We start from the raw sequence: 144,179 nt of genomic DNA, 5'->3' as shown, positions 1-144,179 counted from the left end.
TAGTAGCTGATCAAGAGTCCACAATGATTGAAAGGATTATCATCATGGTAATTAGGATCCTTACAAATTCAACTTATTCAATTCAATGTATACTGCACATTAACTTTCACAATCACTGCTTTACATTTACATAGAATGTAATGCCAATCTGTTTTCACCACAATAAAGACAAGATTTACCACAAACATTACAAAGTGTGAATGCACTATTTGTATCAAACTCAGGATGTTAATACACATTTCAGTTTGTGCAGAAGGTGATGTTGGAGTTAGCCTTAAGGGGTTGCATGAAAAATGTATGTTAAATCGTGTAAAAGGCCTTATAGGTCTTATAGGCTTTAAAGACATGAATCTGCATAATCTAGGAGGTCAAACATCAGTCTATGATGATTTTTCATGAAGACAGATTGTGTTTGAGTATATAAACATATCAGCCTCTCTGCTTGAAATAAAGCTATCATTTTATGATCAATAGGTAATATCAGTAGATGTGTTTTTACATTCCTTGCGTCAGTCATTCCTTGTGCCATTGTACCGGTCAATTACCTTCTGCCTCACGCATTCTTTATACATACATAGCACCGGACCCTCATTATAGTCCCTAAACATAGAATTCTACCTTTTTTGAAGGGGTGGTTATTTTTGAATGGTCTGGCACTTGCCTAAAGCTAGCCTCTAGTTTGGATTTGGTGAGGCTTCACATATACTGTTCAGTTTTGAGATTGAGGTGTCTGATGCACTGTTTCCGTGTGATAGTGAGGCCTTGCTGTTGGCCACTCATGTTCCTCCAGACAGTATTATTGGGCAACCTTCAACATTTGATCCATTCCTACTTGTGATAATAAACTGTATAAATAAACTCTCTCGTTGAATCCTTTAAGTAATAATAAGCCTAATGAGGCATATTTCCATAATGTTACACTTTCTTCATGGAATGGAACATTTACATTTTTGAAACGTGTTTCTGGCATCAAATTAAATATTTTTCATGAAATAATCCAAATTTTCATTTTCATATAATATATTCAATTCAAAAACTACAGCCAACATATATATATATATATATATATATATATATATATATAATGTTGGCTATATTTTTTGAATTGAGTATCAAACTGTGTACACAGACAAGGCCAAGGGTTATCAGAGGTTTTTCTGAGGCCGTACAATAACAGGTATGGAAACAGGTCTGGTGTTGATACAGTGCCATCTGAGGTCCAAAAGACCACAGCCATCCAATTTGTTTTTCAGCTCTTTCAATTGTTTGCAAAGATTTCTCTGGATTCTCTGAATGTTTTAATATTATGTCCTGTATGATGAACTCCCCAAATACATCAAAATTTCATCTTAAGAAGCATTAAAATTACCTTGTTTCATCATTTGACACAGAGTGATGAATACCCCTACATCTTTACTCCTAAGAGACCCTGTCTCGCTGGGATGCTCTTTTTCATACCCAATCGTGTTGCCAGGTACCCTTATTAGTTGTGAAATATTCCTCCTCTTTTTTTATCATTACACAACTTTTCCAGCATTTTGTTACCCCATTGTCCCAACTTTTTTTGATGGTATCAAATTCATATATTTTAAAATTGATAATTTTCAACATTTGATATGTTGTCTGTCCTATTTGCAACTAAATATAACTTGAAGAGATTTGCAGATTATTATATTCTGTTTTTATTCACATTTTACACAACATCCCAACTTTTTCTGTTTTGGGGTTGTATAAATACATTTTATATAGTAAGACGTTTGTCTAAGCATTGACATCCTCTTTTCTATCCACTTTGCAATAATCTAACTTTTAGGCAAATAATTTATGGAGTGTAAAAACTTTTTTCCAGTGAAGGCCTATGTATCACTCTGCGGTAAGAGCACGTTGTCCTGTTCCCCTAAAGTTCATGCACTCCTGTACATGGGGACGTGCCCATTACGACACATCTCTGTTCGCACAGTACTTGTGAATTAAACTTTGTGGTCAACGGCAGCTCTCTTCAGTCTCTTTGTGTCTTCTTGGATCGGGTTTTACCAGAGTGCTCGAGTTCTCGTCGTCATCCGAAAATAACAGAATAACAATATTATGTGTGTTTTATCACTGCCAACAGTACTTTTTAATGTAATTTACTTTTCACCTTTGTTCTTCTGGAAATTCTTATCCTTGATCTGGGTCATTCAGTACAAGCGCAACGTTTGTTAGCGAGGGCATTATCCTTTATGTTGCTGCAGTATTGCTTTATTTTAAAAAAATATGTACTGTATAAAAACACATTTGACATGACATTGTTGATAAAAAAATATCCATAAAAAACAAACAGTAAAAAATGACATCATTCAACCTTAACCTGAAGGTGTAACATGGCGTCAACAATCAACAATATGCTGCATAGTGTATAACAAATATAAAAATGCTTGGCTACATACAAACAACCAGGAAAGACAGTAATCCAATATGACAGATTATTTACTACACCTCCAGATATGAGACAAATCAGAATACAATTGGCCACCCATCCTGATGCAATTTCAATAAATCTCATTAGCAGTATCTGGTGAAAAGGGGAAAAAAGAGAATATTTTGATCAATTTGGAGAGCAATATTTACACATATATCAGATATTTGATATTAAGCTTTATTATATGTATTTTGGGAAAATTACACTGTTGTTGAGTATTTCTTTAGATTATATGTTTTAAGGATGTTATATGTGCAACATTCCATTGCAATTGTTTACATTCCTCCTGTCCATATAGCCACAAAGAATAACATAAAAACAAAAACAAACTCAAGATACCTAGAGTGTACAGGAACAAAGGGGAAGCATTCTAACAAGCAACAACAACTCATGTTTCATACTTACTTTCTTTCACTCGTCGTTATTCTTTGTCACACTTTCATGTGAATCTGCTGATACCGTTTAATCACATGTAGTCCCATGTCTTGCTTTTCTTGCAGAGATTTTTTGGATGTGTTCCTCCTCTCAGCTTCCCGTCTCAATTCACTTAGACTGAAGGACCTGTGTTTACGCTTTCTGTGATCTGACCGGTGCTCCTTGCTGGATGATCGCTGCTGCTGCTTATCCTTGTCTTTGCCAGACGATTTCCTTTCTGACTGGTGTTCATTGTCAGGTGATCGCTGCTGCTCTTCCTGGTCCTTTTTAGATAATTTATAGTGATTTACTGGTCTTTCAGGCACATTCTTTTCCCTGTTCTTATCTTCTGAGCTTGACAGTCTTCTGCATTTAGGAGTGGGCACAAAACTGTCCCCCCAACATTTCCTGATCTTGTCCCTGGCAGATGTCTGGTCAGGGGAATACAAAATATTAAGTAGAGGAGGCAAATTACGGTCACAATTTGTGTGATACTGATCCATTCCATTTGCTTCCTTAGAATCTACTTTTTGGGATCCATACAGCTTAAACGTTACACGTTTTCTTTTCCTGTGCACACCTGAAGACTTTGGCAATTCTGGATTTTCTGAAGTACCTGCTAGATTCAGAACATTCTCCCTTGAGGTATTAGTGAGGCTTACATCATTATCTATATGCCTTTTTTTGTCTGGTGTCTTTGTGATGTCTGTAACAAACTTTTGGGAGTTATTAGATTTCTTAGTCACTTTCAGGGGTGAATGGCCTGATGGACACAGGACATCTGTCAACTTTGAATTCTCACAATTTTCGAGTGGTTCCGTTCTACATTTTTTGAGGGTTACTGACTGGAGAGTGCTGGTGGGGATGCTGGTCTCGTGATCATTACTTGCACTTGATCTTTCTGCCTCCAGTGAACTTGATTCCTTCATTACATCAGAGTTTGTTGTCCTTATGGGAGCAGATGGAGAGATGGGAGAGCTGGCTTTAATCCCCCTGGATGATGATGAGTGAGGAATATGAATCTCCAGTCCAGGGGACTTGGCTCCCTGATGGGTTGTCAGAGCATGGCCCTTTCTGCAAGCATTTTGGGATGGAAGTTGATGTTCCAGAGTGTCCTTCTCCTTACTGCTATCTTTAAGAGGACTAGTTGGCCCTTTTGTAGCTGAATTGTCCATGTTGTCATTTAGTTTTTCTGTTCTGCCTGTCTGTATTTCACACAGTTTCAACACTTGCTCTATGGAGGGAAAGGATGGAATCTCTTCTTCAAATGTAGTAATATTTTCTTGTTTCATCATTTGACTCAAATCTCCAATTGTCTTACAAGTGTGCTCCAAGTCCACCTCCAGATCATCATCTTCACTGTCAAGACAAATGGGAGAAGACAGAGCAACACTGTGTACACTGTCATCAGAGTCTACCCATAATTCTTTTGATAATGCCTTAAACTCATCCATTGACAACACTGTTATTTTCATTGACAGCATGGGTTCATCTGGACTCTTCGGGGACTCATATGAATGCTCATTGCTAGGTGATGGCGGAGCTTTATGTGGAGAACTAATGAGGTCCTGATGTACATTTTCAGAATCAACCTTATCTTCTTTCTCAGATGACAAAGCAGTTAATTTGATGGACAGCATCGTGTCAGCTGGGCTCACTGAATAGTCCTTTTCTGATGTTTCCACCTCTTCACAGAGTCTTTCAGACAATTTCAAACCTTCTTCAGTCACATTCATCTCATGATCCAAGTCTCTACTGTTATTACCCGAGTCCACAGAATCTTGTGAGGATGAATTTGTAATTTTAAGAACAGCTGTGCTTTCTGATCCTATTCTTAAACACTGTTGTGAGGTTTGTTCCTCAGACATCTCGAGAATGTTAAACACTGTGTCCTTCTGAGTGTCAGCAGCATCTGATTTTTTATATGAATGTCTATTGAGATTTCTTAAAGACATTGAAACCTGAAGAGAGACATCATCTTCCTTGTTTTCCTTTTTTGATACACTTCGTCTATCACTGTTGTTGGTGGTGGAGACTGTCACTTTTTGTCTAGGATCATCTTGACTTTCAGGTTTGACATGTTTAGTCTGCTTAGCTTTGGCTGTACAGTTTTCATTGTACAAAGAAACTGTGTCTTTTGGCAGTGGTGTGGATGGACAGAGATCTTTCTTAGACACACTGTCCTCATGGGGAGATGTGGTATCTGGGGCTTGGATGCTATTGAGCAAGTGTCTTTCCTGTGACTTTAGATTCCAATGTTCCAGCAATGATCCACAGATTTCTCTTGTAAAATCTTCATCTGCCAATTCTCTGTCAATGTCCAATGATTCATCATTTACATTTCTCCACGATGACTTATTTAACTCTGTGGCTATGTCACAGTCAAAACAATTGGTAAGAATATGGCCCTTTTGCTTCAGCTGATTTAAATTCTCCACGTCCATGACATCAAACACCATATTATCCTCTTTTGTGTCAAGCTTTGCAGCCTCCTTCAATATATTTTCAAATGTACCGTCTAGTTCTGCTACAGTGTAGTTGAGACATTTGCCAGCCCAATAAAGATCAAGTACAGCATCTGCATCTGCAAATTCTGGTTTGTTCATTCTGCTTTCATTTTTTTTCCTTTCTTCCTCTTCTTTCAACTCCATGGCTATCACCAATATCTTCACCATTTTCAGACTGAACGTCACTATAGGCATGCCAAAGAAAACATCTGGTCCACATAACTCTTCATTGTTGGGAGTATCTTTGTTTTCAGGGGACAGGCTATTGAGAGAATTCAAGTTGTGGCAGACTGCAGACTCATCGGTGACATCAGCTTCAGGACGACAGCCAACCTCTGCAGACTTCACACATGATGATGTTTTCCTCACAGCAGCACTGTCAGTGTCAAAAGGCAAAACAATGGCCTTCTTGATTTCCTTGTCATCAGCAAGAGAACGCAGTTGCTGTGCACAGTTCATAGGAAGGGCGTCATCCCATTCCTTCCCTTTGCCACCATCTCCAGGTTGCTTTGATATAGGAGGTACGACTGCAACTGCTCTGTGTGTCTGTACACTTTTGTTAGGGGGCCCTTGAATAATAGAGCCATGGCAGCCCATACATTCAATGCTTTGGTCAATATTCCATGTGTCTTTTGTTACAAGGAGATTCAAGAGCAAAGGATTTCTGTCTTGCAGAGTTACGGCAGGTTTGTTGTGCAAGTTTGGTGTATGGTGGTTGTACAGATCTGACACTGTGACATTATCTGGAGGGGACAGACTATTGTCTCTGGTGGTTGAGGGGGGCAGATCAGTGGAACAAGAGGGAACGTTCATGTTTTGAGAGGGGGCTGACTGTGAGTGTGGTCCATAAGGATAAGAAGGGTTCAACCTCTGTACATCAGAGGAGAGAGGAGGTGAGTGGGTTGAGATGTTTGAGTAGTGACATTGAGAAGCTATTGTGGATGAAGTGGTAGGTGAATTACCAATCACATTTCTCCTTGAAATCTGCCTGTGGTTTACGTCATTGCCAAAGTCATGGCTGGACAACCTTGAGGAAGGTGATGAGACCAGTGTCACATTTTGTCCATTTGTTCCATTGGGAATCAAGCTATTTTGCATTGGTTGTAATGCAGGGCCTTCGGAGCTCAACCTGCCTTTCGTCTGGATATTTTGCAGTTCACTATTAACTGAATTTGGTGGATATGCCTGGGCCACCTTCTTCTTTCTCTTGCGTCGCGTGTGTTGTCCATACCGGTCTTGGTTTGAAATATAATGTAGACAGAAGGACTCCAACTGGGCCATAGCCTGACATGTGAGAGAAGATCTGTTTTGAACATTCTGCTTATTAACTGTAACACAGCTTGACTGCTGTGACTGTTTGACTGCTGAGAGAGATGCTCTATTGACATTCAGATTGTTAACAGTTGTCTGAGGTTGGACACTTCCATTTGGGACAACATTTATGTTTGTGTGTGAGTTGGTCTGCACACACCAGGTCTGTGTTATTTGTGATTGAGGTTGCCTAGTGGTGCTTTGTGCCACAGACATTTGTGAGCCGTTTATCGCATGCCGGTGCTGTGTCTGTGTGGGTTGTGCCACAGCTCCTTGATGTGACTGTACCATCTGGGAATTGTCTGCTTGAATGCTGTATCCACAGGAACTGTAATAAGGACCTGAAGTTGAGACTGAGGCTGAAACTGCAGGTGGGCAAGCAGAATTCCGATTTGGTGATGATATTACATGAGATCCATTTCCATGGTAACTAGCCTGTGGGGGGTATGTTTCATGCTGTGATGAAAGGTGATGCTGACTGGAATTGACCTGCTGGTTGAAATTGGAACTTGGGATTCCTTGGGAACTTGGAATTCCCTGGGCATTTCCAACTGGCTGCCCATACTGGTTGCTGTTGACAGGATAGCCGTAAAACACCTGGTTTTCCTGGGTCTCTTGGCAGGATTGGGGATGCATGATGAAACAATCATGGGGACTGAGCAATCACTGGAATGTCTGGAAAAAGAAAGCAAAAAGACAAAAGTTTCAGCATGTTTTAAATTCACCTCAAATTGTTGTTAGGTAAATTATTTCGGAATAAAGAAGATGAGACAGGAGCCAGTGATCAAAATCATACAATTGTATTGAATCGTTGGTCGTAACTAACTTCGAAGAGTGTCACTTCTTTTATATTCAGTGATTACACAACAAGTGTGCATGTCTACACCCTATTCTACAGTTAACATATTTGCAAGCTTTAAATATCAAAGCGTCCAAATATCAAAGCGTAATCCTTAAAGACTACATACGGCTTATATTTAGTGCCGTTGGCCTATGCTGCTAGGACCACCGTGAGGTGGCTCTTTTCATGTAGTTTTCCAACTCACACTCTTCACACCTTGTCTACAGACTGCAGTCTCAAACCAGACTGCAGTCTCGTCTATTGCAACTATATCTTCCTCGTAGATTTTTCTTAGAACTGACTAACTTGCGAACGTAGCCAACAAACAAAACAAGTTTCTTAATGAGAGGGTCTGTTTTTTATTTAGGTATGACGTCACAGAATCTCTCTGGACTCTAGAAACCTTTGGGAGGATAACATAACCAGCATCACCAAAAAAGCCCACCAGAGGCTCTTTTTCCTTCGTCAGTTGAGGAATTTTGGGGTGGCCTGTAAGGGAATGTTGCAGTTGTACCGAGCTGCCATCGAGAGCGTCCTCACCTTTTCTGTTACTGCCTGGTATGGCAACTCTACTGTCCAGCAGAGGTTGCAGCTGGACAGGATAGTCAATACGGTCTCAAAAATTATTAGCTGTAACGATTAGCTACGAGGCCCGATCCACCGGAAAGGCCTAAAGTTCCTACAAGATGAGACTCACCCTGCCAACTCCCTTTTCTCCATCCTCCCATCAGGTAGGTTGAGAGCAATTAAAACAAAAACCTGCCGCTCTCTCAACAGCACATACTGCAGAGCCATCAAATCTCTAAACAGCTCTCCATCCCTGAACCAGTATCTCAGGAAAAAAGGTTCTCCTAACAAGCCTGTATAATTTGCACACCTCTTTACACTATTTTACAATACTCTTCTTCTATATGTTTTTTATGCTACCCATATTAGTTTTATTTATCTATTTATTGTAAAGTTGTGGATTTGCACTCTGCATCGCTATGCACCATATCACCTTAACCTGACCTGTCACTCAAGCCTCCTGGACTGTCATCCAGGTATGTTGTGAGCAGTGTGCCCTTTTTACCTGCCTATGACAAAAGTGATCCTGTGTGGGACTCCGTATATGTATACAGGGCTCCAGAGTGCGACCAATTTGGTCGCATATGCGACCTAATTTTTCAAAAGTGCGACTAAAAAAAATCGGAGGTCGCACCGGTGCAACCAGCTATTCAAGAGAGGAAAAAGTGTCCGCATTGAAACTCTACCTTTGGTTCAATAACAGACACATATTTGGCCTATTTCGTGGTTTAAACAAATCACAGATAGTGAAGGGCGGGACCTCCCCTCTGATTGGCTGTGGCCCAGTGCCTGTGTGTAAATTTGAAAATGCGTGTGCTGCAGATAGAGAGACAGAGGTCAGAGACCCGTCAGATAAACAGAGTGGATGTAGTTGCATTACAGTGTGGTCACATAGGTCGAGATAAATGTCCCCTCTCCCCACTGCCTTTCGGCGGCTGGCAGCAGCAAATCGATCAGACGAGCCCGAGATGATGATCAAGTTTATCGTTGCCTACGATAGGCCTAGTAAAACTTCCCTTCACCAAGTTCAGTCCGAAATAATTATTCACCAGAAAAATAGTTTGAACGTAAACCCGATGTACAGGAATGCCACTTGCGCCAAATCTATAGGAGTCATTGCAGATGAAAAGACGTCTTAAAATTGTGAACAATGCATACAAGGCCTTCCCGAACGACAGATACAGATATCGCCGAAAAGGAGTGCGTCATTGACCGCAGTTACATGCATGGAGTAACCCGGTTTTCAACAGCAATATTTGTTTTGCGCGCAAGTTGTGTAAACTCATTCTGATGGCATCAGTCAATTTAATCCGGTATTTGGCGCAAACCGAATATCGCTGCTACATTTAAAGCCCAAATATTCCCTGCATGTATAACTGTGGTCATTGTGTACGGTGAATTGAATGGACACATTTAGATCGAGCATGGCAAGTCATTGCAATAGCCTATAATAATAGGCCTACCATTTCGTTACTGCATTAACCATAGTGATGTTCTTATTGAAAATTTAAAAATACTAAAATTAAAAAGTAAATTGCATTGTGGGGCTGTCAAATGATTATTGCAATCATCATTGCAAAATCACATAAAAATCCCTCTTTAAATTGTGCTCATATACATTTCTATGGAAGATGCTATGGCGAGCTGGTTTAGCCAAGGCCTAAAGATCATGAAGGATAGTATGTAAGACATTGAGCCATGAGATGTGCAGTTTGAAGCCCTTAAAATACGTGCACTGTTAATTTACTCACTGTTATTTTTATTTAATTCATCTTGAGATGTTTTAAGTTTAAATTTCAACTCAGTGAAGCACTTAAAGCACCACCAACACTTCATTAAGTTACTTTTCTTGTAGAATTGTAAATCATAAGTCATAGGACAACCTATATAGGACAGTAATTAAGGAAAAAAAGTGAACCTGCTGCGGTGTTAAATGCGATGTGGTTGAAAATTTGGGTGCACCTAACTTTTGTGCTGGTGCACCTAAGAAAAAAAGTTAGGCGCACCAGTGCAACCAGTGCAAAAAGTTAGTCTGGAGCCCTGGTATATATGTGTTCTATGTCTTTTTCTGTGTGTCTATGGTGATGTCTTTGTCCTGTCATGAGCACACTGAAGCAAATCCCTAGCAACTTGCACCGAGTTGTATGGCAATAAAGTATTGAATCTTGAATCTTGTAACCAACTTCTAGCTAGCTACAAAGCGCTTGCCTAAATCACTGAAGAGTAGATCTCCAATGCTTTAATTTGTATAATTTTCCTTGATGTTCTGTTATGCCTGTGTAGGAATACATTTTTAAACATTTAGGATATGTGTGTGTGTAAGAGCCTTGTATGGGTTGTGTATATTTTACTCATGTACTCTTTTACTTTTGTGTGTGTGTTCAAATTATACATAGAAGTGTATGGGTGCACAGAAATTGGGATGATGAGATATGTTTAGCATTTGTGACATTTGTTCTCAAGGTAACTGGGTCTAAGTGCTGGTTTGATAAGATAGAGGGGGTCCTTAGATGGAGCTCCCATCTTCACTAGGGAGGTTGGTGCCTTAATGTATGTTAGATCAAAGTTTGAAAAGTTTCTAAACTCTTAACACAGACTCACACCTACAAAACACAATTGGCCAAATGGATAATTTTCTTCTCAAAAACACATTTTGTTAAAGGGACACCAGGCAAGCCTGATGCTTTTTCTCTACGAAACTCCCTCTCGCTTGCAGGCAAATCTGTCAAATAATTTGACTGATGGCATTTCACTGCCTAGCGCAACATTCTCACTCCTAGGTTAACTTCCCATAGAGTCAGGCATATTTTCTATTTTTAAAAGCCAGTTATTTAATGGATCTAGGATATTATGCATCCTGATAAAGTTCCCTTGGCTTTTGGAATTAAAATAGCCTCACATCATCATCTAACCTTCACAATACCTAGAGATTGGCATGGTGTTATTTTAGTTAGCCTATTAGCTGGTTTGATTTGCATTGAGCTCAATGCACATCAAACCAGCTAATAGTTTAGATACCGGTCATCAAACCAGCTAGTTCACTATGTCACCTGTTCAATCAGAAATCAAGGTTCTCCCTGTTGACAGGTGATTGACATGTTGACAAGTCAATCAGAGCCCTGGTCAACAAGTCAATTAATCATCCTAGTTCCACTTGTTGATTAGTCATCATCAGATGATGTGGGGTTTTTTGGGAGGGAGATGTTGTTATGGTCAGCAAAATCTGAGACAGAGTAGCAACCATTTTCCTGGACTTTGCATGATTTTACATGGAATGAGTATGCTATAATAGACACAAGGTTCACTACTATATATACTGTACCATTACCGACATTGTAATCAAAAGTGCTTAAAGACTTAACCTCAAAATCAGATTACCAAAATCCATTTATAGAAGACACTCTCTCTGCAATAGACCTCATATACAAACCAAAACACCAACCAGCATCTGCTCAATCATCTCCCCTGTCACCAACTGACTTAAAATTGATAATGAAAGTGATAATTCAGTACAACTGTCATTTGTAATTTCCAAAAGTTGCTCATTGTGCAGCAAACTGTGCGCACATTATGCATTCACAGAAGACTTCCAGAGGACCAGTGACCTATTAACACTTAAAAGGACACATCTAGAGGACAAGTGAATGGGTCCTCCTGACACCTCTGCAACCTATCAACACTTGACAGGACACATCCAGAAGACCATTGAATGGGTCCTGACACCTCAGCATCCTATCAACACTTGACAGGACACGTACAGAGGACCAGTGAATGTCAACTAGTGTGGACACCTCTTTGTAGTGTGGAGAACCCTTTCCTGCTGATTGTTTCCATCCCGGGTTTCACTCTTTCGCCCCATTGCTCTGACAGTTAGCCTGCTGACTTGCAATAAATGTCAGTAATACTGAAACTTATGAAACTTACTGGTATAAGAATATAAAAGTGTTATCAAAACAGGAAAAAAACTTGCCATTATGGTAATGGTAATTCTACTTCCAAAGGTTGCTAATTTGTTGGTAATTAAATAATAACAGAATGCAGAGACAATTGTGCAATAATATCATAAATATTATTTTACATTTGATTTACGTAGTCTTTCAGTTACCACCGGGCCGGCCCTTTGGGCAACAATAGCCAGTGTTGTGTGCCTTCTGGTTTCTCCACCTACTGGTTTCCTTGTGTGTGCATGTGCTGTTCTCATAGCCTACCACAGCAGCAGTTGTCTGCAGACATTCACAAACAAGTTGTTACAGGCGGTTTGAAGTCGCTTTCATACGCCATTAACCCAAAAGCCACTCGGACAAAATATGTTTTGAGAACCAGCTAGTTGTTTGCAACAAAATATGTTTTGGGTGAGGATGGTAGCCTACGAGAAGAAACTATCTACATTTTAGCGCACCAGACCGTGATGTCTTCATGGGTTGAATGAAGTGAGTTTGCAAAAATAGCATATTTTTCGCAAGTCAAGAAATGTTCTTAAACAGTCATGGAACAGTGTGCCTTCCACGGCACACCTACCCCCCTCCCCCACCTCCCCCCAACATTCTAAATCAATGTTATGCACCATATTGTTATGTAGCATAGTAATATTATACACCATTTGAAAGCTTGGACTTTTGGGAATACATATATGACAACCTTTTTCATGTACAATTTGTGTGGTGCTTTACATTGTCAGATTATTCTCACTACGTCTGACTTAAATTTGATTAAAAAAAATGCCCCCCTCCCCCTCCTCCGCTTTTGGTGCTTCCTCACTTTCTAGCTACAGTGCAGCTGCAGTGCATTAAGTAGATGCCACATATTGGGTCTTGACCTATTCACAGGAATTCCTAGAAATTGAATATTCATGTTGTTTTATCCAATATTAGTTGCGCAGATGTATAGTCCATCTTATACACACCCGTTGAAGCAACAAAGAAAATGCAAAAAAAGAGACTTTTGTGTAATTATTCCATATTTTGTGTATTCATTCTATATCAGAACCCCTGACATACAATCCAAATAGTCTACAAGAAACCTTAGAGTGTCACCTTTCATTTGAGACCAGGATTATGCTTCTACACCAAGAGGTTGCCACACAGTAAGCCTTTTGTTGTCAGTATGCATTTTGGGAACCCAAAAGTCCTATGGGGAGTTTCCATAGGGCATTTTACAAAACGCATGAGCATTCCTTGGCAAATAATAGTCCAAAGCACTTTTTTTGCACACAGTAGGGTTGGGCGATGTCGCCTAAATTGGCATTTGACGATGTGTACAGTAAAACATCGTGATGGACGATGATATCGTCGGGGGCGGGGGGGGGGTTTCGTGTAGTAAACAGCCTATAGGTATGTCTGTACAGAAATACATGTATAATGTTCTACATAAAAATAAAAAAAATGCTATTATATAGGCTATACGGCCTGATGAAAGTGGACAGCTAAGAGAGACATACTGACCAGGCTACCGAAGTTGTGTGGAAGATCTAATCCAAGAAAATTGTTGTGAAAGACGGATAGACAATCAATCTGAACACTTGCGTGTGCACCAACCAGCGGAATATTACACATTGACAGACTTCGCTGGACCCAGCAAAAAAGCTACTTAAGACTACTATCGTGGTCACTCATTTAAAATATTAGTACTATGCAGCATCCCACGTTATCAGGCTACCGTCTATGCTGACTATAAGGGCGGCGGGAAGTGAAAGTAAAGGGCTGCAATCGCGCAGTCCAGGCTATAGGAGGGCGAAGTAAAAACACTTTTACAAATAACGAATCCCGATTACCACTCCGCTGCTGTCTGGGACTTTTGCTAAATGCATGAAATACAAGCCTTACAGTGAAAGACGGATAGGCTACCTTCTGATCCTATAATTAACGAAAGAAATGGTTTATTTTAACACAGAGAAGAAGGACGCATTTGGCGCTTGCTGTAGCCTCGCAAAAATATTTGAGCGCTAGAATGTCCTAGTCGTAGCCTAACAATAATAAATCTATATTTTCTGCTAAAGCATTAGGCTACATATTACGTCCAATGTAGGCTATAGGCCTGCGAGACATGTAGGCTACTAAAGGACAATTAGGCTACACATTCCCGTCACAGTCAGGAATTATTTGAATAAGAGGGTAAGTCTTTTATTTTACAAGACGGTAGACTAATACGTGATAACTGTTTGGCTGACAGCCTTTAAAGTAGGCTCAATTTCATTTTCAGGGAAAGGTTTTTTTATGTTTTAGCCTGTTACAGCAAGAATTAGTGACTGGCATGTGGGGGCGTGGCATCACGATGGTTGCTTTCCATCGTGATGCCTGTCAACCATCACGATGGACGATGATATCGTCTATCGGCACAACCCTAGCACACAGCTTCACAGGACCTGGTGCTAGGGCTCAGTTGTGTTTCTAAGTCATCTCAAGTGACCTAGAGGGCTGAAATGTGGTCAGTTCAGAGATACTTGTTATCCGGCAGAAATATAAAACAGTATTCTAGCCTCTGTACTTCTGTGCCAGTACTTCCCACAGCTATTCTGATTGTAAGAAACCTAAGAAATTTTGGTAGAAAGAAGAAGAAACTACAAGGTCTCAGCTTTCTAAAGAGACCAAGCATTTGATGGTAGGCCAAACTAGGTGGGAACAGTGGCCTCTGAAGTAGGCACAGGGCAATTTCAAGAGGGAAAAGCCTAAAAATGCCCATCCCATATGAAGTTAATTTTCGAATGTCTGTCTCAGGGAGCATTTGACTTTTGAAAACCATATGCCTAGTAGCCGTTCGGAGAAGGAGTTATAAGATAAGGGCAATGTAACCTTTTGTATCACCTAATGCAAGACAAAATGTTGCCACTGTGTTGCTTACATGGTTAATTGATCACGTGGTGATTTGACCAATGCAGAATAGTTCTTCTAGGCTCAATCAGACACCTTTTTTCAAAGCCATTGTATGCACAGGTATTGAAAAAAGAGTGTGCTTACAATGGCTATGAAAAAGGTGTGTCTGATTGGGCCTATAGAATAACTATTCTGCATTGGTTTTGAGTCACTAGGTCACATGACTTGGGAGGTATTGAAAAAAGGAGACCGTTCCATATAGGAAATAATGTATTTTCCTTAAAATATTCATATAAAATAGAGTGTGCATACAATGGCTATTGTAGGAACAGAAAAGCTTTATTCACGGAATCCGGAGACCTACGTTGTGTAGCTCACAGACGCAGTCTGATGTTACAAAGCAAGAACACACTTCTTATACCCTCTTGACAAGACAGACAAGACATGACATCTCCATTAATGTAATGCAAACCATTTTACGACCTGGTTACTCAAGAAGTTAACCATATCTATAAGGTTGTATCCCCTAACAACCGACATCTGTGGAATCAGCCAAGATTGACCCCAAGACAGTAAATAAGGCCTGGGGCGCCAGCCCGCCAGAGCAGAGGCTGGCCGTCCTTCTCTAAGGCACAACACAAGCAGCATAGTTTCACAAACACCCTGAACATGGCATTCCACAGATGTTGGGCATACATCTCTCTTTCTACTTTGTGCTTACTGTAGCATTTCCATCTTTAACATGTTCACAGACCACACCAAAAGAGAAAATAGATGAATATAGCATACACATATGGCAGTCATCTTTAAGGCCAACATTTCTTACTACACTATAAAAAGTTGTGTCTGATTAGTCCCATAGGTGACCTATTCGGCATTGGTTTGGGGTCACTAGGTCACATGGCTTGGGAGGTATTGAAAAATGTAGAATGTTTTATATAGGAAATAATGTATTTTCCTTAAACTATTAATATAAAATAGAGTGTGCATACAATGGCTAGGAAAAAAATGTGTGTCTGATTGAGCATATGGGAGACCTATTCTGCATTGGTTTGGAGTCAATAGGTCACATGGCTTTGGAGGTAATGGAAAAAAGACACATTTCCTTATTTTGAATGTCGAATATCCGAATATGCAACATCAAACTAACTTCACCTCGGTGAGGCCTGGTTTATAGGTGCGCATATTTATTGCAGGATCGAATCCAGTTTATTGCTATAAAGTTTGCAAAAATATAGCCTATATTTTACATGTCTTTTGTCCGTGTGGTTGTAGTGTAGTGATCATGGCGTAGATATGAAATGCGACCTCAGATCCGTCTAAAACAACTTGTTTGTGAATCTTTAACAACTCCTGCTGCTGTGAGCAACGCGAGCACACGCATGGAAACCAGTAGGTGGGGAAAACCAGAAGGCACACAACACCGGTTTCAGACCGTCGAGCCAGGCAGGCTAAGGTAATTTGATGATGCTGATGTGGGATGAAAATGAGTTTGACACCCCAGCCCTATAACCTACAGTGGTTCTTAAACTGTTTATCTGGCACAACCAAAAATATTGGCCAGGTCTCGCGACCCCCTTCTCTCCAACTGGCTAAACAGTTTATGTCGCGAAATAAAGACAGGCAATAACTCAAAGCTATGTCAAACCAAAGCTCAATGTTAACGGCAGCCGTTGACACTAGTTTTATATTTTTTCAATGGATAACTGGCCCTAGCCTAGAATATAACTGGCGCTCCTGTGGCAAAAGTTCACGCACAGCATCTTCAAGCTCATCATTGCAGTGGAACATTAGTTAAAAGACTGGCGTATTTTAACTAATGCTCATTTAAGCTTTATTCAGTCTTTTAAGAATATTTCCCAAATCTTGTCAAAGTCTTCTGGTTTAATTAAGGATGGTTTAAGCATCGTCAATCGTGGTCCAAATATGGTCTGGAGCTACTTTTTAAAAAGTGTATTTAGTTTTAGTGTATTCGGTTACTCCTAATATAGGCAAGAAATGCTAGGCGGGTGACGACAATTTCGAAAATGCATTGTGAGCAATGACTGCTTAAAGAGATGCCACTACGCAAACTACAACTGCACTGTGTGGTCTAACTGGGCTATGCATGCCTGGCAAAACGCTAAAAAAAGTTAAAGAAAATAAAATAAAAAGAAAAGAAAAAGAAAGTTGACTTACACATTTCTTCCACATAATGGTATATCCAGTCCAGAATTTAATTCGTGACAACTTGGCTCTCCATAACTCTCCAGTGTGTATTTATAATGAAATCTTCAGATATCTCTCCGCCTACTAGATCCCAAGTCTTCCAGACTGCAGCACCACGAGGACGGACCCTTGCAAATAGATAAAATATCCCCTCGTGTTGTTGCAGAACCAGTGGGTGGAGCCTATGAATACAGTGGGAATTGGACTTGGAATATAGCCTGGGTGGCGCTAGCCAGGATACTTGGAATAGGTAGGGCCTATGAGGTGGAGCTAGCGATTTATTTGACCATTCTAGTGGAAGCAACATACTAACTGACTGACATGGATATGGAAACCCAAGATGGAAGACGTATTACAAATTAATTTGGCATAGTGTCTACTGTTAACTGCTAGAATAACATGGAAGATGGAAGATGCAGACGCTATGATAAAACTTCTAAAATAACTTAGTTATAGTTCACAGAAGTGGGCTGACTCGTGCATTCAACTACACATGCGTTCCAAATTAGCCTATTATGCAAATTATATTTTTCTCAGATTTTCTAATTAGTTCATGCAAATGACAGTCAGTATAATTTTCAAGTCATCAACTGTTAGAGTAGTCTATAATTTCTAAAAATGGTCATTTGTAGAATTTACAGCATTAAGAGGTGATACAAATTAAATCAAAAGTTATTTCAATCAAAAACATCAGGCCAAGTTACATGTTAACATAGGACCCCTTCATTGATATCACCTTCACAATTCTTGCATCAATTGAACTTGTGAGTTCTTGGAGAGCTTCTGCTTTAATGTCTTTGCAGAATAGACTCCCAAAGCTGCTGCTTGGATGTGAACTACCTCCCATCCTCATATATCTTTTGCCTCATGATGCTCCAAAGGTTCTCAATAGGTATTCTAGGTAGAGGTATTCTTTGCAGCATAAGATGGTGCATTGTCATGGATACAGATGATTTTGCTACGGAAGGCATGGTTCTTCTTTTTGTATCACGTAAGAAAGTGGTCAGTCAGAAACTACATACTTTGCAGAGGTCATTTTCACACCATCAGGGACCCTAAAGGGGCCTACCAGCTCTCTCCCTATGATTCCAGCCCAAAACATGACTCTGCCACCTCCTTGCTGACATCTCAGCCTTGTTGGGACATAGTGGCCATTCACCAACCATCCATTACTCCATCCATCTGGACCATCTAGGGTTGCACGGCACTCATCCATGAACAAAACTGTTTGAAAATGAGTCTTCATGTATTCCTGAGCCCACTGCAACCATTTCTGCTTGTGAGCATTGTTTAGGGGTGGCCTTTAGGTTTATGCACACTTGCAAACTTCTTGAGGATCCTACACCTTGAGGATTGCGGGACTCCACAGAGGCACCAGCGGCTTCAAATACCTGTTTGCTGCTTTGCAATGGCATTTTAGTAGCTGCCCCAAGTTGGTCAAACATATGGCAGAGCAGCAGTCATGGTATAATCTTAATGTGAATTTTTGAAGTGAATGCTGCATACGTGCAATTTGTTGATTGTTAAGCACAACGTTCAATCTAGTGTCAAGGAGCGGGTATCCACTCAGAGGCAAGAATGTGTCTCATTAGGCTACTGAATTTGATATTGACCCAGCAGTATGCCTTATGGGGCATAATCAGTAGCTTGGAATATTAAAGGAAGGTTGTTGTTTCAAGATGTGGTGGACTTTAGCTTAGGCTGTTAGAGCCATCAACAGCTGGACATTGTAGAAATCTGGGGTATTTCTGTATGTATTCTGATGTGTTCATCTGTGTTACTTTTGTGTTACTTTTGTGTGTAGTAGAGACGTGGAGAGGTGCATGCCTTTGTTTAACTCCCTAGTTCTAATCTTTAGGCGCCTGTGTGGCACTAGCACTCACTCATACATGTCTTTAGTACATCACATATCACAAAACAACCACAATCACATTCTGATTGGCTACAAGGATCTCATTATCCAGAGAGTTCAATTTGGCTGCAAAGGGTTAGTGGCATTTTTCCACCACACAGACTATTAGAATCTGCAGTTTATCTTAGCCTGTTTGTTTATTTTTATTCCCTACAATAAAATCATCTAATCTCCGATCTTGATCCAACCGTCAAGCTTTATTGAGAACGTCTTCAATACAGACATTAATACCAAAACACAACGCAACATTTTCCTGGGAAACCAGAGAATCCAACACTAGTACTCAGCAATACATTACATCCGCAGGAGCAGTTATTAGGTGTGTTACCTTGTTCAGTTTTGTCCCATTTCAGCATCAGGTCGATGGCATAGATGGCTCTGGAAGAAGGATAGTCAGCTATGCCATAGGGGGCAGGCCGGGAGCTGGCAGCCTTACCAAAGGCCACAAATATATCTGCCTGTGGATTTAAGAACACAGCCAATCACACACACACACACACACACACACACACACACACACACACACACACACACACACACACACACACACAACTGAGATGAGCAAGGGGCACAGAATAATATATCTATCTGAGGGTATGACAAAAAAAAAAAAAAAAGACCCAAATATAAATATACCTCTGATCAATTTTACTATAATCAAGGTATATGCTTACTGATGCAAATGCAAAGTCACTGAGTCAAGTCAAACCACTTTATTCATATAATGAATGTTTAAAACAGGAAGATACTAAAGCAAATATGTAGAAGGATTTAAAGAGGAATAGCAACAATAAAAGGAATTTTCAATAAATATAAGAAATTTGGTAAGTATAAAACTAGCAAGATATAGATAAATTAAGAGGATAAACTAAACAAATAAATGTGATTTAAATGTAAGATTGAGAGAGGTGTATACTTGACAATAAACAGGCAGCCTCAGATTGAGCTAAAAGCCAGAGAAAATATATTTTAATTGATTTACAACAGTCACAGTGGGGTAGGAGATAATGAGTGGCAGAAGACTGGGTCTATTGACAAAGCCCAGTCACATGAGCGGGGGACTGCCATCAATTGTGAGGATTCTTTGAGTGACCTAAGCCCTTTTCACATAGAAGTGTTTGCTTCATTAATGTAAAATTAGAGATAAGACACAAGAGAGAACTGAGGTCAAGATAGAGGGGAAAATCAAAGGACACTGGAGCTGGGTATAATATAGTATGCTAAATCAAATGAACTGCGAACATGACCCCAGGCCCTATAGCTTCATTGTGTAATGAAATAACATGACAGCAGTCAATAGAGGCTTGGTGAAGGTGCTAGATCACCGGATGTACTATTAGACACGGGTGTGCACAGGCTTCCTTTCAACGGAAAGATGCAGAATTTTTTTGTTTGAATAACAAAAAAAAAAAAAAAAAAAAAACACTCTTTCCATAACCAATTATTGTAATAGAATGTCCTGTGTTACAAAGATACTAATGCAAACAGAGTTTATGCAGTATATGCAAAGAGCATTTTCTGGTTTTCTTTTATTAAGTCATACGTTTCATTACCAAACACAAAGTAACTATATCAGGACAAAATAGTCATTAATAAACTGTCTGTTACTTCATCTGAAAATGAGAAAAAAAATTAACTGCTGGTTACTTTATATTGGATTGTTTGTGTTTTTGTTTCAATGGAGTTGTATCGAAGTTACATTGAAATAAAACTTGACGGGTTGATCAGAATTAATGAAGTCATTTATTACAAATGACACAATAACAAAAGCAAAGAAAAATGGCTAAGTCTCGAAAGCCAAAGTGCAGACTGTTTCATAAAGCGCTTTCAGATATAACCTCCGGAGTACATGCGGAGGTTTGTCAAACGGAGGTCCTACCCTTCGGATGATTCAGATATGATGCTAACCTGCGGACCTAATACTGACCTTATACGGACGTATGTGTGAACGACATACACGCACATTACAGAATCTCCGTGTGGTTGTCGAGTGAGGGGTGGGGGCTTAGAGTTCACAAGATGCGAGATATATGACGCAGAATATATGGGCCGCTGCCTGTCACAGCTGCTTTTTGTTTAAAGTGTAGCCTATGCATTATAGGCTAAAGAAGAGAAATCTATTGTGCGTATGCTAATACTTGAAGTAGGATAGTCACGTAAGTGCGCACATACAGAATTTGTATGTGTGCTTCGAGTAAACACATTTATCTGTTTTCAACGTAATGCAGGCGCGCGGGAACATATTTTTGACCATGGGTGCTGAATAACAAAATAATGGATGTCCCACGATTTCTCCTCTAGCATGATATGATTTGAATTTAGACAGCTACGCCATTTCAACGCGGTGTATGAGTAGGCCTAAGAGCGAGAAGTTTTATAATGCCCTTGCCACTCCGACTCATCAATAAAAACTGCGTGCACACACACCAGACCAGCACTTGACTTTACATCATTAAACTATTTCAGTATATTGCTTTTCTGATTGTCAAAACCACACCTAACTTATGGCGTCTCCACTCCACAGCAAAAGTGTCCTAACCACGTTACAGCTGTTTCTATCTGAGCGACTCCAATAGTGAGAGGATTTCAGTGTCATATTTCGGTGGCACTAGCTGTCGTGGAACTCGAGATGACATGTCTACTGATAGGCAACAGGTCTCACCAACACGAAATTCTAATTGCAAAATATGCATCCTACCTCATCTGTTGTACTGTAGTTATTCGAAATTGGGCTTTTCACAATCCAACGATATATCCAAAGTGCGAACTAGTTGGTGATGGTTTATGAAAACTGCCAGTATGCATGCTACACGGAGTTCTGACAGGGCTGTGCATGGCCTAATAAACAGGCAAGATATAACCCACGATCGCCATGGTTTCGTTGTCAATTCGTGTTTGTGGTAATAATGACAGCAACAATAAAACCATCTGTATCTTACGATCTTCATCATTCTTGACAGATCACCAGCCTCCTCTGGATGGTCATATGCATAATAAGCCTATAGCCTACCTTTAGTTTTCATTTAATTTTAAACACGAATCTACTGTCTTTACTGCCGGGAGAGAAAAAATATATTGTATTCTTTTCTGTAGCCTAATTCTGCCTAAGGCTATCAATGAACAGAAAACCGTGTTGGCTAACAATTTATTAAATACTCCTGTTATTGTCGTCAACGACGTCGCTGTAGGCTACTGCCTTTTCAGCGCCTTCTGCTTATGCTTATGATGATTCAGTCTTTTGAATTCGTTTGGCCTTGCCATGCAGTTGTAGGCTACAACGTGCCATTCCCTTCATGTGTTTTATCAAAATGTTGTAAAATGGACAGTAGCTCCGTGATGTCAGCACTATGCCACTCCATCATAACACTGGCATTTAAGTCAGATTTAACCACATGGACGCACGAAAGAAACGTCACCAACACGCCCTCTCACTAGGTGTGAATTTTAACCGCATGTTCTATGCCTCGTTCAGACACAGCACATTTACATAATGTCCGGAGGAAATACTAGGTCGGGGGTAGTATAAACACCGGGTGAATTCGGACTTCCATATGACCGGTTATGTCGTTCAGATATACGGCCCCACCGTTTAACATCGGCAGAACCTCCGGTCTTACACGTATGTCTGAAAGCGCTTATAGTTTCTGGTTGAAGTGGGCTGCTGGGCATCCGACAGAGATGCTTTTGTAGGCTAGTCACTTCCTCGATCCGTCTCAGGGATATTCCAAGTAATTATACTAAGCAAAAAGGGTCAACCTGTCATGTGTCAGATATCTCCATTTGTACCAAACTAGACACAATGATAAGTCGATATAATGTGACCCATGACCCAGAACACAGAGAGCCTGTTCTGATAATATCAGATATAACAAAGGCCTGGCTTGTGCATACATACATACACACCCTGGTGAAGGTACTAGATCACCGGATGTACTATTAGGCACGGGTGTGCACAGGCTTCCTTTCAACGGAAAGATGCAGAAAAAATGGGAAACTTGGGAGAAGCAGATTTAACACTAGTGCTGCCAAGGTCATTTTGTAAAAATGTTGGGGGGAAAAATAGTGGTCAAAATGACCCGTCATAGCCTTTCTAGTGTTAAGAGGTAAGGACTCAGTAGACCTTGGGACAGGCATGTGCACTATACTTACACACATCAAGCACAGGAATGCCTTGGATCTTTTCCTTTCTATATCAAAGAATTATAGGAGAAACAAACCAAAGATATGTTGAAATGTGTGTTAAACATTTGTGTTCCATACCTCAACTTGTTTCCAGGGATATTGTGGGTACTGCTTTTCAAACATGGGAATGAACTCATCATAATGAACCTATAAAGGAGAAGTAAAGGGGGTCAGGAATTAAAACATGAACCCTGTATCTTCAGTCTCTTTTCAGATCAGAGCACCTCACAATTGTTATACAGCATCCTATAATTACACATGGATAATTGTTACAATTAACTATCAGTCAATTAAGTAAGGGATAACAGCCGCCGAGGTGTCCTGTTATAAGGAATTAATGGACGAGGGCGAGAGGCAAAAAACTCTCTCTCTCTGTGAATGTGTGTGTGTGTGTGTGTGTGTGTGTGTGTGTGTGTTTTACACAACCCAACTGTTCTTTCTCTGCTGGTAGTGTTTGACAAACTGAGGCAATTCTGTCTGAAGGTTAAAGGTCTTCAGGACCCATTGGGCGCCCTCAACCCCCAGGCAGTCCTTCGTAGTGACCGGCACTTCACACGGGAACTGGTTTAAAAGGACTTGAGGCCTCTCTTCACTCAGCTTGCTATAAAGTAAAACAGAAGTTCAGTTAAAGTCAGTTTTCAATTCAATTAATTTATCATCATCCACAATTGGGGTTATTAGAAATGTGTGTTTTAATGCGTTTTGTTTGAATAACAAAAAACAAACAAAAAAACACACTTTCCATAACCAATTATTGTAATAGAATGTCCTGTGTTACAAAGATACAATGCAAACAGAGTTTATGCAGTATATGGAAAGAGCATTTTCTGGTTTTCTTTTATTAAGTCATACGTTTGGTTTATGTGATGTGTAGAAATGTGTATGTGAAGTGTATAAAGACTTGGGAGGAAAGGAAAATAGTGACTCTTGAAGCTAACGTTGACAGTTTGCAGCAGAGAGAGTAAAAATGTTGAACTGATACTGATACTGATAATAGTGGAGGCTGAAAGGTGAGTGAGACATTGGAGGTGGTGTATGGTTCTGTGTCTCAGTGCTTCTGTTACTCATATTTTGCAGATTGTCAGGGATGGGTCATACTTATAATACATGTATTGAAAACACTCTAAATGCAAATAAAATGTGCTATACGTTGTCTGTTTACAAATGACTTGTTTGTTATTCAGGAATTGTTGCTGATGCAAAGTAGGGATTTCATTACCAAACATGAAGTAACTAGGGATGTCCGATATAGGCTTTTTTGCCGATATCCGATATGCCGATATTGTCCAACTCTCAATTTTCGATTCCGATATCAGCCGATACCGATGTCGATATGTGGGTTATTTTTCCTCAAAACTAATTTAGGTAACATCACATATCTCCTGTTGTGGAATTAACACAACATGCTTAATGTTATTGTGATGCTCCACATGCTTAATGTTATTGTGATGCCCCATTCTTGAATGCAACAAGGCTTTCCAAATGTTAACATTGTCTGTGCAAAATAAGAAAAATACTTCAACTTAATTTAGGGAAAAAGTGCCATGTTTATTTTTATTTTTTTTATTGTCTCACAACAACAGTTTGGATTACACTCTCCCTGAGATAATCTTGACAATGCCCACAACAAATAGGGCAAATTTTACTTCTTCACAAATGATAAAACATTGTACCTGAACAACTATGTGCAACATAGCAGAATGTAAAGCATTTGAAAACATTTGTTTGAGCTACAAAAAATACTTCAGGCTTGAGGTGAAGTACAAAAAATTAAACATTTTAAGGTGTACAAATCTAAGCAGCCTGTGTCCCTAGCCCATTACTTGGGCTAATGCAATCATTGAAATTATAAACTGGGCTCAATCAGCACTGCTCTACATGAGCAACAACAAAGACATGCAACATTAAGGTAGTGTGCAATAAGAACAAGGAAGGCACAAAGTTTCAGTCCAGACCAGAGGCCTGGCCACCACGTAGCTCCGCCCCTGGTCCAGACCTTCCAGAAACAAAGTCCTCCTTTAGTATTAGTCCAATGAACGGGGCTAAAAGACTGACTGGCCTTCATAACGGGCCATACCCACAATCATTAAAATTAGTAACTAGATGTACCGCAGAGCGGTACAAAATATGACCGCCGCCCAGTCCAGCACATTTTTTCCACAAAAAGAAATCACGCTGAAAGGCCTATATGATTCTAACTGTCTCACTAAATTGCATTATCCACACTCAATTCTCACTGGTATCTGCTAGACAACAAGTACCAAAACATGATTAGTTCATAGATTTCACATGTAAAATTCATTTTATACAACCCCACCTCCATCTTGCCTGTTCATAATTCTGAGAAATTCTTGAATTGTGTGCATGTGTGCGTGTACACGTTTATGTTTATGTGTGTGGGTGTGTGTGTGTGTGTGTGTGTGTGTGCGTGCTTGTGTGTTTGCCTGCGTATGTGTGTTTGTGCATGTGCATGCATGCATACATATGTCTACTGTGTGAGTATGTGGTGTTAAAATCCACATTAAATAATACAAACTCAAAAGAAGTCCGCACACCATGGATGTATACTGCAGATGATGGCTTTAATGCACTCCGGAGCATTAGTGAAGCAAGCAAGTAAGTGAAAGCAAAGTAAGATAGGCTGACCAAAGTGAGCAGTGAGCAAAGTGAGCTAACATCCTCTGGCTGTTGTCCAGCCTTTATACCCCTTCAAGTCATCCCAGACAAAACCCTCTATGTTTACAGATAACTGACCAAGTAATATATGGTACTCCACCTTTGCCCTCTCATCCTGTTATTCCTACATTCTTTAGGTTTTGCCATTCTTTAGGTTTTGCTTACATTTCCTGTCACCAAACCTTATCTATGCCATTTTCTGCCAGGCCTGCTCTTTCACTTAAACCAGTCTTCCTTTTCCACACTGAACATACTACAGACTTCAGTTTCACAAAACAATGATATTACAAAGAATAAAGATACTACATAAAATATATATAAACTAAAGGATATATTTCAGTAAAGGCCACGACAGGTATGTGTCAAAGGTATGATTACTGTGAATTAGGGGTGTAACGGTTCATGTATTCGTATTGAACCGAAACGGTACGGGCGTCACGGTTCGGTACATGAATTTACATGGAGAATACACGGTATAAAAATACATAAAACTTGTGTGCGGATTAATTCATGTCATGCGCAATTACTGTTAAGTAGCGAGAGTTACGGGAGTTCTTTAGCGACACCTAACGCTAATCTGTAGCCTCCCTTAGCTCGGAAGCTCTGATTGGCGTTGTTCAGCATTGGGTATGTGAGTGGAAAAAATGCTACACATATTCGAAGCCATCACCCAGATGATGTAGGCTACCAATCACTGAAACGAGGGGGAAAAAACATCCCCTGCGCTTCAGCAGCCTTTGGATACACATACAAATAGGGCCAAAACCTATGGCTTAAATTAAATGATTTCGTAATGACAGAAAGCTATGTAAATCGCGTGGTAATTACCTTTATGTTGGGGTAACTTGTAACTTCTCACATGAGGAGCTGGTAGTGTTAAGTGCATAGACAGTAAAATAAAGTGACAATGCTAACCAGGCTAATAAACAAACCATGCTACGGTGAGTTAACGTCAAAGGGCAAAGTCACGTGACTTCTAGTTGTAGTCTGTTTATGAAATGAAAGGAGCAATTTCGTACTTATTATTGTACTGTTTAGCCTACATCTTACACACTTCAGGCTGTTGCAGATAACTCAGGGAAGAGACTGTATGACACTAGGTGGTACAGCCTGAGACATGTACAAAAAAAATGCTTTCTGCATTTTTGTTTTGCTTTTCCCTCCATTGTACCGAACTCGTACCGAACCGTGATGTCCGAACCGAGGTATGAACCGAACCGTGACTTCTGTGTACCGTTACACCCCTACTGTGAATGTATGTGTGTGCGTGTCTATCTGTTTATGCACATGTGTGCACATGAAATGGGTTAACATGACCCCTGGAGGCAAACATACAGAAAAAATTGGTCATCCTAGGCCCTACGGTTCTCAAGATATTCACAGAAAACTGTGTCTGCCCTACCCTCCTTTCTGGGGGTCCAGTACAGCGGGGGGGCTACAGATCAAAACCCCGGTCTTTCAGTGTCCCGGGAATCCTTGTTGGTGTACGGTCACTAAATGTACACATAAATTATTTTATTGTAAGGCCCCCCATGAACGAAAGTTCACAAAACTTGGCATGCATTCGGAGGGTGTCATAATGATCCTACACTTTCAATTTCATGCAGTTTTGACCATGTCAGCCAGAGATATTGTGATGAAAACACCTCATTTTTTGCTTTTTAATTTTTAACTAGGTGGCACTATACATGAAATAAGTGGTAATGGGATGGGTTGGCATGGCCCCTTAAGATCAACATACAAAAAAAAGGTGGACCTCCTAGGCCCTATGGTTCTCGAGATATTCACAGAAAACTGTCTCCGGCCACCTACAGGCCAGTTGGTGTATAGTAACATAAATTAATTTATTGTGTGGCCCCCCATGAACGGAATTCCACGAAACTTGGCATGCATTCAGAGGGTGTCATAATGATCCTACACTTCCAATGTCGTGCAGTTTTGACTATGTTAGGTCACAGATACCTGCAATTACAACACCTCATTTTTACTTTTTTGTGTTTAACTAGGTGGCGCTATACATGAAATGAGTGGTTATGGAATGGGTTGACATGGCCCCTTGAGATCAACATACAAAAAAAAATGGTCCTCCTAAACCTTACGGTTCTCGAGATATTCACAGAATAGGCGGTCATAATAATATCAGGACAAAATAGTCATTAATAAACTGTCTGTTACTTCATCTGAAAATGAAAAAAAAATGTAACTGCTGGTTTTACTTTATATTAGATTGTTTGTGTTTTTGTTTCAATGGAGTTGTATCGAAGTTACATTCAAATAAAACTTGACGGGTGGATCAGGATTAATGAAGTATTTTTTTACAAATGACACAATAACAAAAGAAAAGAAAAACGGCTAAGTCTCGAAAGCCAAAGTGCAGACTGGTTCATAGTTTCTGGTTGAAGTGGGCTGCTGGGCATCCGACAGAGATGCTTTTGTAGGCTAGTCACTTCCTCGATCCGTCTCAGGGATATTCCAAGTAATTATACTAAGCAAAAATGGTCAACCTGTCATGTGTCAGATATCTCCCAAACTATACACAATGATAAGTCGATATAATGTGACCCATGACACAGAGAGCCTGTTCTGATAATATCAGATATAACAAAGGCCTGGCTTGTGCATACATATATACCCACCCTAGTGGCAGAACACACACAGTTTTTTCTGCTGTTAGTGAATGTGTGTGTGATGTCTGTATGCTACTGAATAAAATGAAAATACAAAGAAACAAACATATTAAAGTTAATTATCTAAGACTCTGCCTTTTTTAACGGCACACCTTATTCCACTTTTTGTAAGGATTGGAATGAGGGAACATTGTAACATTGCATTGTGTGCTTTTTTTCTAGCTATTTGCTCACTGGTTTGCTGAAATGTTGCTGTACGATTCATTACACCACACTGAGAGACATGTATTGTCCTCTCCATTCACTCTGTGAAAAGTTACAGGGTTTTTGTCGTGGGTTTTATTGAATTATATCCTTTAGTTTATATATATTTTATATATCTTTTATGTAGTATCTTTATTCTGTGTAATATCATTGTTTTGTGAAACTGAATTCTGTAGTATGTTCAGTGTGGGAAAGGAAGACTGGTTTAAGTGACAGCCATATCTACCGGTAGGCTATAGGTTCGCGCATGCATAAAAGTTATTAGTTCGTTGTGTTTGTGACTTTAAAGAGTGGATGTGCTTTAGTAAAGCTTTGTGCTTCATTCAGCATTATAAACAGTTCTTACGCTAACGTTTTGACCAGCAATGTATCTCTCTTGCCTACCTTGCCTCACCATTTCTGTTTTCGAAAGAAAGATGTATGTCCATGGCCTTCAAATCTTATCCTAGTGTTCTAATCCTTGGTGGTTGCGTGCGTGCTTGCGCTCTTATTCTCATTCTCTCTCCTGCGCAAACATTATGTCCTGCATGCCTACTGCGTGTAGTTCTACTGCATAAAGTTTCACAAATAAATTAGTTTGTTTTACAGAAATGGCCTACTGTCACACTGCATGCAGGCTATAACCAAAAGCACACATTTTGTAAATAAGCGGGTATGATCGCGGCGGGTCGGGTATAATTTTGTCCTAATTAATATTTGCGGTCCGAGTTGCGGTCGGGTTGATTAAAATATCGGGCGACTGCGGGCCGCTTGTGACCAAACTCGCGCAACACTGTGTACCCATGTGTGTGTAAGTGTGCTTATGACATTTGCTGGCCGTTTTAACCTTGTAAACTTCATTTTCCGACCAGTTTTATTTCATTCACGTAGGGGGGAGGGCCTAGGAGAATTTTTTTGAGCCGGGGGGAGGCCCCTGGAAAAAAAAAATTGACCAGGGGGGAGGGCCAGGCAGAACATTTTTAACCCGATCGTCTGGCGACCGGCCCTCCCCCCCGCTAAATATCGTACAGTCCCTAAGGTACAAAATTCTTTGTCGCTGGGGCAGTACCCTGAAAAAAACATATTTGTTCCTTTTCCAAGGGTACAATTTTGATCCATTACATAAAGGTACAATTTTGTGCATATTTACCACCAAAGGGTACAAACTGTAAGGGTACAAATATGTACCCGGTTGAAAGGTACAAACTGTATACCCTTGAGGGTACTGCCCCAGCGACGAGCCTTTGTACCTTTAAAAGTACAATTCTGTACTTTCTTTTCTGAGAGTAGCACTACAGCCAACAGAGTGTAGCACTGTAGCTGCCTGGCTGCTCTATTTTAAATGTATCAAAATAATCTATAAAATACATAACCACACCATGTATCAAAATCCATTGTATTTTTTTTATTTTGAAAGTACCAAAATACTCTTTAAAAGCAGCATGATATCAGAGAGAGATAAGGGGCACCTTCTGTCAAAAAATGATGGATGGCCCAAAGGTCAAAAAGGTCAGGTTCATTCATGGGTCAGTGGGCGTGTACAGTCCAGTATATTCTAGAAGATTCTGGAACATTCCAATAAGGTCACATGATGTAGGTGTGTCTTATGACATCACATGAGGAGGCGTTACTTTCCAGATGATGAGATTTGTTAAAGATCTGTAATTAAGTGTAACAATTTAATTGTTCATGCTTGTGGACATAGACAGTGAGAGTGTTTGGTGACATTTCACAAAATCAGGCTGTGGGGCATACTCTCTCAATGGTCAGGCTGCCCTCTCACAGCCAGCTAGTGCTGGGGGCACACTTTCGCAGCTGTCAGGACACTTACACACACACACACACACACACACACACACACACACACACACACAGTAAAATGGTAGAGTCCTGAGGAGATTCTGAAGGCAAAGTCCGTGAGAGACAGAGTCCGTGAGAGAGAGAGAGTCCGTGAGAGAGACAAAGTCCAGAGTCTGGAGCGCAGCGTCGTAGGCTACGTCTGTCCCCTTCCGAGCGTATGACTGGAAATGAGTCGAAAATGAGAAGCTGAGAGGGCGTGGTTGTCCTAGATTTAGACTAGTAATTCTCTTACCAATGGAATCATTGGGTGTGGTCAGCCTGTTAACCAATGAGCTTCCTTGAACTGCCGGTCATGCTCACCCATCCCCGGGTTACTATCGGTCACCCACCCACCCACCCTGGGCACCCCCTGCAGAGTCACCTGCAAGTCATAAAATCAAGGAAAGTTTTTACTAACCACAGGGGGTAGACCTAACTGCCCCTAAAGTTCACGAGAGAGGTCATACTCACCCATACCATGGGTGGGGGTTACTTTCGGCCACCCACCCCATGTGAACACCCACCCAGCCCACCAGGTGTGAGCATCCCCTGTGGAGTCATAGGTTTTTACAAACCACAGGGGGTAGCTGTCCCTAAACATGAACATCCTGGACCACCAAGTTTTAGAAGGTTTGTAAAAAAATAAATCAAAATAGGAGGCGTGCTAGTTACGGTGGGGATAAAAGGAACAGAGTCTCGGGAAAAGTACAGAGAAAGACCAAGCAGAGAAAAGTTATTCCCCTTGCTGTTAGCTCCTACTAGCTGCACAAAGACAGTCTCCTGGCCGCATCTTTGTGTCTTCCTGTGGGCGGTCACAAGCCAAGGTGGGCGAGGCCATGAATAATTGTTTTCGCTGCAGCGTCACAGAGAAGGGCTCTTTCTGATTCGCTTGTTTTTCTGTGTATTTTCTTTCATTGGCTAATGCGGGCAATGGGGGTAGAAGATCATTTTCACGTGCAGCATGCATATGCAACTTGGAGTGAGCTATGGTATTTCGAAAGGAACAAGTATTAAACGGTTTCTCGGTGAATGAGACCTTTACATTTTCCATCACATTTGGTGCCTCTGCCTAGCCACTTTGTAAATGTGTTAGAATTAGTTCTGTACTTTAAAGAACATTTCGAGAGATCACATAGCCTAAGTTCAATGTTGCAATATTATCAGAAGGCCCTATGTGTGATGCTCTGATGAAGACATTGTGTCGAAACGCGTAGGCTTGTAGCCAGAATTTAATAAAGGCTTTTTAACTTTAGTAAGGAGTGCCTCAAAAGTTGTCTTTATCTTTTCATGGCCCTATGTGCAAATTGCCTTTTGAGCAGGATACTAGCCTAGAAATCTAGACGCACCCTAGCGGCGGCAAATTAATTTGCTCAGCCTGTACGTCTAGTATCTACGGAGCCCCGGATATGTCATGGGGAAAAAAATAATAAGTTGTGGCCACGAAATAGCAATTTGTGGCCACGAAATATTAATTCGTTCCCACGAAATAGTAATTTGCGGCCACGAAATATGTATAGTCTAACGTGCACTGGACAGCTGGGTGAGCAAATCGAGCGCCAGTAGAAGCCTGTCGTGTCTTTTCTCATCACTCCAGCTCTCAATTCTCTGGTTTGCAGTAGGGTATTGAAACGGGGGACGAATGAAACATTCCGGTTTTCTCCGAGTGCAACGATGATAGACAGACATCATTTGGACAAAACATAGAGCATATTAACCTCCGTTGCTCAGCCAAATGCCATCCTGTTACGTCCTGTTATCACGGAGTTACAGGCGATAAACGATTTCTGATGGACACCAGTTTACTTCATTAGGGGTTTATTTTTTTTGATTATTAAAGAGTGTTTTTCATTTAAAGGTTTGGCTCCATGCTTATTCAGTAGATCATTTAGTGCTCTCCCCAATCCCAGACGTTCACATTGCATGTTGGTTTGTAATGGATGCAAAACAGCCTATAATGCTAAATGTCTATGGGGGGACGATTGAAACACCTATTTGTCCCGACCAGGCAGTAAACCCCATTTATTCTAAGTCAATGCACACGTATCTGTGTTTATACTATATTTTATTCAGGTGAGACATGGAAAAGCAGTTTTACACAGATGCAAATATATTTGGGGCTATCAGGTAGGGGGGCGAGTTTTGCCATGTTAACCTATGGAGACTGACGGCCTGTGGGTCATGAAGGGCACTTATTTGGATGTGTGGTGGCTTTAACCACATAAAAACAGAGTGAAATAACATTTGGTACTATAGAAACATTCTATAATTCGAAACATGCATTATTCTAGCTATATTAATGGCATAGTGCATGCTATTTCCATAACCGCGAAATACGCGCATCACCATGACGGCAATGAGTTGTCGTTGTTCAGACATGAACCAAGACATATAGCCCAGCAGCAATCTATTTAAAATAACACATACTTGAAGTACCATTCATGGTATGTTGTCAAATATTGAAGTTGTAGGAAGTTTACATAATTTAAGCTGTATGTTTCATTCGTCCCCCATGCTGTTTCATTTGTCCCAGCCAGGAGGGACGAATGAAACATAATGCACGTTCGACTTCTCCTTAAATAACTCTTGAACGGTTTTGTTCAGAGCTGTAAATGCAACTGTATTTGACAGAGGACAGATGTAGGTTGCTAGTGACAAAATATTAACTTTCAGTGTTTTACAATGTCTTTGTAAATTACGTTTCATTAAAAAGTGTTTCATTTGTCCCGGTTCTCCATCAGCCTCGGCGTTGCTCCTGACCGTCCATCTATCTCGGCACAGGTCCTCGGGTCAGCGCACCTCTGCGACGCGACGTTTTACAAAAGTGCCCGATATATGATTTCATCAGCGCGCGGCGTATGCAAATAATAACAAAGAAATGGAACAGTGATGGGTGTGTGGGTAGAAGGCGTGAGATGAGATGAGGATGGGGAAAAAGTGAGAGTGAGGAGGGGGGACCCTCTTGCTTTATAAAGCTGGAGGACCCTGGAAACACACAATGCTTGACCTGGGGAACACAGGACATCTGTCCATGATACCATCACATATAAACCTGAGTAGCATAGGAGCCTGCTCTGACCTCAGTTATTGACCTAATCTAGTGTCAGAGGGGTGTGATGTCCACTATATTGCTAAATTTGATTAATTTTACCACTGAATTAAGTAAGGTTCTAAATGCATAATAGGAAGCATTCTGTAATTTTGACATACAATAGTGTGAGAGCAGATTCTTGAGACACTTGATCGATCTTTATTTTTGATCACATGAAGCTTTGCTTATGGTTCGTCTGACTGGTCCCTATGGCAGAGGCCCTACATAAGTGGAGGGGTATTGTTGGGAAAAGCGGTGGGGAATAATTTTTCTGGTAAGTTTGTTCATATCTACTGCAAGCCTCTGCATAAATTCAGCCAATATGCCTTCAACAGGCTGACTGGCAAGTTGATTATACCCCCCACCACCTTGTTTATATGTGACATTATGTAATATAATAGTCAATAAGTATGATTTACTGTTTTTGAGGTGTGATTGTAAAATCTGGGCAGTCAGTTAGATATGATATGTGCAGGAAGTGACTGAAAGTGAAATTAAAATAAAGAACAGCATAGAAAATCAGCTATTACAATAATTATGTATAATAGTGTGGTATAATGGATTTTCTATGTAATAATTGGCACACTTAGAATATAATAGAGAATTTTAGAGGCCATGTTGAGAAATGCCATGTGATACAAATGTGAAAGTAAAGAACAGACCTGGGACAATGTCCCCATATCATCTTTGAATGGAATTTAGTGGAAATTAGATGATTGTACAATGAAATGTGCGAAAATCCCTAAAATCGGACTATGTTGTTTCCCAACGGTCACAATTGTGACCGTCATCATGTTCACTCATGCTATGAGAACGCTGAACAAAGTTCATATATTTCAATTGCATCCCTCCATACTAGACACCTTAAAGATGATGTGTGCCAAAAATCTTTGTCCTATGTTTACATAAACATACTTTTCTAAGCTTTAGTTTGGGAGCTTTTGGGTGGACATTTTCTGGTCAGGATGCAACCAAAACATAAGCAGCTCTGGCCATGTGAGAAATTACACTACACATTTGGCACTGCACATATTTAACTGAGACCCTTTCAGGTTTCTATTTTTGGGAGAAATGTATTGATAATTCATCCAGCAACAGTTTTAAAGGCACAAGAGCCAGATTTTTTTGTACGGTCACTATAGTGACCGTTAGTTGGAGATGCCTCCCGCTAATAATGAATCCCTCCAATGCCAGGCTTTTCAAAATGTCTTTGTATTTCATTCCCAGCCTAAAATAGCACTCTACCATACTATCCCTGTCCATTGTGTGAGCAGCGACTGTTCCTGTTTGAGGAGTTGCGCTTGATTTGCTCATCCAGCCGTCCAGTGCACAGCCTATAGGCCTACCGATTTCGTGGCCACAAATTACTATTTCGTGGGAACGAATTAATATTTCGTGGCCACAAATTACCTATTTCGTGGGAACGAATTACTATTTCGTGGGAACGAATTAATATTTTGTGGCCACAAATTAGTACTTTGTGGGAACGAATTGCTATTTTGTGGCCACAACTTATTATTTTGTGGGAACGAATTGCTATTTCGTGGCCACAACTTATTTTTTTTTTTCCCCATGACATATCCGGGGCTCCGTAAGTATCAAACCATAGGATTTTCTATTGGCTGACGCCGTGGACTTCATCCAATCACAGCGCTCTATTTTGTTAGAGAGTCTTAAGGCGGGCTTAACAGGATAACGACAGTCCTGCGACGGTGAACAACAAGGAAGGTGGCTATGGCGAACGAAGAGCGGTTGTTTGAATCGGCGTTGGCGTCAACTTTGGTGGAGTTGGACTTGTGCTTTTCTTTGAAAGTAGAGCAACACAATGCACTTAAGTCATTCCTTTCGAAGAAGGATGTATTTGCCGTTTTGCCGACCGGATACGGATATGGTCGTAGCGCTGGCCTATTGCATGCCTAGGCAGTTTGAAAGACAATTCTCTGCCCGCCCCTTGGATTAAGCAGGTGAATGATTCGATTCCAGACTATACACTTCAATGATATAGGATGGCCCGCCAGGCTAGGATCTTACAAGAACATTTCAAAATGAATGGAAAGACACAGTGACAGTGTTTCCACTAGAATTTTTTTAACAGTGGCGGCAGCCCCCCCCCCCCCCCCAAAAAAAAAAGGTTAGTATGACAAAACTGGTCGGGTGTCACTCCCGGGATGTTTTTTTTTTATTCTAGTTGCTTATCACACCATTTAGCCCAACGTGACTTGAGAGGGACAGGATTCAGGAACTAAGACAGGCCCATCATCTGTCTGACTCACGTCACGTTAACCCATGCATTAAGTCCGCGATTCACATTAGGCCTACTAGGCCATCACCGCGAGTGCATTTAAAATGTTTTGCAATTTACCTTCGTTACTACCAGCCAGTCGTTGCTTTTTTACTGCGTCGATTCGCGATTGAGTGCGCATCTAATGTAACAGCGGTGTCTTCGCGGAGACATCTGTGGTGACTTTATTTGATCATATGCTGATTGATTTACCAGAAAATTAATGTAATACTGTTTGTACAATGTCATGCAACATTTGCTGAAAATTATGAGACAAGTCATAAGACTGGACTGTCTGGAAATCATGAGACTAAGTCATAAGATTGAAATGTCAAGGCAGGTAAATGGGTCCAAAAAGAGGAAGTAAAATTAGGTGACAGTGACACACAGAACCAAAATGAATACATGCCCTGCCTAGCAACAAGTAATTACACATAGAACCTGGCCAATACATATTTTTAATGTCTAAATGAGGAGGAGTTTCCACCAATATCTCAAGTTCGAAAAACTTTCTGATTGGCTAAAAGGGCGAAATGTCAAAAGGCAAGACTGTCTGGAAATCATGACACTAAGTCATAAGACTGAAATGTCAAGGCAGGTAAATGGGTCCAAAAAGAGGAAGTAAAATTAGGTGACAGTGACACACAGAGCCAAAACGAATACATGCCCTACCTAGCAACAAGTAATTACACAATAGAACCTGGCTAAGTGCATTCTGCTGATTTTATTTGAACATATACATGTGTGTGTATGCTGATTGATTCACCAGAAAATTGATGTAATACTGTCTATGCAATGTGTGGTGACCTTTTTTGATCATATACATGTGTGTGTATGCTGATTGATTTACCAGAAAATTGATGTAATACTGTTTGTGCAATGTCATGCAACATTTGCTGAAAATTATGAGACTAAGTCATAAGACTGGACTGTCTGGAAGTGTCAGGGCAGGTAAATGGGTCCAAAAAGAGGAAGTAAAATTAGGTGACAGTGACACACAGAACCAAAATGAATACATGCCCTGCCTAGCAACAAGTAATTACACATAGAACCTGGCCAATACATATTTTAATGTCTAAATGATGAGGAGTTTTCACCAATATCCCAAGTTTGGATATTGGGGTACATTGTGTGTCCCAAGTTCGGGGCCTGGGTTCTTAGGAGAAAGAGACATCTCCCAGGCCCCTAGAAGCATAAAAGGCAGAGTGCAGGCACAGATCAGATCTCATTGGGGAAGCAGCTGTTACCCATCGCTCTCTTGCCTGACGGTCCAGTCCTGACGCTGTTAGAATTGTATCTTCACTGCAAGACGGCAAATAAAGAATCAAGTCTTCAGCATCTCTCGTCTTGGTGTTCTCCTTCGGGTCCTTTGACATCAGAGTGCTTATTGAGATTGGAGGTTCGAGAAAGTGGTTAATTTTCCACGACACATCCTCTCTCCAGTTTCATTTTTGCTGTTGTTGCGAGCGAGTTTAGGCCTATAGACTACGATATGGGAAATACTTTATACGATCAGCTTCAGAAATGAATGGGTTTTCCTTGGCCTGTGCTACACCTTTCCACCAAGTTGTGTGAAAATTGTAGTTTTTGCGATGTTGACAAACATGCGTAGCACATGATTCTGATACCGTGGCGGTATTAATAAAACCGTGGGGGCCGCCATGCTGAAATAAACATAGAGGAAACACTGCAGTGATGATGAAATTTTGCACTCAGCTGTAGCCTAGGCCTGCTAGTGGTGAGTCTGTTATAGTCTATTTACTTTTATTGTAGCCTATGCACCTATTCTATTAAACGCTGTGTGCTAGTCTATTAAACACTATAGACTATGACCGCTATGTTCTTGCACTATTTTCCCCCATGATCATATTGTTTCAGTTATCCAAAAGGCTTGAAGGATGCTCTTTATTATGGCAATTTTGGAAAAATAACTAAAAGGTGAGGTGCCCCCCCGTCAGTGCTCATGTAATTTTCCGTTTGTGCTCCTAACATTTTCAGTTACACTCTAAGAAGTAATGTGTCAAAAAGGACACAAAATGTGTAGAATTTCAACACATCTGATGTGTGTGCTCAGGGACGACACATTTTGTGTCAATTTCAACTTAAAACACATTAGATGTGTCACATATATTGACACAGTAATGTGTCATTCCGACACACTGTGTGTCAGTAAAGTGTAATAGTTTTAAACACATATATGTGTCATTTATGCATATTAGAAGGCTAATTTATTTTAGTATTAACCCACTGATTTCCACAAATGAAGTTGAGAATAAGCAGTATAAGATTATTAGTTTATTATGACATGCCACGATCCTTCAACATCAACACAACATACATCAGTACAATTATACATTCTTGTATTTAAAAATACAGTTCATCTGAATAAAACATCTTTGAATCATATCAGGAGACATAAAGAGACAAATGAAGAGATTAAACCATCTTGTATCTAGGGTTAATATACAGGTTATCTGAGTAGAAGTCTTTAACAATATCAAGAGGCCTAAAATCAAGTAAATCCTTTAAGGTAACAATTTTGCATTCTTTTGTCGCTTTAACATATGCATAGAAATAGTAATCAAAATACAGAACTTTCAGTAAATTAATAATCATTAAAAAGGTCTGCTTGTTTGGTATGAGGTGAATAACTTCACAAAATAAACACTCGCCACAATGCCAAATAAGAGTCTTACTTTGCTTGAAGTATAACTTTTGGACAAATATACATTGTATTTGCTGATTACTGAACCATTTTCATTTTCGAAATAAGGTCTACTACCTTTGCCTTTCTGTTGGTTGAGAGGAGGATATTGTAGACATACTCCAGGAAGGAAAAAACTGATGAGAGTTGGGGTGGATATGACAAGTTACAGACCCAAAACAGCTTGAACAGTTTGTCTACAGCTCCGGTGAGATCTTCCTGAAGGGGGATGATGACCTTATCTTTCTTTCCGACGATGACGTACTGCTGAATTGCATCCTTGAAACTGCCAATGGATAGGAGTTGTGGCTGAGAGGCGTGGGATTCAGAGTCATCAGTAGAACAGAGGGATGAGATGCTAGTTCCAGTCTGAAAGGGAAAAATGAGAAAATTTGCAACAATCTCAAGTACAGCTAACACTAACATTTAGCTAAATCACTAGCCACTAGCTGCCATCACTAACCTAATAAGCACCCACCAGCACTAAACTCCGAGCGTGGTAATCAAAATATATTAGGCAGTAAAAGCCCGGGTAAGAACCAAACTAGATTTTGTTCAAATCTACACACCTATAGCTACTGAAAAATGTAAGGTTCATTTAGCAAATGTTATTTTGAAGTATTAAAAAACATCGTTGTTTTAGAATTTTCGTACGTAATGGTTGGTCATTAGCACGTTTACAATAACATCTAACGTTAAGTGCACAGCTAGCGCTAGCTGCTAGCGAACTTAATGATAGTTAGCTAACACTACTGCCTATTTTTCAAAATAGAATTCAAGATCTAACCTACATCAAAGTGAAGTTGTTCACTCACCTCCTCAAGAGGTTCCATCCTGAGACTGGAAAAATCTGGAACCACAAGCATAGAGAGGACAACTGCACACAAGGCATGGCAGGGAGAAAAGACTAAGTGTGTACGGGCCTTAAGTTGGGGCTGATCAGTGTTCTATGAGCAACCGTTGAGGAGGTGAAAGGTTAAGATAGGGCTTAGAGCCAGAGGGGCGTAAGTGGCATTTTGGGCAAAAATGAGAAATGAATCTGTATTGAATAAAACAATAAAACAATAAAACAACAAAGACCTTGCCCAAAAGTTGGAGTACTGTTTGGAGCCAGAAGGGCGTACATGTACATATACGCCCTTGTGGCTCTGAGTAATAACAGACCCTGCAGTGTATTTCAGAGTCAAAAGGGCGTAAAATAGGTGGTGCCTAGTGCTAAAATGGCTGACAGGACTGCAGACATGCAAGACCTGTCTGAGGCAGAAAAGATTTTGATCAGTATAATAAGGGAAAGTGATGAAATAGAAGATGAAGATGAGATTGCTCCTCATTTCAGTGATGGGGGTAGGATACAAAAACTACCCTGATGAATGTGCAATATTGGTCTAGCCTTGTTAGGCCTACCCTAGCCTAGCCTAGCATGGCTAACACCTTGCCTTTGTTTAATCTAGTTGTAGTAATATGTGAATGTATGGGCCACCGTAGTGGCACCCCTGTGATGTCATACGTACACATTGAAATAAACCGGCAGTTCGTTGAGTGCAACCTATATGGTAGTCACGCGTATTGTCTCCGCACATGACATGGTGTCAGAAGTGACCGATTTACCAACTGATAAGTGAGAATGGCAAAGTTAGGACCTCCTGAGAAGTTTGATTTCACCCGTCCTGGTGAATGGCCGATGTGGCGCCGTCGTTTTGATCGTTATCGAGTGGCAACGAAACTGGACCGTGACAGTGGTGAAGTACAGGTGAACACGCTTCTCTATGCGATGGGAAAGGATGCAGAGGCTATCTACGAGTCGTTTGTATTTGACACCCTTGAAGACGACGAAGTAAGGCCTGGAATGAACTATGACATAGTGATTAAAAAGTTTCACGAGCACTTTGTGCCGAAGAGAAATGTGATACACGAGCGGGCGTGCTTTCATAAGCGTGTTCAAAAGCCCGGTGAGCCTGTGGAAGCTTTTATCAGAAGCTTGTATGAGTTAGCACAGTACTGCGAGTTTGGGAGGAACAAAGATGAGCAAATCAGGGATAGGCTCGTGATTGGCATCTCTGACACAGAAGTTTCAGAGAAGTTGCAGTTAGAGCCAGAACTGTCGCTGGAGAAAGCTATTCAAATAACTCGTCAGAGTGAACAAATTAAACAGCAAAATGTGACCTTGCGTGCCGACTGCTCAGTGGACAACATTTATTACTCCTATTGGGAGGTTCTGTTTCCGTAGGCTCCCTTTCGGAATAACGTCAGCTCCAGAAATTTTTCAAAGACAGATGTCCACACTGCTAAAGGACCACGAAGGGGTTGTCGTTGTGATGGCAATATCCTGGTGTATGGAGCCACGACCGAAGAGCATGATCGTTGCCTGAATGCAGTTTTAAAAACTATTAAAGACAGTGGACTGAAACTGAACAAGGCCAAATGTCACATTGGCAAGTCAGAGATTCAGTATTTTGGCCACCTCATCGGTGCAGATGGCCTGAGGCCTGACCCAAGCAAGGTGAAGGCAATCACCCAAATGGCCAGACCAACAAGCGTTGAGGAACTACGTCAGGTCCTGGGGCTCATCAACTACGTCGGAAGATTCCTGCCAGATCTCTCCACAAAGTTGCATCCGATCACTGATCTCCTGAAGAGGGCAAACGACTGGGTCTGGAGTGAAGCACAAGAAAGAGCGTTTGAGTGTGTCAAAGCCATGCTGGTGTCAGCCCCTGCTCTGGCATACTACGAAGCCAACAGGAAGACTGTTGTAAGTGCAGACGCGAGCAGCTATGGCCTAGGGGCTGCGCTAATGCAAGAACATGAGGGTGAATGGAAGCCAGTGGCATTCTGTTCTCGTACCCTGTCAGAGGCCGAGAAAAGGTACTCACAAATTGAAAAGGAGTGCCTGGCGTGTGTGTGGGCCTGCGAGAGGTTTGCCCGCTACGTACAAGGCATGGACAGTTTTCATGTGCACACAGACCACAAACCTCTTGTGCCACTTATTAATACTTACGACTTAGACAAGGCTCCTCCCAGGTGTCAGAGGCTTCTCATGCGTCTTCGTTTCAATGTGGTGGCCGAGCACATCCCGGGGAAGCAGCTTGTCATTGCCGACACGCTGTCCAGACAGCCTTTGTCTGAGGTGAGTGATGGGGAGCTGGAGCACGAGGTACAGGCCTATGTGGAATCAGTTGTTGACAATGCCCCAGTCTCATCGCAAAGACTCAGAGAGATCCGCATTGCTACTCGGCATGACAGCGAGCTGCCACAGATCATAGCCTTTATCAGGAATGGATGGCCACCCAAGTCACGGGTGCTTCCGTCTCTACAGCCTTATTTTTCTGCTAGGGCTCACCTCTCCGAAATAAATGGGCTAGTGCTTTATCAGGATAGGATCGTCATTCCAGCGGTGCTAAGATCTGCCATGCTGGAGCGGATCCATGAAGGACACCAGGGCCTAACCAGGTGCCGTGCGCGAGCAAGGATGTCAGTTTGGTGGCCACGCATCAGTGGTGAGATAACACAGAAAGTCTCGACATGCCGATTCTGCATCGAAAACAGACCCACTCAGCGGCGTGAGCCACTACTCACCACAGCCCTACCAGAGGGCCCATGGCAGCGCGTTGCCGCGGACCTCTGCGAACTGGAGAAACAGAATTACCTAGTAGTCACGGACTATTACTCAAGAGACCTCGAAATAGCTCATCTTTCCTCCACATCAAGTGTTCAAGTTATTAATAGGCTCAAAGGCATGTTCGTGAGATGGGGAATACCACTTGAACTGGTGAGTGACACCGGCACACAGTTCACATCTAAGGAGTTCAAAGACTTCAGTAAGAAGTATGGCTTTGTCCATACCACAACTAGCCCCCACTATCCCCAGGCGAACGGTGCTGCAGAACGGGCTGTTCAGACGGCCAAGCACATCCTGAAACAGCCTGATCCACATCTTGCTCTGTTATGTTACAGAGCTACCCCCAGTGCAGCGACCGGTGTGAGCCCAGCTCAGCTCATGACTGGGAGACGTATCAGAACTACACTTCCCATGTGGGAAGAGAAGCTACAGCCTGCCCCTGTTGATAGACAGCTGGTTCAGGAAAGAGATGCACAGGCGAAGTCATCCTACCAGTTCTACTATGACCGCCGCCACTCCGCATGTCCACTTTCACCACTCCATCAGGGTCAGGACGTCAGAGTCAAGATTGATGGGGAGAAGGGGTGGAAAACTCCTGCCAAAGTCATTGGCCGGTGCAAAGAGCCCCGGTCTTATCTGGTAAAGATGGACAGCGGTGCAGTACTGCGTCGCAATCGCCGTCACCTACAAGCTGTGCCAGAGGCTTCAGATCTGCCTGACCAACAGGAGCTGCAGGCCGACAGACCTACACCACTGCCAAGTGAGCTGTCCCCTGCAGCCAGTCCTGCCCTCAGCGACAAGCCACCAGACCAGACAGCTCCAGACCGCGCCATGGAGAATGCATCCCCACATACACCAACGCACGGTGGGCTACAGGTGACTTCCAGAGGCCGTGAGGTTAGACTCCCATACAGGTATAGAGACACTTAGTTCAGTCCTGCCGTTTTACGCTTGTTTGAAAAAAAATAGGTGGGTTTTGGTGTGAAAGGACACAGTTTGTACATGTTACTAAGGTGACAGTATTGATATTGTTATTGATTGATTGTTTCGACTGTTTTCTGCTGACATACAGTTATTATAAATGATCCTCTCTTGGGTTATGACATGGCACTGTGGGAAAAGACTGTATGGCTGTTGCCGAAGTAAAACACCTATGGACTGTTCGAACTGTTGAGAGTAATAGGAGCAGCAACTATCGAGGGCAGAATAATCCCTACGTTGCTGTGGATGGCGGGCAGTCTACCCCAAAATCCTAGTTATTGTGGTTTCACTATGTTATTGGAAATTATACCAGTTCTGTCCTAGGTAATTCAAGAGATTCCTCAACAACTTAAGGGGGGGAAATGTAGTAATATGTGAATGTATGGGCCACCGTAGTGGCACCCCTGTGATGTCATACGTACACATTGAAATAAACCGGCAGTTCGTTGAGTGCAACCTATATGGTAGTCACGCGTATTGTCTCCGCACATGACACTAGTTAACTGTGAATTGAAGTAGCCTAATCTGTCATACAATATTCATTTGAACTTTTACATAACTCTAATGTTGAGCTTATGTATTCATGGAATACAAGGATATTAATACATACTGTATTATTACAAAGGAACAGAGACACACAATGTAAGCGATTGAGATCTGCTTGAGGAGCACATGCAGACAGCACCTGATGAGAGTGAGTTCTGTCTTGTACTTCTGGACATTTAGCTATTACTTCATATTAATTATTATATTAATATTGTTAGTTATTAATTATTACATTGCTATACATGTAGGATAATGCTAACTATTTATTTTCAAATGTTCAGGGACATTTGAGGAGAGAGAGACAGATAAGGACATTGAAGATAGCGAAAAAGACAAGGAGACAGCGCAGCAAGATGGAGGGGGAGAGAGAGACAGGGCGAGAGATGCAACTAATGAGGGACACACAGAGGCAGAAGGGACAGTAATTGTGCTAGAGGTTATTCAGGAGGGAGAGGCAGAAAATTAACAGGAGGAGGATGCCAACACACAAAGAGGAAGGAAAAGACAGAGAAATGTGGAAAATTGGAAAAGAAACAAGCGTAAAAAACAAAAAAATTTTGGAAAAAGTTACGTAAATTCAAGAGGGTTGCCGGTCCAAGGAAGGAGGATGAGGGAAAAGAACTGTGCTTCCTGCCGCTACAGATGCAATGAACAATTTCCAGAGGAAGTGCGAGAAAATATATTTCAGTGCTATTGGCAGATGGTAGATGGAGCAAGGCAGAAAGACTACATTCTGAACCATGTCATCAAAGTAGAGAAAAGAAACAAGGAAAAAGTGTCAAGAAGAAGTAATACATTTGAGTATTATTTAACATCTGATGGGCAGCAGGTTAGAGGATTTTTTTTAAAGACCCTTGATGTTGTTACGACCCTGTGGGTCTTGTTTATTATTTGTTACTTCTGTTGTGTGTTCTTCCAGGCAGATTGGCGCAGCTGAGGGGTGGTGTGAAACCCTATGACGTCAGGATAGCCCGGCCCTTTAAAAGGGGCTGACGTCATTGAGCTCTGTCTCTCTTGCTAGCTGTGGGGATCGTTCATTGCCACCGTCGCTGCCGCACATCGCTGCCACTAGGGCCAGCCTCGGGCCTTGCCCGTGCAACTTGACGTCAGCCTGGCCGCCGAGGCCTTGTTTTTCTTAGTTTAGACATTTTTCCATACTGTTTTTTTTTTGTATTAATAAATACACCATTTTATTAAGTTTTGTGTCTGCCCGTTTTTGTTATATCCCACAAGCCCTAGACCGGGGTGTAACAATGTGTCAGAGAAGTTTGCAAGATCGGCAGGCGGCCTTAGGCATAGTGAGTTGGGAATAGGGCTGCACGATTATGACCAAAATGATAATCACGATTATTTTGATCAATATTGACATCACGATCACTAAACATATTGGACTTGCTATCTGGCTTACCCAAATTCTTCCCCTCACATTTACTCCCCTAAATTACTGCAAATATAGATTTGACTGCGACTTCCAAACTTCCAAACAACTTCCAAACAAATGTTTTGTGCGTGCTACTTTGTTAATATTTGGGAAAACGCCCACCCAATCCTCCCAACGCTCCCCATTAGCCACTTAAGCTCTGCTTCGTGTTCATGAGTTTACTGTAATCGTTAGTCCAGGGGTGTCCAAACTTTTTGACTGAAGGGCCACATTGGGTTTTGAAAATTGGCCAGCGGGCCACACACAAATAATAATAATAATAATAATAATGTTTTGTATTATTTAAATGACAAAATAATTTTGTTGTAGAAAATTAATTTCTTAAGAAATACTGTTAATTTGATGCTGTTTAATTCATTTATAAATGGTGCACTGTCACTTTAAGACTTTTTGCCAGCTCCACTCAAATATAGCCTATGGCTGGTGCTGTGCCTATGGCTGTGCCCTCGCATAGTTTATAAATGGTCAGTAGTGGGAACTACTGTTGCCATCGCCCTCTCTCCCACGCTCAAATGCGTCCCCAATTAAATGAACTAGCATAACGTAGTTAGATTGTGTGGCATGTGTGGTTTACGTCATGTGATGTGTTTCACGGTATGTGTTGAGAGCCCTGCTTTGCTTATATTTTTGGTTAACTTAACTTGCCTGAAATCCGAAATATTTTCGAACAATGGATGATCCGCTTCGAGGGACAAGCTCTTGGCCTTCTGCTGTGCCACACATTTGATTTTTGATTGTCGTTTATTGTATAGTCTAACTAGCCTACTAATAGTTAACATAATGTCACTAGTCCACACTGCATCAGGCTGAGGGAACAGCTGTCATTGGTAGGCTGCATGCAGGCACATGGTCAGACAGGTTTAAGGAGCGCTTGATTTGTTTTGTAGCAGAGCGTTCTATGGGTTGCCAGGTTGGTTCTATGGGTAGAGCACGCATTTGAAATATCGCTCGATCACGCAAATTTGATCGTGGGAAGCCAAAATCGTGATCGTGATTAAAATTCGATTAATTGTGCAGCCCTAGTTGGGAATGACCCCTCCAAGCAAGAAAGGGCGCCATACACCTCAGAACAAAGTGCCTGAGAGCAGCAAAGACAAAATCCGAGAGCACATCAACTCCTTCCCGACACTCGAGTCTCACTACTCCCGGAAAGACACAAGCAAGCTGTACCTGGAAGGATCTCTTAATCTGGTAAAAATGTATGCATTATATAAACAGAAATGTGAACAAGAGTGGTTCATAGAACCTGAAAAATTAAGTATGTACAGGTCAGTGTTTGACAAGGAGTTTAATATGGCCTTCCATACTCCTAAAAAAGATGTGTGTAAATTCTGCGAGTGGTACAAACGTCTAGAAGACCATGAAAAAACAAAGCACCGTGATGAATATGATGCCCACCAATTAAGAAAGACCAAGGCAAGAGAACAGAAAGAAACTGATAAAAAGAGAGCAAAAGAAGATGAGTCATGCAAGGCGGTCACTTTCGACCTAGAGCAAGTCTTGACAACTCCCAACAATGTCAGTAGCCTGTTCTACTCACGCAAGCTCAGTACATACAACCTTACAGTGTATGACTTGGGCTGTAAAGATGTCGACTGTTACATGTGGCATGAGGGGGAAGGTGGCCGTGGATCTTCTGAGATCAGCACATGTGTTTACAAGGACTTAGTCCTCAGGTGAAACATGCAGTTCTGTATTCAGATACTTGTGGAGGACAGAACAGAAATGCAGCGTTCAGCACTATGTGCTTGCATGCTGTGAGCTCGCTGCCCCTCTCAACCATTGACCACAAGTACATGGAATCGGGGCACAGCCAAATGGAATGCGACAGTGTGCATGCCGCACTACTCCCCTGATGAGTATTACACACTGGTGAGGATGGCAAGGCAGGGAAAGCCATACACCGTGCATGAGCTTCTGCACAAGGATTTCCTTGATTTCAAATCCCTCTCCAACCACACACTGAAGAACCGATCAAAAGATGAGGAGGGACAACCTGTCCATTGGCAGAAGATAAAGTGGTTCCGCTACATGAAAGAGGACCCAAAGACGATCTACTTCAAGTACGATGTCACTGCCCCAACCTTCAAAAAGATGATGGTACGCCAACCAACCAGGGGGTCGTTTCTAGAAAGCGTCGTTTGCTAACTTGCGTCGCAACCTTGGTAGTACGCTCCGACGTTCTTGGATTTGGTGTTTCTAGAAAGGGTAGTTCGAACTCTCAATCGCAAACAAGGACGCAAAGTTTGAACGTCGTTTGAACTACTGCCCCTAGGCAGTCGCACTTGTGTCGTTCCTTGGTAGTTCCTGTTGGTGTCTGGAGTGCCTAACCAAAAATCACAACCGCCTAACCAAAAATTGCGAAGTGGATGTTTATCTCGTGACTCAATGATTGATCTATCCTGTAGCTTAATTTTGATTAAGACACTGACTCCCCTACTTGGCTCATTCTTGCTATTTATGTTAATTCGAGTATTGCCTTGCTTTTAGTATTATAATCTTCCCAGACTCTTAAAACAGCAGTGATAAATGGTGTAGTGGCTAGAGCAGAAGACTTGTTATCCCAACGTTGTAGGTTCGATTTTCTTATGATGTGAGATTGTCCTCTTGCTTCTCGCTACCTGCAGGTGAACTGTGTGACACAGATTCAATTGTTTTTGACTGATGTATTGTACCTATGGTCTCTCGATGTAGAGTAACTATATACATAAATATGTATGGTCAAAACCTATTGTTGTGTCTCGTAGGCCTACTCTTACTCAGAGATGAAAAGAAGAGATAGGATGCGAACTCCGGCCGAGCGCGCAGTGCACCAACGCGCTGCCGTTAAGCCACGAGACAGTTGATAACCTATGGGATACCCAGATATTTGGTCAGGCTATATATTTTTTCCAACACAGATATTTAACACAACTAATGACTCATATTGGTCTGCTTAAGTTAACTGTTTTATATGCTTGCAATAGGTTTAGGTTTTGGCTGATGGCAATGACAATACCAGCATTAATCACTCGGTTTAGATTAGAAACATGTCGACATAGGCCGTGACAGAACATTTCTAGGGGGTGGGGTATTACACGTTTCCACTGTTTCCACCAATGATATGTATCGCTGCATCATCAACAACGTTGTTGGAACTACGGTGTTCGAACGTCGGAGGTAGCGAATTGCGACACAGGTACGATGCTTTCTGGAAACAGGTGTAACAATGTCGTTGTTTGGTCGCAAGTTGGGTCGTACCATGGTGGTTGAGCAACGTCGTTGCTAACTTTTCTAGAAACGACCCCCAGAGCCACCAGTACCATACAACCACCAAGCTCACTGTATGAAAGTCCCCCAGGCATAAATTCCTCATTACTATGCAGAACTCCCTGAAAGTAATAGACACTGACAGTACAGAAGTGTAGTTGACAAGTGGAATGTGTAAACATGACAAATGAAATTAAATTTTAAAGTTAAAGAAATTAAATGTTAAATGTCAAAGAAATTAAATGTTTCAGTTTTAAATGTTAAATGTTTTAAGTTGAACTAATTAGCTAACTGATTAACTGTTTTCAATGAAATACATGAATGTTTCAGTCATGATGAATTGAATTATAATTTTGAAGGCCACGCCCAGGCTAAATAAATGAAATAATAATAAATAATAGGCCTAATAATACCAAATAATAATAAAACAACACTATTTTTCTTATGAATGTCAGGTGTTTGAAACCAATATTTTCTTTGTTGATCAGCAGATACGCCTTATTTTCTTTTAAAATACTGTATATGCTTGGTGTCAAAAAGGCGTATCTGATGTTTTTGCTCTATTTTAAAGATTTTGTAAAGTTGTACAGTATGTTAATTGCTTTAATACATCATAATTTGTTTACTGAAGTACTACTTAATACAAGTGTGTATGTGGGTGCAATGTTGAAGTTGAAGGTTAATAAACACAGTTGATTAAAGTTTGGTCATAATTTTGTTTTTGCTCTCCTGTAAAGTTGGTCAAATGCCACTTACGCCCCTCTGGCTCCAAACCCTCGAATCAAGAAAGCAACATTTTAAAAGAAATCAAACCACGTTCAAACAACATTATTTGTTTGTGAAAAATCCATAAAAATATATTAGCCTATTCATTACTTGTGTCTTGCATTTTAAAATAACAATGTATAATGTACAATTTAACACAAAATGTGTCAGATAATTTTACTGAATAATACTCATCTTGTGTCATTATCAACACATTATGTGTTGACACAATAAATGTGTAAGAAAAATGACACATTACTTCTTAGAGTGTAGGGGCTACTGCGCTCCCAGTAAAAAAAAAATAGTGTGGAGTCATGCCCCTGACTGACTTCCAAATGGAATGCGTCTTGTGTATGTGTGTGTGAAACAGTGATGTGTGCCCAGCCTGTCCTATGATAATAAATATGATGGATAAGTCATGTCATGTGTAGGGCACAAATCATTTTAATAATTTATATAATTTTAATTTCTTATGTATTCTTATGTTTCTTTAATTCTTAAGTTGGAGGCCTTTTCTATGTGTTTTCTTCTGTGTACTCAATGTGACTGGTCAAAGAGGATGACAGTACCCAATGCTGTGAGGAAAGAATGATGGTATGTAGAGGCAACATTTATCTGAGGCCTATCTGACGCAGGGGTGCCACCAAGGGGTGGCTGCGGCCACCACAACATAAACTCTGGCCACCCCTGGCTATGGGGCCAACGGACGCAAAATGTGTCCAAATTCACATTATTCTCTGTTGAATTGCTCACAGAGTACTTATCACACATAAATTACACAGATATCACGTGAAAGAGCATACCTGAGATTTCCGATGATGATATTACTGGTTGGGTATACATGGCATTTAATCATATTTCCATTGTGCACACAGCGCTTTGTCTACATTGTATCTCCACACCCATTACTTTTGGTGTTATATCTCACAAACACCTTGGTCAAAACATAGCAAATCTTATATTACATATACTTATATACATACTTATAAACAGCAGACCTTTCCGAACGCGTGGATATGAAGCATTCCTCTGTACAGTAAGTGGATCCCGAGTATTGCAGTTTTGAAATTGTAGCAAAATTCTACATCAAACGTTGGGCTGAAATTCTAATTAAATTCTAATAGCAGCCCAAAATAATGAACTTGCTTTCCAAATCAAAGAATCAAAAGTTGGTCATGACATGCACAGACCAACTGTGCTTTTGAATAGATATTTCTACCAGCATGCTTCAGGTGGCATGGATGCAGCATTTTTCCCAAAGGCTGACCTAAGATAAATGCAAGCATGATCACATCATACTTTCCCAGATATGGGTAGCCTAGACTGTCATGAAAACCATATATCCTAGGATATGAAGAGCTCTTTTCCAAAACGCTATAAATCCATTTTTGTAAACATTGTTAAGTCATGTTATTTAATTGTGTTTCTCGTGTAATGTCAATAAAAGTGCAGTTGTGTTGTTTTGTTGAAGTGAATAACAATTACCCAATTACAGTTCCGAAAACAAAATAATCAGTTAAAAAATTGATTAATGAAAATGCATTAAAATGGAGGATATAGCATCTTCTTATGTGTCCTAATCAAGGCTTTGAACCGGTTCACGGAACAAAAGCCAGAAACTTTGACTCTGACATGTTCTGCAGGCAAGCTTCTTTTATATCATACAATCAGGGTGTGACAGTTAACATATGGCCTAAAATATGACATACTAGCTTGACCCTCAGGTGAGACAGCGCATTCCGAAATTGTGACATGAGCTTATCTCCGTTCCTCTGTGGTTGATTTTAAACTTTCACTTGGGCGACTCAGCATGTCTGGATATGATGCATGTCTGGATATTAGCAAAAGCAGAACTATAAACAGAACACACAATTCATGTTCGTAGGCTAAGACACAATACTATACAGAACATAAGATTTATAACTAAACATAAGAGTCAAAATGACAGAACAGAAGATTCATATATGTGAACCAAAACAGCAGATTCATGTGAAATCAAAACAGCAGATACATGTGAACCAAAACAGCATTATAAGCAGGGTGCGATTTGTAGGGGGGGATGGTGAGGATTTCCCACCCTCTGGTTTTCCTATCCCTACCTCTGCTAAATTATTTTTATCGTCGGGGGGGACAACATTTATCCCCCTCTGCCCCTCATATTGATTAATGCTACTTCATATAAGTAAAGCGCTGCAACGTGAGAACAGTCTAGTAGGCTAGCCTAATAATCTGACATCAGAAACGCACCGTCACCGTCAGCACTGATGCTGCTGACACAGTGGCTGCGTGATAACTTAATTTGGCCTTGATCGTGCAGGACATTTCAGAATGTCGAGTGTGTAATCCATCATAAATGGCTAGGTTCAATGGAAAAGTTAGCTGGACAAATTAAAGAAAACGAGAAGGATCAGTGAAGCGTAATAATGTTTTAGAACCTTCAAAATTAGAAAACTGATGCAACTGAGATGGAGGACAACTGCACGTAGAATGAGGACATATTTGCTGAATGTCACAAAAAGTGTTACAAAAATTGCTTGGCATCGCTTATTCAATGGCTCTACCGAAACACCTGTAGTTTGCGGAGGACGAACGAGAAAGCACTCGTTTGATAAATCAGCCAGTAGTAGACAAATAACTTTTAGAAATAATCTGTACTGCAAAAACGTATGTTGGTGGGTATTTAAACTATCTAGCGGGTGTTTTAACAGCTGCAAGAAATAGAAGCGTCATGGTCTTTGTGTTCTGGTTCGTAAATTATTTTCATAAAACTTCAAGTTGCCCTATAACTTTACTCTCCAAACTCTTCACTGCACTGTAGGCAATTAACTGACAGTATGATAGGCTATTTATTTTCTGTAGGCTACAATAAACACATTTATTTTTTCAACTTTTGCAATATTACGCACTTGGCTACTGAACGCAAATCAGCAGGAGAGAGAATGCACGTAGCCTACGCAGCGTGTAGCGCAATGTTATTTGGTTACCAACTAACACTGTTAGTCAATTCACTAACTAAGACTTCAGTGCCATAATATACAACGTTTTTTACACAACAAATACAGAAAGGATGGAGGCAGCAAAAGTAGAGGTCATTTCAGATGGGGCAAGAACAAGGTGAATTTGTATCCTTGTCAAAACGTAGTCCTACCCTGCAATAGAGGAGCTGATCATCATACCAAGCACACTCGCTGTTTAAAGTCATACACCACGGTAAACTAAAACTAAAATGTTACAAAGGTGGCAAAAATAATATAGGCCTAGAGTATTTTATTAGCCATGACATTACTAGGCGGTTACAAACTTATTCAAAATCATCCCCCCCTCTGGTTTTTACACAAATCGCACCCTGATTATAAGGATGCATGTGAACTAAAACAGCATCATAAGGATGCATGTGAACTAAACTGGATTAATTAAGGCTGATCATTTAGGACTTTAAACTAGGGCTGTCAAAATAACTGATTAATTTCGATTAATTAATTTGAGAAAAAATAACTGATTAAAAAAATTAGTGCAGATTAATCGATTCCGTATGACCTTTGACCCCGAGCTGTTCTAGTCAGACTGTAAAATGAAGGAGAGAGAAGAAAACGTGCTGCCTGGATCTTTGATTGGAACATTTACTTTTAAAAAATGGCCTGGTGATGTTGATAAAAAATAAAGTGTTGAAAATAAAGTCCTCTGCAATGTCTGCAGCAAGGAATTTGCATATCACCGGAGTTCAACTCTATAGTCGCACATCAATGCAAAGAAATAAGTGTTGACATTGAGGGGAGTGTTAATTAATTTTCATTGTGTCCCCTAGGTTATATCTGTGGCCTGAAATGCCTTGTATGTGAAAAAAACAAAAACTTTTATTTGAACAGTGAAAATAATAATAAAAGAGTTTTTGAACTTTAATGTCACTAATGCTGATTATTTAAATATTTAAAATACTTTCACAGCAAAAATTATATATGCGATTAATTTAGATTAATTAATCACAGACGCACAGTCCGGAGCCTAGTAGATGCATGCAGAGTCCAGGGTCCTGTGAGAGTCTGAGTCCGGAGTCTGGAGCTCCGAGTCGCACGTCTTCTCCCTCCGATCGCTTGTCTGCAAATAAGTGCAAAACGGGAGAGGTGTGGGGGCGTGACGAAGCAAATGTGATTGAAGCAGTGGTTGGTTAGACCTGGAGTAGGGGTTGAACTTGACTGAACAAAAGACTATTTATGAAGCAAAAAACATCATTTTAAGCAGCATCAGCGAGCATAAGATCTGAAGCATACCCATTGTCTGAAAAAAATATTTTTAGAGAATTTGAAAAATTCAGAGAATTCTTTCTCCTGCGCGGCAGGTCCCATTACAGCATGCAAAGTCTTACTTCACTGGGGAAAATGCTATTGATGGAACCATCGACGGGTCAGCGTCATTTGAGATGAAGCTGGAGTCTGAAGTGCCTTGGAACATAGTTTTGCTCAGTAGGGAGCGAAGATTAATGTGGAGATGTCTTGAATGCTCGGGAGGAGGGAATGGAATTGAGTTAGCCATGGCCCAGTTTCTCCCAGTGTATAAGATACATAGTATTACATTGAGGCGTCATGAGTTTTTTCTGTTCGTTGTCGTGGGTTTTATGGAAATATATCCTTTAGTTTATATATCTTTTATGTAGTATCTTTATTCTGTGTAATATCATTATTTTGTGAAACTGAATTATGGTTAGTAAGTTGTATGTTGTATGTTTAGTGTGTGGGAAAGGAAGACTGGTTTAAGTGAAAGAGCAGACCTTTCAGAAAATGCCATAAATAAGGTTTGGTGCCAGAAAATGTAAGCAAAACCTAAAGAATGTATGAATGACAGGATGAGAGGGCAAAGGTGGAGTACCATACGTTACTTGGTCAGTTATCTGTAAATACAGGTGGTGGGAAAGCCAGAGTGTGTCCCGTCTGGGATGACTTGAAGGGGTATAAAGGCTGGACAACAGCCAGAGGATGTTAGTTTAACTTACTTGCTTGCTTCACTAACCAATGCTCCGGAGTGCATTAAATCCATCATCTGCAGTAAGAGAGAGTAATAATACACCTTCTGTCAAGATGATGGATGGCCCTAAGGTCAGAGGTCATATCAAAAATGCGCTGATTCAGGGGGGCGTTGCCTTCCTGATCATTCTTGATCACGTGAGGTAGGCGTGTCTTATGACGTCATGATGGGAGGTCTTACTTTCTGCAGGCGTGTCTTATGACATCATACGAAGGGGAGGCGTTGTTTCTGGAACTTTCAGGAACAGCGGTGTAACTTTGGTTTGTACCTTGAAACCTTGTAGAACATTTAGACTTTAAAGTAATACTTTTAAAATGTATTATTGAAAAATAAAAGAAATTAAAATAAAAGTATGTAAAACCTGAGTGTGAGACAACAGAGTCCAGTCAGTGTGTGTGGCCTAGGAGGAGGAGGAATTTGTGCGGAGCCTGTGTGTGTGGCTTGCGAGGCAGAGAGAGAGGCCTGGGTTCAGAGCCTGGGCTCTCTGGGTTCCCTGGGCCTAGTAGTAGAGGCAGGCAGGCAGAGTCCTGCCTGCAAGAGAGAGCCTGGAGTCTGGAGCTCCTAGGCGCACGTCTTCTCCCTCCGATGGTTTGACTGCAAATGACTGAAAAACGGGAGGTCTGGGGGCGTGATTAAACAAATGGGAGGAATCAAAAATGCCTGTGGGGTTGGGTTAGAGCCGGAGTGTACAGGCACAGTAGGGGTTGAACTTGCACATGTATGTTGCAAACGCAGGCATTCCTTAAGCATTAAGACACGCTGGGCCATCAAGGACGAGGGTCGTAAAAACAGAGAGGATAAAAGGATCAGATACAATCAGGCCTGGGCAACCCTTTTAAAATTCTCCTTTAAGCAGCATCAGCGTGCATAAGAGGTGAAACATAGGTTACCCATTGTGTGAAAAAATGTCTGAGCAGATAATTCCTTCTCCAGCGCGGAGGGTCCCATTACAGCCTGCAAAGCCTCACTTCACTGATGAAAATGCTAATGATGGAACCGGCGGTGCTTTTACAACATACTCATTGTGTGAAAAAATGTCTGAGCAGAGAATTCCTTCTCCAGCGCGGAGAGTCCCATTACAGCCTACAGCCTGCAAAGCATTACCTCACTGATGAAAATGCTAATGTTGGAACCGGCGAGGGGTCAGCGTTATTTGAGACGGAGCCGCAGCCTTGCAACTGCCTTGGAACATTGTTTTGCTCGGGAGGGAGCGGAGATTAATGTGGAGATGTCACGAGTGTTCGGGAGGAGGAGTCGAGTTAGCCATGATGCAGTTTCTCCCCGTTTATAAGATGCAGGGCCCTATCATGACATTCTAAAGTGCATCGTCACTCGTCAAAAGTCTATTCAAATTTAGTAGGATGTTCAGTTCACATTGGGAGGGGTTTCGTTCTCAAAAGTGGAGCGCATGGCGTAACAAGGTGTTCCTAGGTCTTTTAATCAGTCATATGGGTGTGTTTGGGGCGTAACATCATTTTAAACCAATGAGAATGACATCTGTCATTCCCTTTAACGGCGCAACGCGCGATATGTCAAATAAATGCATCGGTATTTTGGCATTCAACGGCGCATTTGAAGGAGGCTGCTTGCGAGACCGTATGGAATAGTCATTCTTAAACCATGCTTTACTAAAGCCTATAGCCTTCACGCATTTGCACTCGTCTATTATTTGAACTCATTGGCAAAGTGAAACTAACTTCACCAAGGAGTCAGTCAACGACAAGACAGTTATATGCAGTTACTTTCACTATTGACTGACAATGGGTTACCATCGAAAACATAGGCTGGAAAATGCAACACTTACCCTAATGTTGCTCAAATGACTGAATAAAACAACATTTATCCTGCAGAGGAGTTGCTTATATCTCGTGACAGTGCGTCTTCAGCTGTGCTCCATACGTGTCTCTCGCCTCTCCCCTAATCACTTTGCAAATGATGGTGAATAACTACTCATCATGAGATGTACAGTATTTCGTAATATCTTTATTCTAATTATGTTTACCATTGTAATCGTGCAATTTGTAATGCTTTGCATGGACGTGCGCTGGTGTGGATTCATGAATGATAGAAGGATGGTGCGTGCACCTGCCAATATGACTGTTGACATGCGCTCTTAAAATAGCATATGAACAACTCGCCATTGACTTCTGACCAGGTTTAGGTGGTGTATGATAGCGATTTTTAGACAATGCGCCAGGTCCCTCCCTAGGTTGTTAATTGCCACACCCCTGGGCGCAATGCTTAAAAAATAAAGGTGCAAAATAACGAATTCAACTTCGCGCCGGTGAATAACGAACTTTACGCCATGCGCTGGTGACCCAAAATACAGCCCGCATAGTTTTAAATTGAAGCCTCATGAGTTTTTTCTGTTTGTGTTGGGATGCCAAAGTGTAAATCAGAGCATTGCTACACCATTCAGTGGGTTTAGTGCTTTGATTGAGGTTATGATTAACCAAAGTTTGTACAAACCTTATTCAAAGAGCATTTATATCGATGGCCTCTCCAAAGATGTTTTAGTTATCCGTATGTGTAAGGATGTGACTCGGATTAACGTGTTTCGTTTCAGAAGAATGAACGCAAGAAAGTGTGATCTTGTTGTACCAAGAAAAATGACATTTCACCTAATAGATTTGCCTATATTGTTTCAAACCTTACAAGAAATTGAGTACTATTTGAATGTAAAAACTACAGGTCTACAATATTTCCCGCCTATACCTCCAAATGATGAAATGAATGATATTGAAATGAAATCGGTATCGTCTGAGTTATCAATGATGAAACTCGGCTCACCCCCGAATGAGTCAAATGAGATGATGCAATATAAAAGTTTTTCAACATCCCCACCTGCACATTTGATGTTTAAACGTGTTTACTTTTAAGAATGAAATAAACTTTTATTTTATTTCTTCATCTGTGTTCTTGCCTCATCTCTATCATCAATGTTGTCTGTAGACTTGATTTTTGTTTAAAAAGACACCCTATAAGCCACACGCACACACACGCACACATGTGCGCTTCAATCACTTGCTGCGTCTCAGCGTCTCCACTCGCTGTAAACAATACCCAACGTTCAAGGTTAGGGTCAAAGTTTAGAGAAGAAATGCACCTTATCTGATAATCATCCTTGAGAGAGCGTTTTAAAAATAAAATAACAGTAACTGAACTATCGGGCCTTTCATACAAAGGACCATGCACGCAAGCCTCCTATTCATACAAGGGTCATATACACAACCCCTAATGAATGTAAGAAATGAGGTAGGCTTAACTCTTATCTTGATTTTTGAAAAACGCAGATCGCCAGTCACGAGACACCCAGCTCACACACACACACATGCACACGCGGGCGCCTCAATGGCTGCTTGCATCTCACTGTCTCAACTCCGGGTAAAACAATACCGTACGTTTAAGGTAAGGTCTAAGTTTAGAGAAGAATGTCAAAAGACTATTGCATTCTTTTTTAGCCTGGGAGGAGAATAAAAGCACCTCATCTTTAGTGGTGTTATAAAGAAGACAGCAAGAATTTGTTTCCTGATCCGAGAAGAGAAGAGAGGGCCAAACAAAAGAATCCAACAGAGCACAATGGGAGAGGCTAGACCTACAACCAGGGATGGATTACTACACGGGCCTACTGGGCCCAGGCCCAGGGGCCCAAGGGGTCAGGGGGCCCTGAAGCCCAAGCCTTTGCATGGAATCATTGCCTCAATATCAACAAATCAGGATGTAGGCTATGAATCTGATTGAATTTAGTATTGGCAATCCCCAAAATGCACCAGAATACAGGAAATCACATCAAACAAATTAAAAAAATTCTGGGGGAGGACCCCCAAACCCCCCCTCCCACATATACAACAATTAGTGGGGGGCCCTTAATACATCTGGGCCCAGGGGCCCGAAAGTTCATAATCCGCCCATGCCTACAACCGCAAATATTAATGAATGGTAAGACTTTATGTTCTCTTTTCCCTTTTCATATAGGCTAGGCTACATTAATATATTTAGTGTATCATTCATATAAACCTGAATGCTTCTTTTATAGCGTAGGCCCACATGCTGCAAGTGAGGAGAGATTAATAAACCCGCCCACTCCTGGTGAGTTGAGGCCTAGGCCTATAGACTATGAAATGATTTGCTTCTGGAATATTCTTACATAGCCTTATTCGTTAGCCTACTAAATGTTTTTTTACGTGTTTGTAGGCGGAGAAACTACCCATGTATTAGGTAAGTTTTATTTCAACCTGCTTTACCCTACCATTCACACACTATCTGTGTTCACTTGGAGGGAGAGAGGAAATGACCGCTTTGGACATTTTAAAACGTTTTTAGAGGTTTCAATAAACAACCAAACAAAAGCCCTAGATCATAGTTTATGTTCTTTTCCGCAGATGGTAACGATGAAGTCATACAGAGCAACGATGTCGAAATGTTCATTACATTACATTAAGCCGACACTTTTTATTTATTGGTGATGGTATGAACATATTGCATGTTTTTACAGGCTTGCTCATATTTCCCAAGGCTTGTGCATTGTTTCTGAGATACTACTCTTAAATGTTGCTAAATGACTCATTACATCATACTTAAAGACGCTATTGTTCACTCAATTCTATGGTCTATGCACTATGAATCCAAACATGAAAATTCTTAAATAATAGCTTCTGCAAAGTTACTGCAAGGACTTTGTTTATTTTGTAAAACCAAGTGACCACTGAATTATTTTTGGAATCTGATCCCTTATCATACCTGTTCATTCTTACTCGTCGCTCGACTTATCGTGACTAAATTCAAGATGGCTGCAAACGCTAAACTTCGTGAAGATACTGTCTGTATAAATCGTCTTGTAAACTACCAGTGCTTTTTCGAAGTTCTCAATGCCTCGTTTTAAATGTCAGGGCCCTCGGAAGTCTACCAATGAAGTGTGGAGATACATTGAGCCTCGTAAATGGTGTAAAACAGTGATTTATTTGCATGGCTAGCCCGATGCCGAAGCACAACCATTGAAAAAGCTGTTGGTAGCATCGGCTAACTAGCGCCAGATTTTGGAGTGCAGGGGACAAGCCGAGATTGGCTATGAGACATACGTTCACACTCGGTATCATGTTTCAACACACTTTAGGTCAATATCACACCGGAATTCTCCTTTAAGGCTAACTCCAACATCAAGTTCAAGTTAGTTTGAATGACTACATTTTGTTGAATGTGTGTGTGTGTGTGTGTCTGTATACATATACATATACATATGGATGTGTGTGTGTGTGTGTGTGTGTGTGTGTGTGTGTGTGTGTGTTTGTGTTTGTGAGTGTATCAACAACTTTCGTATGAACTTATAGGGACTGTACGATATTTACGGGGGGGGGAGGGCCGGTCGTCAGGGGGGGGAGGGCCTAAAATAATTTTTTAAGCCTTAGGGGAAGGCCCAGGAGAATTTATTTGGCCTGGGGGGAGGGCCGAGGAAAATATTTTTTTCCTGATCCATGATATTTTTTTCCCACTGATCAATGATCCGTTTTCGATATTTTAAAAGGTTTGTAGGCCAAAACATGATTCACGTCTCTTTAACAGAGTGGGCGAGTCCAAAAAGTCGCAACCCTACCTGAATCTCCCACAACTCCCCTCGTAAGCTTGCAGGTCACCCGCGGTTATGAGTCATAAACAAAATATTTTAATGATATTCTGGTCATTTGCGGGCGGGTCAGTTAAAATTAATTAAATATATATATTCTACAAATAGGCCTACTTAAAATATCACGAGAAGGCTAGCATCAATACAGTAAAGCATCAATACAGTAAGTCAACAGTAAAGAAGCTGAAGACGCGAGTTAAAATAATAAAGACACCCCTTCAGGAGAAGCGATATATATGCTATAGGAAATATTGGGAAAAGTTCTTAAAGAAGATGACAGTAGTACAAGTTATGGTCTATGTAGGCCTACTTTTTGCGAAGCCATTTAAAAGTATGACAGCCGAAACGGGCAGCCTGCAGGAATAAATCTTATGGCACAGACTATACAGCCATATCTACCGCTATGTATAGGTTCGCGCATGCATAAAAGTGACCTTAGTTCGTTGTGTTTGTGACTTTAAACAGTGGATGTGCTTTAGTAAAGCTTTGTGCTTCATTCAGCATTTTAAACCAGTTCTTACGCTAACGTTTTGACCAGCAATGTATCTCTCTTGCCTACCTTGCCTCCCCATTTCTATTTTCGAAAGAAGTATGTCCATGGCCAAATCTTATCCTAGTGTTCTAATCCTTGGTAGTTGCGCGCGTGCTTGCGCTCTTATTCTTATTCTCTCTCCTGCGCAAACATTATGTCCTGCATGCCTGCGTGTAGTTCTACTGCATAAAGTTTCGCAAATAAATTTGTTTGTTTTACAGAAATGGACTACTGCATGCAGGCTATAACCAAAAGCACACATTTTGTAAATAAGCCGGTCGCATCGCGGGTCGGGTATAATTTTGTCCTAATTAATAGTTGCGGTCGGGTTGATTAAAATATCGGGCGACCGCGGGCCGCTTGTGACCAAACCCGCGCAACACTGGTTTGTAGCCCCGTGACTGTGTATGTGCGCTTATGACATTTGCTGGCCGTTTTAACCTTGTAAATGTCATTTTTCGACCAGTTTTATTTGATTCACGTAGGGGGGAGGGCCTAGGAGAATTTTTTTGAGCCGGGGGAGGCCCCTGGAAAAAAAAAATTGACCAGGGGGGAGGGCCAGGCAGAGCATTTTTAACCCGATCGTCTAGCGACCGGCCCTCCCCCCCCCCTAAATATCGTACAGTCCCTTACAACTCAGAATATTATGTACAATATACAGTACAACAAACTTAGGTAATATTAGTTAGTTAATTTAGGCTACTTACTTTTTCTAAGGCAACGGGTTTCCACAGTTTTTTAAATAAAGTGAACTAATCACAATTTACAGTATAGCCTTTTCCACATTCTCACCCACTTGACGAGAGAGTGTAATGAAAGACAAAGGGAGTTCATTCTTCAGGCAGCAAAAAAACCGAATGTACACTTTGTCAAAATCGGTAGGCACCGTGCACCACATTGCAGAAATACTCTCATTCCCAGGCATTTTACTTTTGATGCAGTTACTGACGATCTCTTGACACATTTTCCAATCGTAAGATCTCAAAGTCATGACGGTGTCGGGAGGAGCTCCCGCCGTCAGTTCGGTCTCAGTAGTCTATAGGGCTACAGACCCAGTTGACCCAAATGAAAATAAAAGTCGTACCCTAAACTTAGATTACACCATCTCTCTTTTCTTCCTAACTTGCTGGGATGAGGTTCTTGACGTTCTTGATATCCTAAGAGTCTTTTTCTCCTAGGAGCTCCCAGCAAACGCTCGTCAGGTTCAGAAACAGCATTTTGAGGAGTGACCATTCCTCCAGACGTTCCGGCAATCGCATCTTCTTCTTCTTGTACTTCTTCTTCTTGTACTTCTTCCACCATTGGCTCGACAACTCTAAGCAACTCCTCCTATTTCTTTTTTTACAAACCCCCTAAAACTTGGTGGTCCAGGATGTTCATGTTGTCCTATGAGTCCTATGACTCCCAGGGGATGTTCACACCTGGTGGGGTGGGGGGATGTTCACATGAGGTGGGTGGGCGAAAGTAACCTCACACCCCTGGGGTGGGTGAGTATGACCTCTCTCATGAACTTTAGGGTCAGTTAGGTCTACCCCTGCGGTTAGTAAAAACTTTCTTTGATTTTAATGTCTTACAGATGAGTCTGCATGGGGGGTGCACAGGGGTGGGTGCACAGGGCGGGTGGGTGGGTGACCGATAGTAACCCGGGGCATGGCCCGAACATGACCGCTAGTTCAAGGAAGCTCATTGGTTAACAGGCTGGCCACACCCAATGATCCCATTGGTACGAGAAATACTAGTCTAAATCTGGGACAACCACGCCCTCCCAGCTTCTCATTTTCGACTCATTTCCAGTCATACGCTCGGAGGGAACGGTCGCAGTCTTCAGAATCTCCTCTGGACTTTGTCTCTCTCTCAGGGACTCTGTCTCTCATGGACTCTCTCTCAGGGACTCTGTCTCTCACAGGCCTTTGCCTTCAGAATCTCCTCAGGACTTTTTTTAATCATACACCCCAAGGTATTTTTTATGATACACTCATTCTACCATTTTACTGTCTGTGTATGTGTGTATGTGCGTGCGTGTGTGTGTGTGTGTGTGTGTGTGTGTGTGTGAAAGTGTGCCCCCAGCCCTAGCTGTGAGAGGGCGGCCTGACCATTGAGAGAGTATGCCCCACAGCCTGATTTTTGTGAAATGTCATCAAACACTCTCACCGTCTATCTCCACAAGCATGAACAAAGAATTCTATTGAAAACAATTAATTAATTAACCATTAAATTGTTAAATCTCATCTCATCTCATCATCTGGAAAGTAACGCCTCCTCATGTGATGTCATAAGACACACCTACATCATGTGACCTTATTGGAATGTTCCAGAATCTTCTAGAATATACTAGACACGCCCACTGACCCAAAAATGAACCTGACCTTTTTGACCTTTGGGCCATCCAGGGCTGTAGTACTCGAGTCCGGTCTTGGACTCGAGACCGTTTTTCTATGGTCTCGGACTTGTCTCGGACTCGCTAGTATTTGGACTTGGTCTTGTCTCGGTCTCGGCCACTGGTTTTGCCAAATATGGCTTTTGGTCTCGACCGAGTCCAGGTGTCTTTAGGGCCATCAAAATTAACGTGTTAATCGCCGCGATTCATTTTGAAATACATAATGCGTTACAAAATATTAACTCAATAGTGTTTACCTTTGTGGGGGGCTGATGTCACGTAACGGAAGCCGCAAAACCTAAAACCGCAAGCCTGAGAGTTTATTTTACTGTCTGTGGAGCAGGGGTGAAAGTAAGCCGGTACTGGCCGGTACGGAGTACCACTAAAATATTTGGAGAGGGTACGCCGTACCGGAAAGAAAACTATACTGTCTCTGAAAAATATTGCACTTTCAGCATGACAACACAACTGCTAACGTCAAATTACCAGAAGCAACACGTTTCCCCCAAAATATATTTCATATACATCGTTCTGAACTGTATCTAAATTGTGTCTAAACCTCCCGTGCAGCTGGACAGACAACGAGCAAGCTATAGCGCGCGTACAGTAGCCTAATTGCGCCAACGTGCACTGGTATCCAAAGTGTTTTAGCAGACGGACGTTTCTTGGAAAGTCTCCGAAATAAATAAAAAATCATACAGGCTAAAGAAAAATATGTTGATGTTTCAATAGCCTATTCTGGTTTTATGTGTGCAGTGTTTTGCTGGAGAGACAAGAGACAGACAGCGCGTGTACGGTTTAACCAGATCTTGCGCAGCAATAATGAAAGTGTTTTAGCGGACAGAAGTATTGTAGCGACCGGCTGTCAATCAGGGAGTGCCCGCGCTATGCATAACCCCGGGCACGCTCATGGTTGGCAGCCTGGCGAGAGGGGGGCGGGACCCCCGGAGAATATAGGCTACTGTTAGAGAAAGTTCTGCCTCTTTCGGTTCTGGGCCTGACACGGCCCGCTGTGTTATATGCTGCATTGTGTGCTTTGTGACAATAAACCAGTTCATGATAGTGAAACGCTACAGTATGTTGCAGTCTCCCAAATAAAAAGGCATGACTCAAAGAAACGTGTTTCATGATATACAGTAGCCTATATAAAAAAAACGATTGGAAGTGGGAGCGAGCAGAGTAACTAGGCTAAATAAATAAATACATGTTGAAGTTAAGTGTTTGCAATTTATTCATAATCAAAAACAGATACAGGTGGGTTAAAGATATCTAGTGATATTAAAGTGATAAGAAGTCCTAGTGAATGCTTGATAAGTAGACTATAATACAGTAAATACAAACAAACAAATAAATAATAAATAATTAGGCTAAGTGAAATTTTCGGCATTATAACTCTATATCATAGTACCACCAAGAAATAAAAACTACTTTCACCCCTGCTGTGGAGTTAGCTGAAGATGAAGAGGAACCAACATTTAGCCAATAAATAGTAGCTTTACTGCAAACTGCTTTTCACTCTTGTTAGATAACGTTTACAATGTCAAAATGTAGCCTACCAACAGCAACAGTTACATAAACGATGATACTTGTCGGGTCCTCTCCATTAAGATCCAACTTGAACGTAGGCCTAGGCTAGGGGAGCGCGGGGCACAAAGTAACGCGGGGTTAAATGTAACACGGACTTTTTCCCTATTTGCAGGGGGTTGATCGAGGCATGCTATTGGTCAGTTAATCACATTACTATGAGACGGTATTCCACAAATTTTCAGTCAGTATGGACGTGTTTCCACGTAGATCTGCAGCAAAACGCCTTTTGAAGACATCAACTTAAATGTCTAGGTGGTACTTGTCTTTCCATTACTGAGTTGTGGGTGCAGCTCACTGACTCCAATCTTCTATCATCTTAATAACCGTCTTGTAGGCTAAAAATGAACACCGTTTTGAAACATGTAGCCAACTCATAGCAGGAGCTAGCTTATCTTATAACAAACGTGACCCAGCGGGGTTAGTTGTAACGCGCTGTTACAACTAAGCCACTCATACTGTACAATGATGTTGCAATACAAAAATATGCGCGTATTAGTGTTAGTTTAGTTAGTTTTTGTGATGTTTTGCATTTTGCCTCATGTGTTTTCAGGTTTGAGGGCTTTTCTTGGCAGGATTGACCTTGGTTAGACTCTTTGCTTCCTTTGGCGCATATTTCTCATGTTATTTCTCCGTATAGAAAATAAAGTCAATTTTCCACACACGTCTGTTGTTAGTTCATGACTTATGTATCATAAATAGTCAGATCCTATTCTATCATACACATTCAGATACATTTATTGAATTAATCTAATTAAAAACAGCCGTTTGGATGAGTGTTACAACTAACCCCGCATATGGGGCAGGTTGTAACATTTCACCTATCGCCACTCTCGGTGGAATTGTAAAAGAACAGTAGCTCCTACAAACAAACTTCCAGTGCATATGTGTAACAGAGATATGTATGTTGCTTGTTAAAAAGTATAACTAGTGAAACTCAAATGATTTTAGAATTATTTAGCCATAACCAAAAAGTGTTACTTTGTGCCCCGCGCTCCCCTACTCCATTTAATTGAGAGCGCGTCTGAGCGCACACGAGGAGATAAAACGATTAGCAGGCTCCAGCTGGCTTGTCGTTGTTGATGATAATTGATATCTCCTTTTTAATATAAGAAACTTATAAAAGGAAGGCAACAAAGACGAGGTTAGAGGAGATTGCGGATTTATCCGATTTCCACTACTGACCAGTTATAAAAATGTATGACATGTAGGCTGCACTCACTGTGTTCTGAAAAATGGACAAAAATATGAAGAGTTGTCTTTGCCTTTGTGTAATGGAACTGGTGAGTCTTGAAGTCTTCAATAATTTGTTTACATGAAGCACATTCCACTCAGCTAGCTAGGTGACTGGCTCAGGCTCATCATTCACTTTTATTTGCAAACAGAAAATGTCTAGCTAGCATCATGTCATTACATGCTTCTATTTCCAAAGGAATGAAAACTGTTTATACCAACTTAATATCATGCTTATCATTGTTAATATTGTACAATACATGTGGTACAAACAATATTAGAGCTTGTGGACTAGCTAAAGGCTATATTTCAATGGAGCTGGTAAAAAAAGATCATTATGAGAACGTGGCCACAATGGGCTTAAAGTGACAGTGCACCATTTACAAATGAGTTAAACAGCATCAAATGTGTAGTATTTCTTAAGAAATAAATACTTTAAAACACAATTACTGTGTCAGTATTATCATTTAAATAATATACATGTAAAAGTGTTTTACTTTTACCTTTGTGGTTACTCATTAATTTTGTGATTTATGTTGTATTTAATATGCCATTTAAGAAGCTTTAGTCTTTAGGAACTTTTTAATTGCGGTTAATCGAGAATATATATATATAAAAATATATATTTTTAATCGTTTGACAGCCCTATAATAATATTGGAGAAGGGGAATGGCTACACTTACAAATCCTGGGTGTGTTCACACTGTTTTTGCTTTTAGATAATAATAATAATAACCCAAAATGATTGTCTTGATACTGTCATGCATAAGACTTTTTTTCCTGGACTCGGTCTTGACTCGGACTCGAACCTTTTTGGACTCGGTCTTGTCTTGGACTCGAACCTCTTTGGACTCGGTCTTGACTTGGTCTCGACTAGTCCTGGTCTTGGACTTGTCTTGGACTCGACAAAGGTGGTCTTGACTACAGCCCTGGGGCCATCCATCATTTTTGGCAGAAGGTGCCCCTTTACACTCTCTGCTGTGCACTGGACAGCTGGATGAGCAAATCAAGCGCAACTCCTCAAACAGGAACAGTCGCTGTCACACAATGGACAGGGATAGTATGGTAGAGTGCTATTTTAGGCTGGGAATGAAATACAAAGACATTTTGAAAAGCCTGGCATTGGAGGGATTCATTATTAGCGAGAGGCATCTCCACAGACTATTAAGAGCCAGGTCGCTGCACCGGTGTACGACTTGAACGTGTCTCTCTCGTTTGCGTTTTTTTATAAGGCGGCCGTGAACATTTCCATTAAAACATGCATCAGATTAGCCTAGAAATCTAGACGCACCCTAGCGGCGGCAAATTAATTTGCTCAGCTTGTACGTCTAGTATCGAACCATAGGAATTTCTATTGGCTTAACACCGTAGATGACGGCCAATCACAGCGCTCTATTTCGTTAGAGAGTCTTAAGGCGGGCTTAACAGGATAACGACATCCTGCGACGGTGAACAACAAGGAAGGTGGCTATGGCTATGGCGGTTGTTTGAATCGGCGTTGGCGTCAACTTTGGAGGAGTTGGACTTGTGCTTTTCTTTGAAAGTAGATCAACACAATGCACTTAAGTCATTCCTTTCGAAGAAGGATGTATTTGCCGTTTTGCCGACCGGATACGGATATGGTCGTAGCGCTGGCCTATTGCATGCCTAGGCAGTTTGAAAGACAATTCTCTGCCCGCCCCCTGGATTAAGCGAGGTGAATGATTCGATGCCAGACTATACATGTCAATGATATAGGATGGCCCGCCAGGCTAGCATCAGATAGCTGGAGGTGAATCTTCATCCCCCCCCTTCTCACTCTCACTTTTTCCCCATCCTCATCTCATCTCACGCCTTCTACCCACACACCCATCACTGTTCCATTTCTTTGTTATTATTTGCATACGCCGCGCGCTGATGAAATCATATCTCGGGCACTTCTTTTGTAAAACGTCGCGTCACAGAGGTGCGCTGACCCGAGGACCTGTGCCAAGATAGATGGACGGTCAGGAGCAACGCCGAGGCTGATGGAGAACCGGGACAAATGAAACACTTTTTAATGAAACGTAATTTACAAAGACATTGTAAAACACTGAAAGTTAATATTTTGTCACTAGCAACCTACATCTGTCCTCTGTCAAATACAGTTTACAGATCTGAACAAAACCGTTCAAGAGTTATTTAAGGAGAAGTCGAACGTGCGTTATGTTTCATTCGGCCCTCCTGGCTGGGACAAATGAAACAGCATGGGGGACGAATGAAACATACAGCTTAAATTATGTAAACTTCCTACAACTTCAATATTTGACAACATACCATGAATGGTACTTCAAGTATGTGTTATTTTAGATAGATTGCTGCTGGGCTATATGTCTTGGTTCATGTCTGTTAACAACTCATTGCCGTCATGGTGATGCGCGTATTTCGCGGTTATGGAAATAGCAAGCACTATGCCATTAATATAGCTAGAATAATGCATGTTTCGAATTATATAATGTTTCTATTGTACAAAATGTTATTTCACTCTGTTTTTATGTGGTTAAAGCAAGGATTAAAGTTCTCCGTCGTAGGACGGATTTCCGTCAATTTGATTTTAGAAATGCCATATTTGAGATCGATGCAGATCTGATGAGAAAAAAATATGGGGGGGGGGGGGGGGTTATCACCTTTTCTTTTCCTTTTTTTAAGGCAACTACAAATATTAGGTCCGATGAATCAGTGACCGCTCAAGAAGATACGATATAAAAAATAAATAGAGATGGGCGGCTGTTGGAAACGGGGGAGAACTACAAACTACGTTTATCTATGGCTGACAGTTTTTGCGCTCAGAAAGTAGGCTACGCATGTTCTTTCATAGCGCAACACGACCTGTCCCTCACCATATCGCAACCTCTTGTCAACCTTATACAATCTGATGCTGAAGACAAAAGCGCCCTCTCCAGATTGTCATTATCAAATGCGCAGACCTCCTGCATGAGCACACACAGTATTGCTGCTCATTGGATATCTGAGTTGTCTGTAAAACTCAAAATTACCACGTTTTCATTACATGCGGATGAGGCAACAAATGGAAATATGAACAATATCTCGAATGTTCTGAGTCATTACTTTGATGAGGAAATGGGAAGTCTTGCAAACTTGATTTTATAGATTTTACTTGGGGTTGAATTGCATATTAACAAGAAAAGAAAAAAATCTCCCCTTTAAACACTTTTGGCCTGAAGTAATTAAATAAGAGTGTAAGTTAAAGCCCTTCTACAATATTGCTGCAGTAGAAAAGAACGGCAATGGCTTGTCAGCAATGGTCAGGGATAGTACTGAAATATTGTTTTGTTCATCAGGAAAACTCAATCTCAATCAAAAACACTCTCAATTCGCCTTATTCACATGGCGGCCATTGGCTGCTAAAACGAGGCTACAGGGTACACAAACCATAGGATTGTTATGTTCTATGCATTCACCTGTAGGTGGCATTAATTATATAGGAAGTGTACCCTGTAGCCTCGTTTTGGTTTAAACAATGGCCGCCGTGTGAATAAGGTGAATACTCCCTTTACTTTGCTGTTTGCATCTTTTTGTACATTAAAAATCAATAGGTCGCGACCGCAAAAGGGATGCTATCTCTATAGATAGATATGAACAACGTATGACTTATGGCCTTAAAAAAATTCAGTCAAACGATTTTTTTTCACTTTAATCCCTGGGTTAAAGCCACCACACATCCAAATAAGTGCCCTTCATGACCCACAGGCCGTCAGTCTCCATAGGTTAACATGGCAAAACTCGACCCCCTACCTGATAGCCCCAAATATATTTGCATCTTTCTAAAACTGCTTTTCCATGTCTCACCTGCATAAAATATAGTATATACACAGATACGTGTGCATTGACTTAGAATAAATGGGGTTTACTGCCTGGTCGGGACAAATTAAATAGGTGTTAAATAGGTGTTTCGTCCCCCCATAGACATTTTTACCATTATAGGCTGTTTTGCATCCATTACAAACAAACATGCAATGTGAACGTCTGGGATTTGGGAGAGCACTAAATGCTCTACTGAATAAGCATGAAGTCAAACCTTTAAATGAAAAACACTCTTTAATAATCAAAAAAAATAAACCGCTAATGAAGTAAACTTGTGACCATCAGAAATCGTTTATCGCCTGTAACTCCGTGATAACAGGACGTAACAGGATGGCATTTGGCTGAGCAACGGAGGTTAATATGCTCTATGTTTTGTCCAAATCATGTCTCTCTATCATCGTTACACTCGGAGAAAACCAGAATGTTTCATTCGTCCCCGGTTTCAATCGTCCCGGTTGTACCCTACTGCAAACCAGAGAATTGAGAGCTGGTGGGGAGTGATGAGAAAAGACACGACAAGCTTCTACTGGTGCTCGATTTGCTCACCCAGCTGTCCAGTGCACGTTAGACTATACATATTTCGTGGCCACAAATTACTATTTCGTGGGAACGAATTAATATTTCGTGGCCACAAATGACCTATTTCGTGGGAACGAATTACTATTTCGTGGGAACGAATTAATATTTCGTGGCCACAAATTAGTACTTTGTGGGAACGAATTGCTACTTTGTGGCCACAACTTATTATTTTGTGGGAACGAATTGCTATTTCGTGGCCACAACTTATTATTTTTTTTTCCCATGACATATCCGGGGCTCCGTATATGACTACATTTTGTTGACTGTGTGTGTGTCTGTATACATGTATGGATGTGTGTGTGTGTGTGTGTGTTTGTGATTGTGTGAGTAACAACAACTTTTGTATGAACTTACAACTCAGAATATTATATACAATATACAGTACAACAAACTTTACCAAGTTAATTTACTTACTTTTTCTAAGGCAACAGGTTTTCACAGTTTTTAAGTTAAGTGAACTAATCACAATTTACAGTGTAGCCTTTTCCTCATCGTCACCCACTTGACGAGAGAGTGTAAAGAAAGACAGCGGAGCTTCATTCTTCATGCAACAAAAACACCTGATATACACTTTGTCAACATCTGTAGGTACAGAGCACCACATCGCAGAGATACTCTCAGATCCCTCCGTTTTACCTTTCAAGTTACCGATGATCCCTTGGCCCGTTTTCCAATCGTAAGATCTCAAAATGATGGTATTGTCTGGAGGAGCACCCTCGATCTGTTCCATAGTAGACTATAGGTCTACAGACTCAGTTGCCCCAATTGAAAATAAAAGTAGTAGCCTAGAATGATATTACACCATCTCTCTTTTCCCCCTAACTCGTTGGGAGGAGGATCTTGATATCTGGAGGTAAAAATGGACTCTTCCTCACTGCCGCTGGCACTGGCACTAGCACTCATTCTCTCAGTCGTGTTTGCTCTTAGCCTGGCGAGCCTTTAAAGAGATGTGCGTTACGGTGCTGTACTATACTAGCCTGGCGAGCCAGACCCACATTAAAATGTAGGGTCTGGGCACTCACCGTTCGCAGTGCTCAGTCCGAGGGTCGGGATAATCAGTTGTCTTTCAAATTCCCTCTGCACGCAATAGGACGCAATAGGATATTTGTTTTCAAGTAGCAGGGAATTCAAGCCAAACCAAACCGTTGCAACTCTGCCATCAATCATTATGTTAAGCCCAACAAACGACTCTATACACGATTTCAATGCCAAATTTAGTTTCGATTTCTAGAGCTCACAAGTCAACGGAGAGTTGCTAGACTAGCCCTGGCAGCATTTTTGACGCTAGGGGCGCGTCTAGATTTATAGGCTAGTTTGCTCTTTCTCTCTAGCTGAAACATAGAAGACTGTATCTGCTCTTTTATCCTCTCGCTAACCGGCTCTCTATTTTTACAACCCATCGGCGTTTGATGGCCTAGTGTGTCTTAAAGGAACCGTATGTAAGAAATGTATTTAAATGAATCATAAAATGTCCCTAATATGTCACTAGACATTAAAAAATCATGTTCATTTCAAATACATATATCACTGACAATAGTAGTCCGGCCAGGATATTGTCATTTAAAAAGTGAAGTTGCAGCCCTCAACTGATGTGTTTTGTCATGTCATGTTGTGTTTTGGCCTGATGCGCCACCCTCTACCTATCTCCTAGTCACGAAGTCAGTAGTGTTTCGGCATCCGGGTTGGCAACCTCGAGTCAGGTGGGAGGGGGAGGGGATACACCGCTCTACAGTAATTTGAAAGTGATTGCAGTACCAGTTTTGCCCACAATCTTACATATGGTTCCTTTAATGCTTAAAGAATGGCAGCGTTTGCAGGATAGGCTACATTTGTGTGAAATTCTACACTCCCTCCTATTGTGCTTGAACTTTCAACCGCATGCCATAAGGCTTAAAAAAGAATTTTAAAAGGGTTGCCCAGGCCTGATTGTATCTGTTCCTTTTATCCTCTCTGTTTTTACGACCCTCGTCCTTGATGGCCCAGCGTGTCTTAATGCTTAAGGAATGCCTGCGTTTGCAACATAGGCTACATGTGTGTAATCCTACACTACCCCCTATTGTGCTTGAACTTTCAACCGCATGCCATAAGGCTTAAAAGAGAATTTTAAAAGGGTTGCCCAGGCCTGATTGTATCTGTTCCTTTTATCCTCTCTGTTTTTACGACCCTCGTCCTTGATGGCCTAGCGTGTCTTAATGCTTAAGAAATGCCTGCGTTTGCAACATAGGCTACATGTGTGTAATCCTACACTACCCCCTATTGTGCTTGAACTTCCACCCGCATGCCATAAGGCTTAAAAAAGAATTTTAAAAGGGTTGCCCAGGCCTGATTGTATCTGCTCCTTTTATCCTCTGTTTTTACGACCCTCGTCCTTGATGGCCCAGCGTGTCTTAATGTACTCTCCGGCTCTAACCCAACCCCACAGGCATTTTTGATTCCTCCCATTTGTTTAGCATCCCCAGGACTCTGCCTGCCTGCCTCTACTACTAGGCCCAGGGAACCCAGAGAGCCCAGGCTCTGAACACAGGCCTCTCTCTCTGCCTCGCAAGCCACACACACAGGCTCCGCACAAATTCCTCCTCCTCCTTGGCCACACACACTGACTGGACTCTGTTGTCTCACACTCAGGTTTTATAGACTTTTATTTTAATTTCTTTTATTTTTCAATAATACATTTTAAAAGTATTACTTTAAAGTCTAAAATAAAACATCTAAATGTTTTCTAAATCTAAAAGTTACACCGCTGTTCCTGAAAGTTCCAGAAACAAGGTTACGCCCCCCTCCCTTCGTATGATGTCATAAGACACGCCTGCAGAAAGTAAGACCTCCCATCATGACGTCATAAGACACGCCTACCTCACGTGATCAAGAATGATCTGGAAGGTAACGCCCCCCTGAATCAGCGTATTTTTTATATGACCTCTGACCTTAGGGCCATCCATCATCTTGACAGAAGGTGTATTATTACTCTCTGCAGTATACATCCACGGTGTGCGGACTTCTTTTGATTTTGTATTATTTAACTTCAATTTGACACCACATCATGTTGGCATGTGAAAGTGTAAATCAGAGCATTGCTACATCATTCAGTGGGTTTAGTGCTTTGATTGAGGTTATGATTAACCGAAGTTTGTACAAACCTTATTCAAAGAGCATTTATGTTAATGGTCTCTCCAAAGATGATTTAGTTATCCGTATGTGTAAGGATGTAACTCGGATTAACGTTTTTCGTTTCATAAGAATGAACGCAAGAAAGCGTGATATTGCTGTACCAAGATAAATGTCCTTTCATCTAATAGACCTACCTGTATTGTTTCAAACCTTACAATAAATTTACCAATATTTGAGTGTAACAACTGTAGGTCTACAATATTGTTCACCTATACCTTTATCTGATGAAACCAATGACATTGAAATGAAGTCATTATCTTCTGAGCTATCAATGATGGAACTCGGTTCACCTCCAGAGGAGGCAATACAACATCAAAGATTTTCTATGTCACCACCTGCACATTTGATGTTTAAACATGCTTACTTTTAAGAATGAAATAAATCTCTACTTATTTCTCTATCTGTGTTCTTGTCTCATCTCTATCATCAATGCCATCTGTAGACTTGATTTAAAAAAAAGACTGCTTATCTACCACAAGACACACAGGGCACACATTTAGACACACACACACACACACACACACACACACACACGTGCGTTTCAATCACTTGTCTCAACTCAGTGTCCCAACTCAGTGTAAAAACAATCACCATGTCTTGCATGCAATACCCATTCAAGGAAGGATCTAAGTTTAGAGAAGAATGTCAAAAAAAGACTAATGCTTGTGCTTGTACCCCCACCCACATGTCTTAATGCTTAAAGAATGTTAACGATTTGCAGCAGGTGGTAGTCCTATACTACCCCTAGTGTGCTTGTAACCCCACCCACACACACACAGCTATTTGATTCCTCCCATTTGCTTCGTCACGCCCCCACAACTCTCCCGTTTTCCACTCATTTGCAGACAAGCGATCGGAGGGAGAAGACGTGCGACTCGGAGCTCCAGAAAGTGGACTCAGACTCTCACAGGACCCCGGACTCTGCGTGCCTCTACTAGGCTCCGGACTGTGCGTCTCTCTCTCTCTCTCTGCCTCACACGCCAGGCTCCACAATTCCTCCTAGGCCACAGGACTCTGTCTCACACTCAGGTTGTCCTCACAGACTTTTTTTAAATTTCTTTCATTTTTCAATAAATACATTTTAAAGTATTACTTCAAAGTATTAAAGATTTTTAAATAAAATTATTCTTTCTAAATGTTCTACAAGGTACCAGGGGAAAAAACACACACACACATACACACACACACATACAGTACACACAGCCAAAGTGGGAGAATGAGAAACAGTCTGTACGGGTAACCTGCGTGTGAGAGTCTGGTGCCTGAGTCTGTGACAGAGTCCTGGGGGATTCTGAAGCCTGAGTCAGGAGGCAGAGTCCGTGAGAGACTGAGTCCAGAGTTTGGAGCGTCGCACTGTAAGTCTGCTCCCTCCTAGCTGCTGCTTGGAAATGAGAAGCTGAGAGGACATTATCTTTCCAAGTTTTAAACTAGTGTTTCTCGAACCAATGAGAGTTTAACCAATAGGGCTCGCTGAACTAGAGGTCATATACAGTTTGAGTTCATGTCAGGCTCATCCACCCTGGGTTACTATCGGTCACCCACCTGTAGGCCATAAAATTCTTTGAGAAAAAAAATCATGAAAGCTTTACAAACTGTGCGGGGGTAACTGTCAAAAAGTTCATGAGAGAGGTCAGATAGTTGTACATCGTAAAATCAGGAAAGCTTTTCAAACTACAGGGGGTAAGGATGTCTTGTACCTTGTAAAAACATGAACGCTTTACAAACTACAGGGGGTCTGTCCCTAAAAAAGTTCATGAAAGGGGTCAGGAAGCTGTACATTGTAAAATCATGAAAGCTTCAAGAACCCACAGGGGGTAGCTTTAAAAGTTTGGAATGAAGTGGGAGGAGTTGCTTAGAGTTGTCGAGCCAATGGTGGAAAAGACTCCACATTTTTTAACCAATGAAATTAAAATACTGTTTCTGAAGCTGCTGAATCTGACGAGCACTCCCAACAGAAAAATACCGAGACCCGTATTTGTTTCTGGATATCAAGAACAGAGAAAAGAGAGATGGTGTAATATAATTTTAGGGTACGACTTTTATTTTCAACTGGGTCATCTGACTCTGTATACAGAGACTGAACTGACTATAAGAGCTCCTGACTTTGAGATCTTATGACTGGAATATGTGTCAAGTATGTGCTATGTGTAAATCCAAGGGATCTGAGAATATTTCTATGGTGTGGTGCTTGGTACCTAAAGATTTGCAAGTGTAGGCCTATATTTGGTGCTTTTGCTTCCTGAAGAATGAAACTTCTTAAAACATTACACTCGCTCATCAAGTGGGTGAGGATGAGGAAAAGGCAACACTCTAAAATCTGATCAGTTCACTTTACTTAAAAACTGTGTTGTATATTGTATATCATATTCTGAGTTGTACGTTCATGTGACAATGGAAAGTAAGATGTTGCTCAGACCTACACCCACACATTCAACTAAATGTTGTCATTCAAACTAATGTGGTGGATAATCCCACCCTCCTGGACTTTTGTGGTAAATAGCACTCTGGAACCAATCAACCTCTTGAAACACCAATCAGCACTCTGGAATCGAGCATCCGAAGGAGACCACGCAGACAGAGTTTTCCTGAGACTGTTGATCCTTTATTCACCATATTGCAATGAAAACACAATCCAAACAATGTCTGAACTGAGCTGTCAAGCAATGGGGTGAAGGCAATGTTACCAGCTGGTACCCTCACTGAGATCGATCTGACTCACTGCTGGCTGTGCTCTGCCTTATATATGCTTTGGCGGTCCCAGAAGCGCCTCCTCCTTGGGACGTCAACAGAATGCTGCTCAGCCAATCAGTACTCAGGGGGCGTTTTACAATGGTGGAAACCACATCCCTTTTCTGCATTAAAATATATGCTCACGTCTTTGCCATATTGCAACTGCTCGTGTGTCATTGCCATTGACTCAGGTACTTTAATGTTATTGTGTTCTTTCTCTGACTGTTTTCTCAGAAACGCTTTTCTGTTGTTTGTTTCGACCAGCTGGCACTCCACCCTTACCCTGTGCTGACAGTTAACCTATCAATTCACAGCATGTACATCAACATGCCTTTATCAAAACCCAACATGAAAAGAGGAACGACATAAAAGAAGAAGAACATGTTTTATCGAAACCCAAAAGAGGAAGAACATGTTTTTATCAAAACCCCTGAAAGGAGAAAGAACCTGAAAAGAGGAAGAACATGGACCGAGGAGCAACATAAAAAGATAAAGAACATTATCAAAACTCATGAACGAGAAAGAACAGGAAAAGAGAAAGAACATTATGAAGAGAGAAACATTATGAAAATATCTCAAGCAAGGAAACACTCCATAGGAAAAACACCACAGTGGTTGAAAGGTTCATAGGATTTGAACCCATCCACAGCCACACAGGCCTTAGTTTAGCTCATTGTTTCCCAACCTTGGGCTCGGGACCCCATGTGGGCTCGCCTGAGATTCAAATGGGGTCGGCTGAGTATTGGGTATCTTAAAATTTACCAGTATATTACATAAGCATATATTTATAAAAACCTCTTGAAACTAGTATGGATCCTATAATCTAGCAACGTAAAAATAAACTTAGACAGCACACTTGAGATCTTAGATTGATGTAAATACTTGAAAATCAAAGTACCGCACTTGACTGGATGTTACCGCAGAGATGAGATGAACAAACTGATGAACATTTTAGACCAATGAGTGTCATCCACTCCACAGCACTATTGTAATGCAGAAGAGCCTGATCAGCTGGAGACTTCACTCACTGCCTTGCACAACAGAGACTGAGGAAGTAATTTGTCCCCAGGGTCATTGAACTGTTCAATGCTTCACTTAAGGGAAGAGGAGAGATAGACTTCTCCGCATAGTCTGTCTGCCTCTCCACCCTCTCCATGTTTGGGTACTGTCTGTCCACTAGCCACTTTTTACCACTGTCTTACTGCCTCACTGTTTGCATGCTATATTAGCACATATGCATAACCCCTCCCTCCATCCCACAGCCGGATTGTGGCCACACTTATACCTTTTCTTAATATATATATATAGATATAGTTTTTCTATAGTTTTTTTTATATATTACCTTGCCTACTCTCTTATATGTCAATATTTATTTTATGCTGGTCTCTAGACTTTATTCTTCCACTGTTGCACTTTCTCATTTGCACCATCACCATGATACTCACTCACACAGAGCACCTTACCATACTATGCACAGAGAATCACAGGCTCAGTCCCTGCCTCAGTCATTGCAAGCGCCTCATGATTAATCACCCACTATGTGGATACTGTTTTTAGACTTGATTTAGATTTTGTGTTATTTAGTATAATTTGTAGCCTATTTTAGTATCTTCTACTGTCCTTATTGCTTAGCTGTGTTTTTTATATTATATACTTTTAATTACTTTTTTCTGCTGTTAGTGAATGTGTGTGTGATGTCTGTATGCTACTGAGACCTTGAATTTCCCCTTGGGGATCAATAAAGTATCTATCTATCTATCTAGATGCACGCTCATATTGTGAATGAGTATTGTGTTGGGGTCGGCAACATTTTGTGACATCAAAATAGGGTCACCTGCCATGGTGATGGTGCGGTCATGGTGCGAAACCTTGGACAGTTCTATAATATAATTCAATTGTGCCGCAAATTAACAGACAGAAGTGGGGCGTAATTTAAATTCATGGCTCCGTAGTCCAGCAATCTACTTCGGATTCCGGTTCCGGCGCCGACGAGAGTGGCAGCATGTCGAGGTAGCTCCGTGTCTTTGTGGGTTTTTTTTACCGTCTTTTGTTTTCTTGAATTTCCCCTTGGGGATCAATAAAGTATCTATCTATTTATCTACTTGTCGAGGAGGCTCATAATTTGAGAAACGCTGCAGATCATAGACAGAGAAAGCTCTGGGAACAGAACGCAGGCATATGATTTTGTTGTCACGCTACTATGGAAAATTAACTTTATAAAGACCGGCTCGGCCAAAAAAAAAAAAGAAAAAAGTATGCCAGATGGCCAGTCCAGCCCTGCGTTCAGGAATTATTTAAGCAAAAGTGGAACGTTCGCAATGTTTCATTTATCTCTCCTGATCGGGACGAATAAAACAGGCATGGGGGACGAAAGATACAGTTTAGCCTAAGCTATGTAAACTTCCCATAATTTCAATATTTTACAACAAAGGCTTGACTGGTTGAATGGTCATACATGTCATCAGAATATCGCTACCTGTAGCCTAGATGCGACGAGTGTTTAGTGAGTAGGCCTAAGCTTGATGAACCATAAATGAAAAGTTTTCTTAACATTACATTAGGACATTATTACCATTAAACAATTTTACAAAAGTATAGGCCTAGCCTACAGTTAACACTTAATGACCTATCAGATTTGGGGGTGGCACCTGGGGTGGCCAATCGAATCTCAAGGGTGGCCTGTGCCACCCCTCTGACTCCGCCCCTGACCATAGTTGTGTAGATTTGAACAAAATCTGGTTTGGTTCTTAACGGGAGCATTTACTGCCTGAAATATCCGATTTTGTTTACCACGCTCGGAGTTATAGTGCTGGCCTGATGGGTCGCTTATTTACGCCGTTTCAATGGCACATGAACGGTTAGACCTCAAACTCAATGCAAACTCAATCATCTTCAACTTAACACTTCAAAGACCAAGGAGATGGTGGTGGATTTCCGCAGGTCTAAGCCCACTCTGCTACCAGTCCACATTGATGGGGTCAATGTGGAGGTGGTTAGCACCTACAAGTATCTGGGTCTCCACCTGGACAATAAACTGGACTGGTCAGCCAACACTGATGCACTCTACAAGAAAGGGCAGAGCAGGCTGAACTTCCTAAGGAGGCTGCGGTCCTTCAATGTGTGCAGTAAGCTCCTCAGGATGTTCTATCAGTCTGTTGTTGCCAGCGTCCTCTTCTATGCAGTAGTATGCTGGGGAGGAAGCTCAAGGAAGAAGGATGTGGGGCGAATTGACAGGCTGGTAAGGAAAGCTGGCTCTGTAGTGGGAGCTGAACTGGAGTGCATCACTTCACTATCTGACAAAAGGACCCTGAACAAACTGATCAACATCTTGGACAATGAGTGTCACCCACTCCACAGCACTATTGTTAAGCAGAAGAGCCTGATCAGCTGGAGACTTCGCTCACTGCCTTGCACAACTGACAGACTGAGAAAGTAATTTGTCCCCAGGGCCATTGCACTGTTCAATCACCCTCCATATTTGGTACTGTCTGTCCACTAGCCACTTGTACCACTGTCTTTATGCCTCACTGTTTGTGTGCTATATTAGCACATTAGCACATATGCATAGCCCCCCCCCCCCTCCATGCCACAGCAGAACTGTGGCCACACTTATACATTTTCTTAAATAGTTAAATATATAGATATATAGACTTTACTTTACTTCTGCATTGTTGCACTGTTGACTTACTCATTTGCACTATCACCATGACCACTATCACCATTGCACTACCACCATGACACTCATTCACACAGAGCACCTTAGAGCACCTTACCATACCTTACTATGCACAGAGAATCACAGGCTCAGTCCCTGCCTCAGTCATTGCAAGCGCCTCTGATTTATTAATCACCACTATGTGGATACTGTTTTTAGAATTGATTTAGATTAAGTGTTAGTATAATTTGTGTTTTTGTAATTTGTATTTTAGTATATTTTTACATATTGTATTAAGTGTTAGTATAATTTGTATTTTAGTATATTTAGCATATTCTTTATCTTCTACTGTCCTTACTGCAGTTGTGTTTTTATATTATATACTTTAATTACTCTTTCTGCTGTTAAAGAATGTGTTTGTGTTGTATGTATGCTGCTGAGACCTTGAATTTCCCCTGGGGATCAATAAAGTATCTATCTATCTATCTATCTAGACCAAGAATTCTCATCATGAAATTAAAATTCCACTGGAGCTCCAAGCGGATGTGTACACGCACAAGCTTACAACACTGTTTACAGCTCTTCGAGTCACGGTAAAATGTAATTTTTGGTACATAGCTAATTTAGATACACCTATGGTGTGGGTGCTTGCGTTTCTTTAGGAATCCGCCGTCTTGGTTTGTATAGAAATGGATATTAAGTGACACATACACGCAAGACGGCGAAAATACGGGACCGACGGTAATAGGGGGAGTTCCGATAGCTTAGATAGGGATGACCCAGTAGCCTACAGACTGGTTGAATTTTTTTCAAAAGGTTTAGAACAAAGTGTGGACATTTCATATGTAAAATACTAAGGACCATGTTGGAAATAACTGTCCTCACTTTAACATGCTTTTGGATTATGTTGTCTGTCAAATCCAAAATAAATCAAATCAAAACAAAATGGACTTTGTTACTTCAGACCTCTGGATAGAGAGGGGGCCCTACAAAAAAGAGAGAGGAGCCCTCCAAAAAAGGGAGGGGAGGAAAAGAGCCAACAGGTCCTGATGAATGCCCTTCAAATACTAAATTTGTTAATGTTGCCTGTTTAAATGTGTTTTTCTAAACCCTATGCTGCAGACACTCAGGCATATTGAAGGTGTGTGATGTGCACTTTCAACCATTAGTCATTTCAATCCTTGTTTTGGGGTTTCCTCAAGTGTTTCTGTGTTATTATTATGTACTCTAACTGTCACTTCGAATTAATAGCTGGTGTGCATGCAAAGAGAGAGATGGTGTAATGTGCAAGTCCCTACATACAGGTGAGTGCATGAACTTTGGGGAACAGAACAACGAGTTCTTACTGCAGAGTGGTACATAGGGCTTTTCAGTGCAAATTTACCACACTACACTACAACATGTGTTTGTTATTCTTAACTTTAAGAACATGTCTCAGTTGGGGTTGCTTGTCACACTGTCTTCGGGGTTGGTTGTACAACATGTATTAGGCTACAATGTAAATTAAAGGGAATATCATTTAGGCAATGCTTTTATGTACAGCAATAAGGTTTCAAACCCAGGCCAAGTATTTCTCAGGCATCAGTGGCACTGCTACAGTACTCCACCATACAACCAGATTGATATTTTAAGAATATACATAGATTTACTATGGGATTATATATTATTATATAAATATTATGTTCTATGAGGATGAACTGCACTTGATTGTTCCTATAATGTCTCAGGTCATGTGATGCTAGGTTGTTGCATTTCAATGGTATTAAACTTTACATTTATTTATAAGAATGTCTGAATTGTTTTATTTCTCCCCATAAAATAGTGACAACCAACCCCATGATGGACCCAAATTTGACTGAAAGAAATAAATTGATCTGTGATTTCTCGTCGTTTGAGGAGATATAATTTTGTTCAATATGGCATAGGCATATTCTGGCAAAAATATATATTTTGAAGGGAGAGCTACAATTTATGTTGTGTACCAGATTGATATTAATACATATTTACTATGGGATTGTTGTGTAGAATTCTGATCAACTGAGTCAAATAAAGAACAAAAAAAAATAAAGTCACATCAAATAAACATACTACAGGATCAATATTATGTTCTACGAGGATGAACTGCGATTGTTCCTGTACATGTTGTCTCAGGTCATGTGATGCTAGGTTGCTGCATTCCCCCCCATAAAAACAACATAGTGAAAACCAACCCCATGATGGACCTAAGTATGACTGAAAGAAAAAAATTGGTCTGTGATTCTAACTTAACCATGAATTTGATCTGGGTCATTCAGTGCAAGTTCAACATTTGTTAGCAAGGGCATTGTCCTTTATGTCTCTGCAGTATTGCTTTATTTAAAAAAATATAAAAACACAGTTGACATGACATGTTATGATGATACAAATATTCATAAAAAACAATGACAAATGACATCATTCAACCTTAACCTGAAGGTTTAACAAGGGGTGAGGCAACAATATGCTGCATAGTGTATTACAAATATCAAAATGCTTGGCTACATACAAACAACCAGGAAAGACAGTAATCCAATATGACAGATTATTTACTACACCTCCAGATATGAGACAAATCAGAATACAATTGGCCACCCATCCTGATGCAACTTCAAGTAATCTCATTAGCAGTATCTGGTGAAAAGGGGAAAAAAGAGAATATTTTGATCAGACATTTGATATTAAGCTCTATTAATAACTAAGAAAATTACAGTCTTTATGTAATATGTTTTAAGGATGTTATATGTACAGTATTTCATGGCAATTGTTTACATTCCTCGTGTTTACATTCCTCCTGTCCATATAGCCACAAAGAATAACATAAAAACAAACTCAAGATAACTAGAGTGTACAGGAACAAAGGGGAAGCATTCTAACAAGCAACAACAACTCATGTTTCATACTTACTTTCTTTCACTCGTCGTTATTCTTTGTCACACTTTCTTGTGAATCTGCTGATACCGTTTAATCACATGCAGTCCCATGTCTTGCTTTTCTTGCAGATATTTTTTGGAGTTGCCCATCCTCTCAGCTTCCCGTCTCAATTCGCCTAGACTGAAGGACCTCTGTTTACGCTTTCTGAGATCTGAACGGTGTTCCTTGCTGGATGATCGCTGCTTCTGCTTATCCTTGTCTTTGCCAGATGATTTCCTTTCTGACCGGTGCTCCCTGCTGGATGATCGCTGCTGTTCATCCTTGTCCTTTCTACACAATTTATAGTGATTTACTGGTCTTTCAGGCTCATTCTTTTCCCTGTTCTTATCTTCTGAGCTTGACAGTCTCCTGCATTTGACAGGAGTGGGCACAAAACTGTCCCCCCAACTTTTCCTGATCTTGTCCTTGGCAGATGTCTTGTCGGGGGAATACAAAATATTAAGTAGAGGAGGCAAATTACGGTCACAATTTGATCTATACTGATTCATTCCATTTGCTTCCTTAGAATCTACTTTTTGGGATCCATACAGCTTAAACTTCACATGTTTTCTTTTCCTGTGCACACCTGAAGACTTTGGCAATTCTGGACTTTCTGAAATACCTGCCAGATTCAAAACATTCTCCCTTGAGTTATTAGTGAGGCTTACATCATTATCTCTATGCCTTTTATTGTCTGGTGCCTTTGTGATGTCTGTAACAATCTTTTGGGAGTTATTAGATTTCTTAGTCACTTTCAGGGGCGAATGGCCTGATGGACACAGGACATCTGTCAACTTTGAATTCTTACTATTTTCGAGTGGTTCCATTCTACATTTTTTGACCGGTACGGACTGGAGAGTGCTGGTGGGACTGCTGATTTCATGTTTATTACTTGCACTTGCATCCAGTGAACTTGATTCCTTCATTACATCAGAGTTTGTTGTCCTTATGGGAGCAGATGGAGAGATGGGAGAGCTGGCTTTAATCCCCCTTGGTGATGAGTGAGGAATATGAATCTCCAGTCCAGGTGACTTGGCTCCCTGATGGGTTGTCAGAGCATGGTCCTTTCTGCAAGCATTTTGGGATGGAAGTTGATGTTCCAGAGTGTCCTTCTCCTTCCTGCTATCTTTAAGAGGACTAGTTGGCCCTTTTGTAGCTGTTCTGCTTGTCTGTATTTCACACTGTTTCAACACTTGCTCTATGGAGGGAAAGGATGGAATCTCTTCTTCAAATGTAGTAATCTTTTCCTGTTTCATCATTTGACTCAAATCTCCAATTGTCTTACAAGTGTGCTCCAAGTCCACCTCCAGATCATCATCTTCACTGTCAAGACAAATGGGAGAAGACAGAGCAACACTGTGTACACTGTCATCAGAGTCTACCCATAATTCTTTTGATAATGCCTTCAACTCATCCATTGACAACACTGTTATTTTCATTGACAGCATGGGTTCATCTGGACTCTTCGGGGACTCATATGAATGCTCATTGCTAGATGATGGCGGATCTGTCTGTGGAGAACTAATGAGGTCCTGATGTACATTTTCAGAATCAATCTTATCTTCATTCTCAGATGACAAAGCAGTTAATTTGATGGACAGCATCGTATCAGCTGGGCTCACTGGACAGTCCTTTTCTGATGTTTCCACCTCTTCACAGAGTCTTTCAGACAATTTCAAACCTTCTTCAGTTACATTCATCTCATAATCTAAGTCCCTGCTGTTATTATCCGAGTCCACATTTGTCATTGGAAGAACAGCTGTGCTGTCTGATCCTTTTCTTAAACACTGTTGTGAGGTTTGTTCCTCAGACGTCTCGAGAATGTTAAATACTGTGACAGCAGCAGCTGATTTTTCATATGAATGTCTATTGAGATTTCTCAAAGACAACGAAACCTGAAGGGAGACATCATCTTCCTTGTTTTCCTTTCTTGAAACACTTTGTCTATCATTATTGTTGTTGGTGGAGACTGTCACTTTTTGTCTAAGATCATCTTGACTTTCAGGTTTGACATGTTTAGTCTGCTCAACTTTGGCTGTGCAGTTTTCACTGTACAAAGAAGCTGTGTCTTTTGCCAGTGGTGAGGATGGACAGAGATCTTCCTTAGATACACTGTCCTCATGGGGAGATGCGGTACCTGGGGTTCGGATGCTACTGGGCACGTTTTTCTCCGGTGACTTTTCATTGCAATGCTCCAGCAATGATCCACAGATTTCTCTTGTAAAATCTTCATCTGCCATTTCTCTGTCAATGTCCATTGATTCATCATTTACATTTCTCCACGATGACTTATTCATCTCCATGGCTATGTCACAGTCAAAACAATTGGTAAGAATATGGCCCTTTTGCTTCAGCTGATTTAAATTCCCCACCTTCATTGCACTAAACACCATCTTGTCTTCTTCTGTGTCAAACTCTGCAGCCTCTTTCAATATATTTTCAAATGTACCATCTAGTTCTGCCACAGTGTAGTTGAGATATTTGCCACCCCAATAAAGATCAAGTACAGCATCTGCAAATTCTGGTTTGTTGTTCATTTTGCTTTCATTTTTTGTCCTTTCTTCCTCTTCTTTCAGCTCCAGGGCTATCACCAATACCTTCAACCTTTTCAGATTGAATGTCACTACAGGCATGCCAAAGAAAACATCTGGTCCACATAACTCATCGGTGACATCAGCTTTAGGACGACAGCCAACCTCTGCAGACTTCACACATGATGATGTTTTCCTCACAGCAGCACTGTCAGTGTCAAAAGGCAAAACAATGGCCTTCTTGATCCCCTCGTCATCAGCAAGAGACGGCAAATCTTTCATTAACATGGGATGATGGTCATCACAGTTGGGAGAAAGGGCGTCATCACATTCCTTCCCTTTGCCACCATCTCCAGGTTGCTTTGATATAGGAGGTACGACTGCAACTGCTCTATGTATCTGTACACTTTTGTTAGGGGGCGCTTGAATAATAGAGCCATGGCAGCCAATAAATTCAATGCTTTGGTCGATATCCCGTGTGTCTTTCGTTACAAGTAGATATGAGAGCAAAGGACTTCTGTCTGTCACAGTTACAGTATGTGTGTTGTGCAAGTTTGGCGTATGGTGGTTGTAAAGATCTGCTTTCCTCTGTGAATGCTGTTGTTGGAACAACCTCTGTTGGGGTGAGTCAACAGAGAAGTTTTGTTGTTGGGCAAGTGCACCATGAACAGAATGTCCATTACCAAGGTTAGGAGCTCTACTTTCATTTCTGTTTGAATTGTCCACAAAAGTATGATTGTTCTGACTTGTATGTCTGAGAATTCCCAAAACATGATGACGACGAGGCAGCAAACAGTTGGCTCTGGTGGTTGATGGAAGAAAATCACTTGATCCAGAGGAGGAAATGTTCATATTTTTGGAAGGGGCAGACTGTGAGTATGTCCCAGGATAAGGAGGAGGGTTTAATCCATTCACACCTGTGACATTATTTGGAAGGGACAGACTATTGTAGCTGGTGGTTGAGGGGGGCAAATCATTGGAATAAGAGGGAACGTTCATGTCTTGAGAGGGGGCTGATTGTGAGTGTGGTCCATAAGGATAAGGAGGAGGGTTTAATTCATTCACACCTGAGGAGACAAGACGTAAGCTGGTTGAGCTACTTGAGTAAAAAGAAGGAGAAGCCACCATGGGTGAATTGTCCACAGGCGTTGGATTGTTCTGATTTGTATGGGCAGCATTGGAGCTTAACACTGTGACATTATCTGGAGGGGACAGACTATTGTAGCTGGTGGTTGAGGGGGGCAAATCATTGGAATAAGAGGGAACGTTCATGTCTTGAGAGGGGGCTGACTGTGAGTGTAGTCCATAAGGATAAGGGTTCAACCTCTGTACATCAGAGGAGACAGGAGGTGTGTGGGTTGAGATGTTTGAGTAGTGACATTGAGAAGCCATTATGGAGGCAGGTGATGAGACCGGTGTCACATTTTGTCCATAGGTTCCGTTGGGAATCAAGTTACTTTGCGTTGGTTGTAATGCAGGGCCTTTGGAGCTCAACCTGCCATTCGTCTGGATATTTTGCAGTTCACTGTTAACTGAATTTGGAAGATATGCCTGGGCCACCTTCTTCTTTTTCTCCTTATTTTTAAATAAGAGTTGCTGCTGCTGCAGTATGGATTTTGTAGGATGTTGCCTGTGCTGTCCATAACTGCCTTGGTTTGAAATATGAGGTTGACAGTTGGACCTCTGCAACAGCAATGCCTGAGATGGGTGAGAAGATTTGTTCTGAACAGTAACACATCTTGGCTGCTTTATCTGTACTGTCTGTAACTGTAATGTCTGTTCTGAGTGAGATGATCTGTTGACATTCAGATTGTTAACAGAGGTCTGAGGTTGGACACTTAACATTTGAAGTCTTCCATTTGGGACAACATTCATATTTGTGTGTGAGTTAGTCTGTATACACCAGTTCTGTGTTGTTTGTGATTGAGGTTGCCCAGGGGTGCTTTGCACCACAAACGTTTGTGAGGCTTTTCTCACATGCCAGTCCTGTGCTGTTCCTAAAGAGGGTATGTGTGTAGGTTGTGCCACCGCTCCTTGATGTGACTGTACCATCTGGGAATTGTTTGCTTGAATGCTGTATCCACAGGAACTGTAATAAGGACCTGAAGTTGGGACTGAGGCTGAAACTGCAGGTGGACAAACAGAATTCCGATTTGGTGATGATATTACATGAGATCCATTTCCATGGTAACTAGCCTGTGGGGGGTATGTTCCATGCTGTGATGAAAGGTGATGCTGACTGGGTCTGCAATTGATCTGCTGGTTGAAATCGGAACTTGGGATTCCTTGGGAACGTGGAACTTGGTTTGAATTAAGCCAGGCATTTCCAACTGGCTGCCCATACTGGTTGCTGTTGACAGGATAGCCGTAAAACACCTGGTTTTCCTGGGTCTCTTGGCAGGATTGGGGATGCATGATGACACAATCATGAGAACTGACCAATCACTGGAATGTCTGAAAAGAGAAAGGAAAAGGAAAGTTTCAGCATGTTTTAAATTCACCTCAGATAGTATATAGGCTAATGTTCACAAAGCATTCTAAATGTCTATATCTAAACTGGATAAGAGATTTGGAGACCTGCGCTGGATGTCTGCTCTTGCATTCCCATCACTTCGCAAATAACCCCCTTGAAGACTACATACAGCTTATGTTTAGTGCCGTCGGCCTATACTGCTACAGGACCACCATGAGGTGGCTCTTTTCATGTCGTTTTCCAATGCACACTCTTCACACCTCATCTACAGTTGTAGGGGGACACCATTTCAAACCAGACTGCAGTTACTCCAGACTGAAATTATATCTTTGTCGTAGATTTTTCTTAGAACGGACTAACTTGCCAACGTAGTCAACAAACAAAACAAGTTTCTCAATGAGAATGTCTGTTTTTTTAGGTGTGACGTCTCAGTGAAAATCAATTGGACTCTAAAAACCTTTGTAATCAACCTCTAGCTAGCTACAAAGCTCTTGCCTCCATCAATCACTGAACAGTAGATATCTAATGCTTTATTTTTAATAATTTTCCTTGATCTTCTGTTATGCCAGTCACGCATTAAATTAATACAATCTGTAAGCCTTGTTTCTACCTCCAGGCAAATTTCTTCCTACTGTCACAATACAAATAAACGCTGTGCATCAAATAAAATCATGAGTAGCCCATGATGTGCATACCAGGTAATGTCGTGGTTTTATGGAAATATATTCTTTAGTTTGTATGAAAAAATATTCTGTACATTGGGAAAACTGTCTGAGGTCCATGTGGTGAAACAGCAGTGGGTGATTATAGGTAAGGTATACATATGTAGTATCTTTTATATATCTTTTATATTTCTTTTATGTAGTATCTTTATTTTGTGTAATATCATTATTTTGAGAAACTGAATTATGGTTAGTAAGTTGTATGTTGTATGTTTAAGTGTGGGAAAGGAAGACTGGTTTAAGTGAAAGAGCAGACCTGGCAGAAAATGCCATAAATAAGGGTTGGTGCCAGGAAATGTAAGCAAAACCTAAAGAATGTATGAATGACAGGATGAGAGGGCAAAGGTGGAGTACCATACGTTACTTGGTCAGTTATCTGTAAACACAGGTGGTGGGAAAGCCAGAGTGTGTCCCGTCTGGGATGACTTGAAGGGGTATAAAGGCTGGACAGCAGCCAGAGTATGTTAGCTTGCTTCGCGAACCAATGCTCTACAGTATACATCCACGCTGTGCGGACTTCTTTTGAGTTTGTATTATTTAACTTCAATTTGACACCACAGTAAGTATACCTTGCATTGTACCAATTTAACTTAATAAATTCAATAATACTGTGTGTCATTCAAATTCTGTCTTCATATTAATTTCAGCCCTTGAAATGACTTCTTGAAAATCAATGTGAATGTAGCTCAGTGTATGGACTTTCAGTGTACAAAGTGCCAATGTTGTACCATAAATAAATAAATAGAGTCAAAATCATTGTTTTGCCTCAGGGCCAAGAATTAAACACATAGGTATACAATGTAACCAGGTAAATTATTTTTTGATGTATGAATGAAACATGGTACATCATTGGCACTTTATACACAACATTACTATAAACTCAGATATTCCCACGTTGATTTTCGTGTTCCTAAGCCATTTTAGTCCTATGAACATTACCAAAAAATCCAATCACACTTCCTTTTATCCATAATATCATCATGTGCATTTGTTGCTGAGACCTTATTGGCTCAACATTAATAAAGTATTGTATTTGCACACAAAATAATGATTGCCATGTGGCCAGCTGATACCAGTTTACCCTCAATATCACAAGTTTTGCACTTTGTTCCATATCAGGGCCTTATACAAAACTAATGGTCAGGCTACCACCACGCGCATCATACACACACTGTGTTCATAGGGGACCAAGGGACAGAAGGGGCACCAAAATGTAGCCAATAAACAGAAGCTTTACTGCAAACTGTTTTTCACTCCTCCTAAATGTTTAATATTAGAAACGTTTAAAAGGAAATCATGAGGGCAACAAAGACAATGATAGAGGAGATTGCAGAGTTATACGGGGGTAGGGGGCTACCTGGCTAGGACCATACATTACACCAACATTGTAATCAAAAGTGCTTAAGCACATAACCTCAAAATCAGATTACCAAATGCCATTTATAGAAGACAAATTAACTCTCTCTGCAATAGTCTTCATATACAAACCAAACCACCAACCAGCATCTGCTCCATCCTCTCCCACTTACAATTGATAATGAAAGTGATAATTCAGTATAATTCGGTACAACTGTCATTTGTAATTTCCAAAAGTTGCTCATTGTGCAGCAAACTGCATGTAGGCCTACATTATACATTCACAGAACACCTCCAGAGGACCAGTGAATGGGTCCTGACACCTCTGCAACCTATCAGCACTTGACAGGACACGACCAGAGGACCAGTGAATGGGTCCTGACACCTCTGCAACCTATCAGCACTTGACAGGACACGACCAGAGGACCAGTGAATGGGTCCCGACACCTCTGCAACCTATCAGCACTTGACAGGACACGACCAGAGGACCAGTGAATGGGCCCTGCCTCCTTGTTATGTTAAAAGGCTGATAGCGCTCTGAATGCAAATTAGTACGAGAAAAAAAGTCAGGATAGCTGACTACTCCATCCTGAATGGAAAGCTTAATGACTAAGGAGACACAATTTTTGAAGAAGCACTGTTGTCTTTTATATCCACTGTGGGGGAACATTTAGGACTTTGTTAAGAACTGCAGACCATAAAGAAACTAGATGCAGAACTGCAGATTAGGGTATAATGTACGGCTTCTAACGTATATTCTCATGTAGTCAGACAGGCATCAGTCTGGCTTTGAATAACGTGGCCAAAAGCTATTGTAGCCTTATTTTAGATCTCTAGATTAGAGATTTACGCTTATCTGCTCCACCGTTTACCATACACAAAAGGTGGTATTGTGTTTCCTGAATAAAAATTCATTAAAAAAACATGTCTTTTTTTCTCCATTTGCCTACCAGTGTATGATGCTTGCATGAGGGAAACATTCCAAAACAATAGCACCCATATTTTTGCTGTTGTTTTCAGAAGTATTTCTCATGCAAGCATCATGCAACCATGCAAAAGCAATTAACTATTAGTAAAGCAGTCCTGTGCATGTTTTCACATTTTTTTGTGAACAATTTAACACTTTAAACATGGACTGCTTTGAAGTGAAAGTGTATGTATTTAGGCAGCAAAATAACTTACGAATCATATGAAACTGCAATTTGATCAATAATTATTGCCCAGATGTAGAATAGGCTACCCGAAATGCGCTCATTAAAGCCCACAGCATACCACCGAAGCATGCTGAGTCCTAATAATAATAGCGGCTTGTTATGTGGTAGCAAATAATGTTAACCATCAAATAAATAGACGTAGTGTAGGAATGCACACAGATACATTGCAACAGGTAATCGTTGTAGGCTACTTATTAAATCACACTGGGAGCAAAAAAACTATCTTCACTTTTTCCCCTTTTGCAACTGTCAAAGAAATCCCATAAATACGGGAAGGCCTGGGGTAACCTACACCAGATGGCTAAACGGCATAGCATTCATCTACATGCAGTAATTTGAACACTGACCTTGATAGCCTACTTTTGCTATTTAAAAGTAGGCTAATTGCCAAAACACAACACAATGCAAATGAGCTATAGCAACCAATAAAGGACTTAATCACACGCAAACTACTATTTTACTGACTATACAAATATTAAAACTATAAAAAAAACTTTTTTCTACATTAGTTAGATTAGATACCAGGCAGATCAGGCTTTCTCCTTGTGCCTGTCTGTGAGAGCGTGCCTTTCGTTTGTTTGGCACGGTTTACAAAATGCATGGTATGCATGTCTACTTTTGGTAGCAAAAAAGTGGTGTTCAGGATAGCATGCAAAGTTGAAAGAAGCCTTTCGTTTCGGCATGCAATTTACGTTCAACTAGTGCAGCAACGGTAGCCTTTCAGACCCCGGCTGCAGAGTAGCCCTGCGCAGGGGCTACAGTGACAGAGCCTAGCCTCTACGGAGTCTCCGTTGTCAGTGTGCGAGCGTGAGAGGAGCACAAGGATAACATTAAAGATGCGACTGAGAATTAGACAAACCGAAATTGTGTTCACTCTTTTAACACGTATCTTCATTCGAAATGCGGAATAAGGAGACAGCTTCACTTAGCGTTCTGCTACCCATATCAGAAGGCTTTGAGAGCGTTCACAAATTCAATCTTACACTCTGAAAACAGAATAAAGCTCGGAAGTTCGAAAAAGACGAGCGTTCTAACTCAATTTACGAAGAGTTAGCCTATTTGGGGTTACATACACTATGGTTTACATAACAGATGCATGCCTGGCTAACTGTTGAGTTAAAAAAGGAAAATAAAGTCGACTCACGCATTTTTTCCAAATGTTAATGTTATATCCAGTCCAGAACTCGATCCGTCACAACTTGGCTCTTCTTCATAGCTCTCCTGTGCGTAGGCTACCTATTTATAATGATGAGAAAATATCTCTCCGCCCACCACATCCCAAGTCTCCCGGACTGCAGCACCATCGGACGGACTCTGGCAAACTGATAATATCCTAGGTACGCACTAAGAGTTGTTGCAGAACCAGTGGGTGGAGCCTATATGTACAGTTGGCATTGGACTAGGCCTAGCCACTAGTGAATACGTCAAGTCAACTTTATTTATATAGCGCATTTCATACACAGAGGTCACTCAATGTGCTTCACATAAACAAAATAAAGCATAGAAGGGCAATACTCAAATAATAGTTTAAAAAGTAAAGCATGAAAAATAAGAAAAACACAAAAGGTAGGCCTACTAATAAAAAGCATACAAGGACAATAGTTTAAAAGTGTTTAGAAAGTAATAATTAAAACACATAAACAATATAGAATGATTATACTAGTCAAGCATCCAGTGAACAGTAACACTATGGAGATTCTTGAAGTAGTCCCAAAGGTCCTGTGGGATGGAGCTAGCGACTTACAAAGACAACATACTACCTGACTTTTCTCATTTATGAAACATGATATGAATACTTAAGATAGAAGACCTATAACACTTTATTTGACATATAGTGTCTACTGTTAATTGCTAGATTAACATGAAAGTGATGTATGCATTGGCCTACTGAATAAAACTAAAAAAAAAACTTAGTTTTGTATTTCTTTCCTGGCCTGTTCTTCTTCAGTGAGTTTTTTTTTTGCAGTTTGCAAATGGAGTGCATTACCACCACCATCTGCTGGACTTAGGTGTAATGGCAAGTGTACCCTTTAGCCTCGTTATGGCCGCCGGGTGAATAAGGCGAATTGCATGACCATTGTGTTGTGTTTTCTTGTCAGAGACATCTTGAAGTTACAATCAAATAAGACCCAACTGGGGTTGATCAGGATCATAAATGAAATGATTTATTGTAGATGGTAAAATAGCAGATAAAAAGGAAATGGCAAAGTTTCTACAGTGGAACTGCAGAGGTTAAGTAGTTCACGGAAGTGGGCTGAGTGGTGCATTCAACAAAATCCAGACCCGTTGCTCTGTGGACCTCAAAGACATAGGTGACGACTATGGTCACATGGTCGAGTCCATTTTGGTCACAAGACAGATCCATTACAACTGTCACAAGACAGATCCATTACAAAAAGCAAAGACATACATCTGTCATGTGAGGAGGAATGCGACAGGTGTTCCCAGATCGGAACAAAACGGACACAACCATATGAGAAAAATGGTCATTGGCATGTGCAAGATAATGTGATCCAAGGGACCACACACAGGACGCCTACAGGATGATAGCTTTGTACATCTGTAATGGAATTAGCTGTGGCATCCTGATATGATATCACCCTGACTCTGTATCTCGCTATTTACTCTGCACATATGCACAGGATTCCTGGGGCGTAGCCCATAACTGCATTTATGGGTTGAATTAACCACTTGTATAGGGTTGCTCTCAGTTCAGGTACAAGTGGGATGCATATGAATGAAGTTGAATATGTATTTATGTCAATAATAATAAAACTTTTATAAAAATCATAATGGGTTGTAAGCAACAGTTTATTTTTCATGGAGGACAAAAAGTAGTTATACGATCTGACTGACTGGACAATCCTCAGCGTTGTCCAGAAAAAGTGTTTGGAACATGTGGTTGTAGAACTGTGGGTGGTACTTGCACGCGCGCTCACAGTCAGGATTAAAGTTCACCTCCAGAATTTGTGGTCTCATTATACGCTCCCCTGAGGAGGTAGACAGAAATATGGAGAAAAGAATGAGAACACTTCATTACAGGCCATTATATTTGCACAGAAAGATAAACAGACGGATATAGTAAACACATGAAGGGAGAATAAACACCTAATAAGTAATTCTTCAGATCTCTGTGGTACAGCCAGGTTCTCAACACATTCATTGAGTGAAAAGGGAAAAAAAAATGAAAATGTTTTAATGTCAACTACAGTATTTGTATTTGTATTGATAACAAAAAATTCTATTGATGTGACATGTGGTGTGCAGATGGGTTCTCCCTTGTATCCGACCTTGTTGTCACCAAATACGTGGGACCCAAGTCAACAACAACTTACAATTTACTAGCCTAAAGGTCAGGGTGCCTGGAGGCTGTGTGGAGACCTCAGGTTGCAGCCATAACATAGGCCAATGGCTGGCAAATATGCTGTTCTTAGGCAATAGTCAAAGTATTCATTTATGGTCATGTCTGGTTTTGTGCAATAGTGGATACCTGCCACATTGACAGATTTACAATCCAGTAAAATAATTTTGTCTCAGGAAGTTAGCTTCGAGACCGATCGAAAACACTGAATCAGATGAGGCAATTTGTTTAGAAGCAGATGCACCACCGAGCAGTCATCATTAGATCATGGGAGCCACAGGAACATGCATGTTGCACGTAACCTAATAGACCTGCCCAGTTAGATTGATGGCACACATTGTTTTTTATGGAATATATGGTAAAACCATCCACCAATATAATTAACTGATCACATTCTGACTGGCTACAAGGATCTCATTATTCAGAGAGTTCAATTTGGCTGCAAAGGGTTAGTGGCATTTTTCCACCACACAGACTATTAGAATCTGCAGTTTATATTAGCCTGTTTGTTTTGTTTTATTCCCTACAATAAAATCATCTAATCTCCGATCTTGATCCAACCGTCAAGCTTTATTGAGAACGTCTTCAATACAGACATTAATACCAAAACACAACGCAACATTTTCCTGGGGAAACCAGAGAATCCAACACTAGTACTCAGCAATACATTACATCCGCAGGAGCAGTTATTAGGTGTGTTACCTTGTTCAGTTTTGTCCCATTTCAGCATCAGGTCGATGGCATAGATGGCTCTGGAAGAGGGATAGTCAGCTATGCCATAGGGGGCAGGCCGGGAGCTAGCAGCCTGGAACAGCTCACCAAAGGCCACAAAGATATCTGCCTGTGGATTTAAGAACACAGCCAATTACACACACACACACCGAAAACTTAGATGAAGGGGCACAAAACTTAGATAGAAGGGGCACAAAATAATGAAACATATCTATCTGAGGTAGAATATAGATTTTCTTCCCAAGCCCGAACTTGACCCGAGGGCCGGGTCAGGCCGATATTTCCCGCCACTATCCTCGGGCCAGGCCGGGCCCTTGATCAAGCATTTTTTTGCTTATTTGTTAATTATTTTTAAAATCATTACTCTATTAGCCTAATGGGGAGAAGGCTATGCCATAATCAAAAATATTATATAACACATGTGTACAAAGTTGCACAAGTTATGCTACAAAGTTACAAAATGCAACAGCACAGCGTCTCCTCCACTCATACGCATCACACCGGGCCTGCAGTGCTGTATTGTGTAGCAGCAGTGCAACATGGAGCTTGAAGATGTATTTGTAAATACAAATTAACTTTGAGCAAGTTTGAACCATTTTAGTCGTGAGCAGTGACACAACATATGTGCTGGCTTTGTCGAGTGCATTAAGTGTGGCTCGCTGCTCGCCTATGACAGCAAAAAAACGGGGACTTCGACGATGAACAGACACATGAAGCAGGCTTGCCTGCAGAAACTATGATAGTCAGCCTTCAATGTGCTCTTTTGTTACTTCCCCAAGCATACCCCTGAGGGTGAGGCAAGCCCTCACAGAGTTTTGCTGCAGGGATATAAGGCCATTTTATGTTGTAAGTGGCTTAGGCCTACGTTTCTTCATTCGGATTCCATTTTGAATAAACAAACAAATCAGTTTACATGTTTCGCCCTTGTTGCATTATTCATTAAGATAATTCTGAACAGATTTCTGTAGTTCAAACAACTCAGAATTGTAGTTCAGAACGTCAGTTATAACGGCCAACGCATTAAAAAGTTGTCGGTTTAAATCTGGCTCGGGCTCATAATTACAGTTAATGTGTTGGGCCGGGACGGGCTCGGACACAACGTGCAAGGGCTGGTCGGGCTTGATTTTTTGGGCCCAATCTAAGCTCTAATCTGAGGGTTTAAGCACAAGTGACAAAAAACTAATCTTAACAAGACCCAAATACACCTCTGACAAATGTTACTATAATCAAGGCCTCTACTTAGTGAGTCACTGAGTCAAGTCAAACCACTTTTAATGCATTTTTAAAACAGGAAGATACTAACGCAAACGTAAGTAGAAGGATCTAAAAAGGAATGACACAAATAGAAAAATAAAAGGAATACATGCAAAATAAGCAAACAGGTAAGTATAAAACTAGCAAGATTGAGAAAGGTATAAACTTGACAAAGAACAGGCAGCCTCAGATTGGGCTTAAAGCCAGAGAAAACATACACAGGAGTGTGTGCTTCATTAAAATAAAATTAGAGATAAGAGACAAGAGAGAACTGAGGTGAAGATAGAGGGGAGAATCAAAGGACACTGGAGCTGGGTATAGTATAGTATGCTAAATCATCTTCAAATGAACTGCGAACATGATGTGTAATGAAATAACATGACAGCAGTCAATAGAGGCTTGGTGAAGATCACCGGATGTAAAACCCCCAAACACAAACGAGTTGGACTACATTTAAGACAGCAGACTTCCTTTCAGCGGAGAGATGCAGAAAAAAGGGGAAACAAGGGAGAAGTATATTTAACACTAGTACTGCCAAGAATTTCAAAAGTACTAGAACTGCCAAGGCAGTCATTTTGACCATTGGAATTTGTGGTGGATTTCTATGACTTAAAGGATGCATGGGTTTTATAAACTTGGATATTACTGCAATTATTATGAGACTTCAAGGCCTGTACACATCTTAAACAGACCAGACCAGCAGTCAAGGAGTGGGGTGAAGGAGTCACAGTGACACTAGGCCTCTCATTAGATGGTCAAGAGCGAGAGGATGATGTAATGGTGATGATAACAGCAAGGCCAAGTAACAGCAGTGTTCGAATTACCATAGGGCCCGGTAGTGCCCCGCCCCCTTAGTTCTGGCCAGGGCACTACTAGTTTTGCTCGAAATCACTGTCAGAGGGGGCCCACTCATTCATTGTCAAGTTGCCAACCCGTAACTATGATCATCTACATTTTCCCCGTTGGTTGCAATGTGTATTCACCCCCCCCCCCCCCCAAAAACTGCAGGGCCACTGCTCCGCATAATAGCCCCCTGTCCTGTCCGATCTCACCCTTCTCTGAATCGAGTTGTTATTAATTTTGCTAGAGCATTGTTAGCGATTGAGCAATTAGCAGCAGTGGAAAAAGTTAAAAGGAATGTATAATTTAATTAGAATTAGATATTAGAAAATTAGAAAATTGTTACAACACGTTTTTACCTAGGCTACTTCGGCAGAATGCGAGAGAGGATTCTCTGCGCTTAATGATATCGATGACACAGCCAGAAATCCTTTAAGGGAGCGCAGCTTAAATGCGCTTCTTTTTCTGAGCATCAATGCACCTCCCCTGGTCCAGTTCAACCCTAAGCCATTCGTGAAATCATGGCTCAAGGCTGGACATCGTCCATCAACTGCGTGGAAAACGGGAAAAAATGCCCAGAAAGAGACCAATAGGCCACTTTGGGACTATCTCCAGTAGGCTTAGCCGAGATGTAATAAAGACAGCTGTTTTGTGTTAACTTTCAGTTTTTTCAGTTGTGCGATGTTCAGTTGTGCACGTAAAAATGTTTGACAATTAGCTCTGCTCAGATTCATTTTTGACAATAGCCTTTGTTATTAGGCTGAATTTCATAATGTCATAGATTTCATTTTAATAAACTGGCTACCCTGCTTATTATAATCTATTGGATGTTGAACCCCCCCCCAAGTGGTTAATGCTGATTGGCCAACAGGAGTCTTTTGAGAGCGGCGAGAGGAGAGGGCCCAACTCTAAGGTTAAGGAGTATAAAAAATAGGCCGCAGCCACCTTGTAGTCAGATCTCATCGGGGGGCGCCAGCTGATGACATCTCACCTCACCCTATTGCTTGACACCTGGTCTGGACATTGTTTAGGCTGGACTATCACTGCAATACGGTGAATAAAGAATCATTTTTCAAACATTCTTCAGAGATCTCCTGTCTGCATTGTCTCCTTCGGACGCCTTGTCAGTCCCAGAGTGCTAATTAGTAAATAGTTAAGTGATTAATTGCTAATTGGATTAGGAAGTGGACCAGTTTTTCCATGACAGATCCAAACTCAAAATTTCACCAGCAGAACAAAACAATAGAAAAAAAAAAAAATAACGGTCAAAATGACCCGTCATGGACTTTCTAGTGGTAAGAGGTAAGGACTCAGCAGACCTTGGGAGAGGCATGTGCACTATACTTACACACAACAAGCACAGGAATGCCTTGGATGTTTTCCTTTCTCTTATCAACGAGTTATAGGAGAAGCAAACCAAAGATGCGTTGAAATGTGCGTAAACCATTTGTGTTCCGTACCTCAACTTGTTTCCAGGGATATTGTGGGTACTGCTTTTCAAACATGGGAATGAACTCATCATAATGAACCTATAAAGGAGAAGTAAAGGGAGATGGGTATTAAAACATGAACCTTGTAACTTCAGGCTATTTCAGATTACACATGGATAACTGTTACAATTAACCATGAGTCGATCAAGGAATTGTAATGCAGATAACAGAATTTTTTAACAGAAGTATTTGGGCAGTTGCAATACCGCAATACACACTTTTCCTTGCTATCAGTAATATCAGTGTCAATTTCTTATCATTGTGGCCTCTCTGTGTCAAGTTTGGATGTATCTCATTGGTAACTAACACCATACAGGCAGCCAGACTGACGCCATGGAAGGCCATGCATATGTGTAATGAGTCATTCTGTGTCAAATCAGATAAGGTTGTTGCTGCACCATTTCAGATTTCGTTCAAACTTTGTCTCATCAATGGGTCCTAAAACCAAGACCTGTGAAATATTTCTGTGCAAATCTTGTCTTCATATCTTTTTCAGACATTGAAATTCTTTCATTTTTACATTTTAAAAAACACATGCCATTTTTGGGTATTAATATCTTCTTGACAATTTTTTCCCTAGCCTCCTCAAATTGTCTGTGTGGAAGACCAATGTGGTAAATTTCCAGCATAAGAAACGGCCTAAGTACCACTCTGCAGTAACAAGGACAGAATGGCCTGTTCCCTTGAAGGTTCATGCACCCACCTGCACGTGGGATTTGCTTGCCAAGTTACCCCTCTGCTCAAATGCACCTCAAACATTGTTCAAAACAAGAATCCTTCATACTTTTGTATGACATCAAGAGTGACACCCAGATATAGGGAAAACAGTGATAAAGATCTCGAGAAGAAAAGGACCCAAAGTGAGGGTGCCCTCAGGGGCCCATTCAATAGTGAATTGTGATTGAGAAGATTAAATCAACAAATGAGAACACAATACTTAAAAGCTCGAAACACGAGAATACCTTATGACGGGAACCATGTATCATTTTTTATTATCACCCGGAGAGAAGAAATACTCTTTTCTGATTGGCTGGCGGGGTGGCTTTTAATTCTGAATAACGGGACACCTACTGTATGAAGTAGATCTGGTAAAAAAAGTTTAATCGCCGTTCAATATCAATGCTTATGAATGGTAACTATAGCAACGATAGTAGGACGACGGATGAGCCTGGAGGCAGGCTTCGCAACAATGGAATCAACTGTAAACAAGCTAACTGTCCATGCTTTGGATAGTTGATTGATGGCAGGTATGTCTCAATAAAAGAGTTTTGAGACATTCAACATCACTTTATTGCATGTATTTTCTGAAACTAGGGACTTCTATAAAACCAATGAGACTGAGGTACAAACTTTTAATGTCTGAATCTTAATGAGATTGTCTGATGTTTGTCTTCTATTCTACAAAGTTTGGTTAGGCTAGGAATAATACTTTTTAAGATATCAATGTCCAAAAAGGGCCTCCAAGATAAGGCCTTTTAGAGAGTGTAAACATCAAGGGCAAAAAGACTATGAAAACAATAGAATTGAACAAAAATATGAACAAAATATTAGTTATGGTTATAGTTATAGAACCTAAACATTGTGTAGACAAACTTTTAGGGATATCGGAGTCGGTGCTGCAACCATTTTCTTGGCTTTTGTCTGATTTGACACAGAATGACTCTAAACAGCAAGATTTGCTAATTTACAGGTGAGGGTGTCAAAGCCAGCTTGGAGACGTGGCCTCTCTGAGACCTACATATCAATAGGCTATCTGTGTATTCTGCTCTCTGTGGTCTGTCCCTGGCAGGGTTGGCTCTAGGCGTAGGAGACATACGTAGTTGCCTAAGGCACAAAATGACAGAGGGACACCACAGGTATCTATCTATCACATTATCCTGAGCATCCCCTCATCAACACATGATGTTGACCATGCCCTGACTATCACAGTGTCTATTTAGTGCAATTAATATTTATCCATCACATTATGCTGACCATCCCCTCATCAACACATGATGTTGACCATGCCCTGACAATCGCTGTGTCTATTTGGTGCAATTTATTCTACATCATGAATGCAGTACGACGATGTCCTTTTCCATTCCCACTTTCACCCGTGTTATGTACAGTACATGTAACACAACTCCAATTCAAATGGCATCTTAACAGCCATTACTGATATTGTACTTAAAATCTACAACATAATTGTTTCATTTAGGAAATGTGTGAAGACACTGAATTATTCATAAATATTATTTATTGGGAAATTGATGGGACCCAAACTATGACTGGAAATCATATCTGTGAATTCCACAGGTCTTTAAAGATAATGAGGCCCCTTACCTGTTTTAGCACAACTCCCTCAGCATAGTTCATTACTGTGAAGTGCTTCTGATAGTCATCAAAGGTGTCGAGGGAGAATGGTCTGAAGTCAGAAGGAGGGTGGGGGAGGGAAAGAGAGAGGAGAAAGAACAGATAGGAACAGTTGCGGGGGAGGTGGAGGAAGAGATGAGAAGGGGTGTGGGAGGGATAGACAGAACCAGGCAGGAGAAAGTCGGAGAAAGAAAGAGGGTTGAGTAAAATAAGAGAGAAACAAGAGAGTTGCAACAATCTGCGTGCCATGTACTTTCCATAGAAGTTTATATATATATTAAATACATTTTTAAATATATTTTCCCCCTGCATAAACAAATTGTAGACCTAACATCATGTAAAGGAATTATTATTATCATTGTATAACCATTTGTGTACGCAGAAATATTGTTGTGCTGAGTTCTAAGAACAGAGTGTTCAAGTTAAATGTTGTTGTGCTGAGTTCTAAGAACAGAGAGTTCAAGTTAAGTGTGCACCCGGACTGAATCCTGTCTGTGTCTGTGTGTGGGTGAGAAAAGAGGAAGTCACCATGAAGTGTTATGTCTTGCTTCCTATTTTCTGTGTGCATCTGTACAATAAAAGACACAGCTTTTGGGCTGCAGGGTCAGAGACTGATGGTGAAAGGTATCATACCTTTCACTAGCACGTTCTCCTCGTGGTACCAGAGTATTGTGGGCAAACCCATACTACTACGTGTTGTGGTTCTTGTGTCTATATGTTGGGGTAAATTCCCTGACACATCTCTATAATAATAATGAAATAGAAAAAAATAACATCCCTTTAACAAATTAATTTGTTAAATAAGAATAGAGATTATAAACATTACTTGTTGGCGAAGCGGAGCCAGAAGACGTTGTATGCATATAGACGGAGGGGGTTGACCGAGCGCAGCAGCACCATGTAGCGAATGTCCATCTTGACCAAACCTATATCCTCTCTGTCAAACAAGACGGGATCCTCCAAATATTTACAAACCACCTGATAAAACAAGGGTTGGAGGAGTGAGAGAAATAAAGATGATAAGCTCTTCTGACAAACTCAATCGACAATCGTGACCATGGTATGACAATAATGGCTGAATACTCTGTTTATGTATTAATACCAAGTGAATATGTAATCTATACAATATGTCTACCTACAGTGGTAACAACATCTGTACTGATGACCACCATGGCAGGGCTGTTAAATGTTTTTTTTTTTTTTTGCAAGTGTCTTACGTCACTAAAGGCGGCACAGGAAGAAAGGCCACAAACACTTACTGTCGAGTCTAATACTGGCATAAGCGACGACGACAAGGCCTACCTTAGGGGTGCTTTCTCTCTGTCTGATGATGTAGTTGAGGTTGTTGGTTATGTGTGTGTCAAGTCCACGGGCCAGATTCCAGGGCTTGCAAATCCAATGGTTATCCTCTCCTCTACACAAGAAGATGAATCATGTTTGTGTTATTTTCAAAGTACATTTTAAAATGTGGAAAATAAAATACTGAAACAAAAATAAGCAAGAAGTAGTTTGGCTACTTCATTGTTACACATTATAGGTGATTCGTAGTTATCTATTGCAGGTTTTGTGTTGGTCTTACAGGTATCGGGAAATTATGACGCCCAAACAAAGTGCCAGGCGACATGTGATAAAGGTGTGCACTACCAGAAACTTTCCAATGAGTCGACACAGCACACAAAAAATCCTCCATAGAAATGCATGGGGTTAGTTTGTAACGCCAATATGGCAGTTGTCCCATCTCTGACATATCCCGCCTCTTCAGTGGCAAAAAACGCTGACATGTGACCTTGGGCATGCGCATTTCTGCCCAATAAGTGCCCAAAAAGCGTTACAATATGGCCGCCGAGTGGAGGGACTTGCCTAAAAGGTTTTTGGCACTACTACTGAACTTGTAGTAGAAAAATATTTACGAGAGAATGCACATAACCATGACTAATATATGGAGAAGAGTGGATGAATATCTCTCTCACTCTATATCTCTCTTCCTCTGTGTGTGTGTGTGTGTGTGTGTGTGTGTGTGTTTGTGTGTGTGTTTACACAGCCCACCTGTTCTTTCTCTGCTGGTAGTGCTTGACAAACTGAGGCAATTCTGTCTGAAGGTTAAAGGTCTTCGGGATCCATTGGGCGCCCTCATCCCCCTGTGCACGACGTGACACAGATGCCAGGCAGTCCTTCGTAGTGACCGCCACTTCACACGGGAACTGATTTAAAAGGACGTGAGGCCTCTCTTCACTCAGCTTGCTATGGTTACATAAAGATAAACAGAGGTTCAGTTAAAGTCAATTTTCAATTCAATGCATTTATTATCATCCACAATTGGAGGTCAGAGAAATGTGCTTTTTAATAACAGAATACAACAACAAAAAACACACTTTGCATACCAATTCTTGTGGGAGAAAAGGAAAATAGTGACTTGAAAAATGTTGAACTGATAACTTGTAAAATAATAGTGGACACTAAAAGGTGAGTGAGACATTGGAAGTAGTGTATGGTACTGTGTCTCAGTGACACTAAGTAACTATATCAGGAGAAAATAGTCATTAATAAACTGTTACTTTATCTAAAAATGAGGAAAAATGTAACTGCTAGTTACTTTATATTAGATTGTTTGTGTTTTGCATCAATGTATCAAAGTTGCATTGAAATAAAACTTGACGGGTGGATCAGGATTAATGAAGTAATTTATTACAAATGACACAATAACAAAAGCAAAGAAAAATGGCTACGTCTCGAAAGCCAAAGTGCAGACTGGTTCATAGTTTCTGGTTGAAGTGGGCTGCTGGGCATCCAACAGAGATGCTTTTGTAGGCTAGTCACTTCCTCAATCTGTCTTAGGGAATATCCCTGAGACACAACGATAGGTGAAGATAATGTGACCCATGACCCAGAACACAGGGAGCCTGTACTGATAATATTAGTTATAACAAAGGCCTGGCTTGTGCCTCGGTTACACCCAGCAGCACCATCTCCAATCTAACTGTGGCACCCTGCCCTGTAAACTAGTGCAAGGACAATTTGTTATATAAACATGGTCTGTCTGTAACCTTTCATATATCTACCTTTCTTATGACTTATGAACACATCAGAATATAGGCCAGAATACATCAGAATTCTACACACATGACCTGTCAGGGCATCAGTCTGGCTATTAGTGAGACCATTTGTGTGTGTTTGCACAAACTACACGTGAGATACATCTAGGATGCATCAGAATTCTACATTTAAGACTAACTTTCATCAAGGTAATAGAGATGTAAAGTGGACATCTGAGGTGCAACAAGTAGGTAGTCATATTTATGGCATGTCTCCTTAGGAAAAACTGCAGTTGTCTAATTATTCACTTGTCAGTGCACTGGTTATATTGGCTAATGAAATTGAAAAGTTTGTAATGTCATTGTGTGCTCCTGTGTCACAAACAATTAGGATTTAATGTCAGGATTTGCCTATAGGATTTAAGGACATAATGCCATGCTGGCTGGAGACATCTCTGAGGTCTCAGCTATAACATGAGCGGAGTGAGATATCACCCTGTTTTTGGACCAGGGTCATAGTGTTTTCATTTATGGTCACGCCTAGTTTGTGCAATGGTTGGTAACTGCCACGTTGACATATTTACATTCTCATGGTTTTAGTATAACTATTCTATCAGGACGCTCAGTAGCCCGCTTCTAATAACAACCAGACTGTTAAACTCTGCAATTTACCTGTTCAGAGACTTAGCCTAGAGCCTAGGTTTTGGTATTCATTGTTTTATCATCTACAATAAATTCATCTAATCACCGACCCTGATCCAACCGTCAAGCTTTATTAAGAACATCTTCAATATAGACATTAGTACATTTTCTGGGGAAACTAGAGAATCCAACTGTTGGAGAAATTGTAAATACAAATGTATCTGTTTGCGTATGTTGACAATTAAGAAAAGTTATTGCACTGCTTTACGACATATAAGTGTTTCACACGCACTGCTTTAAAACATATAAGTGTTCTGCATGAATCTTATGTTCTGTTTATAATTCCGCTTTTAAGTCGCCAGACAAGCTGAGTCACACAACTTGCAGTTGTGCAAATCAACCGCAGAGGAATGGAAAAAAATTAATGTCAGCTGTCTTGAAATGTGCTGTCTGACCTAAAGGTCTCATGTCTCAAAATGTACTGTTTGACCCAAAGGTCAAAATACGTAAACACAATGATGTCTTAGGCCATTGAAGAGACATTAAATTAGACTGGACAAAGGTTAGACTATGTAGCATTCAGTATTTTTGCTCCCTCACTCTCCACCTCAAGCTGGTGTGTGGTGAGCATAATGGCTGCCGTGCATCACCCAGGTGGGAGCTACACATTGGGGGTGGTAAAAACGCTATATAAATGTAACATGTTGTTGTTAGGCCATTCAAGAGAAATGAAATGAAACTGGACAAAGGCTAGACTATGTAGCATTCGGTATTTTAGTTTTTTAAGCTTTGATCCCTGACTGACTTTCAAATGGACTGAGACCTGTGTATGCATGTGTGAGACAGTGAGGTGTGGCAGGCCCATTAGCCGTTGTGGTATTTCACACCATAAATGGTCCAAAAGCCAGGGTGGTGAAATAACAATAAACCCCTAATAGTCAGTAGTTTGAACCATTTGGATCAGCAAAAGGTAATACCTCATAGTGTGTCTAAAACCAAAGCGACAATTTCCCTTTGTACCCCAAGTGTTTACGTAGAAGCCGGCATATTGAGGAGCCAGGAGGCAGGACCAAATAGCAAAATGAAGCGTAATGTGCAACATATGGGAACAAACTATGCATGATTTTCAAGAATTGGGGATTTTGCCATCACTAATTTTACCCCCATAACTTTTGACAACTGAAAATAAAATAAAATACAATGAACAGAAAGCCTCTTCAATGTGCTTAATAGCCATGTAGGCTAGAGCCTATTAATCAAATTAATGTATGAAAATAAAGTTGTGCGTCATGTTATTGAAGGAGATTAATGTTGCTTCCCTGAAGATGAATCAGATGTATGCTACAGTTAAGTTATGTTGGCCATTCATCTACAAATGCTTTTCTTATGGATGCCAGAAACGGCATATTACACTATGACAGTTTGTAAGGGTAAAGCCTGCTGTCTGAAGTTTTGGGCAAGGTCCATTAGCTATAGGCTCAACAAAGTGTTTCTGGAGAGAACATTGAATTTAGTTAGACCTGTGTGATATTATAATATGGCCAAGCTATCTCTATCTCTAACTAGCTCATATCGAGAAGAATGCATGACGGAAATAACAGTGGACTAACTATGGGTAACTGTGGATAACTTCTAGACCATAAAGGTTAAAAGTTCATTGTCCTTACGTTTAGCTGTGTTTGCTTGTTTGGCTGCATAGCATGCTAGTTTGTTTGTTAAACAGTGAAATTAAGCTATGTTCGCTAATGTCCAGCTTCTAAATGTTATGTGGCTAACAGTAGTTATAATGTGATAATGTAAAAGCTTGCTAGGACAGACGCTCAATGACGTTCATGCTTTGTTTTATCGCCAGCAACCCTCCTGTTCCAAACCTGAAGCCCTAACTAGTAGGCCACGACTGCCCCCAACCTAACCAGTAGGCCACAACTGCCCCCAATATGCACAACACTGTCATTTCTGTAGATGAAGTCAGGTGTGTTTTCCAATGAAACAAAAAAAGACAAAAAGACCATATGATACCGATACATACCGATAGTCTCTGATATGATTGTACATCCAGAGAACATCAGCCTCCTCCTCAGTCTCAACCATCAGAAATCGTGGGTGTGTGAGGTTATCTCTGACTTGTTTCATCTCTGTGTAGACCCTGTGACACACACACACACACACACACACACACACGTACAGTATAAGGTAAGCGAATTCTAAATGTCCAAATAAACCCAATGCATTTTGTACAACGCAGGTAATTCCACAGAAAAGAAAACAAATTTAGTGCACCAATGTGGTCATTTTCTAGACAAAAGGCGTACCTCTGTGCAACAGAAGCCATTGCCTAGTCACCTTGACTCACCTACACACTTGTTCGTCAAGACTTGCCCATTACAACACCATGCACCCAAGCCTAACCGATCCACAGGAATGCCTAGAAAAGCACTTAACGTCCACAGACCCAATCCCCAATATACATATACTATATCAACATGATGAAATGACCTCGAAAGTGAGGAAACTTACTTCAATACTTTGTCTTCTGGTATACTGGAGGGCTCAATAGGCCGAGGAAGTGTTTCTTTATTACCTGCCATAATGGCCTGCAATTCAGACAGAAGACATATTAAGACTGTTGTTTTGTGCACCAGTTAATGATATTAAATTGTAGTTGTTTGTCAATATTTATTGACATATGAGCACACCTCAAAATAAAGATTTGGGGGTTCAGGGGTGCAGCTGCCAACACCCTCCAGGTCTGATGGTACCCATGGCAACAACCGGCATTCACGGATCAAGTTATTAGTCTCTCCATAGGCATAGTCACGTGTTACTTCATCTGACACAGAGGAGACATAAAGGGAAAGATACATTAGTTCAATGGATTAATGGATGCAATTGTTAGGCAGTGGCAGTGCAGGAACCATTGAGTGGTGTATGGGTTAAAACCAGTGGGTCTCAAAGTGGGGTCCGCCAAATAATTTGCTTGTGAACATTTACATTTGTTCATTTAGCAGATGTTTTGATCCAAAGCGACTTGCATATGTTAATAATATTACAAGGGCCATTGTCCCCAGAGCAACTTGGGATTAAGTGCCTTGCTCTAGGGCACACCGATGGAAGCCGGGACTTGTCAGGCTACTGCATACTACTTAGCCACTATGCTACCAACGGCACCAAATGTAAGGTTAAGGGCATCTAACATATGTAAGTACTGTAAGGTTAATAACCTCTTTCATTCTGGTTAAGTAATCACTTCTAGATGATAGACACTTCTTATTAACCATGTCTAATGTAATATCTTGTTAGTGATCTAAAATTTATTTATACATTTTTTTTAACTAAAACATTTTAAGAGGGTTGAGAATGAATAAAGCCTTGTAATGAAAATGAAGAAAATGGCCATCTGCATTTAGCTTCAAATAGGCTACTTAAATGCAATATGTACATACATATTTGACTAGTTTGCAGGAACACACAAAAGGCATGTGAATGGCTGATTATCATTTAGGCTGCCATTTAACGAAATGCAAATATCCCCCATGCCAGACACACATTTGAAAAGCTGTATTTAGCAGGTGTGCATCTTACAAAAGGCATCTGCCATTGCCATAATGTGTGGCTATGCATCTGCTAACTACAGCCCATCAATTGTGTGCCTGGCATGGAGGTTCATATAGGCCATTTGCATTTCGTTGAATGGCAGCCTAGATGACAATCAGCCATTCAGATGTCTTTTGTGTGCTCCTGCAAACTAGTCAAATATGAATGTCAGCTTCAAGTATTCGTACTTACATGACTACTTCAAGTATTACGCACAATTGCGTGAATAGCCTAAATGTCTGCTTAGTGTGCATTCGGGCTTGTTTACGTGCATATCGTGAAACAGATTACATAAAAGAGTTCACAACTGCACGTGTACATATGGGGGAAAAAACGTTATTTACAACAGTTAGCAGGATAATATGCCTATGGGGTGACCAAACATCCATGCCTTCCAGTGCCCATTTTTACAGAAAAAGACTACATTTGCCCTCGTTTTTCTAATAATGAAGCATCAACATTTTCAATTATCTTGATAGTCAAACTAGAAATGTCCCCGGTTTTTCAGGATCTCGCCTGCGGCATGATGGTCGTCATGATGGCCTCTCTGACGCGCTGTGCGCTACCTGACCTGCGGTGCATGCAGGACCTCTGGGTCAGCCTCCGGCGGAGGGAAAGACTGGCATGGTTTTATTTCAGTTAGCCTAGCTGGTTTGATTTGCATTGAGAGATGATCCTATGGAAAGTACCCCATGCTAACTGAAAACCATGCCAATCTTTAGGTAAGTGTATGTGATGATATGGGGCTATTTTAATTCCAAAGACCAAGGGAACTTTATCAGGATGCATGGTATCCTGGATCCATGATAAAAATGGCCTTTAAAAATAAAAATCTGCCTGCCTCTATGAGAATTGAACATAGGGGGGTCTATAATGCATCTTGTATTTTAATGAAGGTCATTTATTTATTTACGATACATTATTCATTCACAAAGAAAATTGGTCTCCTTAAAGGTTGGGTTTTTTCTCATTTTTTTAAGGCATTAAGATCAATTTCCAAAAGATGATCTTTTGATTCCTAAAAGGTTCCTCTTTTTAGCATGGGGGTCTAAACATATGCATACCACTGTAGTGCAGAGGACGTTTGAAAGCAGTTTATGTGTCTGTGAGCACAGACGGAGGGGGAGGGGTCTGGGACTGCCTGGGGTTTCACAGAGTCACTTGAAATGCCTTTGTTAAAAATCTGTGGATAAGTATAAGTATATAAGTATATATACTCTTTTGATCCAGTGAGGGAAATTTGGTCTCTGCATTTATCCCAATCCGTGAATTAGTGAAACAAACTCAGCACACAGTGAAGTGAAGCACACACTAATCCCGGCGCAGTGAGCTGTCTGCAACAACAGCGGCGCTTGGGGAGCAGTGAGGGGTTAGGTGCCTTGCTCAAGGGCACTTCAGCTGTGCCTACTGGTCGTGGGGTTCAAACCGCCAACCCTCCGGTTACAAGTCTGAAGCGCTAACCAGTAGGCCACGGCTGCCCCCTAAAAAAAAACAGGGCACCAAAGACACATCTACAGCATTTTCTACAACCAAATTCCAAGTACCGTCAACACGATTACTCAATTATATAGCAAACTCATTACATCTCTTTACAACATAATAATAATATGCTCATATTTGTTTCCCTAATAGATCTTTGCATCGGTTAGCAACCCTTGCATCCTCACACCAGTCTAATCTAGACCACAAGGTCACAGATGTCACAGGCTTAGGCCTAGTCCACACGTACCAAACCAATCTTTTTTTCCTCCGTCTTCCCTGGAACCGTATCAAGAATATTTGCGTCCAAACGGATCAATCTCAACACGACTCAACACGTTACTTCATATCCCAGGCCTATAGGTGGCACTGTTTCTTTACAGAAATTGACCAAAGCTTGCACTGTAGGCTATACAAACAGACAGAATAGGCTAAGACGAAATGGCTAGTGCAAGGAAACCATAGTGAACTGTCTACTTATAGTGAACTGTCAACTGTAGTCAACTGTAAAACTAATAAACTTAATTTTTACGGTTTGTGAAGGGTGCAGTTCCGTCCTTTATTTGGCTAACGCAGGTAAAAATAATCTCCTTTACTTTCCTTGGTTGTAGGATAGTCCGCGATTCACATTAGTTTTGGTTATCACTGCACATTTAGTGCGCATCTATAGGCTTAACTTGAGTTCTAAGCGTCTTTGTATGCTCATATCTGACTTCACTATTCATTTATGTTGTAAGACATGTAAAATAAATGAATGACACCGGCACTACGCACAAATTAATGTAAACTTACACCGCACTTCCCTAATAACTTAAGTTCTCTCTGTCACTGACAGTAGCGAGAATGCATAAAAAAACACCGGGAAAAACAGTGTTCAGTCCACCAAGTCATAAGCTATCGGTGCTGCGCAGCACCATTTGTGATATTTATCCTACGGAGTGTAATCGTAGGTAATGTCATGTATGAAAACTAGGCCTAGTATTGTTAGGCAGTAGCCTACTATAAGTGTCAAGTCCAGGGCAGCTGAGGTATGACATCATCGATACGCAAGTAGGATGTGTGGTTTCGCTGTCCAAACGAATTCAAAAGGGCTACGGTTTCGGATTTTTCCACTCTGGGACCAGGTTTCAAAAAGGTGCGGTTTCGGGCATTGCGGTTACAGGATTCGTTTGGACGCTCGGCCAAGACGAAGCAAAACCTCTGCGTTTAACCCAAAAAGCGTCTCCGTGTGGACGGGCCCTTAATCACCTTGATTGCTCACACCTTAAAAAGCCAGGAGTGAAGTCAGAAATCTCAGAGAGCTTTATTCAAGAATCCGGAGACATACGTTGTGTTGCTAACAGACGCAGTCTGATGTTACAAACAAGGAAACGCTTTTTATACCCTACTGACAGGTCAGACAAGACATGACATCTCCATTAATGGTACGCAAACTTGTTTATGACATAGTTACCAAGAGTCAACCATATCTATAAGGTTGTATCCCATAACGACCAAGGCCTATGGAATCCAGTCAAGATTGACCCCAAGGCAATAAATAAGGTCTTAGGGGCGCCAGCCCGTCGAGCTAGGCCTACCCAGCCTCCTTCGAGGACACACACACAGCATGGCACACACACACACACAGCATGGCTGCACAAACACCTTGAACATGGAATTCCACAGTTGTTACCTCATAAATCTCTCCTTCACTTTCTGCTTACAGCAGCGTCTCTTTCTTCACCATTGCACAGACCACACCAAAAGGGTAAATGGTTGAATATAGCACGCACTTATATGGTGAACACCTTTAAGGCCAAAATTTCTTACTACAGAGTGCAAAAAAATATTTAGGCACACTGGTGCGAATGACTTCTAACCATGTCAATGTTTGTCTACAAAATACACCGCAACATCGAGAAACAATACTGGTGCAAACCATAGAATCACGTCGCAAATGCAGCATAAAAACTACACCTCCAATCAACGTTAGCAGTTTCGCATTGTGACTCGCTAGTAGTCGCTTCTACAGTGTTTCCTCTATGTTGATTTGGTAGTGGCGGCCCCCCACGGTTTCATTTTCTTTCCCAACGGTATCAGAAATGGGGCAGACGTACAATAGTCGCAGTTGCCTTTCAAAATTCATTGTGCAGACCTGTTGTAGATTCTCCAAATATACAGCTCAATCACAACTGAAAATAATGCCTCATTGTGTGTGAATAGAGGTGAATACATATAATTGTTTGTGTTGCAGCGAAGTGTCAGTTGTCAGTTCCGTGGGGGGTGGGGGGAGGTTCGGACAGGCCTGCCTCCACTGCTTAAAAAAATCCTAGAGGAAACACTGTTCTATCAAATCCAAGAGCGCGCAGAAAAAGCTGAAAGTTTAGACTAGCCAGCCAAGATGCAAAGATTGAAGAAATTAGTTCTTCTATCCACCGAATTCACTGGATAGGAGGAACAGGATGAGATTCTGAGAATGCAGTGACAGAAGGAAAGGTAACCTAACATGCCTTTTAGCCCAGTTGAGGTATTGGCTGCAATATGCAAAATATAGCTGTAGCGAACGTAGCCTCCGGTAATACTCCCATTTTATTCAAAGGTAGAACGCTACTGACAACTCCAGGCTTCCACACATGCTTGTGTGTTTACACCGAATACAAGCTGAAGTGCAAAACGAACGTAGGCCTAATGTTTGCCTACTGCCCCCATCAATGCAGACATTTCAAATAAAAAATAAAAGTATAATAAATATATATATGGGTAGCAAGTCTCTGATTTAGGCCTACCGATTTATTGATATACCCTCACACTCATGCAAATATTTAATAGTCTATTCAACAAATTTCAACCAAAGAATCAGTTCGTTATTATCCCCCTTTCACATATAAGGAACGGCTGTCTGTATCATCAAAATGATCATCAATCATGTATTGATGAAGATCTACTGGCAAAGAACAAACTAGTTGAATAGAATGAATAGTCCTAGTTATTAGATAAGGAGGAGCCTATGATCAAAATGATGCAGTTTAAGACAAGACACTACGCAAAACATTTTTCTCCATATTACTGGTCAATTTCGAGATTTTGGTTTACACTAGCCGGTCGAGAGGAACAATTAAGAGTTACTTATGTCCTTGTTCTCCCTCTACAGCATTTCATCTAAACTTGATCAGCAATTAGGCTGCGTTGTATGGTGGCTGGTCATCATCAAGCTTGCTGCTCCCATGCAACCTGACCCTGTGCCTTATAGATAGATATACTTTATTGATCCCTAGGGGAAATTCAAGTTTCCTGCAGATTGTTTCCTGCTGCTGTGTTTCATGTATGTGGTGTCTTTTGTCTCCAGTGCATTATCTGTGGTGTTTTAAGTCACCATGTTTGTGAACATATCCTGTGAGCATTTAAGTTGTCCTGTTATTGTTTGTGGTCAGTGATTTGGTTGGCAACATCACAATCGTGTTAATAATTGTTAGTTTATCAGTGTATGTTTTGTGCAGTGATTGAATGACCTGTCGGTAGGGTTTCACCCCCCCCCCAAAAACAAAAAAAAAAAACAAAAAAAAAAACAAGCTAATCTGCATACTGTATTTGAACTTAACATTTCAGGGGGAAATACTGTCTTCATGCAGGCTAAGTATGGTAGTCATTTGGTGATATGTTGAAGTTTCACCTGCAGTGCCAGACAAAATGTGTGCAAAGTAGCGAATTTTAATTAGTCAAGGCTTTATTTGCTTATTTAAGAACTCAAAGCAACCATCGCTGTTACAAAACCAAGTTAGTTCCACAGTTACACACTATCATTTTTAACTTTTGAGTGCAAAAACTACAGGACAGACGAAACAACAGTCAAACGCGAAGGTGGAATTCAGTAATCGCTTTACTACACGCACTGCTGGCGACGCGATCACCCATCGATTCAGTGGCCAGACAGCTGTTTTCTTGCCCTGAAAAATAGAAAAGTGTCGAGCGATGGCAACAGTTGCCCTGTCATTCCACTTGCTGTGTGCGTTGCACCATTCACTTCAATAGATTCTATTTCATCTTGCCGGTCGCCTGTCATAAATCGCTGTAGCGGCGCCAGCCTTGTGCATAGGCCTTTATGTCCAGCATCTGTGGAATTTCATGTTCAAGGAGTTTGTTGAACCATGCTGCTTGTGTTGTGCCTTGGAGAAGCTTTGCCAGGCCTTTGCTCAGGCGGGCTGGCACCCTAGGCCTTATTTACTGCATTGGGGTCAATATTTGACTGGATTCCACAGATGTCGGTTGTAGGGGATACAACCTTATAGATAAGGTCAACAGCTTAAGTAACAAGGTCGTAAAATGGTTTGCGTACCATTAATGGAGATGTCATGTCTTGTCTGTCTTGTCAGGAGGGTATAAGAAGTGTTTTTTTCTCTGTAACATGAGACTGCGTCTGTTAGCAACACCAAACACCAACGACACCATAGACCATTTTTCATTTCCCCCTCAAACTTTTTCTATTCACCTGTAGATCACTGTAGTCTACAGAGGTGTGACAGGAGTCAGCAGGTCATTCATTATGATGATTTAAAGTTCTGAACTAATATCCATCTGTCCCATTGTTACCAGTATGACTGTGTCAGGGTTTCCGTTGTCCGGTAATTACCGGACATTGGCCGGAAAAAAAATGAAATGTCCGACAAAATTAAATCTCTCCGGTCAAATTGGCTAATAATCCCGTCCGCCTAACACAATCTGAATTTGAGAATAAGCCTTAAAATGTAAGCCTATATAAAAGCAATACGTCCTCTGGCTATGTTTTTAAATGTACCGTTTGAAAGCTATTAAACAACACGCATAGCCTATGCTGCATTTCAAATAGGAAGCGCACGCTTAAAACGTCCATGTTAAACAACGAACAAATGAGTGAGGCGGTTCAAACATGGCCAGGCCCAGGCAGACTAGCCTTAAAAGTTTTTTCAGAGGCCAGACGCGATGGATGATGATAAAATGGTAACGTCTGAAGCCTCAGATGTCCGGTCAACTCCACCAGCACCAGATAAGAAGCAGAAGTGTCGGGCGTATCTGACGTTGGAAGTGGAGTTGCGGCCGCTCCAAGACACTGTCATTCTCTGTGTACACTGGACATGCAACTGTTCTGTACCCAAAGCATACAGTAGGCCTATGCTTTCTCTGTCTATGATCTGCAGGGTTAGGGCCTCCTCGACGAGGAGATTGCTGGTCCGCGGACAATTTCCGGCACAATTAAACGGTATCATTGAACCGCGGACCAAAAGAAAAAGAAACTAAACATTTCCCAAAATAGGAAACATTTCTTAATTTATTGTTATCAAATAAAGAGGCATAGCCTTAGGGGGTAGTGGTGTGAGCGCTCATTCTTGTGTGTGCGCATCTGTGCAAGTGGAACAGTGGAACCACTGGAGATAACGTGGGTAGCAGCAACAAACAACGTAGCATTTTTAAAACAATGAACGAAGCGGACTCTTGCTGTCCATGAAAACATACATACTGGCTAGATCTTGTTAGGCATGTTTACGTAAGTTAGGCTAATGAACATGTTGCATTCTATTCAGCCTGATTATGTCATTCTTTAAGCTACATAGCCTGTCTCCAGTTTTCCTCAACTTGACTAATTAAGAAGCGATAATAGGATATTTGACCGGCATCATTTTTTTCTAGCGGAAACTCTGGACTGTGTGTATTAATTCTCCCCACAGACAGTTCCACATCTGATCTTTTAATCTAGAATATGTTTGATAATAAATTGTAAATGGCATTGCCATTGACAGACATGGGTCTTTTGGTTGTGGAAGTGTCATTAGTTTTATAAAAAGATATTCTGTACATTGGGAAAAATTGTCTGAAGTCGATGTGGTAAACAACAGGAGGTAATTTTAGCTAAGGCATGCAGCTAGTACCTATAAGGGCATAGAGGCCTAGGGAGAATGGTAAGGGAGCGGCTGTTCAAGCAAGGTCAGAGGTCATTTGTAGAAATATACAATGAATACAGTACCTAGGCACATATGCATTACCTGCAAAGGAATGAAATGCCCGCACTCTGCTAAAACTCCCATATATTTAATGTGTTGCAACGTTTCGACCCGACTGGGTCTTCCTCAGGCAAATCAATTCCTTTGCAGTTCTAGTTCCATTTGCCCTGCACCTCACCGGTGAGGATGTGCACACCTCCACTACTACACATATGCATTACCTAAAATGGTAAGAAGGACATAGGAGCTCTGTTCTAAGGCCTCTGTTAACAAAAACAAATGATGCTACTGAAAAGGGCTATATAAGCTGTGTAAAGACATGATGCTTGTAGCTTGCTTTGCTCTGGAATTGCTCTGCTTGGTTGCCATGCTCTGGAATGCCTTAAAGCCATCATCCACAGTATTCATCCACGCTGTGCGGACTTCTTTTGAGTTTGTATTATTTAATTAAAATTTGACACCACAGAAGAAAGGAGTGGAAGAGGAAAAAAGGTAGGAACCACAGTGTTAGATCTAGTCTAGAGTGGCAAAACATTATCTAGCAGGATTGTATCTCCTTTGGGGAATATTTGAAGGTTACTATGTGCTTCCTGGCAGCAGGCAGAAAAGGCAAACAACCAATTAACAGTCATCCCTCTGCCCACCTGCTTTTGTTATCTCTACATTCCACTTTCTCCCATGCTCCACCACACAAGGGTCATCCATCGGTCATGTTGAGGATGCTACTTATTGTATGATATTGCAAGGACATTTATTTACCTTATTTGGTGCCATTTGAATGTGTGATAGAATTTTATAGTATACAAAGGGCAGAGTTTGATTGTATGATATTGCAAGGAAATGTCTGCCCTATCTGGTGCCATTTGAATGTGTGATATGTCATAAAACATATGGCATGGTTTGAAGTTTCTCATTTAATGACATGTTTTAGTATATGTGTTTTAGTATATATGTCTTCGTCCCTGACACCTCCCACTAGAGGTAATAATACAAGCACTATGGAATTTCTAGTTAGTGAGAGAGGGGTGTAGAGTATTTTGGTGTTGCTGACCCCAGGGGGCATCACAAACATGGCATAGGTCAAGAGGGGAAGGCTAAGGGGCTTCGTGATATCCTTGTCTCTGTTAATACTAACCGGTTCAGTGGATCATTGTTATAGGTGACAGCTCCTGATTAAATGTATCTGTGTTGAGGTATAACAAGTGGACTTAGGCCCAGAGAAATTGAGCTTGTTATTTGACACTGCATGTGGGTAACTAGTCTGGTGCGCAAGTAAAGCTGCAGTCTCACCATTGGGTTGTCTTGATGTGGAAGGTGTAACAGTCTTAATTCTTCATCCCTGTATTAAGATGAACCTTTTTAAAGCTATATATTTGAGTGTTTTAGTCTTTATTAGACATGATCATGAGAAGTGGAAAGGGAATGTGTGGGGGGGAGAGAGAGAGATAGAGAGAGAGTGTGGTTCAGGCTCAGACCTCAGGCTTCGGCAAAGTAAGAAGATTTTGGTAAATTACAGGCTACGCTCCATCAGGTACTGGCTACTTCTATTCCATTTCCTATCATAAATAATGTTGTGATCTTAATGGTCCCTCAAGGCATTACATGCCCTTCACTGTGGCACATGGAGGGAAATCTGTTAAGCAAGGTAGTTTCAAACCCATGCCACAAGCAAAATTAAACTGTAAATTAAAAAAAAAAGTTACACCTGGAGTAATGGTCAATTCATGATTCATTTTATAGCCATTAGTAAATGCTGCAGATAAGGTTGATAAATGTGTGAATGGTTACTCTTTTAGGTTTAGTAGAATGCTTACTTAATTGCAATAAATAAGTATAACTTTTCTTGACCGGTCTATTATTCTACTTGTACAGGTCTATTGTTCTATTTTGATGTGTGTATTGATGTACCCATGGGTTAATTGATATGTTTATTTACTGAGTATATGTTTAATGTTTCTTTTGTTTCTTATGGAACGCTAAGTGTACCACTTATTGATGTTGGTTCGAACGAATTAATTATTGCATTCTTTGGTTGCCCAAGGAAAATGTTGTGTTGTGTTTTCGTATCAATGTCTGTATTGAAGTGGCACTCAATTAAGCTTGACGTTTGGATTAGCACTGTTGATTGATACATTTTTTGTCTTTTTCTTAGATGGGCGAAGCCTCTGGCCTAAAATGGAAACACTCGCTCCCCGAGACTGTTGTGAGAACCACACTAGCTAACTACACTACCAATTAGCACTCTGGAATAAAACAAATAGCACACTGGAAAAACCTGATCGAAGAAGACACGCTGAGACTCAAGAAAGCTGTCGTTGATCACACAATTGAATAGTTGCACGAAAGGCTATCGGTGAGCTTGTTTGTTTCCTGTGGAGCCAGGTGTGTTTGAACCTGTCGCTATTCTGAATGTAATTAGTGTCTATTACTATAAGTTATTTTATAGAGTGCCTTTCAAGATACCCAAGGTCGCTTAACAAAAAAACAGACTTTTGACTTCACACCCTCACCAGTTACCACCTGGCCCCTCGTCCCACCAGGAGTGCTGATAATTGGAGTCCTCCATCATCATGTCATCACTATCAGTTGGCCCTGGAAAGGATTCATTCTCAGGCTAGTCACAGCTGGCAGTGCCCCTGGTTTGACCTCTAGGAGGTTTACAATCCCTACAATCCCATGGGGCTGGTGGCCTGTCTCTGACCTCTAGGCTGTTCTGGAAAAGGCATTGTGGCAATTTGATTAGAATCTGATGTACCACCGAGCAATAATCATTAGATCATGTCAGCACACAGGCACATACAAGAACTAGGCTTTTGTTGTATGCAACCTAATAGACCACCTGCCCAGTCAGATCGATGGCGGCAAATCCATCCAGCAATATAACCAGCTGATTACATTCTGATTGACTACAAGGGTGTCTGTCATTTATATAAAGACACTGTCATCTGCAAAATGCATTGCCAACTGCTTTTACTTAATTGAAAAAATATAATGTCCGCAACACTGCTTTTGACTCCCAATTATTTAATGCACAACAGGCAATGTTTCGACCCTGCTGGCTTGCCTGAAGATGACCCAGCAGGGTCGAAATGTTGCCTGTTGTGCATTAAATAATTGGGAGTCAAAAGCAGTGTTGCGGACATTATATTTTTTCAATTGAGTATAGTTTTCTTTTGTCCTGCACCTGCCAGAAGGTGGGATGTGCACACAATAACTGTTTGCTGAACAACTGCTTTTACTTGGCATATAGTTTATGTTTCATGTCAGATCGGTATGTTTCATGTTTAACTAAGTTAAGTCCTATGTTGGTGGTCATTATAGTATGTATGTATGTTCATTGTGTGTGCCTTTCCTATGGTCAAAGTTCAATATTGTCATAAAGTCGTGTCATGTTGGATCTGGGTTTTAGGAATCAGTCAAACAAAGTCTCAGCCAGTCGGTAGTCGGATCAGAAATCTCAGAGAGCTTTATTCACGATACCGGAGACCTACGTCGTGTTGCTAACAGACGCAGTCTGAAGAAACAAATAAAAGGCACACTTCTTATAGGACAGAGTATTACATCTTCCCTTGTGACATGACAAATATTCGGCCACATCACCACTTTTCTAAACATTGAACACAAGCCTTTGACCTTAACATACAATGAAGTGCCAACCTCTTGGTGGAGATGGCAATACCAACTCAGGGCCTCTCCTATCCTAACAAACCAACTCTCAGGCCTAGTCACCCTGACAAAGAATGTTATTAATGCCAAACATTATTCAGCTGTCTGTCCTCCCTACACTTCTCTGTATAGCTTGAACACACAAAAGGATGAAACATTACATGTTCAGAGTACACAGAACACATGAAAAGGCTCTTACACACACACACACACATATATATATATATATATATATATATTAGGACTGTCAAAATAACTGATTAATTTCGATTAATTAATTTAAGAAAAAATAACTGATTAAAAAAATTAGTGCAGATTAATCGATTCCATATGACCTTTGACCCCGAGCCGTTCTAGTCAGTAAAAATTAGACTGTAAAATGAAGGAGAGAGAAGAAAACGTGCTGCCTGGATCATTGATTGGAACATTTACTTTTTAAAAACGGCCTGATGGTGTTCATAAAAAATAAAGTGTTGAAAATAAAGTCCTCTGCAATGTCTGCAGCAAGGAATTTGCATATCACCGGAGTTCATCAACTCTATAGTCGCACATCAATGCAAAGAAATAAGTCTTGACATTGAGGGGAGTGTTAATTTATTTTCATTGTGTCCCCTAGGTTATATCTGTGGCCTGAAATGCCTTGTATGTAAAAAAAAAAAAAATTCTTCCCGAAGCACTTTTGAATTTATTTCCTCAGCATATTAGGTCATATCATAGATTATTATGGCAATTATTTGAACAGTGAAAATAATAATAAAAGAGTTTTTGAACTTTAATGTCACTAATGCTGATTATTCCACGATTCATTTGAATTTAAATATTTAAAATACTTTCACAGCAATATATATATATATATATATATATATATATATATATATATATGTATATATATATATATATATATATATATAATGTTTTATATCAAAAAGACCAAAAGGAAAGACCAAAAGGATAGACATGGAATGCATATGTGAAGAGAAGTCTTGACTGTAGGAAGAAATTTGTCTATCCTTTTGGTCTTTTTGATATAAAATAAAACATTATACTGCAGAATATTAAAGTGGCATAAATTAACTTTGTCCCACTCCCACAGTCCCGACAGGACAAACAGGACTCTCTCTCTCGTTCACACACACACACACACTGTGGAGTAAAAGCTTCTGGTGAGATGAAAACCAGTCTCTCTCCCACAGGTATCTTATGCTGCTTTTTATTTGTCTTGTAAATCATCGTACACCCACTCGTACAACATGTAGGAATGAGTGGCTATAGGAACGCGTTTCTCTCGAGCCACGAGGGGCATTAGCAGGAGGCTAGTCATTGTTATTGTTTTGTGCTACATGTAGCCTCTAGCTAAACGGCTGGAAAACAAATTGTTATATTGTATTGCAGGCACAGCAAGACCGTGCAATGCATGAATTGGTGACCGGATTGAAGCAGTAATGTAATCTAGTGTGTAAGAGCATTACATCAACTTTAACATGACCAACACAGTACATATGCAAAAAAAAAACATGTCATCTCATCTCAACTATGGTCGCAGCCATGTTTGTTGTAAGGTCGTACATCCACCTCGGGGTACCCTCAAGTACTCCGAGGTAAAGTGGGCGTGCCTGCCCAAAATGCTGCAAGAAAGCTGGGTAATTTACACTTTCTAACTCGGGCGGCGGATTTACGAGACATCTCGAAAGCACGGTGAAGAGGTCAAATACTCAACCGTATCAGACATGTTCTGGAGCAAGAAGAGCCTGCATGCTCTCTGTTGTTTCAATTTATTGCCATATGCCATATAAGCCACATGCCATATGTCTGTATAAATTCATATAATCACAACAAATACTAAAAAAATACTAAGGCTAACCGCTTAGAGTCCACATCAACAGGGCCTAAGCATTTGTTAGCAGAGCCTATATATATATATATATACTACAGCAACAACTTACTGCGTTAGCCTCAACATGTATTATTATTATTTTCTTCTCTATTATTGTGTTAAATGTTTTTAAATGTAAAGGACTTTGAGCTACCCTCTGTGTATGAAAGGTCCTAAACAAATAAAGCTTATTATTATGCAAATAAATCTTATTATTCCTGAATAGTTTTCTCTGAGTTTTGAACCAGTGTATTCTTTTTTCAAAATAAAATGATTTTGTTACCGTTTCGAGGCTTTTACTGAGAAATACATAGTTCAGCACACAAATAGAAATGGCAAGTTTCAAATGTTGTATAGCAAGGTTGCTGACTTTTCTCTTTCCACTGCCATTAGCAGCGGTCATTCATTCTTTTGCAGCAGACAGAAATATCAGACCTCCAAACGTTGGGAAGGTCTGTCCATATTAATGGGACATCCTGCAGCATTCTGAAAAAAACATCTTTGTCTATTATTGATCATGAACAAACCTCAAGGCTGAAACGTCATCTAAATGAGGTTGCCCAGCAACGGAGACGCTGGCTGCTCAAGCCGCTCTGTCTGACTTGTTTTTGTTCAGATTGTTCATATTTACTTTTTTATTCCTGATTATTTTTCCTTAATTCTTGTTTAGTTTAGCTGCACAGTTATAGATAACCTTTTTATTGCAATTGTTTATTTTGTTTTTCCAGCTGGGAGATTGAGACTTTGTGCTAGCTAGGCTATGATTGTTTGTGTTGTTTGGTCATGAAGGCCTTACGGTGCACTGCCGCTGAGCTCTTGCGATTTTGCTCCTGCAAAGCCAGCATCTGCAATGAGGTTCGCAGTGTCTGTGTCGAGCCTTATTTACATCACAGCTCTGGTCGGATCTCCCGGCGGGCTACAGACACTGGCTCTGCCCTGCTTGCTGCCTGCCAACGGTGTTCTACACAGCAAAGAACCTTCCAGCAGTCTGCTCAAGCATCCAGCAGAGGAGTGTCACCTGGTGTCTCCCGCTTCACCACACACCAACTCCCTTCACTCCGGATGCCTTGCTCCTCTCGTCACAATGGACTGAATAGGCCTAATATTTTTCAGCCGGTGCAATAGATGCAAACAATTGGACTAATTTAACATGGATTTTTAAATTTTGTTTTATTTTTTATGTTTTACTTTTTATTATTTGCTCATTTGTTTGTTGTATCTTGGCGTCACGTGTACGCTGGCGATTACGCTGCTCCGTCTGGCATCTTTGTCTTGTGTGTCATTGTCATTGTCGCCGCAATGGCTGTCTTGGTGTCTTTGTGCACTTTCTTTAGTTTGTGGTGGTCTGTCTCGACTGAACATGTTTATTCTATTTATTGTGTTATTGTATTTTATGTATTTCAATTATTTTATGTCATGCACATTGAGACCAAAGCAAATTCATTGTATGTGAAAACCTACTTGGCAATAAACCTGATAAACCTCAAACCTAAACCTGAAATGAAAGTGGAATGCAATTGTGGTCAAATAAATAACATGAAATGAAGAAATCATGGTAGGAGAAAGAGACTGAAAAAGTAAAACATGTATTTATGTAACCTTAATGGCTAGCAAAACATTACGGTTAACAGTTTTGAATAAAATTTTTAAAAAACAATTTTAACAAAAAACTTCTAACATAGGCTACTGAAGTTATTCTAGTGGCGCTATTCTCTTTCTACTCTCTGTATCCCAATAAAGTCTCTCTGTGACCCAGTGAAAAAAACCCAAAAAAAAAACCTCGGCCTTGCACCTGCTAAGATAACGAGTCAGCAGAACCAAGTTCTACACAAAGAGCTAGTGAGCAGAGCAAACTCTTGACCCTATTGCTTACAGTTAAAAGTTCTTAGTTCTGGCAGCATTAGTGCTGACCAACAAAAGATAAGACCAATAGTTCCAAACAATGAACCTTTCAAAAGATGTAAGCGACATCTGGGGGTTTGGAATTTCCAAGTGCTGTCTCAGCACCTCAGGAGGGGTATAAATATTGGTGTGTGACTAATGTTTTTCAATGCGATCCAGGGGTATGCTGTTGAAGATTTACTGGTGAAAATAAACCAATTACCAACTAGTAACCAGTCCAAATATATCACCTATGGGTACATATAGATCAAATCATTCTGTAATTAAGATATTTGTGTGTGTGAGAGAGAGTGAGAAAGAGTGTGTGTGTGTTTGTGCATGTTTGTGTACCTCCATTCTCCAAGTCCTGTAAGGGCCACAGCACCGTGTAGGCTATCTGCTGGGGGGCATAGAAGAAGGGCGCCATACAGCATGTCGGCTGGTTGGAGTGCTGCACCCGAGAGCCAAACTCATCCATGATGTACCACACAGGCACCTTCTCCTCTGCAGACTACAAAGTCAGGGGAAATAACAACAACAAAACAACAACAGCATGTTATAGCACTTCATGTAGACACCCAAAACATTTTACAATTAAGTAGGCTGTGTAATTGATCGAATTTTAAATTCAATCTCGATTTGGGCTCCAAACGATCACAAAAACAATGCAATTGAGAAAAAAATATTATTTTGCCACATTCGGTTTATGAATAGTGTTGGAAATGGATACAATTTCACCTCACACTGTCTTCACTGAAACACACGCTGTCCCCTTAAGCCCTGCACTGTCAAACCAGCCTACAAAAATGCATTCTAAAGAAAAGGGAATTTTTATCAGGTCATCAGCGAACATATTCAACATAATCAGAGACCAAATTTCCCTCACAGGATCAAAAGAGTATATATACTTACTTAACATGGCACTGGATTTAATCCAGAATGCCTGAATATGCAACACATCACAGTAATCACAATGCAATGCATCTGCAATATGTGCTGTTATGAATTTGTCAAAAAAAAATCATAAATTATGTAGCCTATTGAACTACACTTGTTTTCCTTATTTTCTTTATTATAGCCTATTAGTGTTTAGCCTATTTCTGTTTGGTTGTGGAAATAACAGATAAGGCTAATTGCAACAAGATCAGAAGTCTGACGGCCACTGCTACTGCATGTTGACACATAATCTGGCCTTTTGATGCTTCTGTCTGCATAGTTTACTCTCAGGTTTTTACTCTGTATCTCCTCCTTATCAAAACTGACGTGGAGGAATGCAGCCTCCCTCCTTCCCACACCACCACATGCCATTCTGGTTCCTTTTCCTAATTAATACATAGACTGTATATATATGGCCTAATAGGCCAATTGCTTTTATCTTTTTTATTGCTCCAAACGATTGTGTTTTTCTTTAACATAAGGGGTATATATATCCTTGTGACCACTGTTGATGAGTTAGGTAATGGGGTAATAAGATGCTTGACATACCACAGATGGAGATGGAACTTGGAAGCCTGACAGGGGGGTATAAAAAGAAGTGGCTTTGTATTGTATCTTTTCAGATTGCACCTGTTAGCGACCCAACGTAAGTCCACGGTACCGTGGATAAAGCTCTCTTAGATTTCTGACTGACTACTGACTCTGCCTGAGAACTTTCGAGCAAATCCAGAATTTTGCACCACGATATGTTTCACTGTTTCTATAAACAAGGTACAATGTAACACCATTTTTTGAAAGAAAGTGTTTTATTACAAATGTTATCATGGTTGTAATCTGGTGGTGAGCATGCCAATATCTACCATTGAGAACATGCCCTTGGTGTGTTTTCTTCATGTTTTGGATTCTTTGTTGAATGACAATAGAACTGATGACGACTAAATCTGTGGGACACATTCCAAATACACAAAATCAAAACAATTCAAGGAGTCTTTCATTCATTAAGGAAATAGATGTACCGCAAAGTGGTACAAAATATGACCGCCGCTCAGTCCTGCACATTCTCTACACAAAAATAAATCACGCTTGTCAAATTGTCTCCATCTCCTACTCTTGCAACTTTTGTGTATGTAAATATGTGTGTGCATGTGTGCGTTTTCTTTTGTGTATATGTGTGCTTTTCTGTGTATGTATGTTCGCTTGTGAGTGTGTGTGTGTGTGTGTGTGTTTGGGGGGTGGGTGGGAGTGTGTGTGTCTGCTTGCCTGCATGTGTGTGTGTGTGTTTTATGTGTGTGTGCGACTGTGCGTGTGTGTTCGCTTGTAAGTGTGTTGTTGAATAACCGGCCAGAATGTGGACCTAACAATGGTGCCAAAAAAACTTGGTTCCCTTGGAGAGAGTATTAAAGGTGTATAGATGTATGCCATGCCTTTGCTTGAATAAAAATACAGGAAATGTATGTGGTGAATTTTCATTGAAGAATAGGGGGTACTATATGTGGGCATATATAATGTGACAGTGTACGTGTGGACAGACTCTTGTAGCTGACGAAATTGGCAAGGAACATTGGGATACATTACATTAAACACACTTACAAGAGATCACACAAGCACTCACACATACACACAAGCACACACAAGTATATACACACATACACACACACAATTACAGCACGATAAGAACTATATGTACCCATAGGTGATGCTGGTTACCAGTTGCTAGTTATAAATAATTGGTTTATTTTCACTAGTAAATCTTTAACAACATACCCCTGGATCGCATTGAAAAACATTAGTCACACACCAATATTTAAACCCCTCCTGAGGTGCTGAGAGAGCACTTGAAAATTCCAAAACCACAGATGCTGCTTACATCTTTTGAAAGGTTTGTTGTTTGGAACAATTGGTCTTATCTTTTGATGGTCAGAACTAATGCTGCCAGAACTAAGAACTTTTAACTGTAAGCAATAGGGTCAAGAGTTTGCTCTTCTCACTAGCTCTTTGTGTAGAACTTGGCTCTGCTGACTGGTTATCTTAGCAGGTGCAAGGCAGAGGGTTACAGAGAGAAGAAAAATAATAACTTCAGTAGAATAACTTCAGTATGTTATAAGTTATTTGTTAAAATTGTTATCTAAAAATTGTATTCAAAACTGTTAACCATGATTTGCATAAAAAGCAGGAAAAGATGTGTTGAGTGCTAATGAAGTTTGTGTGTGTGTGTGTGGCTGTGTTTTTATTTGGTGGAGATGCTGGTTGTGGGGCTGTGTAAAAACACAGCTGCTCAATGTCTCTTCTCCCAACCAAATTGTGTATGGGTCTGTGTGTGTGAGTGTGTGTGTGTACTGTAACTAAACACAGCTGCAGGTGCTATGCCATTTTAGTTAATCTAGTAAGTGTCACGATCATGGAGCAAAAGGCTGAATATGGATAGGTTCTGTAGATCCTGTAAGCAGTGGAAACACAATGACTGAAAGGGCTGTATAGTGGGGGGTTCCTGTACCTGGTACCTTTACCTGGGTAGAGGGCTGCCTACCTGTAATGGAAATTCACCTCTAGTTCCTGTTTTCTCAGTCCTCAAATTTTCATGTGTGTCGCTAGTCCTCTTGTAACCAAATGTTCTTGTGAAGTTTTGACTCACCCCCCAGTAACTGTCTGCAACTGTCATATGCCTCAGGTAACAGACTGCGGTTAGAGACAGTTATCAAAACAACAGAAAGCCTGAGTTATAAAAAAAACAACTGATGGATAGACAGGCTTCTCTGACTGCAAACACTTGTGCTCAGACATGCCTCCTCTGCAGAGAATAAAGCTCTGTATCTTACCCTCAGTGTGAATTTATTTTAGGCTGTAATACTGGTTAAGACAGATTTCCACGATAATATCCATCAGAAATGTAAAGGGACACTTCACCAATTAGCATTAGGTTTGTATCAGTAGAGTAGTATTTTCAAATGGCCGTGCTTCCCTCCCTCATGTCCCCCCAAGAGGAGAGATACAGTGCATACAGAAAGTATTCACAGCGCTTCACTTTTTCCACATTTTTGTTATGTTACAGCCTTATTCCAAAATGGATTGAATTTATTTCTTTCCTCAAAAATATACACATAATACCCCATAATGACAACTTAAAAAAAGTTTGTTTGAGATTGTGGTGAATATCTATTGAAAAAGGCCTATGTACCACTCTGCAGTAAGAACAGAATGTCCTGTTCCCCTAAAGTTCATGCACCCACTGTATGTAGGGATTTGCCCGTTAGGACACCTCTCTGTTTGCACACACACCAAGCATCGTTTGCACACACCAAGCATCATTTGCAGCAGCCCGCAACAAGGACGCACTCAAGAACACGTCCTAATGACAAACTGTCATGACTAATGGTGGAAGAGTGCACTCAAGCATCAATTGGACACATGTGTCAAAACATCAAAGAACCCAACTCTAGAAGTCATATATATATATATTTTTAATGGAAAGTGTCAAAAGGAAATCCACCATTATGATTAATCAATTTTCTAATCAGGGCTCTGATTGGCTCGTTAGCATGTCAGTCACCGGTCACAAGGAAAAACCTTGATTTTTGATTGGACAGGTGATGTATGGAAACTAGGAGGTTCTGAGATCTTGTGTATCACATAAAAGGCGAAGCCCGGGAACTCAGACTTCAGATTGTGCGCACCTTCTAATGGGAACTGGTTATCTGCATATACCTTGATTCACTCTACTGTTTAGTGGTACTTGGTCAGACTTTGTCCATTGCCAGTACTTGTGAATTAAACTTTGTGATCAACGGCAGTTTCTTCGTGTATTCTTGGATCGGGTTTACCAGAATGCTATATTGTGTTAATTGGAGGTTACTGGACAGCTTTTGTGGAATTTTCCACTACAAGATTTTTGCAAATTTATTAAAAATGAAAAATCAGTTGTACATAAGTATTCACACCCTTTGCAATCAAGCTCAAAATTGAGCTCAGGTGCATTCTTTTTTCTGCTGATCATCCTTGAGATGTTTCTACAGCTTAATTGGAGTCCATCTGTGGTAAATTCAGTTAATTGGACATGATTTGGAAAGGCACACACCTGTCTGTATAAGATTCCACAGTTAACAGTGCATGTCAGACCACAAAACAAGCATGAATTTGGAGGAATTGTCTGTAGACCTCCGAGACAGGATTGTCTCGAGGCACAGATCTGGGGAAGGGCACAGAAAAAATTCTGCTGCTTTAAAGGTCCCAATTAGCACAGTGGCCTCCATCATCCGTAAATGGAAGAAGTTTGAAACCACCAGGACTCTTCCTAGAGCTGGTCGTCCATCCAGTGATCGGGGGAAAGGTTCTGTAAAGAGGAATGGGCGAAACTGACCAAAGACTGGGTTGCCAAGCTTGTGGCTTGATATTCCAAAACACTTGAGGCTGTGATTGTTGCCAAAGGTGCCACAACAAAGTATTGAGCAAAGGCTATCATGTGTACATATTATATTTAAGTTCTTTATTTCTATTTCTTTATTTCTAATAAATTTGCAAACATTTTTGGAGTAAGGCTGTAACATAATGCAATGTGGAAAAAGAGAAGCACTGTGAACATTTTCCATATGTACTGTACTACAGAAAACAAGATTGAAAGTAAATAACAAAAGGGCCCCTTCCCCCAATGTCTTCACCTCCTTTCCCACCTGGATGGGGGTTGTGTATGGATGCACTCCAGGGGCTCTCACTTTACTGTGGAGCCAGAGGATTGGGGTTAGGGGGTTAGAGGTGGGGGGCTCACCCCCAACAGAGCGCTGATTATGAGGCCTCTCTCCCTACCTCTACACCATTCCCCAAAACACCATCACCCGCATCCCGATAGTGACAGACAGACGCACGCACGCACGCACAAACACACTCACATGTACGAACGCACACACATGTAGGCACGCACACACATGCACACACTCACTTGCACCTACATGCACGCATGCACGCTCACACACAGGCACGGACATACCCACCCGTACGTGCGCACGCACACACACACACACACACACACACACAAATGCGCACAAACACACACACTACACATGCCCGCACACACACACACACACTTACACACACGCACTTACACACACACATGCAGGCACACAAGCAAATACATAAACACACAGACATTCTCATACACACAAGCACGCATACACACACACACAAATTGACTAGCATGATTTATTTTTGCATAGAGAATGTGCAGGATTGAGAGGCGGTCATATTTTGTATCGCTATGCGGTACATCTAGTTAATTTAGCTGTACCGTCTGCCTTGCTGAGTTTAAACAAAATGTGCTTGTTGAAAAAAAATAAAAAATCATCTTCACAGGGCCTTTCCGGCAATGGAGAAACGCAAATGGCCGAGACTCTGTAAACCTACCCCCAATCATACGCGTAACAGATTTGTAACTGCAGAATATAATCGTAATTGAAAGACATAGTAATTGTGGAATGATATATACCCGTGGAACAGATTTGTAAGTGAAGGACATATTGGTAATATTGAAAAGTGTTTGTGCAAAGTGCAAACAGTCACAAATCAGTTTTATAGTTACAAATCGTGACACACACATACAACACATATGATCTCCAAGGTGGGGCAAAAGTCTGTGTACCTGCAGAAACAAATTGTAACAGTAGGACAGCATTCTGTACGTAGAGCATTGATTTACTGGTACTGGTTACTGAATTGTTCATTTAAAACTGATATTAGTAACTGATTCCGTCTCTTGCACTCTACAAGTTAAGAATGCTCTCGTCCACATTTGCCTCAGCTCAAGTTGTTATTGCTGTATTCCTATGCAAGCAGCGTTACTGCAGTGCATAACATGGAAAACATTGAGTACTTGACTAATGTGTCAATTTTCAAGGAAGAGGCCTATGTACCACTCTGCAGTAGAACTCGTTGCCCCATCCACTTTGGTTCATGCACTCACCTGTGTGCTGGATATTGCCCATTACATCTTTCTTGGCACGCATCCCAGGCATAATCTGATACCCCTGGAAACTTGGGAAAGTGACACTGAAACCTAAGAAAGCACTTAAGGAGCACTTAGGAAAGCATCCCCATAGCACAAGTCAATATGATTAGTTGCCTGGGATAGTGCCTAGAAAAGTGCCTGGGTTAAATGTCTACTGGGGTTGTTGTTGTTCAACTGGTTACACTTGAAATGTAGACATTAAAAGGATGATCTGAGTTATTTTGGGTTTCTCTTGTCCATGACTTCTGAGGTCAACCGCCCTTAGGGAGTCTGGAGTAATAACAGCTTTTCCTTATCATGACAGCTCTTTTACTTTCATTTTATGTAATCCATCAAGTAAGGGATAATGTATAGAACGCCGGTCATTACTGGGAAAATAAGTCCCGACAGGGTGAACCGGACCCCGACGCGCAGCGGAGGGGTCTTGTTCCGCCCTGAAGGGACTTATTTTCACAGTAATGACCGGCGTTCTATACATTATCCCGCTTATTATACGGCTACTTGCCAAAACAAAATTATAAACTCCCCACGATATCACTTTAGCCTACATAACCTAGCCTATTTGTTACCGTTCATCGTGGCATTTGCTGAGAAACAAATAGTTCGCAACAACACGCGCTGCTGAACTTGAATCAAACATTCTTTAGAACACAGCTGATCAACCGTCTGCTTTCACGTTTGAATGAAGTTCCAGTCCTTGCGTAGTGATATGAAAGACGTATCAGAAGCACAAAACCTGTTGCCATTGACAGCGGTAATTATATGTTTGCAGCGGTAATTACATGAATTTATTTACCGCTAGAACTTTGGGAAATCCCATTCAAGTCAATGGAGCGTTCTACTAGCATTGTGAAGAGCCGTATAATAATAAATGTTAAAAAACGCCTGTCTCCGGTGTCGTGAATAAAGCTTTGTACTCTGCCGTACGGTCGGCTTGCCTGTGCATTACTTTTTGCCTCTTTGTGGATTAATAGTTCATTTTTACCACAGTGTCAAACACCCCAAACCCACATGCATCGAAGTAATATTAATCAACAAAACCATGAGATTGAGACCAGCTGATGTCATACATTATTTTTATGGTAAACACAGCAGGAATTTCCACTGATATGATTAATCACCTTTCTGACAAGGGCTCTGATTGGCCCGGCAATTCCCGTCGAAGACACAAATAGGTATATAATGGCACTCACCCCGTGAGACAGATGATATGTCTGGTTGTACAGCCACATGTCCTCCAGCACTTGGTCCACTGTGTCAGGGTCAGGGGCCTCACCATGGAAGTCCAGGCCCATTAAGCTGGCCATACGTGCCAGCAGACCGGGAACCTGCTCTAGCTGCTGCCTTGCCATCTCCACACGATATGTCCATGCATGGTCCACTAAGAAAACACTAAAGGCACACACCAAAAACATTATGTTGCTTAATACTAAAGAATTATTTACTTAGAGCATTCACAATCATTCTTATTCTTAGGAAAATTATTATGCAGGCTAAACAACATGACAATAAGAACTTTAAGCTGTTTACCATGTTGTAAGTCGCTTTGGCTAAAAAGCGTCAGCCAAATGTAATGTAATGTAAAAGAAGAACAGGCTGAAATACTATAGCCTGGTCTCCAGGCTATATAGCATGACTACCATTCAAATGTAAACACACACTATTTTTTTTTTAAAAGGATATCCAACGGATATGTGCAGCATATTCAGTTTCATTAATGAATGCTTTGAAACAAGTGATGTACTTTGAAACCATTAAATGAATGCTTGGAAACCAACTGTACATAAACTGTATTTTTATATTCTGTAAATACAGTATATACCACAACACCACTACAATTTCCAAATGCAACCAAATGCGTAGCTCTGGCGACCTCACCTGGTGGGAACAGAAGCTTGCAGGCCACTCTCACTGGTGACGATCACTTTGTAAACTATTTCAGGATTGGATTTCTTTCTCTCCACTTCGGAATTCTCTTCCTCTTCCTCCTGCTCCTCACTGTCGTCAACTTGCATAATGCCAAAGACTTCCCCAGCATCAAATACCTGAAAAAATGACAAATCATGCTCGCTGGGAGTCGATACCCATGTAGGCTACTGGGCTAGAATTACTCCTTCTGAAGAGGAAGCTTTTCACTCTAAAAAGTTGCATTGTCCTGTGCGCCTGCGAATTGTCTTTGGGTTACTTACTTTCTGTCTCATTTACAGTCACAGACACACAGACAGACAGAGACACACACACACATACTGAAGTGTCTGAAAATGTGCTGTCCCGATGGGAACTCTTTAGCATTTAGAGAAAGATCTCATTACAAATGTTTTACTTTCCTTGTATACAATGATCCTTAATTGAACGTCCAATTCTTTACTGTTCTCTTCGTTAGATGTGTTGATACATTCAAATGTCAAGCATTCTGAGTTTGATGCATAGGTGCCTACACTTAAAGCTTTTGAGAAGATTTGGTTGTTTGGTTGAAAAGCTGGTGTGTCTTATTGATTCCCATGCCTGCCTCTTTGCCTCTCTAGGATATTAGCTCGAGCATATTCTTTCACACAAACATAGGGGCATCGTTTGTGGGTGTTTTTCGGAGGTAACCAGGCAGGCGGTAATAATGTATGCCATCAAGCAGTTGGTGCAAACAAATGCTGCATCGCCATTGAGATCAAATAGAAAGGAGCTGGCTCAAGGGTTAAAAAAGTATTTTATCATGTTCATTTGTAGTCATCATCCTTGTGTGTTCACTTCTGAATCCTTGGCTATCAATTTAGTAGGCCTAACTATAATAGGCTATTTCATGTCTTTAGAACACTAAACATATCAGGTGTCAAATTTTGACGGTAATCACTCCTATGATGTGTTGTCTATCTAAAGTAAAGTGCCTGTTTTTAAGTTAACTGATGGTCAAATCAACCAAAACTCCAAGTGGTCTGTGACGTAAGCTTGTGTGAAACATAATAAAGCAACAAGTAGCCTAGCCTACAACTTTGCGTGTGTACTGTTATTCTCTCTCCTGCTCAAACAAAAGGTGTGCATGCGTAGTTTGCGTACGTATAGTTCTGCGTCAAGTTGATTTTGATAACGTGTTTACTTTTTTCAGAAAATTGTAAATAAACTACTGTCATGCAGTTAATGGGACACAGTGCTGGTTGGGAAGTCATGGTAGCTAGGCCAACTTATGAATACCCAGGGGAAATTATCTCATGTTAGTAGCCTGATGGTACACACTTTGCATAGGCTATGGCCGCAGGTTACACCTGCAGGCACAACTGAAGCTAGTAGCTAATCTGAATGGTCCAATTGTCATTGCTCAATCAAATCTATTTGTATTAATATTTGTATTATTTCTTATGTGTATTAATATTGTATGCATATTTCTATTTATGGAAACACATTTTGCACAACAATTTTAAAAAAATATGTTTTCCATTTAAGTATGTCTCCATTCCTGGAGAGAGAGAAAAAAAAGATTGTTCTGAAAAATGTATCAATTTGTCCCATAGGGGCATGTGTTCTATATATTGATGCAAATAACTCTATTCCAAGACAAATAAGTGCTCCATGTTTTTCATCAAAGATTTTCATTGCTTCAGATACATCGCATATTTCTACTTCTTAAAACAGCTAAATGGATGCATTTCATGATATGAACTGTAATGAAAAATATATGAAAAAGTGTAGTGTTTGTATTTCTTAAATAAATAGACTATTTATTTAAGAAATACAAACACTACTCTTTTTCATATATTTTTCATATGCTACTTTTTATAGAATGGTAATTTTGCACAAACATGCCATTCATTTCAATTTAATGGTCCACGACTTGAACATTCATTTTTGGCCCTTGATGGGGAAACATTTGGGCATCCCTGCTGAAGTCTATGGTGTGAAATACCAGGAGTACAAAAACATTATTTCAATTTTGATGGTAGGCCTATTACCGAATAAAAGCCCACAACAGCATAATTCATTACCAGGGTGTGTAAGTAAAAGAAACAAGAGGGTTTAATTTTCACAGTCAATCTCTAACGAAGTGAGCAAAAATGGCTCATTTTCAGCCATCTGGGACCCGCCAGCGCTTGCATGAGCCCGGACCCAACCCATGTCGTTGGGTTGACAGGTTTGCTCGTGAGTTTTTTTTTTTTGGAGGCTTAGCAGCTACTTATCTCTGGGGACGTGTAAACATAGTAAACTACAATGAGAATTTAATTGTTTTAACATCAATGCACGTCAATTGAAAACGTGGTTTGTCCATAATGCAGAACTTTAGAGGGTTTCTGAATAAAGTTAACCTCACAAAGCATGCTTATTGTGAAAACAGCTTGCTACATGTAACGTCAACCACACTTGCACGCATGCAGAAACATAAAGTGAAGAAGTGAAGTATGATTCTAAGGTTTTCAAAAGATTGTATCTGGGAGCTATAGCTAGGACATGGCCAGAGATAAGAACACACCTCATTTGCAAGTTTCAGATGCAGATTTCTCCAATACACCGGAGGAATGTTTGACGCCTTTAAAGCAGGGGTATGCACACTGAGGAAGAGTTTAAATTCTTCATCTTCGTGGTCATTGCCATTCAACATGATGGACTCCGACACATCCATGAGATTTCATCCAAAAAATCACTACACGTGAATATCGTGTAAAGATAACCAGGAAGTCCTTTGTTTTCTTCTAACATAATTTTGACGGCTGTGTAAAAGCCCCAGAGAAATTATCGCCATCTACTGGGTTGGAGACAGAATAAGTCATGGCTAGACTAGGCCAGAGCCCGTTACGTTATTAGACATTCTCTGACTAGGCCTACAGCAAAACAAACTTTGTTCTTTTGAAATAAAAACAAACTGCCCTGGCGTAAATAGTTTTTGCTCGACAATTATGAGGGTAAGCCACTGCTCGTCACTCTATCATTGTCACAATAACACGCTATCATTATGTTTTCTTTCATGAAATACTTTAAAACATATGTTTTATTTCAATTTATGTTTTTGTAGCCTATGCATCAGATGCTGTAGAGTAGAGTAGCCTAGGCTAATTCTGATCACAGTTGAACGGCTTCCAGATTCGGACTCAAATACAAAAATGAGCCTACTTACCTACTTTTAGCCTACTTACCCAGAATAGCACCCACTAAACTAACTACACTACACTAAAAACAGATTGTTAAGTAGGCTAGTTGGCTTTTTTGCTCCATCATTTCTAGGTCGTCAAAAAGGGGTGTGGGCTGTTGCCCATTTCATGGATGATTGTGGAAATATCCTAAAGCATAAAGATTTCTGTATGAGATTTAACATTAACTGTACAGCAAAGAAGTACAATAACATCTATACCAGTTTATTTGAAATCTATGATTAAAGAAGATCGCTTTTATTCTAAGACATCACCTGAGATGAGACAACTCCATATAGCAGAAATAGATCTATTCGATTGTACATGCACAATCACTAGGCTATGTAAGCAATGCTGTCTTATTGGTGGTGTATTGGTAGCATCACTGCCTGGAAAGCATTCAGTCTGGGTTTGATATCCGATGTTGAGTCCATTTGCTAAATCCCACTCACATTTCCTTAACTTTTGTTATTGAAGTGGCTATTTGTGTATGACAATTGACTGAGTTGAAGCAACCTCACAGAATTATCAGAAATATGTTATTGAAAGAATTTTACCCTAATGTTGTTAAAAGACAGTAGGCCTATATTATGAAAGACTTAAAGGTTGAGGAGGTTAAGGTGTTTAGAAAAACATTACATTGCATTTCCTCTCCCTCCTAAAATGAAAGAAGTGCAATTTAAAATGATAAACGAGTAGGCCTACTACCCAACAAATGAATTTTTAAGGTCAAAATTTAACTTTGATGTGAACGGTTGTGCTTTTTGTGGGAAGATGTGTGGTGCTGGCTCCAATCGAAGTTTGAGACCCCTCCATTAACTTGGAAAGTAATCCGATTTGGTAAATGTGAAATGTATCTTTTGTTTTGAATGTTTTGATTTTAGTTACAAAGTTTTTTATTCATAAATGTCGTTTCTTTAAAACTATCCCATGCTTAGTCCATTGGAAGAATGAGTTTAACTCCTTGTATAGATTTTTAATGTTTGTGAAGGATGTAAAAGCCCAGCACCTGGTGTCTCTTTTGTTTGTCTTCAATTTAGTTGTTAATTAAGCCCCTGTCTTAATTTTATTTTGTTGTTGTTTTATTGTGTCCTGTCAAGTTATACAGTGCCTTGTTTGTTTGTCTAAAGTTTAATTTAAAAAAAAAAAAAGTTGAAAAAAGAAAAAAAAAAAAAAAAAAAACCAATTTCTTCAGTACTGCAGATTGTAAAAATAGCCGCTAGAGGGAGACATTGTTACAGTGTAATATCCATTTGTATTGAACATTTACTCAGTTGTCTTATGCCAATCAGTCAGTCCTGTAATTATAGCCTAGACATAAAGCAGAATTGAAATTCAAGTATCACTTAGCCTATATCAGGTGTGAATTATCATTTAAATTTTATGTGAATTATTTAATTACGAGAGACATTTAACTCAGAAACAGGTTGATTAGATGAAGAACATTATTTTAATAGATAAAAACTTGGTGTGATGAGCCTCTTTAGATGTCTTGGTAACTGAAAAAGAAAATGTGATTGACAAACAAGAGAGAGATCCTTTCACAGCCTGTGAGCACAGCACAAGGGGCATTGAAATAAGCCCTTGAGCAAAGAGAGTGTGGCCTTTATGGTGGCAAGCACCTGAAACAGGAGCTGAATTGTGATGTTCTTGGAGGGAAAAGGGAAAGCCAAACCCCTGGAGTGTTCAAACAGGACAGAAGGGTCTAGAAAAAAAGGATACATGTCTCTTTTGTCAGCGCCAGACGAATAAAACAAAAAAAAAAACCTCACAGACCTTTAAGTGAAGCATTCAAAAATTCTGAAAGGAAGTTTAGAGAGTGAAGGTGAGATGGAAGGGAATGGGGGGTGTTAGGTGCAGGAGGTGGAGGGGGCGGTAAAAAGAGACAAGGGAAAGAAAAAAGATGGGGGGGGGGTGAGGAAAAAGTTACCCAAGCCACTGTGTCGGGCTCCACACAATGGCTGTGGTTGAAGTTGTGTCTCTTCTGATCTTCTCCCAGCTGGACTTCTCCCTCTCCCTCTCCCTCTCCCTCGCTGTCTCCTCTGATCTTCCCCGTTGGTTTTCCGAGAGGCTGCTGCCTTCGCCGCCGCCACCACTCGCTGCCAGCCGAGCCGCCATTCAACCCCCGTGAGCTGTCAAAAGTAGCCCCCCGAATCAAACGCCACCCCGCACCCCGCCCTGATCAAAGGTGCACAGGTAAGACAGACACCCAGCCACATACAATTGCTATCTTTAACTAAAAAAAGAGGAGGAGAGGGGGGGGGGGGTTGGGAGGAGGGAGACATTTTTCTTTTGTCATTTTTCTTCTTTTTTTCTGTGAGGTGGGGGGAGGGCGTGGAGTGGATGGCGGGGGCTCTTGCAACTTAACTTGTCTGACACAGCTGCGGTGCTTGGAATGGAGTGCATTGATCAGAGGTAAGCGAAAGTGATCAGGTTTGCACATGAGACGGAGGAGGAAGTTTATTCTGCTGTCTTTCACTAACTTTGAGACCGAAGGAGAGGCGAGGGTTTGTTGTGTGGGGGTGGGGCGGGTTGCTTATTGTGGGGGGGGGTTAGTGGTGGAGACATTTAAAGAGAATGCTCTAAAGGACAAATGACAGTGCCACTGATGAATGGTTATTTAAATGGTTTTAACTGGTGTTAAATTGTTTCAGTCAACAGCAGTAAACACACAGATCTCTCTCTCTATCTCTGTTTTTGTTTTCACCTCTTCCTGTCTATCTCTTGTAGATCTCCTTTCCAGTATACGTTAGTTATGCTACAGCAAAAATATGTAGGTGGAGGTAGGTACATTTTTGATTGAATGTGATGGTTATTAAAAGTCTTGACTCTCTTCTGCTGTCCCTGACCCTCACAAGGATGGATGCATTGTTTTGAATTATATTTAATTATTAATTATGTTTTTTCATTATGTATGTATTAGTTTTTAAATGGTAGATTAAACTTAAGTTTAAGTTTGAGATGTAGTCTGCTCCCTAAACAAAATATGAAACTGTTCCCTCTATGTTTCCTATATATACATATATATATATATATATATATATATATATATATATATTAAGTAAAGGCATAAGTATGGCCACAATCCGGCTGTGGGATGGAGGGAGGGGTTATGCATATGTGCTAATATAGCACACAAACAGTGAGGCAGTAAGACAGTGGTAAAAAGTGGCTAGTGTACAGACAGTACTCAAACATGGAGAGGGTGGAGAGACAGACAGACTATGCAGAGAAGTCTCTTCTCTTCCCTTAAGTGAAGCATTGAGCAGTTCAATGGCCCTGGGGATAAATGACTTCCTCAGTCTGTCTGTTGTGCAGGGCAGTTAGCGAAGTCTTCAGCTGATCAGGCTCTTCTGCTTTACAATAGTGCTGTGGAGTGGATGACACTCACACATCAAAAGGTGTTCGTCCAAACATCAGAGGGCCCAGATGCCACCAATGCTGTTCCCAAACAACTGTGTTGTGGTTTGAAATGCAAATTATTTGCACTTATTTTTGTAATTTTACACCCAATGCTGGGGAATGGTGTACACTAGGCTATGTAAGCAATGCTGTCTTATTGGTGGTGTATTGGTAGCATCACTGCCTGGAAAGCATTCAGTCTGGGTTTGATATCCGATGTTGAGTCCATTTGCTAAATCCCACTCACATTTCCTTAACTTTTGTTATTGAAGTGGCTATTTGTGTATAACGCTATGACAATTGATTGAGTTCTCAAATACTCCTCCAACCCCCCCCCCCCCAGCTCCTCCTCACACACACACACCCATGAAGCACTGAGCGTCATAATCACTGATGACTAATAATCACGCTCTAGGCCACTCGAAATCACATTCAAATCAACAGCCTCCTCAGACAACGCAGCGTTGCATTCCATAATCCTCAACAACAGTTTCATTTACTGCAGGAGGATTCATTTCACCTTGAAGACTTGGCCAGGAAATGTTTTATGAAATCCATGTGATGGCATTCAGATGTTTGGACATTTTTTTCTTCCCTTTTCTCTTTTTTTAAAGTTTCATAAATGAGGAAAGTGGTTTCAGTGCTAAATAGCTCACACCAAACTAAGCTATTAGGGCTACTTTTATCACTTTCTCAGAAACAGGATTTTTTTATTGCTCTTTATATTCTATGTATTCCATTGTTTATTGTGCTTGGTGTATTGTCTGTGACTGCATTGTTAATGGTGTTCAGAACCCAAGGTTTTCAAGCCATCTGTATTACCAGAAGTGATGAGGAAACTCATCTGAAGTGAATTGAATGCACTTTATGGTTATTGGACCTCAGACATCTTATTGGATGTCTCTAAATACCATGCTGAACTCCTTGTTGCTCTCACCACAGGCTTGCTCTTGAGGGCTTTGTCATGTGTCCACTACTAAGCACTATCTCAAGGCGAGAGCTCATCATAAACACTGAATTATCAAAACACTCATCTCACTCTACCCCATTTTAGACACAAACCAATTACAAGCAGCGCTGTGTGTGTGTGTGTGTGTTTGTGTGTGTGTGTGTGTGTGTGTGTTTGTGTGTGTGTGTGTGTGTGTGTGTGTGTGTGTGTGTGTGTGTGTGTGTGTGTGTGTGTGTGTTGGTGGATGAGATCACTCTCATGCTTTGATCTTTGACCCCACAAGCTGTGGGTCCCCCCCACACACACACACCTTTGCAATGGCGGCATCAGCGGCGGAGGCACTAGCCCGGCGGCTAGCCTGGTGGTTAGCCGTCCTCTCCAGTCAAGCGGTGGAGCCTGATTAAGCCCTCAGCCTCGCCGGCAGATCGGGACGCTGGGCCTCTCACACAGAAAATCAGCGGCTAAGAGGCGGGTAATGAGGGGCAAGGAGCTCAACGTGCTCTTATCTCCTGCTGAGTGCACCCAATACCACACTGCACCACATCACGCTGCAACGCAACGCAAGGCAAGCTCATCTCCTTTTTTGGCAGGGCTTCAAGAGGCGTGGGTGTGTGTGTGTGTGTGTGTGTGTGAGAAAGAATATGTGTGTCTGGGAGTGTGTCCTTGAGCATGTGAATCTTTGTCTGTGTGTATGTGAGTGAAGGGGTTTTTGTTGTGCCCCCCCACCCCCTGCATAAATTCTCTGCTTCATCCCCGTCTTCATTTTTCTTGTTGTTATCTGAGCTGAGTGGCCCACCAGCCTCCTTCATCTCCGCTCCGCTCCTCTAAGTGATGTGGACAAACATGGCCATTTCCTCCGCACCTCAGAACAGCAGAGAAGGACACTTCATTCCTCTGATGAATGGGGCACTCATATTTCCAGTGTCACTGGTATTTGTAGTGACACACACACACACACAGTTTCAGCCATGATTTCCAAGTACAAAGTGAGAAATTGTATAAAAGACTGAAACACACCAGGGATGCAACTAGCTTACTAGCAATACTGAACAGATCCCCCACCACAAAAAACATTTGGTTTCTGCTTTTTTTTATGCCTGCCTGCCTGCCTGAAAAGTTTAGTAGAGTGGTCCCTTCCCTAAAAAGATAATGTAAAATATGTTAAGTGCAAAATTATTATGACCGCCGCGCAGCGAAGCGGCGGTCATATAGGTTTAGTCAGATTTTTTTTTTTTGTCTTTTTTTTATTTTATTTTTTTCTTTTTCGCATGTCCAAATTTCCGTCAATGATTCCCGGGACACTGAAAGACCGGGGTAGACGAAACTTGGTGGGCATGTAACCCCATATGGATAGCATGGAACCATCGTTTTTCGTTTTGATCTGTAGCCCCCCCGCTGGACTGCACCCCCCGAAAGGAGGGTAGGGCAGACACAGTTTTCTGTGAATATCTCGAGAACCGTAAGGTTTATGAGGACCATTTTTTTTTTGTATGTTGATCTCAAGGGGCCATATCAACCCATTCCATAACCACTCATTTCATGTATAGCGCCACCTAGTTAAACACAAAAAAGTAAAAATGAGGTGTTGTAATCGCAGGTATCTGTGACCTAACATAGTCACAACTGCATGAAATTGGAAGTGTAGGATCATTATGACACCCTCTGAATGCACGCCAAGTTTCGTGGAATTCCGTTCATGGGGGGCCACACAATAAATTAATTTATGTTACTATACACCAACTGGCCTGTAGGTGGCCGGAGACAGTTTTCTGTGAATATCTCGAGAACCGTAGGGCCTAGGAGGTCCACCTTTTTTTTGTATGTTGATCTCAAGGGGCCATGTCAACCCATCCCATTACCACTTATTTCATGTATAGCGCCACCTAGTTAAAAATGAAAAAGCAAAAAATTAGGTGTTTTCATCACAATATCTCTGGCTGACATGGTCAAAACTGCACGAAATTGAAAGTGTAGGATCATTATGACACCCTCCGAATGCATGCCAAGTTTTGTGTACTTTCGTTCATGGGGGGCCTTACAATTAAACAATTTATGTGTACATTTAGTGACGTACACCAACAAGGATTCCCGGGACACTGAAAGACCGGGGTACACAAAACTTGGTGGGCATGTACCCCCACATGGATAGCATGGAACTGTCATTTTTCGTTTTGATCTGTAGCCCCCCTGCTGGACTGGACCCCCGAAAGGAGGGTAGGCCAGACACAGTTCTCTGTGAATATCTTGAGAACTGTAGGACCTAGGATGACCATTTTTTCCGTATATTTGCCTCCAGGGGTCATGTTAACCCAGTTCATGTGCACACATGTGCACAAACAGATACACACACACACACACACATTCACAGTAATCATACGACCAGGGCCGGCCCGAGGCATAAGCGAACTAAGCGGCTGCTTGGGGCCTCCTGGCCACCAGGGGGCCCCCAATCGAGTTTCTTTTTTTTTTTTTTTACATAATAAATAACGTAAACAAGTGACATCAATGAATGAATAAATGAAACAATTATCATTCAAATCAAGAAAATTATGATTTCATGATTAATATGCCTGCCTACTGCTACTGTGTCTGCCAGCCTTTGAGTCACGCGCATAAAGTAGACACCTCAGTTGCATATACAATTCGTGCAGACACTGCATCAAGTTCAACAATCGGAAGAGACGGTAATGTTCAGACAAGTCACAAAAAAGGACGTATCCCTCTGGTGCCGAAAACAGAACGAAGAAAATGACAGAGGAGGAGAAAAACGAGCAAGATACAGGTATATTTTGCATGATTATTTACAGTATGTTTTGTGCTTGAGGTAGCTAGCTAGCTGTCATGATCTAATATAAGCCATCACCAGAGCTAAATCTCCGCCATCAACAGAGAAATGTCTCCCATTAATATATATTTATCTAGATGTATTTCAGATGTCAAGGATATTGGGATTGTTTTGGATGTTCAATCAAGCATGTACCCTAGCTCTAGGTGGGCTTATTATGTCGTAAATTAAAGTTAGCTAGCTGACTGAAGTGGACATTAGCACTACAGTAGCTACATGAAAACGTAGCTGAAGGCAAATTTACCACAGAGGGATTGTTTCTGATTTCGCACCTGAAAGTGTTGATAGTTTATTACTGCTCTATAATATGTGACATAGTGGTAAGTCTGATAGCAACAACAGACTAAGCCCAGGCTCCCAGTCCCAACCCAACCCACTGACTAGCGCGACTCTGGGCATCGGTAACGTTCCAGCTTCATAGGCAAAGATGGAACAGTACGTCCGCTCTGCTCTAAGATCTTTGGAGAGAGATGGTAGTGTTTGAGAATACCATGTTGGGTGGGGAGACTTCTGTGATGAAAATAAATTTACATTTGATTAAGATAGTGGCAAGTGATGTAGCGGTGCTACCCTAATATTTAGGCTGCAGTAGATCACCATGTTAAGCGTTCACCATGCTGCAATTAAGTATACTCTTTTGAGTATGCCTCATTTGCCAATAGAATATGAATTGTTACATGTGGAATTGCTTGTTATTTGAGTGTAAGTAATGATAGCAAAATAAACTCATTCTGCTCGATCAACTATGCACTTATGCAATATATTTTTTTTTTTAGAGACACTGTTGAAGTCCTTTGGAGCACATCTCTACCTCTACCTAACTCTACCTACCAGAAGGTGAGGTTTTCTTGATGGCAAATGGTTACATAGCCTGTTAATATGACACGACACATTTAACATCGTTTTTTTTTTAATTTATTTATGTATTTATTTAATCATTGCAGATTCGTCCACTGCAGAGGTGCAGATGCCTAAAAACCAGGAACGAAGTAGGAATAATTATCTATTTTTTGGGACATTTTATTTTTGATTATTAATGTTTGTCTATTTTGTTTTTATTTTGTAGTTGAAAATTGCTCATTTAATGCACATTTGCGGATTTGTTCAGCAAATCTGATGAAAAACAAGTCATTAAACTGATGTACTTGTTTACAACAAATACAAATGCTGTTGTATTTTGTTATTTGTCAATTCAACTTCAGTAAACCACCCTTAGTGCTTCACTTTGAATATGAATGTTTCAAATAAATCTGTGATTTTAGTACCCTCTAAGATTAAAAGGTGACAGGGTTGGTGTAAATAACAAATATATTAATACATTGGTTTACCAAGCACATGGGGCTAGAAGTCTAGATTGGAGCCCCAAAACATTTTTGGCATGTGAGCAAGGATGGATTACTGAATGAGCCTACCGAGCCCAAGAGGTCAAGGGACCCTGAACCCCAAGTAGTTGTGTGAATTCACTACCAATAAGTCAAAAAGCAAAAGGCTATGAATCTGAACAAATTTAGGTACTGCCCTTCTCCAGCTGACCATCCCAAAAATGCACCAGAATACAGGAAATCACATCTAACCCCCCCCCCCCCCCCCACACACACACACACACCCGTTTGTACCCACATTTGCACAAAGAGGGTAGGGGGAGAGGGTCTTTATGCATCTGTGTCCAAGGGGACAGTAGTTCATAATCAGTCGCTGTATTAATACATAACCTCACTGTATTAATTTATAATATGACATTATAGTGTGAAGTTGTCAATTATCACCAAGCACAGGTGACTGCGTTGTGGGAGGGGGCCCCCAAATCAAATTCTGCTTAGGGCCCCCAAAAGGCTTGGGCCGGCACTGCGTATGACACATACTCACACAGTAGACATATGTACGCTTCCATGCACAGGCACATACGCAGGCACACACACACACACACACACACACACTCACACACTCACACACACACACACCCACACACCC

At 40.8% G+C, this 144,179-nt stretch overlaps 2 protein-coding genes and 1 long non-coding RNA gene across 3 annotated transcripts; all 3 read right to left on the bottom strand.

Moving 5' to 3' along the window:
- Positions 1 to 2,108: 2,108 nt before the first annotated feature.
- On the bottom strand, positions 2,109 to 7,138 carry LOC143136115 (uncharacterized). Its single transcript, XM_076296617.1, has 2 exons — positions 2,864 to 7,138; positions 2,109 to 2,551 (listed from the first exon to the last, which is right to left on the bottom strand). Exon 1 carries the CDS (start codon positions 6,979 to 6,981, stop codon positions 2,890 to 2,892), a length of 4,092 nt encoding a protein of 1,363 aa, XP_076152732.1. The 5' UTR covers positions 6,982 to 7,138; the 3' UTR covers positions 2,109 to 2,551; positions 2,864 to 2,889.
- Positions 7,139 to 81,938: 74,800 nt separating this feature from the next.
- On the bottom strand, positions 81,939 to 92,132 carry LOC143136114 (uncharacterized). The gene is made up of 3 exons (XR_012989267.1): positions 91,974 to 92,132; positions 82,528 to 87,518; positions 81,939 to 82,254 (listed from the first exon to the last, which is right to left on the bottom strand). It is a non-coding gene; the product is annotated as an uncharacterized LOC143136114 (long non-coding RNA).
- A 282-nt stretch (positions 92,133 to 92,414) lies between these two features.
- ttll12 (tubulin tyrosine ligase-like family, member 12) lies at positions 92,415 to 134,545 on the bottom strand. The gene is made up of 14 exons (XM_076296616.1): positions 134,358 to 134,545; positions 131,783 to 131,949; positions 131,098 to 131,296; positions 123,328 to 123,487; positions 107,229 to 107,362; positions 107,050 to 107,126; positions 106,562 to 106,678; positions 102,905 to 103,099; positions 102,161 to 102,272; positions 101,685 to 101,836; positions 100,829 to 100,910; positions 98,477 to 98,545; positions 94,893 to 95,031; positions 92,415 to 93,819 (listed from the first exon to the last, which is right to left on the bottom strand). The coding sequence occupies exons 1-14, from the start codon at positions 134,505 to 134,507 to the stop codon at positions 93,668 to 93,670; spliced, it is 1,905 nt and encodes a 634-aa protein (XP_076152731.1). The 5' UTR covers positions 134,508 to 134,545; the 3' UTR covers positions 92,415 to 93,667.
- Between the last annotated feature and the right edge of the window lie 9,634 nt (positions 134,546 to 144,179).

This window comes from Alosa pseudoharengus, unplaced genomic scaffold (assembly GCF_046254945.1).
Source record: "Alosa pseudoharengus isolate Yale_2024_CS ecotype anadromous, Long Island Sound unplaced genomic scaffold, YU_APseudo_1.1 YU_APseudo_1.1_scf_20, whole genome shotgun sequence".
NCBI lineage: Eukaryota > Metazoa > Chordata > Actinopteri > Clupeiformes > Clupeidae > Alosa > Alosa pseudoharengus.
Note: the sequence above shows the minus strand (reverse complement) of the source record. Positions and strands in the feature narration are given on the sequence as shown.

What these genes read in the sequence shown, in the direction of transcription:
- LOC143136115 (XM_076296617.1), bottom strand. Translation starts at nt 6,981, where the DNA reads ATGGTACAGTCACATCAAGGAGCTGTGGCACAACCCACACAGACACAG.
- ttll12 (XM_076296616.1), bottom strand. Translation starts at nt 134,507, where the DNA reads ATGGATGTGTCGGAGTCCATCATGTTGAATGGCAATGACCACGAAGAT. An exon ending in AATCATATCAGAGACTATCG is followed by an intron (nt 103,100 to 106,561) that starts GTATGTATCGGT and finishes ATGTAACCATAG; the next exon opens with CAAGCTGAGTGAAGAGAGGC. An exon ending in AGGGAGTTGTGCTAAAACAG is followed by an intron (nt 98,546 to 100,828) that starts GTAAGGGGCCTC and finishes TCTCCTTTATAG; the next exon opens with GTTCATTATGATGAGTTCAT.